At 38.7% G+C, this 121,896-nt stretch overlaps 5 protein-coding genes across 11 annotated transcripts in view; 2 read left to right on the top strand and 3 right to left on the bottom strand.

Annotated features, from left to right (window-relative positions):
* The first annotated feature begins 623 nt into the window (after positions 1-623).
* Positions 624-23,217, top strand: rgl1 (ral guanine nucleotide dissociation stimulator-like 1). 2 transcript variants are annotated; one of them, XM_042005694.1, is made up of 18 exons: positions 624-1,068; positions 13,824-13,934; positions 15,524-15,732; positions 15,825-15,899; positions 16,057-16,247; positions 16,392-16,516; positions 16,639-16,854; positions 16,945-17,048; positions 17,196-17,280; positions 17,410-17,499; positions 17,840-17,926; positions 18,188-18,220; positions 18,324-18,445; positions 18,783-18,872; positions 19,031-19,217; positions 20,831-21,082; positions 21,202-21,316; positions 21,543-23,217. In XM_042005694.1, the coding sequence occupies exons 1-18, from the start codon at positions 883-885 to the stop codon at positions 21,728-21,730; spliced, it is 2,466 nt and encodes an 821-aa protein (XP_041861628.1). In that variant the 5' UTR covers positions 624-882; the 3' UTR covers positions 21,731-23,217. The 2 variants fall into 2 exon arrangements, with proteins under 2 accessions (XP_041861628.1, XP_041861629.1); XM_042005695.1 differs by lacking the exon at positions 624-1,068 and adding an exon at positions 11,251-11,472.
* Positions 23,218-27,975: 4,758 nt separating this feature from the next.
* On the bottom strand, positions 27,976-36,652 carry abhd17ab (abhydrolase domain containing 17A, depalmitoylase b). 2 transcript variants are annotated; one of them, XM_042005697.1, is made up of 5 exons: positions 35,604-36,652; positions 34,991-35,538; positions 33,412-33,606; positions 32,763-32,942; positions 27,976-30,839 (listed from the first exon to the last, which is right to left on the bottom strand). In XM_042005697.1, the coding sequence occupies exons 2-5, from the start codon at positions 35,353-35,355 to the stop codon at positions 30,614-30,616; spliced, it is 966 nt and encodes a 321-aa protein (XP_041861631.1). In that variant the 5' UTR covers positions 35,356-35,538; positions 35,604-36,652; the 3' UTR covers positions 27,976-30,613. The 2 variants fall into 2 exon arrangements, with proteins under 2 accessions (XP_041861631.1, XP_041861630.1); XM_042005696.1 differs by having other exon boundaries at positions 34,991-35,361; positions 35,829-36,648.
* Positions 36,653-40,758: 4,106 nt separating this feature from the next.
* On the bottom strand, positions 40,759-52,195 carry zgc:77486 (uncharacterized protein LOC405808 homolog). Of its 2 annotated transcripts, none has more exons than XM_042005656.1 (6): positions 52,074-52,195; positions 50,870-51,072; positions 50,173-50,284; positions 47,267-47,394; positions 44,914-45,021; positions 40,759-44,190 (listed from the first exon to the last, which is right to left on the bottom strand). In XM_042005656.1, the coding sequence occupies exons 2-6, from the start codon at positions 51,027-51,029 to the stop codon at positions 44,042-44,044; spliced, it is 657 nt and encodes a 218-aa protein (XP_041861590.1). In that variant the 5' UTR covers positions 51,030-51,072; positions 52,074-52,195; the 3' UTR covers positions 40,759-44,041. The 2 variants fall into 2 exon arrangements, with proteins under 2 accessions (XP_041861590.1, XP_041861591.1); XM_042005657.1 differs by lacking the exon at positions 52,074-52,195 and adding an exon at positions 51,930-51,954.
* Positions 52,196-52,692: 497 nt separating this feature from the next.
* plin3 (perilipin 3) lies at positions 52,693-62,005 on the bottom strand. 2 transcript variants are annotated; one of them, XM_042005655.1, is made up of 8 exons: positions 61,866-62,005; positions 57,745-57,882; positions 57,351-57,546; positions 56,892-56,974; positions 56,320-56,551; positions 53,922-54,256; positions 53,383-53,598; positions 52,693-53,029 (listed from the first exon to the last, which is right to left on the bottom strand). In XM_042005655.1, exons 2-8 carry the CDS (start codon positions 57,811-57,813, stop codon positions 52,889-52,891), a joined length of 1,272 nt encoding a protein of 423 aa, XP_041861589.1. In that variant the 5' UTR covers positions 57,814-57,882; positions 61,866-62,005; the 3' UTR covers positions 52,693-52,888. The 2 variants fall into 2 exon arrangements, with proteins under 2 accessions (XP_041861589.1, XP_041861588.1); XM_042005654.1 differs by having other exon boundaries at positions 52,694-53,029; positions 53,383-53,601.
* A 15,847-nt stretch (positions 62,006-77,852) lies between these two features.
* sema6bb (sema domain, transmembrane domain (TM), and cytoplasmic domain, (semaphorin) 6Bb) overlaps positions 77,853-121,896 on the top strand; it is a 136,620-nt gene continuing 92,576 nt past the window's right edge. For all 3 annotated transcript variants that reach the window (XM_042006980.1, XM_042006982.1, XM_042006981.1), the window contains exon 1: positions 77,853-78,658. The gene's annotated coding sequence lies outside the window, so the exon portion shown is untranslated. The remainder of the gene's footprint in view (positions 78,659-121,896) is intronic.

Below are 121,896 nucleotides of genomic sequence, written 5' to 3'. Positions count from 1 at the left end.
TAAGTTATGTTGAACATGAAATCATAACAGAGCAACTATTTTCAGTACTTATATTGTAGATTTTTGCTTTCTTTTACATTAATATTGAATTATTTATAATTAAATACTTTGGAGATTGTTTTCTTCTTATTTTTTCCATTTCTTAAAACATGTAAAATATGTAAAATTCCAAAAGGAGGGAAATCATGTTTTATGATCACTCAGTTTCTTCAACAAACAGATCTTTGAATAAAAATGACAGGGAATAAGATTTATAATATCTAAATCATGCCTAAGCCCAAAAATGGTTATTACAAGAAGAATTATATATCAAATCTCTGTTTGAAGATGTAATGTGAAGTGTTTCGTCTGGATGAAAAATGGGACCATCTATCATGGAAAATAACCTCCATTGTTAGTCATTCTTAGAAGCTCTTCCATAACATCCTTTCTTCCATCTGAGCTTTCCTGTCTTTCTTTCCTCTTTCTTCACATTCAAACTCTCTGGTCAGCAGGCAGTTTTTTTTTTTTTTTTCTTAAAGGGGGGCTGGGCAACCAAGTTGAAACTCCTCCCCTTCTGCTTGTGATGAATGTAAGTTAGGGGTGAGGAGAGAAAGAGACACAATAGACTTAAATCACTCATGTGGTTAAGAGCTGTTGGCAAGCTGAACTCTACGTGTGCTTAGTGAAGAAAGAAAAACAGAAGTGGGCAAGAGAGAAGATAGAGGTGGACAACTTGAAAGGACAAAACCACACTAAGAAAGAAGGACTGAAATACACTCAAGAAAAATCCACATCCTCATCCTATCAGGAATAGTTGAAGACCACAGCTCCAAATTCCTACATTCTGCTGCATCCAAGCTGCCGTCCAAACTGGAGTATGTCCTGCCATCCTTGCCACCCATGCCGCTGATGCAGGCAGTCAACATGATCTCCCAGTACCCTCTGGCCACCCTCCTGCCATGGTCTGCGAGTCCTCAGCACCACCACTGCCCTGACCTGGACTGCACCTTACTTCTTGAGGGGGAGGGAGGTGTTGCCCTGCAGAGGTACCAACGTCGCTCCCCAGAGAGCAGCCCACATCACTGGGTCAGTACAGCACATGCAGAATAATTGTGTCTATCAACTCTGGTAATGAAATTTGTTTTGTATTTGTGGGAGAACACATGCACATTTAGCCTCCTTAAACAATCTGGCAGATGTTGGCCTTCACACGATGGCCTTCCTGTGTTGTTTGGATTGTGTGAGGAGTTGCAGTCTTGTTAGGCATCAGACCTTCAGGTGGGTTCAAACTGAAATGGGGAGGGAAATGGAAAGTTTCTAAAAGACGAAGGCAATGAAGAATTACTGAGAAAAAAAGCTTGAAATTGTAAACATTTGAAGATTTGCAATGACGAACAGAGATATGAGAGGTGTTTGTCATTCCTCCAAGGTCTGTTATTTAGATGTACTTGGTGATTCTGAGAAAGTGGAGGAGAGAGATGAGAAAGGAAAATTACTGAATATGTTCATTATGTGTGCACTTAAATAAAAAAATACATTTAGCTATAGCTGAAGGGTAAATAAAAAGAACCTAATCTGCTGTTTGTACCAGGTTTGAAGATAGCGCTAACAGGTACACATCCTGCATCCCTCACACCATAAACTGAAGGGCTTCTTAAAACTTACCCAAATCACTGAGAACTTAATCAGTAGCTGGCTTGCCATTTCATAAAATATTTATTTAGTTTTCAGTTCCTCTGTTGGATTTTTGAGTGGAATCATGCAAACTTCACTGTAATCGCTGGTCGAAACTAAAAGAAAGCTGACTTGTGAAAGGCTGTAATTCACATTCCTTATGACTACTGCTTTTTGGTTATCTGAACAGAATTCCCTGAAATGGTGTCACACACTTTATTCCAACCCATTAAGACTGTCAACCAAAGAGAATAAACCACGTATGCATTGCTATGTTGGTGATAATGTCTTGATGAGCAAGGGCATTAATTTAGTATTGTCTAACATTAATGTATTTACTACAAAAGTAACCTGCTCTCTTTAAAGTAGTTCACAAAATGTTAAAAAAGAGATTATCCTGTGCCTTTTGTGGCCTCAAATGGAGCAGCACAAAGTTTGAAAAATAGTCTTGTAGTTTCAAAATGTTAAAATAAAATGTGGTGGTTGGGATGTTGAAAAAAACTGAGTTTAACAAAGTTCAAGTCAAGTCTGTGGGATCAAGCTGGGCTCTGCAGTGAGTATCAAATGGTGTTGCTCCAATATCTGTAATATAACACTGACCCAAAAGTAATTTTCTAAAGAACAGTCACTAAAAAAGTGGCTGGAAAATGTTTGATCCTTTACTTGGAAAGACTGAAGGAGCTGTTTCACTAGTTGGCTCGGCTGACAGGTTGCAAGCTTTCCATACACTTGGTTGAGACTGTTGCTGTTGTGTTTGCTCCAAATTACAGATGCACGGAGAACTTGTTTCTAAGAAAGAATTATCTGTTTCCGAATAAAATATTTGTGATTCTGGACACTATGATGAATCTCATGATGTACATTCCTCAGGTAGAGAAGCCAAATGACTGGTACAGTGTGACACATAGCAACATAGCAATAAAACCATGTTTTTAACAACTACATTGCACTAACTGCATCATCAAATTTCTTGACCTGACTGAATGGCCTTCGGTTGTATGTATGTAACCAAAGAAACCAAAAGGGAAATAAAAGAACAAAAACAATGATTTTTAAGTTAAAAGAAAAGGGGGGAAAAAGTATGTTTTTAGTGTGAATTAATATCCCTTCTGCCCCCTAATAAGCATTTATTTGTTTATTGATAAACTGGCAACATGGAACTAAAAGTTGGTTTTGCAAAAGTAATAAATAAATAAATAAATAAGTGCATTTGGCACTTATTACTGTTTGAGAAACATTGAGCTTTTCCTTTTGATTTTCCATTTTTGTATATTAAGGTCGTTGAATGTTTAACTATCCAGTTGAGTCCTGTGCAGTCCAGCATACAAATACCTGATGGTGCAAGAATATGAAATAACATTTCAGCCATGATTTACGCTTTGTTGGCATTTTCTGTGCATTTTAATCAAGTAAACAGCCACATATAAAAAGTTCTGAATAACTTGTAATTCAAAATTGATTCCACTGCCGTATCACATAATAAGCAAAGAATGACACGATCAGCACAAGATTTATCTTTTTTTTTTTTTTTCTTTAGTTTTGGTTGAGTCTGAATAAATGTGTGAAATATGTCTTTTTTCATGCAGTTGAACCTGAAGTCTACTTTTCCTCCTGCTGAAAACTAAATAAGTGTTCAAGCTAACTGTTGGAGTTGCACTGAGGGTAATTGATTTATCAAGGGGACAAAAAGAACAATAGATTTTAAATCTTCTTTTAACAGGCCAGTGTGAGTCTGACCATTTTCAAGCAATGCAAAACTAAATCAGGGCAGTGATGAATGTGCAGTGATTGTTTCACAAAATGTCACTTTTCGTGAGATAACAGTCACGCTGTGGTGCTTGCATATATGTAAGCCTGTTTTGAGTTTGCGCTGTCATCCTCCTCACTGCCTATCTGACATCCTGGCCTAAGTGTCGCCCCATCACACGGCACTGTTTCCTCTGATTGTTTCTGGAGGTGAGGGAAGGTTAACTTACAGACCCTCACACTCTGAACGCTCAGATTACATACATCAGCTTTACTTGTCAGAGGCTCATCCTCGTGACTGTTTTTACAGTGTTGACTTATGATTGCCCTCTTCGTTGAAACAGAGAGCAACAAGGTGATTATGGAGGAGAAAATACATTCCATAAAGTTATGTAAGGATAGACAAAACCATTAGTGGTGCAATGACCTCATATAAACTTCTAATACTTGGGTACTTTTGCAGCAGCGTCCTAGACTCTCATTCTGTGAGACATCTGGCAAGGACATCTAATATTTTTATATATTGAAAAAGAAATCAATTGCATCTATTTTATATCCACTGACTTGAAGGACTTTGACTTTACTGCTATCAGGTGTTTCTCAGCCTCTTGACAGTTTACCTTTGCCAACTTACGTGAGGTTATGAAACCATGCCAGTGACGATAGCAGTGACTTTCTTCTCAGTAATTTCCTTGCTGTGCTAAACTAGACAGCTGTCAGGTCCACAGTTCAGGTCAGAGGCAACGTAGCAGTGCTGAGGTGTCAGTAATTATTGCTAGTCCACTGAGGGTAATGACACACTCATTGCCATTCATACAAGTGGAGGGACGGATTGACAAAACAATATATATAGTATATTTAATACTAGAAGGACGAAGACATGACATAGTTAAACCGAATCAGATGACAACAACTACACCCATATTAGTGGGTTGCCACAGAATATTATACGGCTCTAACTTAGTTTTAAATCCTTTATAGTTGATTGTACTTTGCTATCACTGCCAGCGATTGTAAAAGTAATTAAGCTGCTGGTCTGTCAATAAAACCTCCAACAGAGGGAATATCAGCTGCCCTTTCGCATCTGTTGGCTTGTAGTTAGCAGCAGGGCAGGTCAATAACCTCAGCTGGCCTGTAACTGGAAACACGGAAGTGACTTTATACAGATAAAGTCTGTATACAGATATACAGGGAGAAAATAACAGGAGGAGGGGAGACTGAGAATTTTGATGATGCTGTGTTTTCCATTGAAAGAAAGTCCGCAAGCTGAGTTAGCGCTCCTTCTTCCTCTTTCTTGTCTTTTTGAATAGAGAAGTTCACGTTTCTTTCTGCTGTTTTGTGACGTTTCTCTGTTTCCATTCTAATGTGTTGACCCTTCCTGCCTGTCATGTGTTTTGATAACTTGACAGCAATTTCAACACTTGGTTTGTTAATTCATCCAGATGAAACTTGTTTTCACAGCTTTTGACCTGGTTTCATTTGTAGTTTGACAGTCACACATCTTACAGTGTCAAGCTTTCTTCCAGTACAGCCGAATGAACTTCAAAGAAAAAAAAATTAAAAAGGAAGTGCTTTCTAAATCAATGCTTAAGGACAGACGATCCAAAACAGTAGTTGAAAGAGAATAGTGCACATCACGCACTACCAGACATCTGTTTTATCCAAAACCCAGGTCACTGATAACCTCTTATTCAGTCAGCCACTAAAGAAGGTGTTTACTCTCTTGGGAGACCCCCTGTAGGTCAAGAAGTCTAGTTGGCTGCAGCTTGAAAGGTGCATATTGTGTACTTGGGTCTAATCAGTTCACATAATAGGAGTGGTGTGAAAAGTCACTGCTACCAGCATTGTCCCTGTCACCCACATGTCCACCCCTGTGCAGCAACACCACAGGCGCAGCTTGCTCAACCAGGGCAGAAACTCATCACACCATATGGCAGAGGCAGTGCACTTGATGGTGGCGTGTGTGTGTGTATTTAGAGGTGGGTTGGCATGACGCAGAAGCCAGCATGCTGGGCTTAATTTTTATGGTTTGGCAGCTATGTGAATGGCACACATAAAACTCTCCTCTTCCAGCTCAAGCAGTGCATGGAATAAGCCAGGGCACATGACCAGGATTAAGGTGGCGTTGTGATATTTGTCTGTGTGTGTGTGTGTGTGTGTGTGTGTGTGTATGTGTGTAAGAGAGAGAGAGAGAGAGAGAGAGAGAGAGAGTATTAGTGTGTCAAGCTAGTGTCCAGTCATTAATACATATGGTCAGCACTCACAGTCTGTGTGTCAGCAGATTACTGAGAATAATAACTCTGCTTAGGACATGAATTACGATAAGTGAGGAAAAATACTAATTGCTACACAGGAAATCCATCTTGTGTTTGTTTCCTCCATATTCACATTTCTTTTTTATTCAGTGTAATGGCAGCAGCAATACTCTTGAAGCATGTTTTTGCAGCTATTTTTTATTATTTAAGACATTTTGTGTTGTTGTGTGCATCACTTGTGCAGTTTCATTTCCTTCAATGCCTAGGCTTCACACTTCAACTTAACACCAGCAATGTCACCACATTATAAAATCCCTCAGAATTGAAATAAGCACAATAAATGAAACCAATAGAACACATTTCCTCAGAAACAACAGAACCATAGGAAAAAAGCTGACATGGCACGTTGGCTGAAATTGGTGTGATTTTGCACATTTTGATGTGCTGACTTTTCAGGCTGCTGGAGTTTTACAGTTGACTTGCTGTTTTTGAGTTTTGGTGTTGCAGTGGTTCTCACAATGGTGTGACCTGTTTGATGGATGCTTTGTGTTGTTTTTGTTGCATATGTGTGACAACATTGGGGTTGTATGTATTTGTCAGGCAACAGATGGTCCAGCTCTCTTTAGCTGGCAGGGTCAGACAGACACCCAAACCCGTTCAAACCCATTCATTCCAGGCTTAGCAGGGCTTAGATCCAGGGGGTCAGGGCTGGAGGCCACATGTGGGGGAGGGTGTGCCGGGATGTCTCTGATTTATCCTAACTCTTTTTAATGCAGACACCTCAAATCACCTCAACAAACAGCATCATGGAGTCATCATAGCTGACACCGTAAAGATATTGTATAAACATGTTCCCTACTGATTTATATAGCCTAAACATGATTTTGTAGCTGTGGTGATAATGAAACACCTGGTCTGAACATTTTTCCTTGAAGACTGCTTAAATGTGGAGCTTGCTGGTGGAGGAGGGGGAGGCCCTGTCTGCAGCTCTGGACTTTACTGGAAGTGAATGATGTCACCCAAGCAGAGAGCTCAACAACAGCCAGGACAATAGCTCAGAGGAGAGTAGAAACATGACATAAGAGAGGAGAGAGAGTGGAAAGAAGAGAGGCAGACAGCTCTGAGACTGCTTGAATAAAAGGTTCAGTTGACCAAACAGGAGACAGAAACAAAGACATAGTGAGAAAGAGAACACAGCTGGGTGTTGCTGCTGATGTGACATGATGTTAAAACCCAATCCAACGAGTGATCTGTCACACAAACATGTGCAATCAGTGAGTGTTTTGCCACTGATTCACTGCTCTTAAACGGTCAATTTAAGCTTTGATTGTCTTGTTTGTGTGCTTTATGGAGGTTTAACAGATCATCCTGACCTTGCACCATAAATCTAACATGGCTGTTTTTGTTTAGTTTTTTTTTTTCTTTGCTTCTGTCTCACTGGACTGGTCTCACTAAAATCTCTGCTGACTCTGGATAAACACAGTGGTTTATGAACTCTGCCCTCTACTGGGAGGCATGCTTTGGAAACACAAACCAACCAAACACACACAAACATACAGTAAAAATGTAAAAGCGACAAGTATATGTGTCCCTGTGCTCACAGGCACACATGAATAAAATACAAGGATTTTTCAGGAAGGATGCACAGACAGAGAAATGGGACGTTTCATTTAGATATGTCACTGAATTAAAATTTTAATTAAATCTTTACTGGATGATTTTGTACTAATACCCTCTAATGTGCTTTTCTGGTCTGAAATGATGAAACTACTTTTTTCTCTTGACACCAGTGCAAGATGGTCCAGTTACATCACGCTTGTCTTTCAGCCAGTATGGATCTTTGCAGTTTCTGACTGTGCTGTTAACTCCCTTTTTTTGTCTGTCTCAGTCAGTCTCTCCCTCTTATAGCAGAGATAATGTCCTTTCAAGTTGATCTCAACTGTGCGCTACACTTTCTCTGATACGTGACCTCCTTATCTTGTATGTAAACACAGAGACATTACACATGCAACCCAAGATCCTCCCAAGTATCCTCCTGTGTGTTTATATGTGATTTGGTTCTGGTTTTTCTGTTCTTGTTTCTCTCACTTTGGTTGGACTCTCCTGCTTTCTGCTCCTACCAGGCATCGTCTCCTCTCCTTTCTTTCTTACTGCTCTGCTTTTATGACCTTGCTTCAGGCCAGCAGAGAAGCTCCCAAGCCAGTCAGGTATGAGGACAGCAGCCTCACTGGAGTCAGGAGGCTGGAGGCAGGAAGTGGGAGATTTCCTGGAATGTGCGCTTTTCCCCACTGTGGTGCAATAACAGTGCGAGCGGTGCTCCTCCTGTTTTTGTCCCCTTTCTGTCAGTGCTGTAGCTCACTGTTCTGACTGTGGAACAAAGAGAAGAGAGTACTTGAGAGGGTCAATAGTGGAAGGAATTCTTTATTTTAAAAAAAGAAAAGTTTTCCCCTGGTCAAGGGCTTTCCTGAATGCTATTATGTCACTGGACTTCCAAAGGAAGGAAAACTAGACTGGTGTGAATGCACCAGATGCCATTTTTGATTGGCTTTCAAACACATCATCACAGTGAAAGTTTACATTTATGCTACTGGAAATATTATGTTTTACAACTATGAATCACTGAAAAGTGGAAAGTACAATTTTAACATTATAATAATTTTCATTTTATGTAACTTAATTTATATAAACAATCATGAATGGAGGAAACGCCCAAATCTTGGAGTTAAGCCAAAGCAGTGATGGAGAAAGTGCAAAAACACTGATCCAGGTAAACATGCATTTAAAGGTATGAGCATAAAAATATGAAGTATATTTTAAATACTACAAATAACAGTACTCATGATGAATAATCTTTTACTAGATTAATTGATAATCAGTTACTTTATTTACATATTAGCTGAAAACAAATTGTTCTGAGTTTATTTTATGGATAGCCTGTGAATGATTACTATATTATGTATTTGTTGATTATACTTTGTATGTTCCAGTAGAGGAATATTTATAGTAACTGGTGACCAAGTTCATCTGATGCATGACTCAGAATACCTGCAACTGTATCTCAGAACTGCTCATAAGTGCAGTAGTTGCCTAAATGTGAATAGAGACTTTCTGCCACTTCAAGAAATCCATTACAGTTCTTACTGAAACATTGTACCTCTGCTTCAGTGACTATGCTAAACAATACAATTGCAAACAACCAAAAATTATTTTAATTTGAAACAGCTATGACTAAGGGGGTGAGGGGTAATTTTCCAGTAACACAACATATAATGATAATATAATTATGACAGACTCAGTGATTGGGAATAGTAGAGAATTTAGGGTCTTTTAAAAGGTAAATGAAGTATTTTGACCTTCAACCTCTGACCTCATATTTTGTGTGCATGACACTGGTGTGACTCTCAACAAGAAAGAAAGAGAAAGAAAAAAGTTTAAAGTAAATCTGTCATTGGGGACTCTAAGCAGCTCGGATATTTGTTAAACTCTGACTTCAAAATGTTCTGTTAAACTTAAGAAACTAGAAAAGGCTCTATAAAATACTCATAGTTAAAGGTGCTTTAAAGGAGTGTATGAGCGAGAGAATAAATGTATGTTCTGATCCCAAGTTGAACTTCACTTATTTGTCAGACAGAGCAGCAGCTGTCACATTTGTCCAACGTCTTGCTTTGGATATATGACATCAGTCCTGCTGTGAGACCGACACTTTAATCCCCCAGGGGACTGAACTGGAGGTCTTGTGGGGTCACAACCTTCCCACTGCCCCTCTGGGCTTCCCAGAGTTCCTCAAACCCAAGTGGACAGTGGGGCAGCACAGCCTGGGAACTGGACACCAGCCAGATATGCAACATGATGAGGAGTCAGCATGAAGGAAAACTGATGCAGGATGATACCACACATGGAGAAACACTGACGGAGATGTAATGGAGGCGTCCCTGGCCTCTCAGTGCCCTCCTAGCTCACAGGGCACTGAGAGGCCAAAAATGGGCACCTTGTAGCAGTGTGTGTGCACCCTGGTTGATAGCCAGTGACGCTGTGCATGACATTTAGGTTACATGCTGATGAAAATGGGAAGAGAGCAGGTCTAACTCTCCCTCTGATCCAGATGGCAGGCATCATGACATTCCCACTATCTCTGTCTGACAGCTCTTATGACTCTGGATCACTGGTTTGACATTTCATCTGTCCTATAAAAGGACTTGTAAATGTATGAAACACTGCTTGCTCACATTTGTTTTATGTTTGCAATACACTATGATCCCTCACACAGTTGATGCTTGATTCACATCTTCCCGTTTATTCACACAAGTGAGCTGTTTGAGTACGTGTACAGACACATTCACGATGGAACACTAGTGCCCATTCTCTCACACTCAGCCCATTCTCCTCTGCTGTCACTGACAATGCACAGTACTGGTGACGGCATCTACGGCCTTCCTTGTATTGTCCCACACAAGTGTCATGAGGCCGCAGCTACTTTACTCTCAAGATGGCTTTTTCCACTTAGACAACTATGCTAATCAACATTATAACAACATGTATGTAATGGCTACTAATGCAAAGAAAAAAAGTGCACCTGTGTGATGAACCAGCTAAGATTTATAGTGAAAATTTGCATCTTCATTGACCTTAACAGAGCTTTATGTTGAGTTAGCTTCCTTGCAAACCATTTTTTAAATGTCTTGAAATACTATCACTACTCTCATAGCTGGTAGACCTCTTCAGTGCTCCAACATCACTCCACACACCCGGCTAAAAACAAAGCAGTGGAGACACAGTGAATGCAGCATGTAATAGTCTGCTTTTATGTTCTACAACAACACTACCATGTTCTGTAATGCAACATAAACACATCATCATCTTATCAACTGCCTCAGTGGGTGATGATCTTTTGTATTTATTTATATCTACTAAAATTTTCATTCATATTTGTCTTGCTTTGAAGCATGTGATTGGATAAAGACAAGTTTTTTTCTTGTAATCAGTGACATATATACATTTTTATGTAGCAGTTAAAGACATTCAAGCCAAACAACTGTTGATAACTGCTGGCTTTTACTAATTTAACTTAACTTTTTACATTAGATGACCACTTAAGTTGTAATAATCTCATTGTTTAATAAAATCCTTACCCCTTAAAAAAGAAATAAAAAAGTTTAATTTACATGTGCTACCCGTTTCATTGTCTGTGCCACATAAAACAAATAAAAAAAAATAGAAAAAAGACTAAATAAAGCCAGTTGATTGAAATAGCTTGAAATAGATCTTTATATTTGTTATTGTTCTTTAATAAACACTTAATACAATTTAGTAAACCTTTCATAAACACTAATTTAATTTATTATGTATAGCATTACTCAAAAAACAGCATTTTAGGTCTGAAATTTCTGGGAATTATGAAGGAAGGTTTATTATTCCTGCGTATCTGACATGTTGCGCAAATGGAAATCACAACCCGACGTATGAGTGCGCACATTGTTGTCAGTTTGATGAAAGTCAGACAAGAAAGGAGGAGGCGGGGGAGGAGGAGGGGTTTAAACGGGACTGTTGTGAGTGTGAGGAGGAGGAGGAGTTTGGTCATTCAGTGGAAGAAGGTTGAGTCCGCTGACAGAGGAAAATTGGAGTTTTTAAAGAAGCGGACCAAGTGTGTAAAGGAGAAGATTGTAATTTTTGAAGAGCGTCAGGGATATTCCTATTTTTATTTATTTATAAGGGAACACATTTTTTCTCTAACTGGTGGATTATTCTGTAGCTCCGATGCTGTCTCCGGATCATGAAAGAAACGCTCACCATGAAGTTTGCTTGGAAAACTAAAATGGTAAAACAGAACAAAACAAACTAAGAAAATAATGCTGGCAGAGTTTTCCATCCTATGCTGTTTTGTTTGTGGTTTGAAGATAGGGGGAGAGGGGGGAGGTTAAGAAGGGAAAGGGGGTGAGAGGGGAGGGAAATGTAGGCTTGGGAAAGCTGCGGATAACGGGGAAAAGAGGAGGAGGAGGAGGGAATAGCGGGGGGTGGGAACAGTTGAATACTTCACCGAGTTTCAGCTGGGTTTTTTTTCTGCTTTAAATCCAGTTTAACCCACATAGCGGGTGCGTAAAGATGCCTCGCAGAATTAGAAAACTGTGGAAAAGAATCATGGAATAAAATCTTTGTTGTTCCAATCAGACCACTAAGTCGACCCGCCAGGTTTCCTATCCCTGCCATAATGATGGATATGAAAACTTTTGTTTGCGTATCCCCAGTGAGACAGAGAGGGCACAATTGGTGCAGCCCGGGGGCCATCACGGTCTCTCCATGGGTTCCAGCTGTGTCCTGGAAAGCACAACACGCAACAGATCAGCGCCACAGATTTAACACGACTGTTGTTTTTTTGGGGGTATTGTTTTACATTAGGTGAAAATGCAGATTAACCTTAGAGATAGGATACTACCTCCATGCTCTTCTCAGGGCCCTGCCTGTATACTTTTTGTGCATCTTCCCAGGAACCATCCAAGTTATTACAGAATAAACAGCTTATCTCCGGTTTATAACTCACCCTGTTGTATCTGATGACCTGGGGCCTCAATTTTAATTTTTGGATAGGACTGTAGTAAAGTGACCTGTGGTGAATGGGAATGTTTTAGTTTTTTATTTTCATGCAAACCCATGGAACATTATCTCACACTGAACCCTAAAATGTGATGCACAAAGAGAGCAGAGCTCTGAAAAACATCTCCAGCTTCGTGGCTTACAAAAAGCAGGCAGAGTGTGCAGACTGTGAACTCAGCAGCCTGGGCTGACCAGCACAGAGACCTCCCGCTATTGTTTTGGGAGTGTGTTGACTGCATGACTCATGCACTCATGTATTTATCTGTCTCTATGCCAGCTGGCTGGACAGCCAGCAGCAGCCTGAGAGAGATACAGAGAGACATGTTGCTGACCATCAGACGAAATGCAGAATTACGATGTGAAAAGGGCATGTAGAGATGTTTTAGAAAAATTGCAGTTTAACACATTAGAAAACAAAGACTTGCTTGCTAGTTTGTTTTGTCAGAAGCAATTTTGTCAAACCTTTAGCACTCCCCTCATTCATTTTTTTATGTTTCAGCTTTTCACTTTGGCATCATGTTTCTTTTCAAAAACCCAAACGGCCAGTCATGGCTGAATGCCACTGGCCTCCAGAACCAGCCATTGAGCCTGTTAATGGCGACTTTGACCCCTGATCTTTTTCCTGGCGGACCCACTGTTCAGGGAATAAAAGTAGACTTTGCAATTGAGCTGTGTAAATGAGAGTGGGAACAACTGAGAATGATCTTGGCCGTTGTTGCCATTGTATTTGTGAGGACTTGGCCACAGTACTGCATGCATGTTGTTTATGTTTGGCCAGTTCGTCTCCTTCACTGCCTGCCTCTGTTTTTGTCTCCATATGTTGATGTCTCAGCAGATTTCAGCCTCTACTTGTGCACAGTCTCAAAAAGCAGGAGTTTTGTATCAAGATTCTGCTCTGCTCCCTCTGTTTGTCAATGCACTCTGCTGTTTGGAAGTGATTTACAACCAGAGACAGACACTGTCCATGTGAGTCCTTGGCTGCAAGATCAGGACAAATCCATTTAGTCTTACTGCTCTTGTTGTAAAGATTTGTAATTAACCTCCTAAGGCTTGTAGAGACAGACAGACATATTGACAGAAAGAAAAGGTGATTATGTATGCATTTGTTAAAGAGACTTTATCCATTCTGGCTCTTATCTACTGCCTGAATGAGCTCTGGGAAAGTGGTCCAACTCTGACTTCAGCTCCAGAGAGACAGGGACATCGTGAAAGAGATGAATTGGGAATAAAAGAGGGAGTAAATACAGGGAAAGAAGGAGGGAGGGAGGGAGGGCGGCCTGGCAGGCTGCTTCACTGGTGGGGGTTGGGAGGTTGGTCATTCTTGATGTTTTACTGCACGTCTCTCCCTAGTTTGTTTGAGAGCTTTGGTTGTGTTTCGTTTTTTATATTTGTCCTTCTGCTTTTCCCACATCTGCCTCTAAAAGATATCTCGTATTTTACGCAACTGTAGAAGTGTCACTTGTCGGAATTAGCTCTGCAGCTATTTACTGGAAACAGTTACATCTTTTTTTTTTTTTTTTACCAAACACCATTCTGGCTCTTCTGTGGTTGTTTCTAATATTTTCCTTCTTTTTCCAGAGCTCGGTGCAGGACTGGGGGGAGGAAGTTGAGGAAGGAGCCATCTACAACGTGACACTGAAGAGGGTTCAGATTCAGCAGGCTGCCAACAAGGGAGCGAGATGGCTGGGGGTGAGTTTTATGTTGACAGAATTGCAACTGATGGGGCTTTACTTTTTTCCTTTATTCATTTATTTTGAGGGGAGACAAGGGGAAGCTTAAAACAGACAGGGCTTATGAAAATCTGATGCTTTTTCCACTTTCCCAGCCTGCTGGTGTGAGAAATATGAAGCTCAGATTTTTTTCCTCCTTCTTTCACACTGAACAGCCTCTGCTTTGGATTTTATCATGTGCAGATGGTTTATGGAGGCAACCTCGCTGACTGTGTTCTGACTGCTGAGCTTAAAACCTTGTCTCTGTTGTTTAAAGCAGCCTTCCCTTCATTTGTGAGGCATCATTTCAGCTGTTAACTTCCCAATTTGGACACCATCTTTTAGCTGCCAGGTGAAAAAACAACTAGATTTGGACTGTATGGCCAAAGCATGTGATTTCTTGACTTTTTCAGTTGCCAACAAAGCTGCTCATTCCCCTGCTCACTGTATAGTGTTTTATGAAATGCTAGTATGACAAAAACAGTATTAAAGGCTTTTCAAATGAATGCAAGGCCTTACTGTTTCCTCTACTGGGCTGTTTATATCAAGTTAATAAGATGTTGCACAGTGTGTTATTATGTTGCACAGAAGGCCCAATTAGGGGCATTAGCCAGAGTTTCTCTTGTGTGTTTTCTCAGCAGAAACTAAAGGATTTCTCTTTGTTTAGAAGACAAATCATGATCTTGTATTTTCAGCTTCTTTGTGTTTTGAATGGTGGATGGGAACTGGCACAAAAAGGCCAAATGGATAAAAGCTCTAAGACTGTATCAATGTATTGACAGCTGCTAACTGTATTAGAGTTTATTAAAACAAAGCAGGTATTTTATACAGTGCTGACTATTCGGTGGAGTAGAATAGAGAAAAGTCCCTACTGAAACTCAGTAGATTTACTATGAGCGGCCGTTTGTCCATTAATAAAAGCTGTGATAATCAGTGCAGTTGTAAAGTAGTTTGAAGATTTGGTTGCAATGCTTCCTGTGTGTAGTGTGCAGCAGATCCCTTCATACGTGTGTATATCAGCTGTTATCAGAACAGAGTAGTGGGAGAAGTTGGATCTGCATCTGTCCTCCTGTTTGGGGGAGTGATGGCGGAGGAGAGGCGGGGAATGGCTGTGATTAAAAGCAGATCAGAGTGTTTCCTGTTGCAGAGTTCTAACTTCACCAAGGTCTCTCCCTCTGCACGTCTGTGCCAGCCTCCTCTCGTCTCTCCCTGACTGCTCACCCAATTTCCCTGTAGACACAATAGTCGGACACATCTGGAGAAATTGAGATTAAATATAGGTCACGATTGTCATTGCAGGTTCTATCGTCTCTCCATCCTCCTTTTTGGCTTCATTGTTGCAATCCTTCTTTTTTTACTCTGTTTACTTGTTTATGTGGTGTTTTTTACATGTTAGAAGTCTTATGAATGAAAATAGCACTCAGGAATCTTACATGCATTTTTTGAAAACAGATTAGATTTTTAAGTCAAGTTTAGGACAAAGAATGACTGAAGAGGAAGGCACAAGTGTGCATCAGCTATTTCAGTTCAGGCTAATACAACTGTGTATGTGTGTGTGTGTGTGTTTAGGCAGAGGGCGATCGTCTTCCTCCCGGCCACACTGTAAGCCAGCTGGAGACCTGCAAAATCCGAAGTATCCGTGCTGGATCGCTGGAGCGTTTGGTAGAGACGTTATTGACGGCATTTGGAGACAATGACCTCACCTACACCTCCATCTTCCTCTCCACCTACAGAGCCTTTGCCAGCACGCAGACTGTACTGCAGTTACTGTTAGACAGGTAAATTAGAATTAGGTGTTTACAGTCACTACATTATTTCTTTTTATATGTAGTGATTTTTATCATAACCTCTTTTTCATTTCCTGTGACAGGTATGGAAGTGTGGAGGAAAATGTGCAGGATGCAGACAAATGTCACAGCTCTGAGAACAATGGAGCTATTAGAAAGTAAGACACAGTTTCAGATGTACAGTGTATCACTACTGAGTCCATATGGACAGCTTTTACAGTAGCACTTTCTGATGCTTTCAGCAGTTTTACTGAATGATGGCACTTGTCTGTCTATCATTGCCAGTTCTTAAATGTTTCTCTGACGTCCCCACAGTGCCTTGGCTTCAATCCTACGTGCTTGGCTGGACCAGTGTCCTGAAGACTTCCAGGAGCCTCCAGACTACCCTTGCCTACATAGGCTGATGGACTATTTGCGCAAGGCTCTGCCAGGTTCAGAGGCTCTTAGACGGGCAGAAGGCCTGCTGCAGCAGCTGCAGGGTCAGGCAAACTTGGATGAGACTGATGGTATTTAGTTTTCTTAAACTGTTTTCAAAAGAGAGGGAGAGAAAAAAAGAAAACAACATGTTTATAGTTTTGTCCTAATTGTTACTTACAATTCATTGATAGATAATTAATTTTGAGTCAATTTATGTTTTGCCCTGCTTTCAGCTGGTTTCCATGGCAACCATTCTTTCTGCCTTGGGGAAGAGGAGGAAGTGGAGATTGAGGTTCAGGAGGACTTCCTGTCGTTTGATGCTGACCTGGTGGCTGAGCAACTGACCTACATGGATGCGGTAAGTGGAGGGAAATAAGATGGAAACAGGAGGGAAAGGTTATCCAGGTTACATCCTGGTAATGTTATTTTATTTGATGTCGTCATACTAACATCATACTCCTTTTTTTTTCTTTACTCCAGCTGCTGTTTAAAAAGGTTGTACCCCATCATTGCCTGGGCTCGATCTGGTCTCAGAGAGACAAGAAGGACAGTAAGCATAGCGCTCCCACCATCCGGGCCACCATTACTCAGTTCAATGCTGTTGCGGCCTGTGTGGTCAGCACAGTGCTGAAGCACAGACAACTCAGACCGCATGTCAGAGCACGGGTCATCCAGCGCTGGATAGACATCGCTCAGGTTGGGAAATGACAAAGACCCATTTACAGATATAAACCTATAATAACGACTCAAGTTGTGACTGTCTTTGCATTCATTTTCTTTTAAAAGGAGTGTCGTATACGCAAAAACTTCTCATCTCTACGAGCCATCGTGTCGGCGCTGCAGTCCAATCCTCTGTACAGACTGAAAAGAGTATGGGCTTGCGTGCACAAGTAAGCCTCAACTATGCAGATGATCTCAGCTGGTTTTGATAGAAGAATCAGCCTTTTCTGAGGGATCTCCTTACTGTTTAGTTTACATGTGTATTTCGGCTGCTGTGTCCAATCCCATTAACTGAAATGAATCTATGCTTGATGTAGAGACAGCATGCAGACATTCGAGGAGCTGTCAGACATTTTCTCCGACCACAACAACTACCTGACCAGCAGAGAGCTACTCATGAGGGTGAGTTCTAACACTGACGGCTAAATTTGCATCTGATAACTCACTGACTTAATCTGCAAATCCTGCAAACATTCTTTCATCCACTAGTTAGAACATCGAGGACAAAAGCTATTTTTGTTTGCCCTACAGGAAGGTACTTCAAAGTTTGCCAGTCTGGAGAGTTGTGCCAAAGAGCACCAGAAGCGCACTCACAAGAGACTACAGCTGCAGAAGGAAATGGTGAGACAGTCAGTGGTTGACTAAGAGCTTTAGAGACAAATGCCAGTTAAAATGGATCTTTTCAAAGGCTGGTGACATGGAGTGATTTTAAGCACCACATTCCTCCAAAGTAATGTACTGTAAGAAGAATTCTGGTGTCTCTAGGAAGATGAAGCCACATGCTTAGCTTTGTTTACTTAATACGCTATGTGCTGCAGTCACATTAACCCTGCGCTGTACTTTACAATTCTGCCTTACCATCTGTGAGAACCGCAGTGTAAATAAATGCTTGAATTTGCTGCAGCATCTGAGTAAGATAGCTTATATATATTAGAGTAATCTGATGATTGCTTCTCTTTAGGGAGCAATGCAAGGAACAATACCATACTTGGGGACTTTTCTAACAGACCTGACCATGTTGGACACAGCTCTGCCTGACCTAGTAGAGGTAAAAAAAAAAAAAAAAGCACCTGCCGATTGTATGTGTTTTTTTTACTGGGATATTTGAGAACATGTGTCTGCGAATTTGCACAGCTCTGCAGATCTGAGAGCCTGTCTGTGTAACCACTGTCACAAACTGAGGTTTAAGTTTCCATGAGTGCGTGAGGAATTTTGTCGGCCCATTTTTGGAGTGGTCCACCTAATGCTGTTTGTCTAAGCAGCCGCTGGCATGTGAAGTCTGACAGTGTGTGCTTTGTGTCTTCCACAGGGTGGTCTGATCAACTTTGAGAAGAGACGCAGGGTGAGTGTTTCCTTTGACACGTTTATACTATTGACAGATATTCACGTGACAATCTTTATGTTAGGCTTATCTAACTCTAGTGATTTTACTTTCGTCTCTGCAGGAATTTGAGGTGATAGCTCAGATCAAGCTGCTTCAGTCGGCCTGTAACAGCTACTCCCTGACCGCAGACCCGGCTTTCCTCCACTGGTTTAAGAGCCAGTCTCTGCTCACTGAGGAGGAGAGGTAATGTTGCTCTTTACTCACAATACTTTCTTTTTTACATGCACCGTTATATGATAGATAATGAGCACTTTATAGCATGAGTCATGCTCTGTTGGATCTATTGTTCACACAAATACACATGAGGGGCTTGTTACGTCGCCTCTCCCTGTCATGTCTTTGCTCCCTACTGATCCATTGTACTTGCTGTTTTTGCTCTGTGAACTCCTTTCTTTTGCCCTCTTTGAATTTCTCTCTCCTTCTGTCTTGCTGAGAATCATTTCCTAACGTCTGTCTGTACACATGATCTGGTAATGTTTTGATAATGCTGAAGGCTCACTTTTATTGCTTTGTCTTGCAGCTACACATTGTCTTGTGAGATTGAAGGTCTTGGTGACAGCAGCCCGACGTTACCCAAACCTCGAAAAAGCATGGTGAAGAGACTCAGCCTGTAAGTACATTCAGGGATGAGATGATAGACAGAAACTGAGTGTAGGTTACAGTTATTTAGTTTTCACATCTCATATTCAAGACATTTGACTGTCTTGTGCAGTGCCGCTGCAATCCTTTTATTCCATTAACTAATAACTCTCATCTTTCACTGTCCAGGCTGTTTCTTGGAACAGACAGCACTGCAGCCAGTTCTCCAGTCAGAGAGACACCACGCTCGCCTCCTACTGGCAGCTCAGGGGAAAGCATGGACTCGGTTAGTGTGTCGTCCAACGACTCAAGCAGTCCATCAGACAGCGAGGGACTCACCACACTGACTCATGCCTCTGACTCCCATGAAAACAAGGTGAGTCATGATGCAATATACATAATAATATTAACCTTCATAATTAAAAAAAAATGCCATTAAGATCTTAATGTCCCAAATTAAATTTTCAATTTTATATATTTAAAACCTGAAAACGTTAAAGGTTTAACAAAGAATTCTAACAATGTAAAGTGGATTACATGTATTAACAAGATTTAAACAGAGCTGGCTCTGCCACTGTAGATGCCACATTTGAATATTTTTTTATGCCTTTAACGTGAGCAGTGGTTCAGTTTCCCATTGGCATTGAGAAAATGAAGGCTTCCATCTCAGCAGTATCCACCAACATACTAGAAGGGTAGTAATGGAAACAAGAGCATGCCCCCCTGCTGGCAACTTTAGGCCCTTTGAGAGATTTTAAACAGTGATGTAAGAGGGTCTGGATTAATCAACTTTTAGGATCTTAGAAAGTGCTGTGAATATTGCTTTCCAATATCCCTCCTGGCTTGTGCAAAGCCAAAACATTAAACAATATTACCTCCGCTGTCATGAGTAGGGTTAATAAGCAGAAAGATTTTTGCCAGCTTAGCTTTAGACAGGTGAGCTCAAAAATCTACTTTTAACTGGAGTGAAGCGTAATAAATATAGAGGAAGAATGTAGCTGGGTGAGAATTCTGGACCAATAAAAATTAATCAATCTTGTGGTTTGTACTTCCTGTTTCCATGCAGCTCTGATCCCTGACATGGAGAATTAGTCCCACTATAGAAATGATAATTCCCTTTTTGATGGATTGAGGGGCATAAAGGAATCCATTGTATTGTTTTCTGATAAATGTTTGCCCTTTTGTTATTAATTACATTCCACATATTTCTAAAATATTGTGAGAGGTGCAACAAATAGTGGAAAAGTTCTGTCATTGGTCCTTTTTGTCTGTTTTTTTTTTTTCTCTTTGTAGTGCATTTTCATGGAAATTCATTATTTTTTTTGCGTATTAGGTACTTATTATGTTAACCGCTATCAGGTTAGTAATATTATTGGGTGTTAAAAGAGCATCCAAAAAGGGCTAAATCTGTCAGAAGTAAAGTTGGGAGGGTTTTCTGTGCAAGACAGTTTTAAAAATGATAACTGAAAAAGTAGCATTTATAAGTCTTTGAAAAAAGGTTTCAAGAAGAATTCCAGTAAAGGTGATAATGTGTTTTTTCCCCTGGAAAGAAGAGGACAGTTCATTATTAACATCTACAATGCATAATATATACTACACTTGTCCGTGCCTCCGAAAATGCACAGTAAAACCATTGTTTAAAATAAAGTCATTCTTATGAGCTCATTAAAGAATGTGTAAAACTGTCCAGTGGTTTCATGAACCTTAATTTGAAAGTGATTTGATTCCACATCCTGCAGGCTGAAAAGAAAAGGGACAAATGAACTTATCAGCACACAAACGATAATAATGAACACATGGTAACATCTAAATCACCCCTTTGACCCCTGACACAAAATGTGGAATCTATATTTTTGCAGTCCCTTAAAAGCTTATTAACATTCTTTATTTCTTTATCGGTTTGGAGATATTAATTTTATTTTAGTCCACATCTTTAAAATAGAAGGATGGCTCAGTTATGATAATGTGTGTATTTCTGTTTTTGCTCAGTTATCAGAATCCTCCTCCTGTACTTCACTCCACTCCATGGACACCAACTCATCCACTACCAGTGTCTCCATGACTCCCACATCTCCCTCCCTACCCGGGCCCCCCTGCACCCACAGACGCTCTGTCTCCCTTACGCCTATGTTTCCTAGCTCCCCGAATCAAACCCCAGCTTACAACACCCAGGCCCAGGATGCATGCATCATAAGAGTCAGCCTGGAGCATGGCAATGGAAATCTCTACAAGAGCATACTGGTGAATAAACACATGTGCTTTGTGTATGCCTGTGTATATGTGTGTGTGTTTGTGTGTGTGTGTATTTCTGCTTTCTGTGAGAACCCCTGTATGATTAAATGTGTCTGCTTTTTTAACAGTTGACTAATCAAGATAAGACCCCAGCTGTGATTTCTAGAGCCATGGCAAAACACAACCTGGAGGTGGAGCCAGAGGGGGGATATGAGCTGGTGCAAGTCATCTCTGAGGATAGAGGTAAAGCATGGCATATTTTGTCTCAATCTAAGGTTTCATGAAGGATGCTAAAAATGGGCGCTCTGATTCCACATTTACATTGAACTGGTGTATAAATGTCAGCATGCTACTGCAGCATTTTAAGACTATGGTGAAACATTATTTGTTTGCAATTCATCATTGTATTCATTCCAAGTTTACCACTGTAATCTAAGTATCTGTTCGTCCTGTATTGAATGTCTTTCAGAACTGGTGATTCCTGACAATGCAAACGTCTTTTACGCCATGAACACCTCAGCTAACTTTGACTTCCTGCTGCGTGTGCGAGGCTCGGCGGGTCGGCCAGTGCAGCTGCGTAGCCGGTGCAGTTCCACTCTGCCTCGAGCTCAGCATCGCTCGAGCCTCTCGCTCAGACTCAGCAAAGTCACACTGTGACCCAGCAGGTGGCCATCACCCCTCTAACCCAGGGCGCTGCAGGCCACGAGGATGTATGGATAAAAAGGAAAAACAAAGAACTTGAGATGATTTAAGGTGGAACATCTGCACTCCAGTGAGATCTTAGACTCTTTGGTTCTCATCCACCATTGAGGTGTCATTGTGAACTGTGCCATCGCCTCCCAGCCTTAATATGGAATATGGATGTGTTGTGTTGTGTGACTGCTGTGACTGTGGGATTGAACTGTGAACTAGAGGTGCCTGTAACAGAGTGAAACAGTGACCCCATGTGGCCTCCACTCTTTACAACAACAGATTTTTGCACATGTGGGAGCAGCGGAACTCCTGACCTCCAACAGTATTATGATATTGAATAAACCCTTTCTCTTTGCTCTGTGATGTCTGTTTAGCTGAAGCTTTATTCTTCTCATAATAGAAGAGAGGGTGACTGAGTGCTCAGTCCTGTTAAATGGACCTCTAACAGTTTTCTGAATGATATTAACTGATTGACAGGAGCTGTGATGTCAGTATTTTCCCCATTTAGGTATCTTTACCAGCCCCTGTCCGCCTTGTGCACAGCGTGCACAGTGTATGTATGTGTGTTTTGCCCCACTTTTATTGTGAGCTATGTGACGAATGCAGTGTTTGGTGCATTCTGATTGGTTCCAGTACTTGGTTTTATCAAGTCCTCAGCAAATATGAAAAAGGCCTTACTTATCTTTAGGGTGCAGAGATGCAATTTGTGCTACTTTCTAGTGCAGGAAGAGTATACCTTGTAATATCACTGGTGGAAAGCAGTGGCAACAAAGGAAAAAAGAGATGATTGAAACTTACTGAAATAGAAAGCTGCACACTAAGTGTCTCAGACTAATGCATATTTGTACCTGTTTACCCTTCATTATATGAACTTTGGAGTTGCACTTGTCAGTTGGTAGGAGATGCCAGTGGGGTGTGAACTTGGAAAAATGAAGAAACCGCTCTGAAAGTGGTTTTAATCCAACTCCACTAAATGAGTTATTATTTTTTATGTCATTGTTGCTTTTCTATGTTTTTGTAACATGATTCAGGCCAGAAATGTATTCATATATTTGAAGACTTTTAACATTTATTGTAGATTAATTCTAACAGTGCCAAATTTACTGTGATACATTATGCTTTCAAATGTCCAAAACATCTTCACACCAATATACACACTCCTTATTGCCAAAACTATTAGCGTTCCCTTTCACACAGCATCAGATGAGCATTCAATAGCTCCTGGTAATGCCATAATTGCATTTTGGTTAATGACTCTCAGGTAACACTGCTTTGCTCCTGGGAGGACACTTGTAGACTTATTTAACACTGAAGTGTTAATGTGCCAGTTATACATCATCATACAGCATGTCATCTTCAAATATCTTAATAAAAATCTTTCTTATTTTCTGTTTTCTACTGCCAAAGACTCTTGCTCTACAAAAATAAATAAATTATTGTCATTATTATGATGCCTCGTCTTGTGTTTTGATTCTTTCAAGTACTTTGATACATATCTCAGGAGTATTTATCTGAAAACACTACATCTCTAAATCCATCTTCTTGCACTCATGCCATGATGGACAACATGCTCAGTCCTGTTAGCACCAGCAATACAAGGACCAGAAGCAGAGTTCTGGACACACCCCAAGTTAATTTGCTGGGTGGAAGGCCTTTCTGCTGACCTGAACAGCAGTTGTGACCTTCTTTTCCTGAAACTGTTTGTTCACATTTTTTCCTCCTTGAATTTGAGGACAAATAATCAAGGATTTAATTTTATTTGATTGTTTACAATGTAACATCTTAGAAAACATTCTATAATCTTGACAATATTCTATATAATATTATGGGGTGGCATGGCTCAGTGGGTAGAGTGGTCGTCCTGTAGCCCAAGGGTTGCTGGTGCTCATGTGAAGGTGTCCCTGAGCAAGACACCAAACCCCTAATTGCTCCTGATGGGTCGTGGTTGAGCGCCTTGCATGGCAGCTTCCGCCATCAGTGTGTGAATGTGTGTGTGAATAGGTGAATCTTGTCAAGATTTTAAAATGCTTACTAGGTTGTAGAATGCTGGCTTTTATATAAGATGACATTGTAGCATCTTGGGTGTATCTATAACTACATTCTAGAATGTTGCTTAGGAACCCAGAATTCTACACTTTGTCAACATTCTAGAATGTTGGTAAAATTCTAGAATGTTAACAGAATTTTTATATACAGGGTTTTATAAAGGATCTAGCATCTTGGTTTTTTATCTGTCACTGAACTTTAGTTGTTAGAATTGATAACAACACTAAAGAATCTTGGCTTGAATGTTACCAACAATATGAACATTCTAGGATGGCGTTGTAGACCAAAGCCAAGAATGTTTGGTAGCATTCTAGTTTTCAGAATATTCGAAGATCTTGGCTTTGTTAAATGACAACATTCTACATTCTTGGCAATATTCAAGAATGCTGTCAAATTGTAGAATGTTTGCTATTATCAATAACTACATTCTAACATATTGGCTTTGATCTATGACTACATTCTAGAATCCTCACAAGATTCTCGAATGTTATCATCTTGACTTGAGTCAACATCTTCACTTTAACCTATGTCAACATTCTAGAATGGTGGTAAATTTTGTAATGTTGGTAACATTCTAGACATTCTGTCACTCCCTCTGGGATAAACACCACACCATAGTTCTTGTTCACTAATGTATTTATTCAAGTACATCTTAGTAGGCATGAAGAAATCCACCGCCGAAATGTCAGCATACAAATATACAAATGACATATAATTAGGAAACGCTGAATTGTTCTATAAATGCACATGATCAGCGATTTAAATGAACATACCTCGCTGGCTGCACATAACCAAGAGAGAAGGAAGTAGTTCAACAGGATAAAAAAGGAAATCTTATAACAACATGCATCTTCTGTCAGCATGAAAAACCCTCTTCTGCCTAATGCTTCTGGGGAGCAAATGAAAGGTTGATGTGCAGCAAGGAACATAAGTTTGGTTCCTACCAGATGTTATTACACACACACACACAAACACACACACAAAAAAAAAAAATCAATTCAGATCAGATCAATAATACAAATAACAAAAGTACAAACACTGACATTTTACGGCAGTTAAACTTGCAATATACTAAGATCTTTGAGTTTTTTAATTTACATCATCATCAAATTTCAGCTTTGAACTACAACTACATTTTAGAAAAATGGCAACATTCTAGAATGCTCATAAGAGCTTGGATTTGTTAATTAACATTCTAGAATCCTGACAACCGTTTTTTTTTAATCTTGGCAACATTAAGGTATGCTCTATACTGTAGAATGTTGGCTTTTAAACATGATTACATTCTAGCAACATGCCACAATTTGTCAACATTCTAGAATGTTTCCAAGATTCTAGAATGTTGCCAACATTGCTGGCTCAATTGATCTTAGCTTTGACCTATGACACCATGTTAAAATGTTGATTGAATTATAGGATGTTCACAATAGCCTAAGATCTTGGCTTTGTTTATTGAAAATGTTCCAGAATCTTGATATTATGATTTTTTCAGTAATCGAATAGCCCTAGTTGCCCAGAATTGAAGACAGAAAAAGCAACAAAACAACTTCCCTTTACTCATATTGTTGTTAATTTCTTGTGAAATATCGGGATTGTTTTCAATTAGCTTTAAAACATTTGAGCCTTTCTGTTTGGCTCTGAAAGACATGTAAGTTTATTCCAGTAAGAGACTCCATATTTTAAGCAGCAAGTCTTCCAGCTGCTCTCCTCCGCGTGAACTCATTAAAATAAATAAATAAATAAAAAAAAACTCAATAACTAATGCCATTAAAAGATTTTTTCTTTGAGTTATGTTTCATTTAAAGACAGCATAATTTTTCTTAAATGATTTAGCTTTTATATAAACAAAAAAATGAATGTTTGCTCCTCTATTTGGCAATCTGTCATGATGATGATGATTACAGAAAAGTCAGTGAGCTGAGAGAAAATCAGTGAGTGACAGAGAAACTAATGAAACAGGCTGAAACTCTGCAGGATGTACTTGTTCGGAAATCAGTGATGAACTTTATTGTAAAATAACAGTAAAAAAGAGCTATTATTGATTTTTCATAGTACGGTATGTCTATTGTAAATGCTTTTACCTTTAAATAATTTTATATTGGGAATAATATTGCACAACAACTGCACATTTGCTACTACACAGTGCTAATTTTGGACTGAATTTCACAGCAAATGAACAGTTTGATTATGATAAATTACATTTCTTTGACTGCTATTGGTTTACTGAGAAACTGCAAATTCATAACAGTGGAGCCTCTTCTGCAAGTGATGTACAGATTAACTGCAACTCTCTTTAAGAACTGACAACCACATGGCCTTTAGTAAGTCCTGACTAAGGGTGTTTTTCTGTTGGAAAAGTAGATAGGTTAACTTTATTTTTCTAAATAATGAAATAACCTGGAGAGAAACCAAAGGGAAATTCAGTCCCACAGCTGTGATTTAATGGCACAATTGAACAACATTTTGGTAGGTAAATGAGAACAAACAGAACTGTGAAGAAAAAGAAAAGAAAAGAAAAAGAAAAGCACCTACCTGCTAAATAGATTACCTTAATAGGTGAAAGAGCAACTAATGTAAAAATTAATCAACTGTTATACTAATTTAAACAAATGAATAACTATGAAAAGGCAATCCACCAACACGTAATGAAAGTTTAAAAAAACGGTTCAAATGTTAAGTTATACCACTTCAGGTTTGAAAAGCAAAGAAAGCGCTGACTATTCAGCTGCATGGATGAATAATGATAATAATCAGAGGTTAATAAATAGATTTAACAGTTAATTTATAAAAGCAGTGAGTAGTGCTGGTAGCGCTGAGTTTGGATGATCAGGCTGTCAGAGGACATCAGTCAAAACAACTTGGGCACCATTGATGCACTGTTCATGATTTGCTGCCAGAGGTCAATGCATCATTCGATTACATTTGCCAGAAGCAACTCTGAGTGCTCCATGAGTGAATCCAAGCAGAAATATCGTCCAAACACTACATATCAGTTTGAGATACATAATGCACAGGTCCACAGATAAAACTGCAAGAATGGTGGAAAAAAACCTCCTCTGTTTCTGCTAATGATGCACCACATCAGTGCAGGATTATTAGTTCACAAGTTTGAATTAGATAAGCTTGAGGGGAAACTTCTGCACTTTAAATGTCATGTCAGTGTGTGTTATTTACCATCCTAAAGGTGATACAGCGTTCAGACAGATAACTATAATAGACTTTGAATGGCAGCAAGCATCAGTGTTTGCAGATTATCTGCAGGCTTGCTTCACCGTCAGCTTGATGAAATATGGAGGATGATAAGAAACATGTTGCTTCTTTTCTTCTCCCTGTCAGTCCATATATCAGCTTTTGGTTAAAGTGTGCAGTCTGCTGTTTCCATATCTTAACTGATATACGGTAAAGTCTAAATGTTCACCACGCAGCAGTTCTCGAACTCACAGCTCTTGTGTTAATTCTTGTGTTGTTGTGGTCTTTCATAAACTGAGATGTGTCAGCACAGAGGGCTTTTTGTGATCAGGGCTGTGTAAAGATGTGGCGCTTGTACTTGCTGCAGCAGGTCAGGCTGCAACAACTTTGCCTTGCACAGGTTAGCATACTGCCTCAGCTGCGTTTAATCTGTAAGAGCATTTGAGTGAGACACCAGATTGTTTATGTAGTCTACTGAAAAGAGCTGGCACAAGAGCTGTGTGTTCAGAGAGGGAGGAGGGTAACTGCAGCTTACGATCCATCTGTCTCTGTTTCCCACAACTCAACATGGTGGCAGACAGCAAAGGGAGGCTGGGATAGACCCAAGTCCTTGTACTGGTTTAATTAAAACACATCATCAGAACCTTTTTTTTTTGGCACAGATCCTAATAAGCCTATTCAACATGTGATTCTACAGAAAAGATGGAGAGGAATAATAACAAAAAGCATGCAATTAAAAACTCATTTACTAATCAGCCAATTATTCATCAGAGGCATTTTGAGATCTTTCTTGTGAAGCCATGTGAGGGCTTTTCACTATAGACAGGTCCTTATTCACTGAGTGCCAGGACTGCCCTGAGGGGAAAATCAGGAATTGAATGAAATTAGATTCCTGCAGAAAATGCTCTTCTCAAGCACACGTAAGCTCTCCAAGAATTCTAAAAATAAGAAAAACAAGAAAACAGTCACATGTATTAACTTCTAGTTATGTTTTATTTAACTTAATTTTCTCTAACTCTTGGAAAAATGACACCTTTAAAAACTAAACATTTGCCAGTATAACAAATGATGGAAAAGAGTATGTGAACATGACACCCACAACTGTTACACCAGTCCTCAACAGTTCTGCTTGAAACCCCCCCTTCACGTCAGTCTTTCATCACCTCACACACTTTTTCATAACCTATTTAAACGCACACACATTTGTTGTTTTTTACTAAGCTTCCTCTCAAATGATAAACTAAAAACAGCTTGAAGAAAAAATGAGTCATTTATGATGTTGATTATGTGTCCCTGCATATGTGAGGGGAGATAAGACATTTTACAAGATTGAGAATTTAGACTGACTTTGTATCCAGATGTGTAACGGCAAAATATAGAGAATAAAAAAAAAGCTGCTAAAAAACTGAACATGAAGAGCTAAAAGCAAGCCAACTTTGGTTCATAAATTGACAAGAAGCCCTGAAGATGGTCATGTTTCTAAAAAATAAAATAAAAAAAAAAAATCTAAGCTTTCAGCTAGAAGTGCTCTTAGAGCACAAAGGTCAAATACAACAATTCAGGTAGGTAAAGAAAAAGAAAAAAGTACTCCTTTGCATTTTAACCATCAGTACAATCATTTTGGTTATGTATTATACTTTGGTGTCATATAAACTCCATCATGATGACAGTCTAAAAACAGGGAAGACTCTAAAAAATAAACCAAAGGGATAGAGTGGGGGAGTTATAACTGACATTTTGAAGTAACCTAAAATGACTTGAACAGGGCACCCAGAACATGTTCTTGTATATTTTCTCCTCTATATTGTCATGAAAGACCACCAGGGAAAATACTTGCATTTGCAGATAAAAAACCAGACTATATTCTGAGCCAGAATCAAGACTTGGTGTGATAAAAATATTAAAGTTGATACAAAGACTGTGCAGCACTGAGGGAAAGAGACTTGAAAAGATGCTGAACATTTACAAGAAGGCTGTTTGATGTTTAGTTTGCCTTGACAACACAGCACAGAGTGGCAGTAGATAGCTGTGCCTGCGCGGCTCTTTCCTAATGCAGTTGAAGCTTTGAAACAAAACTTGCTTGTGCCTATTTAATAAATAGTGGCAATGACTGACATTATCAGAATATCATTAATAATTAAAGTGAGAAAGTTTTCCCAAATTTTTTTCCTTTTTAAATTTAGCCAACAAATAGAGAAAAAAACACAACTCCATTATTTTTATTCACTGGCACAAATGTGCCTCAAGACTGAGTGAAATTTTACAATATTAGTGTTACAAGATTTTGTTATTTAAGACAGAAAAGAGACAATCAAGGCCTGTTTAATGTTGCTTCTCTCTTCCAGAAACTGTAGGAAACAGGATGTTTGTTGACAGCTGTGACCTATTGGACTCAGACATAAGCAGGACTAAACCAAAAAGGACAGGACTAACAGATTCTCACACATTCTAGTGAAGGAACAGCAGGGATTCTGAAGTTATCTTTCCAATACAGCTCATCCTGCTCCAGCTCTGTGATCCAAAAGCGTTTCAGAGGAGATACCGAGGACAACAGCTCACCAAATGCTTGGTTTGATCTGTACCATTTGTTTAAGGATCAAAGTTTGCTTCATTACTTGGTGCTGCTGTCAGAAATCTTTGCTCCATGGATCTGAACAGATTTATCTGACAACATATACAACAAGTTTGGAACAGACTGACACTAGCGTCTACAACCTGAGCAAAACATTTAGTACAGTAAAAGCTAAATTAAAGACTCACAATACAAACTCAAATCAGTGTATATATCACCTGTGTTTCACTTTCAGTTCTCACAGAAATCAGACCAACCACAAGTTTTGACCACCCCCAAAGGACATACATAAGAGACACAAAATATTAAACTTACCATCCAAAATAAAAAGTCTACGGCTACATCAACCAAAATCAAAGCTACAAATGACAAAAGAACATGATGTATTACTATGCTTTTGTAATTACTGCTCTTGATTGTACAGTTGTGTTAACAATCAAGTAAATATAAAGTGGTAACTCAAGGTAAAATCATACTTAGTATCTTATTTGCTGTTTTAAGAAAAAAACTAAATATTCCCCATCTGAGAGCAGAGACTTCAAAAGTGCTTCTGATTCTTCACTGTTAATCTGTCAACTTAAGTTAGCAAAATAAAGTTATGCACAAACATACACTGTGTTAGTAGGATGGAGAGCTGAAGTAGTTAATCCGCATGATTCTTTCTGTTTTTCTGACAAAAGCCTTTTTCCTGTGGACACTGTCCATGCTATTGCACAGTATGGTATATTTGTTGCCATGGTTACGCATAGCTGTACTGATTATGAAAGGAAAAAAAAATAAAAAAAAAAGGTCTAAAAGTTGTCTTTTACACTCACACACTGGGATTATGAAGACTTTTTGTGTCTTTGTCTGATCATTCCACAATCCATTAAAGTTGAACTGTGCCCTAAAAATGACAAAAACAAGCATTACGATGTGTGTGAAGAGCTAAGATGGTTTAGATGACTCTTGGACAAAAATCCAAAAATCCACATAGGTGAAACTTTAAGTTGACAGGGTGGGGGGCAAAATGGCAAAAATGATGACGGTGCTTGTGATGGTCAAGCGTGTTGTACTGCCAACTCCTGTCCAATGAACCTGCGCAGGCGCTCCAGATACTGGCTGTACAATTCAATGTCATTGTGTCCCGCTCCCTCCACCCAGAGAGGCTCCACGGCCTTGGGGCAGCGCTCGAACAGAGCTAGGCCATGTGAGAAGTCTATCACCTCATCTTCTGTCCCGTGGATGATGAGTACCGGAGAGGTAATTTTGGATACTTTCTCAATGCTAGAAATGAGAAATGAGGGCAGCAAATGTGTTAGAAATAAATGAAAAGTCAGTTATATAGCACTCATTTATAAAAAAAAAAACTAGCCCTGTAGATAATAAAAAGTAATACCCTGATGCTTTATTGTTATTGGTTTAAAAACTGACAGTAAAATATCTTAATGAATTTATTATTATTAAAGTAATCTATGGCTGAGTCATAACAGCAACACACTAGACAGTTAAAACTATTAATAACCTATTCATGGATGCAGACGGATAATATGTAAATTTAGGTTACGTCACAGCTGATTCCTACCACCTCTGCTCTTCACCCACTTATACCATCTGAGACTAGACTCACAGCTAAGACTGGCATTGGCTGCTGTTTAATTCAAAAGGCTCAGCCAGTAAAACTACAATGACACAGAAGGAGACCATAACCTAACAAGAAGCAATACAATAATCTTTGACAAGTCCTTGACAGCCATTTTCTCTGAAACAATATCATTTGGTGTTTGCAGTTAAAAACAATGCCAAAATCCAAGAGTTACAAGGAATGAGCCAACAAAATTTATACTTGTATATTTCATTCAATTTAGATATTACAGCGTTATTTTTTTCCCTTCTCAGTGTTAGAGGGTAATAGTATCTGGCAGCTTGTGAGGCGGTTTCTTTTGTATTCAGTCCCTGGCAACATAAGTTCATGAAGGCTTTATTCATTACAATAAGGGAAACAGACAGTCCACATGAAATCAGAATCAAGGATTTATAGATTTTTTTTTTAAAAACAAAACAAACAAACAAAAAAAAAAACAAAACCCATCAGTGTTTTCTTTTTTTCTGTTGTTGTTTTTTTTTACAAAACCATCAACACTACATGAAGCCACAAATAAAATGAATCAATTTGAGAACTACAATTGCAAAATATCACTACCTGGTATTCTACTCAAACTTTCTGGCAATGGCCTAAGGTTGCAGATTTATAGATCTTTGTCAAAGGTAGACTATTAACCTGAACATCAATGAACTGAGAACATCAACTCACATTGCCAAAGGATGATTCTGATCTTTGTTCCACTTTAATGGAAGATACTAATAATGGATTCCATTATCTCCAAAAATAGTATCAATCCTCCAATACTGATTAAAATTTCTGGATGATAGCATAGTTGATATAACATAGTTAATATGGAAACCGTTTGTTGGCTTTATATTCAATAAATAATCTTTGTGTATGTCTGTATAAAACATTTCACTGCTCCATTATATCCTTATGTGGACTGACAGTATATTATATGTGACTGCATTATTTGCAAAAGTAGATGAATATGCCATCAAACTGCACTAAGTTCATCCCTGAGTCAAAGTCTAACTTGTGACATTTCTTCAGTTAAACTCAGACATCGTGCCTCAGTTCTCATCTGTTGTTGGTCTGTGACAAAGAAGATCAACATTTTAACCAAGACGAGACAGAGAAACACAAATAATTCAAACTGCTACACAATTAAAGGAGCAATTTCTTCAATGCAGATATTTGTCTGGGACAATAACACTTGATTGAGGCAATTATCCTTCTTTTGCGAGCAGATCTGTAATTATGTGGAAATGGCAGCAGGCAGGCAAACAGTCTGTGTGTCAAATCTCTGTAATCCAAATGCATTACGTCTATATGAACAGCCTGTTTTGGTACATCATTACACATAAAGAGATAAGGAAGACTAAACACAAGAACAAAGTACAGCAATTAAGATTTAACCATTCTTTAAAGAAAGATTTCTTTGACGTAAAAGTGACTGCAGCACATTTAGTTTACTAAAGTCTTTAAATTTAAAATTAGGATTCTTGGAAAGTGTTCTTTTTTATGTTTATGCTTTACTGAACGAAACTTGCAGAACATTACACAAAGAGAAATGGAAAAAAAATTTAAAAAGGGAGACTTACTTGGGGAAAGCATCAAAGCAGTAGGTTTTCTTTGTTTCAGGAAAGGCCACTCTCATCCCAGATGTTAGCGGTGAGTGAAGAACCACAGCAGCGCACTCATACCGTGATGCCAGGTCAACAGCGGGAACTGTACCAATGCTCTGTCCGTACAGGATGATGTTCTCAGGGCAGATGCCATACCTGGTTAGCACAGAGAGAGAAAACGTTTTAAATAAAGGACAACCAGAATACTTTGTATAGCAGCAAAAATGTAACAATGATTAATTAATTCATGGTGATCCTAAAACATTTTTTTGCACAAATGTATCTCATATAACTCATTATTTGACTTAACTAAAACGATTAACCCACTTATTATAATTCTAATATTTTCTTCTGTCAGTAAAGTTAATCAAAAACCAGTTTCATTTAACTTATTGGATATCTAGTAAGTTTGGTTTGTTTGCAGTAAGATATACCTTCTGTAAATAACTCGAGGTTAGCTACCACACCTTAAAAACTTAATAGCAAATGTACTGAAATTGTGGACATAATAACCAAGCCATCTTTAGGCATGTACTGAAGACACACCCTGTTTGGAGAGAACATGACACAGTGCAGTGAATCATCCACTAAATGGTACATCTAGACTGATTTTATGATAACATACCGCGTACGCAGGGCATGCCAAGCAGCATCAATGTCTGCATAAAGATTCTTCTCTGTGGGTTTGCCCGTGCTGACGCCGTAGCCTGAGTAGTCGTAAGAGAAGATGTTGCAGTTGATGCGAGTGCCAAGGCCAATGTAGAAACTACTCATCTGGCCGAGGTCAACTGCATTGCCATGGGAGAAAAGCACGGTAAATCTGAGGGGAAACAAGTGTAAAAGAAATTAAAAAGATGTGACATAAAAGCATTTCATCCAAAAGCTGAATACTTTGGCTTTGTAAAGCATGTCTAAAAAAACATATCTAATAAACCTGCTAAAATAGATAGCTTTTGTCTCCTGGATGAAGTACAGGAAATGGGAACCTGACCTGACATCAGCCCACATCATCAATGGTAGAAATTTGACTGTTTTCTTCAGGAAGTCATATTTATGTTTATTCACAGATTTGTGATTAATCACTGAATATCACTTTCATCTAATTATCTGCAGTCTGTGATAGCTTTAGCTCACTGCGGCCCTGTTTCATTCTATTAGATCCCACTTTTTTAGTTAATTTCTTGAACTTGTGTTATAAACTATGAATCCTGTTTCTGTCAATTTGTTTTTCATTTCTTTTATGATATATTTTTAAATCATTTTTGTTCCAATTTTCTGCTTGAGGCTGACACCTTCTTTGCTCAATCTGCAAGTTTCCTTTCAACACTTTGTTTTTTTTTGTACCTGTTCTGAATTTTAGACACCGCTGACTTGGAACCAATTCTCCAGTTACATGGACATCATGCCTTACAACTCCTTTTTAGAAACTCTAAAAAGCAGAATGAATTATGCAAATCAGTGACTCTGTCCCTATCAAATTTACATTGCATTCATTCTTTGTATTACCAGCTGGGCATTAACACAAGGTACATAGACTAGAATATAAACCTGTTCATTTCTTTCTAACTGAGTTAACAAGCAAAAGGACAGATCAACAAAACAGGTGCCAAACTGATATTTCATATCTCATATTGTTTAATGTTTCCTATCATAAAGCTGTTTCCTATCATAAAGCTAAGTGCCAAACACGGCCAAGACTTGATTGGTATACCACCCTGCAGGGAATAAAAAAAAAAAAAAGAATAAAAAAAAGAAAGAAAAAAAAGGCACATAACTGATAATATTTTGTCTCTGACTCTGAACACTTGCATCTTGTCACTGACCATGACACACTTTTGTTATGATCATTATTATGAATACCAAAGACAGAGGACACTCAATGTTCAAGGTCCTACAAACCAGTAGGAAAATGAAGACAAAAAGATTTTCAATGAACAAATAATATATTTATGTTTTGGATGAGAGTTCTTTATTGGAAAAGCAGAAAGACTATATCTTAGCTGAGTCAACATGGAGACAAGGAAGGAGACCAGGATGTGTGTAGAAGAGCACTGACAAGAAATGAGGGCATTTGAAAACTCATGAGGAAGTGTGACTCACTGTCATGACATGAATAAGAAAGATCAAAACAGTTTAAGTATGCAATATGCCACAACCAATCACAAGATTTGCTGAATAATAAAGAAACCTTTCCCACTACTCACCTGGCATTAGGTGCGCAGCGAATGTACATACAACCAACTCTGTTGCCTCTGCTGGAGCGAGTAAGGAACACCTCTATCGTGTCCAGCTCTCTCTGTGAGTACTGAAACTCTGCTCTTTCTGTCAGGTGAAGCTTCCATCTCCCTTCCACAGCCCCTGTTCCACCACTTCCTGCAACTGATGCCCCGCTCCGTGCACGCACACTTGATGTCCCAGTTGCACCTGGTGCAGCAGGGCCTGCCTCTGGGTCTGGTAGAAAGGTGTAGGTGGGCTCCGGGGGTAGAAAGGCAAGCTTGGCTGCTATGCGACTTGGGCAAGGCGGGCAGCAGAAAAGGCAGCAGAGCTCACTGAGAGAGAGGCCATTCATCCTTCACTGTGCAGGAGGAGGACAAGAGGATCACTGTGCTAATGAATCTACACCATCGCCATGTTAACACAATGAGACTCTTATTACAATGTAATGTTAAAGGCACTTAGATTGACAGTAATGATAAACTTTTTTTTCACCATATTTGCAACGTGATTAACGCTACTAATCTAATAAACACCTCTAAACTCTAAAAATGTACTTATTTGTCTTGTCCTCTTTTTAATAAAACAATATGCCCAGTTCACTAATTCTTCTACCAAACTAAACTGAATGTCTCCACGAACTGACAGTCATCAAATGAGTTATTCTGGCCTCTGAGATCTGTGGCACTATGGGAGGTAGTAGAAAACATACATGTGTTCCATCCTAATAAAAACAGTAAAGATGTCTTGATTGAGTCAGCTTCAGTAACATAATTCCTAAAACTGATTCCATTACATTTTTTTAACTTATAAAGTAGGCAGACTTACCTGTTGTGCTGAAGAACTTTAGGCGTGCAGAAATTAAGTATGTTAAACAAACTAAAGAACAAGAAGGCCGTCCTTCACTTCTGCCACATTCAAATACAGGATACTGTTTAAGTGCGCTGTCAGCAAAACAAGGAAAAAGTACTGGAGCCTAGCGGCTGACAGGGAAATGTTATTTACAAACTATCTTCAGTGTTTTCTTTGAGGTGACTGAAGTCCAGATTCCATCCATTTTGTAGAATAGCAAACGAATAATCACAGATACGGTGTGCACTTCCTTAAACGTGTCACAGATAATTTAAAATTACGTTTTTTTGTTTAATTTCTATATATATAAAAATTTTATTGTTGTCGGTGAAGATATAGCGATTATAACTGAGTCCAAACACACTTCGAAGTTTTTCAATTATAGTCGAGCCAGTAAACATCAGCCTTCTCTTGTAACAATGAAAAACGGCGGATGATATATCAAAGAAAACGGCAGCTACACGTCCTATTATGATCTCAGGAAAAAGCTATTTGTCTGCGTACTAGCTAACCCTGGCTTAAGCTAGCTAGAAGACATAAACACGACTACTCCGAACAAACAACGCTTGTTCTTGGACAGCTGACGTAAAAAAAACTGTCAGCACAAAGTTTCCAGTCTTTGAATTTGTATCCGTGGATCCATTCTTGGCAGTCCTGGTGTCTTCTCTGACTTGCCTGATAACGTCCTTCCTTTTTAATTAATCCATGTACCTGCGGTGTTTTCCTATTTCTACACTGTTACACCGCTTCCGGAAGCGACAGCTGACCGGAAGTGACGTATGAAGTTTCCATTGGGCAAAAATTACACTGAGCGAAACTTTACTTTTTAGATAGAAATCAGCTCTCCCCTCAGTTCACTTAATAAAAAAAAAAAAAAAGAAAGAAAGAAAGAAAAAAAAAAATCCAAAAGAATGATAGACTTATCTGCTGTCCACACAGTTTTACAAAGATCATTTTATTCCTCTGACATTTGCTAGTTTTATGTCTATGTTTGCGCTGTACATATGTTATTGTCGATGACTTCCTCTCGTGTATTTTGCATTGTTTTCCATGTGTTGTTATAATAATTTCTCTTTTATTTTCTAGTTATGTTGTTTTTATGTTTGCATTGTTTGTATATATTCATGTTATTATTGTCATGGACTTCATTTCTAATGTACTTTGTAGTGGGTCCCATGTAATGTTATAGTACTTCATTAATAAGTAAATAAATAAAATAAAATAATAATAACAATAATATTAATAATAAAAGACATTGAGTGAAACTAGTTATCAGTTTGTGTGACAGTGTTGTAGATTATGATGTATTTGACCTGACTGTAAATTTTCATAATTAAAGAAAGATAAATTTGCCATTGTTCTTAAAGGATGTGTGTATCATTGACGTAGTACTAAATAATCATAATTATTAAGTGGCAGTGTTATATTCGAGCTACTTTTTCATTAACAAAGAACAAGCTCTATAATCATTTATGTGCAAGTCAGCTAATCATTACCGTAATCCTGACCAACACCTGATCTAAAGGCAAATCGAAAGTATTCACACCCTTTACCGAACTATAAGTTCAAATTCCACTCTGTAAAAGAACTGTAATGTCTGGAAAATGTTCAAACGTGTAAATGTGTCTATAAACTTTCAGCATTAATTATTATGCTTATATATGTGACGCTGTTGTTGCAAATAATTAATAGTGTGAATTTTATTAGTTGACTTTTTCTATTCAATCTTTTTTTTTATGTTTTGTTTTTTGGTTTGTTAAATTTAAGAGATTAAACAAAAATCTAGTCACTAGAGCTGTCAGATATTATCAAAATACATGCCAGTTTTCAGATTTCTTTGGTTATCAAATAATCTTATCAGCTAAACTTCTGTAACATTTTGTTGCATTAATTCCAATACCACCTTAGTGTAAGTCATCATCTGAAATGCTCCTTATTTAGATTATAGTTAATAATTTTATGTTAGGCAAGGCAAGGCAAGTTTATTCATATAGCACAGTTCATGCACCAGACCAAAGTGCTTTACATGAAACAAAGTTAGAACCAAGTGCATGAGTGTTGTGTGTGTTTGAGTGTATGTGTGTGAGAGAGATTATGATCTGGTGTGTGTTTTTAAAATAGGTAATGTGTGTTTTTATATAAAGCACTTTGTGCTACCTTTATATGAAAAGTACTTTATAAATCAAGTTTGATTTGATGATAAAACATTAAAAATATTACAGCAAGGTGCAAAAGAAACATTAAAAAGAGAATTAAAACCAACTAAAGCGAATAAAAGAGATGAAAAATAAAGTAATTTAAATGAAAAATAAATTTAGTAGACATAAAACAAGCTAAAATAAAGAGAAACACACTAAATACAGACAGTAGGGTAAACCAGTATCAATGGTTAATGCATCACCATCATCATCATCAACACTATCGTCAACAATGTACATATGCAAGAAAATATACTGAAAAAGAAAAACTCAGAAGAAAAGCAGTAGCAAACAAAAAGAGTTTTAAGAACCAATTTAAAGGAACTAAGGCTCGGAGAAGCTTTCAGGCTTTCTGGTAGTTTGATCCAGATATTAGAAACATAAAAACTAAATGCTGATTCTCCTTGTTTGGTCTTCACTTTTGAGATGGAAAGCAGACATGACCCAGATTATCTTAGAAGTCTTGGTGGCTCATATGGCATTAGCAGATCATTCAAAACCTCGTACTTCAGCAGCAACATTTTAAAATAAATTCTTTGGCACACTGGAAGCCATTGTAGAGATCTGAGCACTGGAGTGACGTTACCTCTTTTTTGGTCTAACCAATGTGAGGACATGAGCAGCAGCTTTCTGTATGAGTTGGAAGTTTCTAGATATATTCTTTAGGTCAAAGAAAATCATTTGATCACGGCTTCAATTTAGTTTTTAATTTAAAGCTCAGAGTCCAAATTGACACCAAGAATTCTGGATTGATCTGATTTTACCATTGCTGACTGAAGCGGGGCAGTAACCTTTGGATGCTCATCTTTGGTTCCAAACTCGAATATTTCAGCTTTATGTTTATTTAGCTGAAGAAAAATTTGACACTTCTGCACACACTTAGGTACAAGTGTTGATTTGACCAAGGTACACTTCAGCTTTGTGCAGGACCAGAGTCCCATGATGAGGCAGTAACATAGAGCATGATTATGTTAAGATACTTTGTTTGTTGCCCTGATATTGGGAGTGTGTAGATGCTGAACGATAAAGCATATCCCCTCTTTGCAACTAAAGCTAACTTTGTGATTCTTTGTTAAAAAAGATGTATAGAAATGATAGGATTAGTCTTTACAACAACGGATGTAAAATTCAGCTGCATGAGATCACTTAACATGTTATATAACTGAAACTGATCAACAGATTATTTCTTTGTAAACTACATATTTGACTTAAGTTTTCCTTGTGTGTTGATTTTCTTCTGTTTGTAAACGGCTATAGGTGTTAATAAAGTATTTACTTCAGCCTACACCCTTTTGGGTTATCTAGTTCATCTTGTTATTTTGTATAAGTTTTGCTCATGGCGCCATAGGAGGAACCAGTAAACATTAAACAAGAACAGAATCACTTACTGGAAAATTAAATGTAAGTGAGGTATTGCTGATGTTAATAAGTTTACCTGTGGTTTAACTTTTTCTTAAACAAAAATGTTGATCAGATTTAGAGGGATGGTGTAAACCTTTTAATAGTCTGATCAATAGCAAAATGCTACATTTACACTTAATCTGACTGTTGGTCTCTTATTAGAAAGAATATGGTCTTTGTGTGCTGGTTCCAGACATGTGAAACAAAACCTTTGGAAATCGCACCACTCAGTATATTTTTATTTTAACTGAATTCTCTGCCTTCTGAGTTTCATCCACAGACCCCTGGTCTGCTTTCACCAGACATTAAAAAGTAGGCTTATGTGTCTTGAGTGGGAAAACGTTTGTTCTTTTGTTATAGTTCCTTTAGATTAGTAAGGGCCACTTATCACCCGTTGAAGGACTTTAATTTTTTAATGAAAAGTTTCACTTCATGTTAATGTAACATTTCTTTTTCTTTTCTTTAGTCAGGCTTATGTTTTAATCACCATTCAGAATGATTTCAGTCAGACTGAAGAAGTATTTATAAACACAGCCATTGTCTTCACAGTAGAAATATGGCTGAGAAGTCTAAACAGGCCTGTTGTGAGAACATGTGGGTCAACTGTCTAGGAGCTAATTTCTGACCTTGTGTAAGGTAATAAGTCCCCATCATAGCTTAAAATAGGGAAGTGACTGATAACATTGTGTAAACTTAAAACTGATAAACAATGCAAATGACTTCTGTCACATAACTGAATTATATACCCTTTTACCACTGCACCAACAATATTACCTATCCAATTTTTAAAATTCTATGAATTTGACTCAGTATAAACAGGTGGATATTTTGACATGAGTGGCTGGTAATATTGTTACCTAAAATTTTATTATGAACAATAATATTAGATCTTTTCATCAACCTGTTGCTGACATAACATCGTTTATAGAACTCAGTGCAGTGAGGTTGTCCCACCATCACCACCTCTCTTCATAAACGCTTACTGTAGTGCCAAGAATAATAGAAACATCACTGCTCTTTACATGAAGAAAAATCCAACAATTTCCTTTGAACAAACAGCAACAATACACAAACAAGAATAGTGTGCCATTGTATTGGGCGATTTGTAGCTACTGTGTTTTGCTGAATCTGTGAATAATATACCATAATAATAGCACAAAAGCAGCAGAGCCACTGTGCCGACATGTTGGGGCTACAGCAGTAAGTTAAGAGCGTGTAGTTACACTTTATGAAAGTACAACTTGCTATGATCAAACTGAATTTACAACAGAATTATGAACATGAATGAATACAAAAGACAAGTGTAATTTAAAATAAACTTTGTGATTTTATTGTTTTATACTTACACATCATACAGTCCTAACTCTTAAAAAAAAAAGAAAAAAGAAAAAAAAATCTGGTGGTGTTTCTGGGGGACTGGAGTGCCAAGGGACAAGAACTACATTTCGGAATAATGTAGATTTTATTTGATATCCCTACAGCTCATCTTGAAAAACAGAATAAACAAAGCCATCTTTATTTGATTTTACATCTGCAGTCAAACTAAACTTAAACCAGTCCTCATAACTTGCAGGTTTATCATAGTTATTAAACATAACACTTGTATGATGAAGACTATGATTATGAACAACTGTGCTGAAGACAGACTGATGACAGCAAAACATTATCTATGCAACAGGAAAGAAACATGTACCAATGCACCCCTAATTGCTGGTGGCAAGTTGCAAACGGTCAAAATGCATTTTTATGGTCCAACTGTCTCTCATCACATGAAATACAATTGGGCATCAATCTTCTGGCCAGACAGTCAACATGAGATCAAAATAATTTGACATAAGACTATATTGTGTGAAATCTGGTGGTTTTACATTCAAACTGCTCACATTTATGAAAAAAAAAAGAGCTGGTTGAGTGGTTGGAGCACTGATATGAGCAGTTAATAGAAAACAAGCATAAACCATGAGACCTCATGATCTATGCTGCTGAACAATCATCCTATGTGCAAGACTTATTCTGTGAAAGGATTCATTTGTAAGGCAAAACTGAATGTTTTGCATGCAAAAATATTCTTTAACCCAGCAAGTCTGAAAATCCTGTATATATGCAGAGTAGCACCAATGAGTGCTTATAAATATTATAAATTATTTACCCTGTTACTAACTGAAATTTGAATTTAAATTTTCCATGAGATTGTAAATGATGGAAAAAATTAATCAAAGTCCGGGGTTATAGATGCTCAACCTATGCAAGGTAAATAACTTGGTGTTGGCATGCCTACCATTCAGACATGCCTATCACCAACAACATAAACAGGAATTCTGATGAAGAAGCCGAAACTAAACTTGCTCAATATCCAATTCTTTGAGTAGAGGAAAAGCGTTATTCATTTCTAACACGTTCTGCATTGGGTTTGAAAATGCATGCCCTGCAGATTCTTTGCAGAATTTGTAAATATTTATCATCAAATTCAAGCAATATTTACAGGGAAACTTAATTATGAAGATAAAACCTCAATATCATCCCTTCCATCCTCACAAGGGCCTGTTGTTTTTTTTTTTTTTTTAACTTCCTGTAATATCTCTACGCTATTAATAGATTTAAGTAAAAGGATAAATGCACGAACTGGGGTTCAGCAATGTCAAAGCTTGAAGGGTCTTGTTAGAAATTTAAGAGTTTTGTACAACAGAAGACACAAATGCTGGGGCTGGTTACTGAAAACACTGAACATTAAATGTGATGACTTGTAAATGAAACGGGAAAAAATTTGGGTAAAATATTGGTGCCACAGGTAGTGGCACTTAACTTTTTTGGATAATCATGAAAAGCACTTTAATACACATAGTACTATTCTTCACCTTAATCCACCACCTAATTACCTGGTAAAAATCTACATTAAGGTTATACTATATGAATAGAAGCCATATGTTATTTACATTTTGAAAAAAAAAAAAAAAAAAGTGTAGAGTCCTGTTAACTTGGGCCTAACTGTTCCAGCCATGCGTTGTGCTACTGCTGTGTGGCTTTTTACATTCCAGCTCCATTTCAAACTGTGCATTCACGAAACAGTAACTCATATGTTTGACTGAACACATGCATGTAAGTTAGATCTTCCTAGAAGAAGCTAGCTAGAAGCGGTCTTCGCATCAAGACTCCTCTGAATCGGAACACAACGTAAAAGCAGTCTGCAACTCTGCAGCACAGCAACAATCTTCACTGTGACTGAGCAGAACTTGTTGTATTGTAGAATAACTGCGACCCAGGTCAGTTTTCATTCAGCATGTGTCAGTGGTCTGCTGGTGGTTAGAGAAACATGGAGCTTAACTGACTCCAAAAAACCTTAAAAAAAAAAAATAAAGACTTTCAAGGAGAGCACAATGTCTTTCTTAAAATCAAACAAGGCAATTTTCTGAGCCTATATAGCTCAGAGATAAACTGCAAATGACCAAAATGCTGAACAAAACCAAGTAGGTGTGGCTCGCCAAGTTTGTGCACTGCAGTCGATAGTCTTTGTTGTGCTTTGCCTCTGAATCCAAATGAAGGACATTTTAATGCACAATCTTAATTGTAACGGCTCAACTGGTTCTACTTCATCAAGCTTGTGTATTTTTTTCTTCTATGGTTTTACAATAAAAATGGAATTACTTAAATAGAACTTTCAAATCTTAATGATTTGCTGACACATGCTGCCAATCCTCCAGCACAGACCAACCAAACGATAAAAAATAAATAGAATGCAATCACACAATTCAAGCTAACTACAATATATTAATATAGATCATCTGATGTCATACGCTCATTAAAACAGAAAAAAAAAAAAAAAAAAAAAAAATTCAATCACTCAGTTAAGTCAAGGTTCTTGGTTAGCCCTGCCCTTTCCCTCCCCCTATCAATATCTGTTCATGCACCCAGTATCCATACGAATCAATATGAAGACAGACAGATCTAGAAAATGCTGAGCCTTTGAGTTCAACATGTGGTGACCCATAGAGTAAATGAGTTGTGGGGGAAAAATGCCAATTTAATAAGAACTTGACATCATTTTTCTGTCTAGGAGAAAATGTTATATTCCAAAGCCCTTAAAAGATCTTGCAGATACATGAAATCTGTTTCTTTATAACTAGATCATCTGTGTTATTATTTAGGCTGCAACACATTCTTTAACAGCTTATACTCATTTAATTTTAATTACCTACAGGGATTGTATAAAAAAAATAATAAAATAAAACACACAATCCCTCCAAGTTGGGAAACAAAAAGGGGTAAAATCAAATGCCTTCCTTCCCCATGGCAACACAAATGTCCATCAAGCCCCTACTACTCTCCCTGACTCTCAAGCAAATGTTCGCACACACACTCTTTCATACAAACACACATACAGAAGCACTCAATTTCAGCTGCAGTCACTAGCGGAGAGAGAGGGAGATGCTAGTAAGAGAAGTGTCTGGACTGTGGCTGCAATGACATCCCCACCCACCCGCCTTAGACTACCATGAACAAATGAAGCCATGATATCAGGTGTCATCATCCGAGTGGCCACTGTTCAAATTCACAAAGTCAGAGAGACTTCTTTTAATCTTTTGCACTTAGTCCTCATAACTTCTGAATTTTTTCAGCCACCACGATTGGGTTCTCCTTGCGTATGCGCGCAGCAGCTGCACTCCGGTAATCGTAGGGACAGTCGTGTTTGTCAGAGTAACGATGAATGGCACAAAACAGGTTGCCGCAGCGACAGTCAAAACCTTAAGCAGAGAAAGCAAACGGATTAGTCCAAGAAATTTCATGATAAACATCACAAATGTTGCATATGTTTAGCTATAGTAATCTGTACAGTTTCAGAGACAAATAGTAAATATTTAGTTTTACCAAAAGTAAAATTCGAAAATTCGACCAAATTTGACACATTCAAGCGAATTTTTACATGTAAAAAATAAGGACTCTTCAGTTATACTGATGGATTTTGCCCAAAAATGGAAGTCAAGCAGCTTGTTGCCAATTACACCACTAACCTGCAATATGTTGTTCTTTGTGCAAAAGTGGCGGGAAAAAGGGGAGGGAAAAAAAAAAAAAAAAAAAAAATAGAAATATACACCACGACATGTCAGTGACTACTTTGAATATAATGGCTACATGTAGCTGAACCGCTAAATGAACAACAGATCTTCAGTCATTTTTAATCTAAATAAGTCCTGAAACATGAATTCAACATGTTGATGTTTTGATAACACTTTGACCACAGACTGAAGCACCAACTGCAGAGGGTGAGAAGAGATTACATATAAATGGAAAACATCAAAGAACTTTACTTTCAATAAGACACTGATGTAAGTTATGTGGGATATATATATATATATATATATATATATACACACACACACCACCAAATGATAAGCCACTGTATGGACCATATAACAGTAAATAAGGGCTCACCACTCAGAGTTTGTGTGAGATTTGTTCCCACTCACCAGTAAGGCCCACTTTCTTCCGGCAAGAAAAGCAGCGGTTCTTTTTCTTGTTTTTATCAGGAGTTTGGTCACCATCAGAAGAAGCTTGTGCTGCTTCACCCACTGGCTCTGAGAGGAGAAGGGAAATATTGTGCTTCTGTGAGAACAAAACATGTTTACCATTAATAAATTAAAACCTACTAATAATATTGGAAACATTTAAACCGTAATATGCCTCAGACATGAAAAAAATGACAGTGGGGTTTAGCTGTGCATGTTCCCGCAATGTACGTGACGTTGGCTTAACGCAGCATCAGGATAAATACTTCGGCTGCTCCTCGCTGGAGCGAGTGTGTCCATCTTCACCTCCCTGATAGAGATAAAAAAAAAAAAAAAAAAAAAAAAAAAACGCTAATATCTGTGTCCGATTTTCAGATGGTTGATGTGTTTTCTGACGTGTGCTCTATCTGTGGATAGAAGTGTGCTCACCTGTGTGTACGCGCACGTATTTGTCTGTGGTCGCATCAGAGCAAAACTCCAAAAGCACGACAAAGAGGGCAGCTATGTCCTGCTGCCATATAAATCAGATAACATCAGACTGTTTTGTTTTTAATAAAACAGCAAACTATAAACCTGTTCTAGAAAAAATGGAACCTGAAATGAATTCTGCTGTGACTTGGTGCTGTATAGAAAACCAGATCCCCTACTAGCTCCCCGCTAGTAGGGGAAACGCTGGAATAACAAATACCCCTTTAGTAATTATCTTACTCATTGGACCAACCTGGCAATTGGACCCTGTTTACCAGCTTTATTTGTTTCATACTGTGCTCCGCCGCATCATATAGATAATTGTTATGGACTGATTTGGAAAAATATCATGTGTTTTTTTTGGTGCTGGGCACGTCAACGTGTTAATCACGCGATAACGAAACGATTTATTAATGCCATTAATTTTTTTAATCGTGTTAAGTTTTTTTTTTTTTTTTTTTTTGCTGGCCGCTGGCTTTGATGACAGAAACATGGCGTCCATCCCTGCTGCAGCGGTGCATCTGATGTAATCAGGAGAGAGCAGGTTTATTAAAATGAAGAGACATTTTCTGTCTGGAACTTACAAAAGAAGAAGAACCACCGACGTTTGTCTTTGTCCAAACCCATGCAGATGGTGAGATGTGAGCTTTCAGTACAGGAGTCGTTTGTTCGTGTTCATGGAGAGACATCATCTGTGTTTACATATTTTTCATAACTTTGTGTACCTGGTCTTTTAATTATTGTCTTAACTGTGTTTGTTGGTGATATAAATGGTTTTACTGAGCTGGTAGCTGAGATTCTGGACTTTCTGTGGATACCACACGTTTATAGTTACATCTACAGACCTGACGTTACACCTGGAAACGAGATGTTAACCCTTTAACTCCCGGTAGCAGAGGCAGCAGGTGCAGAGGTGTTAAGCTAAACAGTAAAGCCAAGAATGAAAGGTTAGAGAAATTATGGCCAGAAATCTGGATAATGAAGCACTGAAGGTGCATGGATGGAAGTTATTGTGCATATTGTGAATATTTCTCTCTCCTCACCATCTAGAAGCTGTGAGATTCTAATCCTGCTTTCTGTCTGTTCACCTGATGCTGATATTAATCACTTATTGTTCCTTCTGTGTTTAGAAGGAAGCAGCTTCACAGCTTTAAATTCATCCTGCTGACTTTTTACCTTTTAGTTAGTAAATCCTGAATATTTCATCCTTCTTTCTCATTAATATTTGATTTTATAAATATATATGAAGAAATATTTTAATTGTTGCTGTTTAAAGAGAAAACTGCTGCTAAACCTGTTTATGTTTTTAGTGCAGAGGTCTGCAACCTTTCCAATCCAAAAAGCCATTTTTACCTCAGCCAGCTAAATAAAACTCCTTTAGAGACACAAATGTTTAAAGAACCACATTTTTATTTCCGTTTTTAGGTTTTTAAACTAAAGAGAAACATAAAACCTTTATAAAAAGAGGATACAGACTTCCTTTTAAAGGATGTCGATATTTGTGGAAAATGATGTAAAGTAAAAAATAAAAAAGTCCCTGGTTTCCAACCTAATGACAAGACAGATAGATTTAAAAAAAATATTTTAGCCATGTATTTAGAGGCATTGTGGAAGGTCCAGAGAGCCACTTGTGGCTCCAGAGCCACAGGTTGGAGAACCCTGATGTAGTGTTTGTAAACCAAAATTTACTGCATTTTCTTTATATAGCCATAGGCCTTCTTTTAAAGGAAAGAGACATTTTGCGTGTATAAATGTGATTAATCGTGATTAATCGCAACATGTCATGCGAAAAAATTTTAATTGTTGCCCAGCACTAGTTTTTTTATTTATTTATTTATATTTTTACCTGTGCTGTTTGACGTACCCCCCTCTTCTCCCTCCTCAGCCTCTGCTCGATCGGAGTCTACAGCTACTGAATCCTGGGAAATGCTCATAGCTGTCATCTGTTGAGTTACTGGGCTCGGAGAACTGGGGCTAAAATCACAACCAACAGAAATGAATACAGTTTAGACCAACACACAGATAAAAATGTGTCAGGTAAAAAGTAGATAAGAGAGATGCCTTCAGTGAAATTGTATTACTTTTATTTCAGATAGCAGGTTCCATATCAACAAATTAAAATGATAATGATCAAATTTCTTAAAATCAATCAATTTGTACATAAGTTTCCTTAGTGCAGCATGAAATGTGACTTGCACTCGTCCACCTTGGAAATTTCATTAAAATTCCAACAGAATCATTAAATACCACCAGTGGACTTTTCATTTTTGCTTTATTGTAACTGCATCACAAATGGCCTTTAAAAAAGGGATAAAGCAACTTCCAAAAAGAGCTACTGTAACAATCCTGAATCTATAAAATGTTATCTGTAAAAACACAAAGATGAAATCAAAAACATTTTTGTAAAAATGCAAAAGAGACAAATTATGCCATTTTCAATTGTTTTGCTTTTTTTCCCCTTATTGTTTTCCTGCACAACAATTTTGATTGAAGACTACTGATCTCTTGGCTTGTTTAATGAGGTTTTATTTGAAATGCACTGAGCAACTCCTTTAAAGAGAGAGATGCTACCATGCTCACACAGTGTATTCAGAAATTGGACACCAAATACATGCAGTGCACATTTCTCTGGCTTCCTTTTGCACAGATAAAGCACAAATTATTCCTAAATGTGACCAACATGGGAACAAATAACTCAACATAATGCTCTCACTTGGGGAGAAGTGGAACATTTCCTGTCATGAATTCTCTAACAACTGTTTGTATTATAATCCAAGTTATCTGGGGCCTCATTCCCAAATCTCACTTCACAGCTCCTTGCTCAGAGCCTGCAGCATTATCAACATGGTCCATTCCACAGATATAGGATCATTATGTGTTTCTCATGGTCTATCAAGCTGGGACAATGACAGCAGAAAAGGAAAGACAGCACAATTGTAGTTACCTTCTGAATAATGGTACCACATCATCAGTTAACACAAAAACTATCAGCAATCAAACCAAACAAGTACTAAAACAGAATAACACAGCTTACTACACTATACCTGCAAAGCTACCTTATTAAAGTAGATCTGAACACATTTAAACTCTATTAGGACACTGAACACACACAAAGCATGCTGGAAAGCTATGTCCACCTATCTTTAACACACTATAAGTGTGTGTAGGCGATCTGATTCAACCATATCAGTTTCATATTCTGTTAAATAATTCTTTTTGATGTTTCTAGAGTTTTTCTTGTTATTTGGAGTAAAGGTAAAAGAATGCTATGTATTTATTGTTATGTGCATATTTATAAATGGGAGCAGACCAGGCGGTCCTAGAGCTCTGCTCAATTCCATGTTGGTTGGGATGTATCAAGAAAACATGAGCAAAAACAAGAGTATGCAGATTCATAAATATGAATATTTTTGGGCATACATACTTTCCCAGTTTTGGTTATACGCCATCATTCTGTCTCAAAGCAACAAAATCTTTCATACATGAGGCTCCTGGGCTTTAAGGTAAAGACTTAATAAACTCTTATCTTGAATTTGATTTGCTTTCTTAAGCATCCCAACATGGTATATAATTTCAGCCCAACTGGTCAAAGCAGTCTTGAAAAAGAAAGAAAGAGGCTTCCTCTTCACTGTCGTCTGGTACATACTCAAGACTATGGGACTGAATGAAACTGGAGATTTGAATGGATCTAATATATGAATAAAGCCTGGCACACACTTAACGATTTTTTTAATCTTGTGAGATTTTTATCTGGTCGAGACCTCACGCGTGAAGATAAAAAAAAAAAAAAAATCAGTTTTGGTCGTACTGTGTGTGGTGTGCTCCAAAAATGTAATCAAGGAAGAACACAGACGACAATGCTGTCCAGCAACTGATCTACAATCTAGTCCTCCAAGCCAGACAAACGTAGAAGAACCATAGCAATAACAGGCAAAAAATGTAGAAGTAGAAACATAGTAACAATCTGAAAACACAACACACAGCATGGAAGGGGATATATAAGATGAGAGAATGATGGTGGTCTTGGGACTACTGGCAACAGAAAAAGCCAGAACTGAAAAAAAATAACAGACTGGAGATGGCGTGAACACGGACTTTATTTACTTCCTTGCTCCCCAGCCAGCTTGCTCTCTGATTGGCTACATTCTGTGCCAAGTCACCACCATGTGCCATTCTGTGCCACGTCACAATGCATGAGTCGTCGGCGTTCTTCAGAAATCGACACTGAAATATTAAACATGTTCAATGTTCCCAATTGTCAGCTACGACCCGTCCCGATTATCGGGACAAATCGGCTCGTAACACACCACAGATCATATGATGATTGGACAGGGAAATCTCACGATGATCGGGCGTTTGCCGTCTGAGGTCGAGAAGAGGCAAAATCGGGACAAAAACAGCCCAAATATAAATATAATTATGTGTGTACCAGGCTTTAGACAGACATAAATAAAAAGAATTAAAAACATAAACATAAAAAAAAAAAACCTTGCTTAGTTAAAGTTAATCGCAAGCAGAATCCTATAGAATACTGAATAATAATAAAACAAGAGCTCCAGCCTGTAACCATAATTAAACATTACAATGTATTTTTTTTATGAGGGCCCTTAAGTGCTTTTACTAAACATTAAAGCCTTGTATTTCTTTAAAAAAATGATAGGATTATTGTTGTTGAGTAACATCAAAATTAATACTTGACTTTTGAATGAACTCTCTGAAACATAACAGGACCCCAGCTGCCAGTCAGCATACCTGGTTGTTTGTTCCTCAGGTGAGGTTCCTGCTACTTCTGTACTAAGCTCTGAGGCTGTGTCCTCCACAGTCACACCAGCTGATCCTGGTGATCCTGACGGTGATGCAGCAGCTGTGTAGGAGAAAGGACAGTTTCACAAGACATACATCAGAGAATCTCTTGTTCTAGCCTTGACCAGAGATGACTTTTCAAGTGGTTTCAAATATCTTATTATATGGGACTCACTGCATTTGTCTATCAGAATCCTATGTATTCTAAGTAAATTTGGAAGAACAGATAAAAAAAAAAATGTCACTCTTTTCCCAAAACAGTTTAGGCAGTACCCCTCATTTTGGCAAATTTGAGTGCCTACAAAGCCTGTAGTTTTTGAAAGATCCCTAGAGTCAAGTTCCTGTTTTCATTTTTCCAAATTTCACTAAATTTATAAAGCACTTTTCATACATGAGTAGCACAAAGTGCTTTACATAATAAAATGCACATTAAAAACATGTACAAATTGAAAAGAATATAAAACAACAAAACACACACCTAATCTTTGTCCCTCTCTCTCACACTCACACACACACCTCTCTTAACATAATAAGAATATAATCTGGCTTGACATTACAGTGAGGAAACGATATCTTGAAGATCCGTCCACACCAGGAGTCATCATGACCATATCCGGCACACCCTTTGTGTCTTCCATCTTCCTACCTTTCTCTCCTGGGGGGCTAGATCGCCCCCCTCCCTGTTGTCTCTGCAGGTGTTCCTTGTAGCAGACAGAGCACATGCCATTGGTGCGGGGGTTACCATAGAAACCACATCCCATAGTGCAAAGCATTGGCACTTGCGTCTGATTGGTCTCCTGAGCCATGCTCTGACAGAAGGGGGTTACGGGGGGGTGGGAGAGGATATTCCTGAAAATGTAACAAAGTTAGTCAAAATTGCATTAGTCCAAATATGACTACATGGTTTTCCATATTCCAGCTAAAAATGTTTGGAAATGCTTTGCAGCATGAGAGAATAACAGAAGTTTTAAAAATGACAGTTGTGGCCTAATCACACACACACACATGATTTTTCAAACTTGAGCCAACGCTCATAAATAAGCTAAATCGGCCATATACAGTAAAAATATGAAAAAAATTAATACAGTGCAACCCTAAATAAGTTGTCTTGTTCGTCCTGTAATTAGTCCAGTGCAAAAAGTGTTCAAAATAGTAATCTGGGGGTTTATTACAAAAATACGCAGTATGGAAATGCGGAAAAAGGTATAAAAGTAAAACACAAGTCCATTTTAAAAGGCAGGTTACAGAAAACAAAGACCTAGGCCAGCTCAGAGAGTTAACACTTTCTTCCGCTGCAAAACAAGATGTTTTGGTCAGAGTAAACTTGCCATTAATGGAAAGCACAAGACTTTTCTGTACAAAAACATCTCCACATACACGAAACCTTTACATTATACGATGATTTAGCAGACAAACATTAGGGTGTCTAAAATCCACCTTAACAAGTTCCAACTGACTGTCCCCAGAAGAAAACAATTGCCGTCCTGTGCTTGCATAGCTCAAAGCAAACACTGAAACATTAGCGAACAGCTTCGCTGGCCGTTTTGTCTGACACTGTGCATACCAACGCAAAAAGAAAGACAAAACTCGCTCGGTTACTTCCCAATAAGGCGAAAATCCCGGGGATACAAATAACTTGGTATTTTATGTACATTTATGAAAAACAACAAACAAATCTTGTTTTATTTTAATCGAATAAACGTTACCTTTAGCAGGCTAACGTTAGCTATGTTGCTAGCATAATCAGCCATCCCAAACCAATGAGATTCGCGACAGTGTCCTAGCTAGTTTTAAAAAACCAGTAACATAGGACGAGAGCCCCCCGCAATAATCTACGATAAAGACAATACCTGAAATTCAAGGTACCGGAGCCTGTCGACGACCTTGAGCTTCAGATTTGTAGAAATTGTGTCCCGAGCAGCGCGCACGGCCTCCTACTCTGCGCGAGCTCCCAACATTCGAAACAACGACCATGACGTCATCCTCATCAGCATCATTTCAACAAGCCAGGCCAACATTGCAAAGTCCAACACCCCTCAAACAACACCACAAACAGTAGAGAAAAACAAAAAAACACACTCAGCGTATTCAAGCGTGACACCGAGACCACTGTGTCTAAAGTTTATTGAAATTCAGCTCAATAACAGCTCACGATCTCTTACCTTAATTTAATCAAATTCAAACACAAGAATTAAACTAAAATGACACATAAAAAAAAAATAAAAAAATAAAAAAAACAAAGAAAGAAAGAAAGAAAAAACATTTAATACTGAAGTCTCACTCAAGATGCCTTCTTACATATTTTTGTAGTTTTCTGATCTTTACAGATAATACATATTTGGCTTAGTTTTAGGAATGGTTTGAGTACCAACAAAAATCAGACATCAATATGTTCATGGGCATTAACTCATGTTTAACAGATGTAAAAATACTTTTGCTTTCCAAAAAAAAAAAAAAAAAAAGAGAGAGAAAAAAAAAAAAGGCTAATGTAGTTTTTTTATTTCCATTACATTTAATCAAATTCTACACCATAAATGTAGTGTCAATAACTTATAAATAAAAGTTTAAATCATTAAGAAGAAAACATCATTATAGAACTGTGAGGCATCTTTCATTATGCAAATTATTTTTATTCAGTTAACAGTATATATATGTAAGCACAAATCTAGTTGTTTGGGCTATCCATCTCCATTGGCACATCTCTCTCTGCCTTCTCAGACTTCTGAGCAGCGAACGGCCCCACTAGCCAGTTAAGTGGTGTGTTGTTTAGTAGATACTCCATGACACCATCCATGGATTGCTGGAGCTTAAATATATACATAACAGAATTTATTCAACACAATTATGGGATCATAATACAAACAAAATTTTCATTTTAAAAGTATGGTAAGAATTATGACTTGAACACAGCGCCTTGTGTGTGCATTATGATATGATGCATAAGTTTGATATTTTCCATTAAATTGTGTGAATAAGCAGATAACCCAGAGAATGAAAAGGAGATAACAGTTCAGTTTATCTTCACTGAGTGTGCAGAGGTAGTGCAAAAACTGTTTGTATTAAAAACAGAAAAAAATATGCGGGCACTGAGGCATATTTAACAAACTGATGCACCAATGATAAAACACTGCAGTAAAGAGATTATTGTGCAGTTCTTACTTGTTTTAATTGTTGACGGCTTCGCTCCAGAAGGAGGGGAGTGATTGTGCTAGCGCTTCCCAAAGAGGACTGGAGTTCCTCAGCAGCTTGCCGTGCATTGGTCAGCTGGTCCTGCACTGCTCCTGGCAGGCCCTGTGTGCTTGAAACCACACTGGAGCATGCCGACCTAAGCTGGTCACTTAGCCCACGCACCAAAGTGAGGGCCCGCCATTCCAGCTGCTGTGAACATAAAGTGGAAATAAAATGCAGAAATGAACTGATTAGTGAAAAGAGTTGCTTATTTTTAGACATACTGATAAAAACACTGAAATGTAAAACAATATGACAAAAAAGTCTATATATACGGAAGAATAGTAAAAATAGTAATAATTCAACCATTAAAATATGTAATACTTAATAGTAAAGTTTACTAGAGAATAAAATATTTAACATATGATCTGATTTAGTGTTTAAATAAAATAAAAAGGGACAAAACTATTCTGGTTAATACAAGAATAAACCTATTAGACCATTAAATCCAAATAAGGATAAATTGTGACCTCTGATTCATCTTTGGCCCCATCTGGCTCAGTGTGTTCAGCTCCTTCCTGTTTCTGTGTCCACTCTGTCCACCGCTGCTGCAGCTGCTCTGAGGCCCCTCCTAACTGGTTACTCACTGTGCCCACACTGGTACGGGTGCTCTCTAGCAGGTCCAGAGTGCTGGAAATCTGAGCCATGGCAGCATAGGTGGTATCCCTGGCGTGCCGTGCACGGACCAGGGACTGGTCATAAGCTCGCTCCCGTACCTTGGCAGAGAGTTTCCCCAAACGAACAAAATAGCTGGGGCTGGACGTAGTGGTAGTCACCTCAGAGCTGGCAGGTTCAGCAAGAGCAGCTGCACGAGAAATACATTTATCTCCTGTAAAGTTAAACTTACACTTTTCTTCTGGTAATACTTAGACCATCTTTATTTTTTTAATAAATACTCAGTTCTTCTGTGGCTGCACAAATTTCAAATTACATCAAATGCATTTGCATTTCTAATTTCTAAAAAGATGTTCTGCAATTTTTTCAAAAACCTGAGGTTTTCTGTTGGACTTAAGTCACGCAGCATCACACTTTTCATGTTTTTCATTTTTAAATACTTGTGTAAATCTGGCAGTGTACTTTTATTATTATCATGATGGAATATCCATCTTTTGCTAAACTTCCAAACACTAGGAACAATCCAACTGGTTAGTATTTTTTACATATCCACAAGTATTCATGGTGTCATCTTTCTCTCCTATGCTGTTCCATATAATTATAGTTTCATTCCCTGCTGCATTTCATTGTCAGAAATATGCATGATCAACAAGATAGTCCCTGACAGATTCAAACTAAATCCTATCTGAACTTAAAAAACATGCTCACAGGCAGTCTTTTTATTCTATCTGGTAAAGTTAAATAGTAAATTGTCAGTGTTTATAGAGCTCTTTTCAATTGCTTTTTCCTTTATCACACATTCTCATGTAGTTTAACCAATTACTGGCAAACAGGGATCAGTTGCTTGATATGGGACACTGAAACATGGACTAGGGAAGCCCAGGATTGGACCTTCCAATCAGACCAGACCTTCCAAATGGCAGACCACTGCTCTTCCTACTAATCACCAGTTGCAATTCAGCATTCTCTTTTGCCGACAAGCAATCAAGTCTTTATTATCTTGGACACTGTCCACAGAGGTCGATGTTATCCACTGAACTTTGTACTCTGACTTGTGACAGAAACTCTGAGGCTCCATCTTTCTTCAGAGCTAAGTTGCGTTAGAAGCACATCAACTGTGTCATCAGTTCTGGAGGACAGCCACTCTGGCTCTGACTGGTGAGGTTAGGTTCAGCAACATTATGTGCTGAAATATAAGGTCAGCTGACTACCTACATCACCAGGTCTTTTTCTTGTTTACAGTACAGGTTTATGCAAAGATGACAGTGCCAGGATTTATCCAACACAAGTTCAGAAAGCACGAGACCTTATTTTCACATCTGAATTAACTCCAGTGAGAATCTTATGTTTTGCAAAACACAAGATCTTTGTAAAAATTTATGCAACTCTGGACAGAAATAAATAATTGTGATGATACACAAGTTTTATAAAAAATGAATGAATGTATGTCATATTTATAGTTAAAGGTGATCCAGAGAAGTGTTAGAGAGTGGTTTCTTTTTCTTTTATTGTCTGAGGCAAGGTGATGTATACGTAATATTCATTACATAGGTTTTTTTTTGTAGTTGATTCCAGTGGAAAGTGTATTTGACTCCTGCTGGGATCTGTTTAAAAGAGACAGAATGACAGACTTTCCAGTCATTAATCTGTATAAATTAAGGAAGATGGCACTGTGTCACTATGCTCATGTTAAAAGTCATTTTAGTGGTTGTCATGGGCAAAAAAAAAAAAGAGAGAAAAAAAAAAGAAAATCCAGCTATATAGCTTCTAGTAAGGGTGGTTTGCTGCTGCCACCACAGTTACAAGTGTATTCTTCATGGTCTATAATCAGAGGATGCTCTCTTGATCATTATTGCTGTACTGGAGTACGGCAGGTTGTCATGATAACATGACATCACAGTAGCAGGTGTCAAAGCTGTAAGTGTTGGAAATTGTAGGTGTTTTACAGGCCAAGTAAACAGATGGCAAGTTCATTGGAATGTCCTGCCTCCTTCTCTATGTGCAGCACCAACCATTCATGTTTTCAGCTTTAGTCGCTGAAGAAGCATTTACCTCTGTTTAAAATACTATCCTGCCGTATCACCTTGCCTTACTGTTTTAATAATTTTTTAGCAGACCATAAATCTCACTTTACCTTTATTTGATCTGTCAGAACGATCCTATCTGGCACTCAGAAGTAGACATATGGCTTTATTACCTCAGCTGGTTATTTATGGATGGATAATATTTTCCATATTTAGTACATCTACTGACCCAGCTCCCTCTCGGTCAGTGGCAGGTTTTGGTCAACCCAGTCCTCGGATCGGCTAAGGGCCAGGCCCATCCCACTGCTGACCATCTGGCCCATCTTAGTGCCCATGACAGTACTGATGCCTCCACTGACTGCTGCCTTAGTCAGCTCGACACCACCCATCACAGCACCCACCACAGCATCTTTGGCTCCTGCCATTGACTGGTATACCATACCGACTGTGTCCGACACCACCTGAGGGAGCAAAGAGGAGACAATGTGCCAAAGTTAGAGAATAACTTTTCTAGGTAGCTTTTGCTATTAACATAAATTAGATTTGTGATTAGGTGGCACAGGTGCACCATTATGAAAACAGATGGAAAGACCAGGATTAACCACTGGAACAATGCTAGATGGGCACAAAAAAATCTCACACATTCAGGAGGAAAGTATTGTGTGATAAAAGGTCAGTAATTAAATCAATTAATCCCAATATGCATAAAAAAGGCAAAAAGAAAGAAAGAGCATAACCAGTTATGAAAAGAGCTAATGATGTTGCATTGCTACATTATTCTAGCAGAATTTACTGTCTGACCTTGTCTGCTGGTTGGTGAAGAATAGGCAGCTTTTCTTCTATCTTATCCAGTCCTTTCAAAGCATATTCATTCACTGTGGCAACTGTAACAAATGCACAGCAAAATATTCATTTAAAACATGAGATGAATAAGATTACGTGTTAAAATGCAGAAAAAAAAATCCTCCCTTAACAAAGTGTGAAGTGATGCCACTGAACAAAAATAATTATTATTTCATGTTTACAGCACAATAACAACTGAAAGAGCTTTAAAAAAACTTTTGGTAAATGATGTGAAAAGTCTGCTCTTAGCTGAAAAACAACAACAACAAAAAAAGCTATTTCTATGTTGTATTCAAGCCTCGAGGTAGCAAGTGGACCAGTTGATGGCTTCACACCTTCTCATTTCTAACAAATTGCACAGTTATATGGTGTCATTTTGCAGCTATTACATCATATTTTGCAGAGAGAAAAACATACTCTGTGGTTCGATCATGTCCAAAATGGGTTTGGACCCCGTTGTGGCAGCAGCACCCAAGGTTCGGACCCCGCTCTCAGCTACATCCATAACTCCTTTCAGCAAGGGCACGTTGTCTTTGGTGCTAGTGTAGGCACTGGAAACCACCTCACAAGTCGAACTGACCAGAGGCAAGCTGCTCACTCTCGAAACAGCACTCTAGGACAATAACACAACCTTTCAAGACACCTAAATAGCCAAAATCAAGCTAGTTTGTATAAAGCAGGACTTTTTTGGAAATTAAAAATGTTTCAAAATTTAATTTTCCAAAGTAGCACTATTAAAAAAACTTAGATATGAGGTTGTAAAATGTATTAAGAACCATTTAGGAGCATTTAGGGTCTCAGTGTTCCTCACCTGCTGCTCTCCATTAGCTGGTTGTGCTGCTGCAGCTCCAGTCTCATTAGTCTTCCCGCTGTCTGCCATTGTGATTGCTGGGTTCAATCTCTGACACTGAATATAGTGTTAGAAATTGAGATTCACCTCACTTTATTTCTGTGAATGATGAAACATGGCTTCCTCAGTGAAAGTCTTTGTTAAGAGAATGATATACTTTATCTTGCAGGAGTAGTTGTTCTGTCAGATGGTTTAATGCATGCAGAAAGAAAACCCAGCCATGTTAAATCCATTTGTCAACACTATGATGCAATGAGGATGAAATTATTCTTAGACAATAAAACTGAACTGCCATGCAAACCATTCAAAGTCTCTGTGCACTGTCAGAAAAAGTCTAAAATGGAGCTCTTTGGAATTTGTTACAGTAGCTTCTTGTTGACATAGTGTATCCTTGTACTTATTAAAAACACTTTAACTGAATATTATAACCCCCAAATGTAAGACAGGCACATGAACTCTGAATCAGAGTTGTTTTAAGCGATATATTTAGTAAAGCCATGAATAATGTTCAGATCCATGAACCCGTAGGGTAATAATGCTGATGACTGTTCACAAGCTGTCATGAAAATATAATCCAGGCCAAAAAAAAAAAAAAAAAAAAAAAAAAAAAAAAAAAAAAAAGACTCATGTTGGCAGCTGCAAAGTGAAAAGTAACTTATTAAATGAATATAAAATTAGTTCCTTTAAAAAAAAAGATCAAATGTAATATTTAACATCTTGAAATTGGGGGCAGAAACTACATGACATTTTCAGACTCACATAAGTTGAATGTCACACAAGAAGGGAGGCGTGAGTTTAATCTATTCTGTTTTTACACAACAACTCTGTTCACAGTCAATATTAACAGTAGTTTAAAAAGATCAGGTCTCAAATGGGACATCTAAGTAAGGGAGTGATAATGACTTAATGAGGAGGTTCTGGCTTGCATTCACTCATATGACAATACATGGTGTTATGGACTGTGCTGAAGGACTGCAGACTCAACTGACTAACCTAATGGACAAAGAGAAACACCATTTTGTTGAGTCCTGCACCTGTTCTACTACCCGAAGCTATTGTTAGCCATTTGCTTTGCATACGGCTGTTGGCCCAACGCGCAAGATAATAAAAAGATTTGCTGCATTGCCTCCAGAATCATGTGTAACAAGTGACCTTTATTAATGAGTAGGATTGAAAAGTTTGTTGAGTTATGCATTATGAGTGAGCTGTGCTTGAGTAGATGTGGGCTCAGAGCTGTCACAATAATAATAATAATAATAATAATAATAATAATATAAGTAATTGTGATAAGTGATTTAAGTTTTTTTTTTGATTGTTTGTTTTAAGTTAGTTGGGGGGGGGGGGGGGGGGGGGGGGGGGGGGGGGGCAACAATGACAACATCCACTACCAAGGGCAAGGGAAATTTCCCTTTTTGAGGTCACAAAGGGAAAGATCTCAATCTCAGCCATTTGAGCACACATTTGTTAAAAAGTGAAGCAAGCCAGTGAGAGAGGTGACAGAATTTTCTCATTTTTGGGCCTCATTCACAGGTTACGAGGACACATATGACTGTTAGAAAAAAAAGTGAATTTAGCAAAATATGGGATCTTTAATGTCAGTAGATGCTCACTGAAATGTAGAAGCTGAATATAAGAAGTTAACCTCTAGATAAGCAGATGCTGTTATTCACCAGTATCATAAGAAAGGGTGGTCAAATGTTGGAAATTATATGAACATAGTGGCGAAAATATGACAATTCTGTTAACATCATCATTAATGCAAGGTAGCGGTAAAGAGGTGAGAATGTCATACACATAGCAGACCTACGCAGATCATAAAATTCTATCAGTCTCTGTAATTCTGTTGATGCAAATTCAATAAAATGAGAGGTACATAATTCCTGAAGGAAAATTACATATTGTTTATTAAAAAAAATAGTCTTTCTTTGAATTCAGAGAAGGCTGGTGGCTGAATATAAAATATGTAGTCAGGAGCTGATGTACAGAGAGTTTTGATTGAGAAACTCATAGCAGATAGGAACTCAGGTTTCCTATCTGTGGCGTAAAAGCAACTAGATAAAGTGTTTAAGGATATACAGTCCCTCTGGAAGCTCCCTTTTCTAAGTATCTCTTAGCAAGCCCCGAAAGCGGTTTAATCCAAATGTGCCAAATGTAACAACCAATGACATTATTGGGCCATTCTCTTATTTCTGCCTTGTATCCTTCGTATCAAGACAAAAAAAAAGAGTGAAAGTGAAGGAATGAGGGAGGCAGCCATCTGCAGCAACAACTCCCCTTCTCCCTCTGGTGCTCCACAACATGTGGATGGCATCTGTTTGTGTTCCACCAGATGGCACACAGAGACATAAATGGACACCACCTGTCTTTACTAGAACACTGTTAACAAGTGTTTGACATGCTTGACCTGATGTATACAGCACATAAGCTGCAGAAGGACATGAGATTTCTGTGATCATACTGCTGGAAAGGCTACCAATAGGAGCATGAGGAGCGCAGCTGACAAGCTGCAACCTGTATCCAGACTAAATACTCTGGTAGATTAGGCTACATCCACCTGTCAGGATAAACTGTTGAAAGAGAAACTAGCCAAACAAAATATGTAGCAAGCAGCTTCTTCCAAGACTGAGATGCTGTTTAATCATTAGACACAAATTAGATGTCAACGTTAAAAAAAAAAAAGAAAGAAAAAACTAAACTGTTACTTCATAAACTCTCTGTGTTCTTTATGTGATGTTTGATTAAGCAACATGTCCTCTTCTAGATGAGGTGTCAGTTGATGACATCTTCACTGGCTTTATTACAGCAAAACAAAGTCTGACTATCCCTGCTGAAGCCAAGCATGAGATGAAACCGCAGTAGTATTCAGAGGCAAGACACATGTTTATCAGAAGGCGCAACACAAACTGGGCTGTTTCAGTCACTCAGAAGGAGTCATCTCACTGACAGCTGACTCCAACAAAGAGTTTATGAAAATACTGCTTAGCCTCTTCCTAATGCTGCCATATTCTCACAGTGATGAACCACAATCCACCTGCAGTAAAAAAAAAAAAAGACTATTACATGTGTTTTGAGGCTGAAACTCCATTTATGTTAATGCAGTTGTATATTAAGAAAACTATTAAGAACCTTGCCATATGGGGAACAGTATTAGAGGTGAAACGAAAGACAAAAAGAGACTGCATGTTAATGGCTTAATGTGAGCATGGCTGCCACTTATTGGCAAGTAAGACAGAGTGACAAAGAAAAGAGGCTAATGTGGGTAAAGCTGGGAATGAGAAGATTAATCAGAAGAGGAGGCTGGTTTCGTAAAAGTGAAAGTAATTTTGCATTATCTGAAGAAATAGCTACGATGTCCACATTATTATGCATGGGATGAAAAGCATTTAATCAGAAACCTCCTTTGATAAATGTAAGGGGTCATAGGACTAATGTAAGGATTGAAATAACAGGAGAAGGAAGTAATAGGAAAAGGAATAAAGCTCCACATTTTGTTTTTAAGAAATATTGCTCCTCGCTACCTGGTTTCAGTAAGATGCAACTACATTTGAAAGAAATAAATCACTTACTAGCAAAACTACTTAATAGTTTATACTCTTGGGCCACAAACCGAGATAAAAGTTTACAAGAAGAAATTGATTGTAAAGACTGTCAATCACCGATATACAAAATGACTTTAAACATGGTACGAAATATTGATTATTCCCAGTGACGATCAGCCAGGAGAAATCCACATCTAGCTATTTTTCACATGTAAAACTCCGTATCAGCAACAGTAATTTCCTCTATTTCTTTAATCGCTGGTGAACTTTACCCTATATGAGGAAATATGACTAAATACTTGAGCAAACAACTGCCATATATCCGTTGGCTCCCTCTAATTCAGCATTAACCCCCCAGATGAAGGAGGTTTTAGCATATAGAAAAGTAAATCCAGCTGTTTATTCTCCCTACATGAGCAAGAACTCCTGGTTTGCTAGTTTCAATGGCGAAGATTTGTTAGTTTAATTAGCTTAGCAACACGTCGTTTCAGGGATTATGGCCTGCTTAAAAATAATACAAAAGCAGCCTAATTAGACACTGACCTCTGTTACAGCCTGGTGACTTTCTGTCCTGCCGTGACCCGAGGTGTTGATGATGATTTGTGAACAGGTTCAGCCTTTGAGGCTCTCTTTCCACTGTACTGTTGAGCAACAAGTCGACACGGACTAAAAGGCGGAGTAAGGGATTGTCTTATCAACTTTCAACCAATTAAATCACAGCACGGAAGTAACACAGTGTAGTTTTTGTTTGTCCCCCCCCCCCCCCCTTTACTCAACCGTTTCAGTAGTATATATACTATACTAAAATAAACCAAAAAGCTTTGCTCGTAAATGAAAAACTATCAAAACATTTCAAGCAGGATGCAAAGGCAATAAATAAATAAATAAATAAATAAATAAATGTGATTTAGATTGCAAAATCACCCGGGCATAGTTCATATAAACTGCTATTCCTAAAAACTTTAAGGTATTGGGTTTTTTCCCCCCAAAGTTTTCAGATATTGTTTTTAAAATGAGTTTTGGATACCAGAAATTTAGGAGACACCTTGAAAAAATATACTCTTGTGTAAAATTTTTTTAAATGTTTTATTTTTCATTAAGTACAGATAGTTTTATTTATATTGTAAATAAAATGTATTTCTTGCCAGTCCATCACAAGCAGCACATGTATATGATGTAATAGAACAATGCATCACATTATCAGTAACTTTTTAATTCTTGATTCTTGATCTTGTACATATTCATTCATTCATTCTCTGTACCTCTTAGTCTATTAAGGGTTGCGGGTAAGCTGGAGCCTATCCCAGCATTAACAGGTGAGAGGCAGGGTACACTCTGGACAGCTCACCAGTCCATCGCAGGGCCAACACATAGGGGACAAACAACCATTAACACTCACACACACTCCTAGGGAGAATTTAGAGTAATCAATTAACCTAACATGCATGTCTTTGGACATATATCTATCTATCTATCTATCTATCTATCTATCTATCTATCTATCTATCTATCTATCTATCTATCTATCTATCTATCTATATATATATATATATATATATATATATATATATATATATATATAAAGGACTGTCTCTAGCACTACATGACAGCACCTGGGTCCAACTGGACTCACGTCTGACTACTACTTAATTATTATATCCCATCCTGTTTGAATTCTTGCTTGTGTTGGAAGTCGCTTTGGATAAAAGCATCTGCCAAATGACTGTAGAATAGAATAGAATAGAATAGAATTCAGACTGACCTAATAAATGTTTAAGCCTTGTGTTGTCCTTTGGGGTAATTTTGATCCCAAATGAAATCTTTTGCCATAAAAAAATGCTTTTTAAAAAATTAAATAGTCTGAAAAAATTTGTAGTTGTTCAGCATTATGCTCTTTATTGCTCTTAATTCTGTAGGTTGAACTGAAGGTGCAACAAAGAATTAATTGAAAAAAAAATTACTGTATGCTTTAAATAACTTGATGGGTTATTTTGAACCTAGAGGACAAAAGATTTAAGGCAGTCAAGAAGGACATTACAGGACAGAAAGGATGTTAACATTTAAAGGAAAAGCAACTAGGTACAGTATAGGATAAATGCACTTGAATGTGGTCAAGAGGAAGTTTACAGAAATTTCAGTACAACACACTGTGCAGTAACTGAGGAGATGTTCTTCAACAGGCCTCTACATTTTATATGTATATATAATAATATATATTTAATATTCAGTCAGAGTTTTTAAGGACTAAGAAACAGTTTCACAGCACACACACCATGCATCTGCCATTAGAGTAGCAATAGATTATACAACATTCAGGGTAGTACTGTAGTTTATCAAAGCTTTCATCTTAACCTTCTGAATATGGCTGATGGTGGACTTTGAGACATTAGATAATTTCATTGTTAAAGACAGCCTGTTCATTATAAGTTTCTTGCCTGAGTGTATGCCATTTGCAAGACGTGGCTGCTGTAGTGAGATCAAATGTTTCCTCTATTTACGGAGGATTGCTTTACAACTAGTTGCCAAAAACGTTAATGGAGAATATTTCAATACAAACAATAAACAGCTGGAAAATGTTTATTTGATGATATACTTTCTGGGTGACTTTGGATAATTCAATTTTGTCCCCATTTTTAAAGGCAAACATATAAATTGTAGTAATTTTTGTCATTTTTGAGGTTTGACACAATTTACAGTGTGAATCAATGTAGCTGTTTCATATTCTGGGATAAGACTGAGTTGTTTAATCTTCTTTTGGATTGCATAGTTCTCCTTAACTTCCAACTTTTACTGTCAGCTGACATCTCAGGCTGAAGTTTTTTCCTCATGTAAATTTTTTTAGTGTCTTCTTCTATACTGTCAGAATCTGTTATCTTTATTTTCATGATAGCAGGAAAATGTAAAGAGCTGAGTCAAATCTCTTATAACTGAGCAAAGTCTGCCCTTGATGAAAGTCACAGGAGGTGGGAAGGGCTCTTGAAAAATCCAGCAAATATAATTTATGTCAGAAACCTTATCACACCCATTTATTGTCAATAGTTTGTCTATAAAGTGACTGACATCATATAAACACAGCTGTAATCATTTGAAGTCATTTACCTTTAAAAGCCAACAACAAAAACAAAAACTCTTTATCAAGTCTTTTTACAATTCATATGAACTTTGCATGACTTATATTACTTTATGATCAGATTAGATTATAGCATGTTAATGAAGGGGCTGGTTTTAAATTAAACACTTTCTCTTCACTCTCCATGACAATATAAAAACCTTTATCACTAACGATGGTGCAAGAATGTGCAAAAGTGTCAAGCTAGCTCTCATTTTTGTATATTTTGCTTAAAAAGAGCCAAACTATTTTAAAGTGGTCTTGAGTGTTATTCAGGCCTTTTGAAGGCTTTTCAAGGGTTTTTATTTTTAGTGTAGTCTTTTTACCTGACCATTTTTGTAAACTTAACATTGACCTGAATCATTTAAGCATAAAAAGCCACCTAATCACAAGGTATGAAGCAGTTTTTTTGTCTCAAAAAAAAAAAACAAAAAAAAAAAACTAAATTGTATATTGAGGCAGTTGCAAGCAGCCAGCCACAAAAGCTTTTACTCTAGTTGCTGCATCTTTGCATGTGAAAAAATGCAAATATAACTCAGTTTGACATAGATGAAATAATACTTTTATATCAACATAAATCCCAGATGAGTTTTTAGCTGAAAAGTACAACACTGTGTGCAGCATGTCCCTTAAAACAAAAATTGGACAAGTGGGAGTTTAAAAAAACCACAGCAAATAAACAATATATGCAACTGATGTCCTTTAGAAAGAGTAATGACACACCCTCAGGTGATCCAGCTGCTGGTTGAATCCTCATCAGAAATGGTTTCCATGGAAGACTGGCTGTCAAGAAGCCATTCTTAAGGAAGAAAAACAAGGAGAAAAGACCAAATGACACAAGAACTAGACTGAAAATCAGTTGCAACAAGTTATGTGGAGTGATGAATTTCCCCCAGAGCCCAGACCTAAACATTCATGAGGCAGTGTGGGGATCATCCTGACAGGGAATAAAAAAATTAGCAGCCAACATCCAAAGAAAGGGCTTTGGAAAGTCTATCAAGGTACCTGGAGAAAGATTCCTCAAGTCTGCTTCAAGAAATTACAATAACACTTATCTAGAGTTCAGGCTGTGAAGGATGACAGTAGTCACATCAAATAGTGACTTTCAAATTAGTTAGAACTTTGCAATATGCACTATGGGCTCATATATTGCCTTTACATTTATATCTACAAAACAGTATCATTATTCCACATGTAACATGAGTGTTGAGTGTTTGAGAGTCCTAGACGGATTTTTACAGAAACACAAAAGCATGTCAGTGCCCTTCTGACCAAAGAATCCTCACAGACAAAACTCATTTGTCCTGAAAAAATACAATAAACAAACACTGCAGTTCAATGGACTGAGAAGTACGTAGAGCTTTATGGAGAGAGAGCTTTTCAGGTTAAAGACTCGGCAGTCAACAACGTTTCCTTTGTGGGCTGAAATATAATGAGTGAAAGAAGCCATCTATGTTAGACTGGAAAGACCATGACTAAACAGATGTGGCAACCTGCAGCATCATCTAGAACCACATACAACACAGCCCTGTCCTTCCTCTGCTTCACCACCAGTGGTGCCTTAATTCATGTGATGTGTCACATGATGGCTAGGTGGCTCAACAGCCCACATGTGACCTTAGTAACCCTCAAAGCCCACATTACAACCAGGTAAATCAATGCCACAAGTGAACTGACTGTCTAGGTGCTTGGGACCCCAAAGATGGATAAATGAATAGAATGTTCCTTTCAATCAGATCTGAGGAAACTGCTTGAATTAGAGGTAAAATCTCTTTAATGAACAAAGAAAAAAAAAAAAAAAAGGAAAAAAGTCTTACAGTTACTCCTCAATAGCCAAATTATAACATGTTCTAATTATAGTTTCATTAATTTAATACTTATTAACATTATAATTTGATTCAATATCTCCCTGCTGTGCACTTTGTACAGAGCCAGAAGAATAAACTGTACTAATGAACCAGCGTTGATGTCAGCTGCAGTTAATGTGTAAAACCCTGAGAGGGCAGTCTTTACCCATAAAGCCGTCTTTTTTCTTCAGCCTCACCCACGCAGTGCTAGTCTCACATTTATATCCTTAAGATCGTTTTTTCTGCTGGAACACCAAAACTCCAGATAAAAGATCTTATTTTGTACTTAATATTACACAAAATAAATATTTACACATAGGCTGGTAAAATGGGTTATAGGGATGGCAAAGGAGGACAGAATGTAACAATACTTGCATTGATTAAAAGAACTTCTTGCACCGTCTGTGATGTGATTTCCATCTAGTCTTTCTACTTAAAGTTGAATTCCCACAACACTGTATTTTAACTTTCTAATGCTTGTACAGCAACTCCCTCGACTAAACAGTGTGATCATCAGTTTGGTCTTTCTGATCTGAGAAGGTTTTCATATTTCAAGTCATCATACGTATTGTGATATCTCCCTTCATATTTTTCCAAATGTTTTCACCACACTTCTGTCAGGAAACTGGCTGCATTCACAGAACAGGTGCTGACTGTTAACTTTGTTTTGTGTGGACAGGACAGAGTGAGAGAAGCAGTTTGAGCGTGGAGGCCTACATTTGTTGTCCTTATCTAACTTGTGTGGCTCCTGTTTGACATGTATGAGAGCAAGCAAGTCATTTCAGACTTTACATTATGTGCCTCCAAATAAAACACTTACATCCATGTGCACCAGTGCCACCGCATTTCCCTGCCAGGGAGCTGGAGCAACATATTCCACAAAAGCTCTCATCTGTTCCTGCTTTACTCCTAACTCTGCTTCACTGGATCAGTTGATTGAAGCCAGAATTGTTGTGGAAATTGAGTAATTGAAGATTAGTGGATAACAGGAAAATCACTCCTCCCTTGGAGGAAAATGATCACTCCACTATCCCCACGCTGCCCATCCCTCTCTTTCATTTTCCCCTGTAGACATACCGTTCAGGAATAAAGAAATAAATTACTAATTTGATCAGTTTTCACGGATGAAAGAACACAACCAGAAAATCTTATTTGTATATATCCATTCATTCATTTTGTATATAGAGGGCTTCTTTGGCAGAATAAATAAAAATTCCTTCCTGCAAAAATAGTAAGTGCAATACCCTAAATGATAATCTACAGCAGCATGTATATTGGTGTATGTAGGACAATCCCTCTAAAAATTATTCATGTGCTAAATAGGAGTGAAAAAATATCATAAGCTGCAATAAATTGAGTTAAAACTGTAAAAAGATAACCATAAAAGCTTGAATATGTTCAAATCCCAATTGCATTTTGGGTCTTTGAAGCACTTCGGATTGATGATTAATTGTTTCAGCAAGATTTCCATCGTTATCAAAAAGCATTTTTCAGAGGATGTGGCATGCAATGAAAGAAGTGCTACAATTATCCCGTAATGAAATCCATTTGTTCTGCTTCATGTTTGCTATATTAAACTGCAACGTCTAAGGTGTACTGAGGATAAATCAAATATTTCTTTGGCTCTACATTTGTTTCATGTCTTGTTTGACCGTTTGCTTTCCATTGTCAGCCTGAAAACCCCTAAAACTATACTTTATTCAAAAATAGCTGACCAGCTCTGCTAGGTTTCATCTGCATTACACCACTGATGGGAATCTTATTTCCGACATCCTGCTACAAATTTCCGGAGGCAAGCAACACAAGGTATCAGTAACATGCAACACAGTGACAAATCATCTGAGGGTTGAAAGTTAATATGGACTTACTACATTCTGTACAATAGCTTATAAATAAGGCATGAAGAAGGTCAGGGTAATACAGTGTGTGAGAACCATTTTGTGTTACACAGAATGATCATACCATACTATCAATATAGTTTCTAACAGATAAATTGATTGAGCATTAACTGAAGCAAAAACAATTACAACATGGGGGGCAGGGGGAGAGTGGTCACAGCCCTGCCCACTGCATTTACTGGTTTACATGATAGTAAGAATGGATAAAAAGCACCACAACTCTTGAGTGGGGGTACCTGCTGAGAAAACAAAAGCAAAACAGAAGTTAATGGTAACAATAGTGTTATATATTTGGATGTGGAGAGTGAAGGGTTAAGAAAGAAGTGCAGAGAGATGCACGTCCATCATGGGATCTCCCCCAGCACTCTAAATCTATAGCAGCATAGCTGAAAGGATATTTAAAAGTCACCCAAGCCATCTCTTTTTATATGCTGTAAGTCAGTGGTTCCCAACCTAGTTTCCTCAGGGACCCCTTCATGCATATATTAAAAAGCCATGGACCCCCTGCCCCACCCCATGCTGAAACCATACTTGGTTTTATGCTTTCAAAAGTGAGATTCTCACCAAAAATAATGTAGTCCTGTCCTTTGATAAAGCCAAAGTTAAATTAAGTTAATTAAATTAACATAGAGCATTACTTTTTTCCCTTAAAATAGAGACAGTGTGTAGGCTTTAATCACAATGACTCTTAATGTTCAAAGCCTCAGGGACCCCCTGGGCTCTTTGGGTACCCCACTGAGGGGTCCCAGACCCCAGGTTGGGAACCACTGCTGTGGTAGGAAGGTTGTAACAAAACAAAACCCTACATAAAAAGTGGAAATTTTTCTTGGTATAAAATTTTATACTTGTTGGTTAGATTTAGGAACTGAGATTAGGAATACATCACATTTTGGGCCTAAACACAAAGATAATTTTATGTTACAACACATTAGGATGACGTGTCAGCAGATTTCACTGGTACTTGCTCCATGAAACTAGTACTCTGATATTTTACATGTTAAAGTCACCAGTTTAAAAAAAACAAAAAAACAAAAACAAAACAAAACACAGTGTTGTTATTTTTGCAGGACATTCTGAGGTCCTGACGTAATTTACATTTAGAGGTTTTTGTTGGGTATAGCACAAAACAAGATTTTTACATGTCAAATTTGTTTCATGGGAACATTAAACTAAGCTCAGCTGCTCCATTATGCAGCATTTACAGACTAACATTATAGGACTTTCCTCTTCTCAGCAAGAGCAATTCAGTTACTTTTCCAAAACCTCTAACTATTTTTATAAGACCATAAGCTATATACACTTACACTTGCTGTAATAACACAGTTTTCAGATAACTGAAACTTTTTTTATGTGTTTATTTGGCTCTACATGATAACAACCAACTTTGTTGGGAGACAACATGTACAAAACCTCGCAGCCAACAGTTCTGTGTCTGGGGTGCAGGGATGTTTTTACAGTAACATGTAGCACAATTGCATCTGTTAGCAAGCTCCGCAGTTTCTTTTCTTTTGCTCTTATTGCTCCATCTCACACAATAATGGATTTCTATCTCCACTGTGTCCTCCTCATCAGTGCTTCAAGCTCATCCATTTCATTTGCGAATGATCACATATTCAACATGATGATTAAGGAGAGAAATTGTGGAAAACATGGAGGGAAAAATCCTCCTTGCGCTCTATTGAGCTCTTGCCCTAAAAATTTGAATTCTCTTTTTTAATTTATCTGAATAAGCAGTATTATTCTGCTGGAAAGCCCAGTCAGCTACTCCGACATAGCTGTTCATATGAAAACCCATTATGACAAATTTCAAATCAGTGTTTTAGTGGGAAAAAATGAGTGGAAAAAACTCAAAAAGAAAAACATATTATGACCAGAACAGCTAGCTGGTGGTGTGGCACCATTCAACATTACCAACATTTAATACTGTCATTATATGACAACAAACAGAAGGTTAAAATGAGGGTCTTGCTTCTTTTATTTAAGAAAAATCTTAAATGAAAGAATGTCTTTCTGTCTGTTAGTATTGGATGTTACCTCTAAAGTTATTTCTTTTCACCTTGAATTTTAAGTCTATATGTTCTCATCCTCCAAATATAAAAAGTTAACCAAACACAGTGTATGAGAACTAAACATTACAAGAAAGTATGCCCATTAAAAAGTAGAAGCTCAAAATGAAGCCCGTAAAAGTCATTAAGTTACTTTAAGTCTTTAATCTTCTGAGTAAATTTGCCCTGAGAGGACAACTTAAATGGCTACAGACGTTTTACGACTGTTGTGCCTCCAGCTTAGAGGATATTGAAAAAGTGATTTGTGGGACTTCTTACAGACCTTGAAAAACATAATCTAAAAGATGTGTTTCTGCGGCCAAAGAAAATTGGAAATCTCAGGTCAACACATGCAACATACAAAAGCTAAGACATCAACAAAAACAAAGAAGCTTTGTCTTGTCAAGGCCAACAGGTTGTCTAACATCGCCTCCACGGAGATATCACTATTTCTTCTGTGTTTAATGACTGTTGCTTCTTGAATACCCACGGCTGTCGTTGTATTTCTCTGGGTCTCCACTGTTTATTTTAGAGAGCTTATTTCACCCACGAGCCCTGAGAACGGGTCAGCTGTCACAGAGTTGGTGGAGAGGAAGCCTAGCCCTGAAAAATTGATAGTTCTTTAGTGAGGAATGGCACATTACTGTGACCCCTCCTCAAGCAGAGGGCCTGATATGTTGCTATCTATGACTTGGAGAGGTTAGGCAAAGTACAAGACTCCACCATACATACATACATTCTGCAAGCTTTGCTCCCCTTTCATGCCAACGATGTCTCAGTTTGTTTTAGTCCTGCACACATTCACTCTCTGTGTGTTTTATCCTTTTTCAACGTTTTCTCCATTATCTCTTCTCAGCTGTGTGTGCTTGCTCTCTTGCCTCCCTAGCATCTTATTTCCTCCATTTTGTGAACTCTGCACTTGATTCATGATGGCAGATTGATGGCTGCCTCTGCAGTACTTCACTGTTGCGATAAGGTCATAATTTATAACCAAACAGTCAAGTCTAGTCACACACTGGGTGTGGATAATTAGATATATAGATTATTAAATGCATACATGTGATTAATATATAGATTTACTGCAAATGTGTTTAAAATCACTTCATGCCGAATGGTATAAAATATAAAAACACAAGAAAATATAAAAATGAGATTGTTTGTTTTGCAGAAAGTCACAAGTAGAGCACATTCATCATTTATGAGAAGGGAGTTATTGTTGATCTCATCAAAGGAATATTGTTCCTGAAACCTTTTTGCTTTATTGTTTTCATTACACATTGACAATAACAGCAATTCAACAATAAGTTTATTGCCTTCATGATTTGTATAAATACAGACAGAGCACAGGCTCATACTGAAAGTCTCACTTTCAAGGTCATTTTCTGTATTTTCATTCAATACAAACACTCGCTGGAAATGCCAGAATGATGCAAAAGTGATACAAGGAAACATAACACCTAAATAAACTACAACCATTTTTTGTTTCTATGACCAGCCTGGAAATTGGCAACACTCTTCGACTGTTTAAAGGGATTAAAGGGGATGTTTATGTTTTTTCAGAACGGCGGCAGTGTTTTCGCTGTCAAGCCTCATAACCCTGGTACCCTGAAAACTGCAGAGAAGCTTTTTGCAGATTGGAAATGTTTACCTCTCAACCCTTGGTTATCTTTGTAAAAACACATTTTTTGACCCCCGTCTTCTATTTCTTTTTGTTTGTTTTATTAATTTATAGGCTGCAGTGCTGTTACGAATAAAGCTGCTCCTGACATTCAGAAGCTTTAACCTAAACTTTAACTTCAGTGATGATGCTGTGAGTTAATCAGTCAGTATAATTGACTAAATTAATCTGTTTATTTGCTTACAACTAAACTCCATATAATCCTGTATGGGCTGAAGCTAAAGAAAGGCTAAAACTTTCATATCATACATGTTTTTTCATTAATTTGATTATTTTTCATTAATACATGTTATCAAACAACAAACATATTTGTTATTGCAGAAACTTGACAAACATGCGTGTCTATTTCAATTATCTTTTATAAATATGTAAACCATATAACTACCAAGGTAATTCATATTCAAGGTAATTAATGTTTTTCCATTATAAATGTGTGACTGCTGCAATGCTGTTTTTTTCCTGTGTAGCTCTTGTTCTGCCATGTTCTGATCCACCTTCACAAGAAAGTACTTAGTTTTAACCAGTATTTATGTTGATTGCTACATTAGGCCTCATGTTTCTCATTGGCTGTACATGACAGTACTGACATGAGAAGCTGTGGCTCATTAGGAATAATTACAGCTTAGTTGTCATTTTGGCATTTTCACTAAAAGGATGTTGTTAGTTTAGTCTATATGTTTTTTCTTTTGTTTTTTTTTTTTTTTTGCTTGCTTCTTTATTTGGTTCAAGGGATGCAAAACCCTCCTTACCGCTCTTGATCTTGATCTTTGCCCAGTGCCTTGTTGTCTAGGGGCTAGCCCCTTAACCAGAGTTTTTGGAGCCATTTGGATGGCCACACATGACCGTTAGTCCTTAAAAAAAGAAAAGAAAAAGAGCCCTTTTACCTCTAATACTGACCCCAAATCTCTTCTTATAATCTCTTCGTTGTTTAAGTTTTGCGTTCGACTGTGCCAGAGCAAACTTTTGAATACCATACCTGGAGCTAATTGACATCTGATTATGTAAAAGATGACAAAATCAAACCTCTATACTTTCACTTAAACAAGATGAAGTAAAATTCTTGGTGGATTTTAACACTTTAATTACATTAAGTTAGGAGAATTTGAGCTTTTTACATCACACAAATTACACAACCCCTTTTGTGAACAGTGCTCAGGGCCAAATCACATCCTCAGCTTTTACTAGTAGATGTTAAATAAGCCATTCATACTCTTATGTTCCTTGATTTATTATTTTTGGTTTTCTTAATATAAATTCTTTTGTCACAATCTTAAATCTAAGAATGTAGGACCATCGGAGGTCAGTAGTCAGAATGACAATGGAGTCAGTGTCTGGTCACATGAGCTCTGCATGCAGTCTGTGTGTCTTTGTTTGGAATTTGATGAAGCATGAGATTACTTTGGTACAACAGAAATGTTCAAATAAGGACTGAAGTGTTTTTGTTTTGCATTCATATTTCAGCTGAAATAGAAGCAGTTTATCTCGCTCTGTTATCATCTCCTCTTACTCTACTAACACAAACTTAACTGGGGCTACTCTGCACTCTTTCCATGTTGTTGAAAGATTAGAAGGCTCGTACTCCATCAAAGGCTTTAGTTATATTATTTTCCTTCTTTTTTTTGCCAGGGTTTCATGCTTACCCTGTTCAGTTCTTTTCTCTTTCTTTTAATTTTAAGTTGTGCTCAGGTCTACTGCCTGCCTTCTCTGATGCACAAGTGGGATGAAAGGAAAGGGATGAACAAAATGAATATTTCTTTATTTATTTGCTGTCAGCACACAGACTTTGACAGGAGATGAAACGGTGTGAGTTCTTTTGTTGAATGTGGCTCAAAGTTTCTATGCAAAATAGCTGAAAACACAATAATAAAGCTAATCTGGGGGATTTGAAAGAAAGAGAAACTTTTGCAGAGCTAAGAAAACTAAAAAGTAAAACAACATCACAAGTAATGAGGGTGTATTGAGAGTCATTGGAGGTGGTTATTTTTGCACCTTGAATTTTTTAGAAATGTAGAAAGACTTCATCCTTTAGCTATTTTTCATCGGTAAATGAAAGACAAATTCATCATGGATTTTAATTTTTGACTACTTTGCAAATGTAAGAAATATTTGCTGCCTTTAAGCTCCATCTACATGCAGTGATCTACAGCAATGCTAATCATACATTCGATGAGGGTTCCTTGATATGGTGGCCTGCACTCAATGAGCTTAAATAAATTGTTTAACATTAGATGCTAAAGTAAAAAGTTCTGCTCAATAACTTGTTAATATACCCCTCAAGAATAATGAGTTTAGTGCATATTATTTTCCCTCTTGAAGGCATGTTAACCAGTCAGCATTCGGATTTGGCCCCCCTTTTCTTGCTCAGCAAAAGAGAGTGAGATGGAGCATCAGTGGTGTTTAAAGTGGACATGGTGAAAGTCAATAATAAACTGCAACCAGTTGCAGAATACAGCAGTAGATAAGAAAACAACATTTTTATTGTACAGCACCAATTACAATCTCTGTAAACTTTCACACAACCGCTCAAAAAGTAAAGTTTTGCTTGACTTTAAGAGTGCGTTCACACCTAATAGTCTGCTAGACTGGGTATGACTTGGAACTCAGTTCAGTTGGGGGTTGCATATTCCTGTCCTCCCCAGAAGTGGCACTGCATTTTACTAAAGGATTAGACAAGACAAACAGTATAGAAGAAAACTTGCTCATCTATTGGTTAATGCAGGGCAACCTTTGATTTTACCATATTGCCTCATCCCTAAGTAGAGGGGCATGATTTTTGCAAGCAGATCAGTTAAATTTTAAGCCAAAAATATTGTATATCTGTAGGAGCAAGCACAGAAATTCATTTTGTGTACACAGAATTCATTCTTGTTTGCTCAGTTGGAGTTATTCTTTGCACAAAAAGTATTTTCTACTGAAAAAATAATTAATGTACCAAAAATAATTTGTCAACTCAGAATGCTGCAAAAGGCAACAGGCCAGATGACAGTATCATTGTGCGAAATGCACCACAACTCACTTAAAGTGGGTCACGAAACTTGATTGAGTTGGATTTGTCATTTAGAAGTTGTTTGATCTAAAACTACTCAGCATTAACTTGCCCAAAGTTGCTGTAAAAACAGAAGCCAGCAAAGCACAATTATCATTCTGACTTAGCTGTGCAGGTAACATAAACATAAAAATAAAAAGCATTTTATTGATTACTAAATAATATGGACTGCTGAATGCTAATTATGTTATTAAATAAATTATATGAAATTATCAGACAACAAATAAAGTACTTTTTGAGGAAAAAATTTACTATTCTTTGATGAGCCATTGATTTGAAGACTTTTTGCTGATAGTGTCAGATATCATATCAACAGGGTCATGTTAAAGGATATTATATTGTATCATTTTTACTGACTTAATACCTATTCTTTGGCATGACTCAGCAACGTAGAGCGGTCATCTTGTAACCCAAGGGTTGCTGGTTTGATCCTCGGCCAAGTCAAGTTCATATCAAGATGTCCTTGGGCAAGACACCAAACCCCTAGTTTCTCCTGATGGGTCGTGGTTGAGCGCCTTACATGGCAGCTTCCACCGTCAGTGTGTGAATCTGATGTATGACGTAAAGCACTTTGGGTATAATTCCAGGTACAGTAAAGCGCTATATAAATATGGACTATTTCCCATTTCTCTTCCTGTGCCACCATTCATTGTGGGACCCAAATTACATAAATATCTCTATAACTCTTAACATTTAAGAAAAAATACTTTGGGACATTGAATCTGAATGGAGTAACACTGCAGTGCAGTAGCAGGGACAAAGGTGTACAATGTAATGGCAAACATGCTCATCCACATGAGTACAACATGTACCCTCAGGGGTGTACAGAGATACAGCTCATGTATTTTATCTAAAACCTATAAAGAGGACAATTTCTCCCCCACCTGCATTACACAGCATGAACTGATTTCCTCACTCATCCCAGGCACTTGCACATTTGTTGTTCTTGGTAGCTCCACAGACTGCATCTCATGAAAAGTCTAATTCATTTGTTTTAGCTGTTATAGACACATGCAACATGCAAGAGAACGCAACAGCAAGAGTGAGCGAGAAAAGATTATCATTATTCCACCATTAGTGAGCCTTTGTCTGTCTGAATAATAATGCAGCTGTCAGATGTCCTCTGTTGTAAACACAGCCAACCTGAGCAGACTTTCAGCAGGATTCTTCTTGGAAGATGAAATTTCCTTATTTTAACTTTTAATTGTGGAAGCTGCAAAGTCAGAGGCTGCATGAAGAGATAAACAGGATGAATAATATTAATGAGTATTAGTGCTGGGGAACACAGGAATTTGGCTGTGCAAATGACGATAAGAAAAAACAAAACAAACAAACAAACAAAAAAAAAAAAAAGTAAACAAGAGGCAAAGCAGTGTCCTACAAATATATGAATGTCACTCAAGAGCAGGCCATAAGCTAGAACATCAGCGGTGTAAAAAAGAGAATTTGTGTAATATTAACTGTTTGGCGTCAACAGAAAGCCTTTCAGTGACTTCTAAAACACCTTCACTTTCTACAGAAAAGATTTTATTTTAGGACCTTTTTGGGGAGATGAACAATAATAACAAACAACTATTTATTTATAAACTCAAATCTCAGTTGTTTATTTGTTTTACATAGTTTCTCCGAGTGAGAGTTATAGTAATTTGATTCAGGGGGATGTATGAAGGCTGTCTGGCTGTACAGTGTAGATTTACTTATTAAGATGGTAAAGAGAGCGAGCTATGCAAAAGGAACCTTCAAGGTTGTGGAAATCATTATGTCAAATTTCAATTATTCATGAATCAAAGCTCAAAATCACCTCAAGCAGTTTTATGGAGAGACCCAATGGGATTTTAACTCATTTAGCAAGTGGGACACATCAAGGACCAGAATTGTCCACCCACTCTGCTGGTCCAGGATTCACCTACCGTCAAATTTACTGGTTGGTAATTATTTTGAAACAGAAACTCCTAGAGCAACAATTCAGTTTGACTGGAGGGTTACTCTGTTGAGTTCATCAGATGATGTAAATGGAAATATGGAAAATGTATTTATAAGCTGACTGTTTGGAATTCTGGTGAAAATTATGTTGGAGAATTCTTATTACAAAAGTTTCCGTTCAAATATTTTCTGTGAAGACATCATAATGAAACTGAAAGCAAACTGACTGCATTATTTGTCTCACACAAAATAATAATAGTAATAATAATAATAATACTTATTGTCATTGTAAATATTGTAAAGCTTAAATGTAACTGTCTGTTGGCCATTTGTTGTCAGGAAATTACTTGAAAACAACAACAACAACAGCAAAAATAAACAAATAAAAAAAAAAAAAAAAAAACTTAAGACCATTGTTAGAGTTTCATCAAAGTGCATTGTCTCCTAGACTAATTTTGACTCATATGACTCATACCCTCTTACAGGTAATTCCCACGTCTCTGACAACCTGATTTTTCCAGCAATGATAGAATTAAACCCACTATTACCAGGAAACTGACGTGAATCAGTCCTCAGGGTTTTATTTGAACGTCAGCACAGTAATAGCTGAGACCACAATCGTATTCTCATGTTTGTGTTTCCAGTTAAATGGAAAAGAATTTTTAAAAGATCACTGCTCTTTCTCTCTGTCTGTCTCTCTCTCGTTCTCAGGTGTGCGCAGTTGTTGCTGACCTTTACCTGAGCTGAAGAGATACACTTTTTTCCATTTTCCATTTTAAATGAAAATGTGTCGACAGTTGACTTGATTTAGAAATTTAATAATTTTTTGTTCGCAATTAACCCCAATTAGTTATTAATCAGTTCCATTCCAGTCGCTGCGTAATTCTGCTTCAGGTTTTGGCACGAACAAGCTCCAGGAGTCTCTCGTGGATGGCAGCAGAGCTGGAGATGCTGTAGCTCACACTACCGCTAGAAGACAAACACTGTGGTCCTCCCACTTAACTGAAGCTCCCGAGTGCAGCTCAAGGAACAGGAACAGGTTTTTTTTTAATGTGCCGATGAATGGGACTCAGTCGCGCATCGGACCCCGAGCTTGACTCGAAGTGTGGCGCATAAGCGGAGAAAAGGGCAGTCTTTTCTCTTCCACTCAGATCCGACGTGGAAAAAGACGCAGCAATGACAGAGCAGCAGTCGTGCGCAGCAGCAAAATAGACCAACTATTGTGACAACGGAAGATTGATAACACAACTGGATGGGGGGGCGAGAGGAGCAGATGTAAATTTTTCGAACATTGAAACTGGGCTGGTGCCAATTGTGTACTGGATGGGTTATTATTGCGTTCCCCTTTTCATCATTCATTGCTTCCAACGCTTCCAGATTACTTGGAGACCTCGGGCGGTCGTCTTCGAGGGAGTATCGCTGCAGAGACCAACAGGGAATGCCATGTGTCGTTGCGCGACATAGAGGCTCTTTGTGGGCTGTTTTGCACCGGGGACAGGTGGTGCCGAATGTGTGTGTGAGTGCATGAGTGTATGTTGAGACAAGCAAGGGGTACGGGCACACAACCCCTAAAACAGTTGTCTTATGGATGTCAGACCGGTGTGTGGGATCAGTTTTTGCCAGAGACAGGTGCGACAGGGAGGAGTTTACAAAGCTGTACACAGGATCTGATAACGCACTGACGAACCTCTCCTCTGATCGCTTTCGGATTTTTTTTGCATCCAGTGGGACACACAGTTGACTCATATTATTATTTCCTCGGCGGCAGCTCTTTCTCCAAATAATCAGAGGTAAGTGACCCAAGTGCTTGAAAGTGGAAGGCTGCGCTGGGTAACGGTGGCGCGCGCCGCCGTGCCTCTGTCTCGATGATTTGGATAAATAGATTAGATCAAGGAATTTAGCTCTCAAGATGTATTTAAATAAACTAAGCATTTCGTTAATAGTGGACTTGTGTGTAATTTCAAACATCTCCACCCAGGATTTACCTGCATGATTTTTAATTTTATACTGCGTAGCTTGCAGTCACACACACAAAACAAGCAGGTTTCAGCTGTCCGGAGTCTGAACTGGCACTTCCAACATCCATCTTTTGATTGGATATTGGCTATACTTATGCAGTATGTTTCTTGTGACTGAGATTAATTGGTTTAGTGGTTACATACAACTTAGTTGCATTTTATAGCGTATTATCATCAATAATGGTTTCTCAATAAACTGAGTAATTGTGAACTTTCTGTGATATATTTTATTTATTCACAGTGTAGTTTGAAAACTAGAAAACCTCATTTTGAGATTCAGTGGGTTGCAGAGCTGTGGATTAAAATTCAGTGTCCCCACCACGAGAATGCTCTTTCTTAGTGTGTTTATGCGTTTTCCATTGCGTGATTGTAGGTTATGTTATCCGCAAGGGCTTGTGTATGTACAGTCCTTCCCACTGGGCCCCTAATGCCCACTATTCCTACCTTCAGGCTCTGTCATTCCTCTTTCTCTCTCCCTCTGCAGTGGCACAAATCTGTACAGTACATTGAGCTACAACACAGTTGCCTGAATACTGTCAGAATCCCACTTTTTTTTAATATTATTATTTTAATTTCTAAATTGTTTTATACGTTTAAGGATCTGGCTTCAAGTCGTCTCAAATTTTCCCATTTGGGAGTTGCACGTTTTGGCCCCTGTTTCAAATTCAAATTGCCTTTCAGCTGTCTTTTGTCCAGGGCTGTGGTTTGTGGACTGGAAAGAGAGACAGAGAAGTAAGTAAAGTCCCCAATGAGTCCCAGTGTGTGTGAGAGAGGAAAGAAGAGTGGGAGGTGAGACACTTAAAGAAAGTGAGACAGTGCTGCTTGTCCACCGCGACGGTAGACACAGCCAAGAAAATACCAGTGCCTCCACTAACCTTCCTGTCACTCCTAAATGTGTCAGTCAGCCTCAAAGGAGAAGAGCCTGCTTTAATTCCTCTTCTTCTGGGGTGTTGCCCCCTGTGTCAGCCTGTGCTCCACATATGATCTCTCTTCTCTGCTGCTCAGATAATGGCAGCAATGTGCTGCACCAGGCTCTGCTTCAGGCTTTTTTTTTTTTTTTTTTTACAGAGGGCATATATGTATACGAAGGTGGTGAAAGGGAGGAAATTAGGATGAGATAGGAGGCAGATAAAAGAAGAGATACTCATAAACTTGTCTAATCATCAGTGTTATCCTGCTTCCTTGGCATGATAGAGGAGGAGGGATACACTCTTCTTTCTCATGGGCTGACATCCTTTTGTAGGCCCATCATACCACTAGTAATTACATGACAAGAGCTATAACAGAGAGGGAATTACTAGACAAGAGAGGAAACACCTGTCTGACATGATCTTCGATATTCTCACAGCACCTTGATTTGTTTAGAAGACAAGGACAAAGCCCTTTCAGGGTTTATCAGCTTTTGCTGGTGCTTGTAGTCATGCTTATAAAGCTTTAATGGAGAACACCAGCATGTTGGAGCTGCTTATACTGTTGATTTAACTGTAACCACTGAAATATCAGCCCCTTGTCCTGATATAATTCTCACAAAGTTGACTTTGTAGGATGATATTGAAAGGATTTAAAAGATGCTTTGTCAAAAGATTTCTGTAGGCTGAGGAGAGGAAATAAATGTTTTCAGTCAGTATATAAATAACCAGACTGTAGGAAGCTTTGCTCCTTCCAAGAGAAATGACTCAGTAGGGGGCAAGATTGGACAGAAAATTGTTAGGCAGACATAAGGAAAACAGTTCAAGGAACAGTGTACCTGATGGCAGAACTGATGTCCTGCACAGATTAAAATCCCCAACAGGAGGAAAAGCGGTAATTTCAGGTTAAAAACACAATATAGAAGAGGGACATTTTGTCAGTGAAGAACTCAGATAACAAGGCTAAATGTGTGCCCAGGAAATCAGGCGTGGCTGTGGGGTAGTGGTGGTTATACCGTTCCAAGGTCTCAGTTCTGATGTCAGTTTTTGGTGCTGTTTTCTGTGTCCCCAGTTTTTCTCCCCACAGCTTAACAAACTGCTCGCTGGAGCTTGGCTAATCCTTGGCTAGCAGTGCCCATTGATTTATTATAAAGTTGGCTAATTTAGGAAGATTTGCAACATCGTGCCATACACACAAGCCCCTGACAGATCCCTGCTGTCTTTACTCTGGAGTCTGAATTGCCAATTAATTGAAGAATTCTTTGTGTGTGTGTGTGTGTGTGGATCAAAGAGAAAAGAGAGAGAGTGACAGTTTGGTTGTGTGTAGAAGGACACATGGGGGAGAAGTGCTTATCACGTTGTGTCTGTTTGCCTTCCTGTATTGTACAGACCTTGTATGTGTGCACATGTGTGAGTCAGTCTGTCTGTGGCCGATACAAGTGTGATCCAGTCCTGCCAGGCTTGGTTGAATGGGTGCCCTGTTCGTGCCTCGTTTCTGACGCTAACAGCCGCAGAGGACCCTTTGCTTCAGAGCAAGTGTTGCACCCAGTTTGCTGAAATAACAGGTGCCCTTATCCGGTGACTTAATACCTCCTCCCTTCCTGCCCTGCTGTGCCTTGTTGGTTGGGGGTGTTACTTCACCTGTGGACTTGGGGCAGTTCCAACATGTTAACAAAAGTCATACTTCGGATTAGTTTTACTTGGTTTGAGGCCTTCTGTGAATGTCTTCTGTTTGAAACTAAACATTCAGCTAAACATTGTGATACGTCTGTGACATTTTTTTTTTATTTGGTTATTATTTAGGAACTCTTGATTACTGTCAGCTTTGTTTTTATGTAAAAGGCGTAGTAAAATCTCTGGTGTGTCTCTGTACAAGTGTAGCAGTTTGTTGTCTGGTTTGAAGGGTCGTTGTCTTCTATTTGTTGTATTTTTGTCTCCTCTTTCTTATGTCTGCTTTCCCTTTTGCTTCTTTTTGCTGTCTTCCTGCTTTTTTGTCCCCTCTGGTCTGGTCCAGCATAATTACATAGATTCCATAATTGAAAGTAAATAAATAACAGTAAATAAATAAATAAATGAATCATTTTATCAAGAGGAGACTTATATCAATAAACCTCTCCTTGGCAAAGCAAATTTATTTGGCACAACACAGCAACCAGACTCTCATTCGGCTTGCTATGATGCTGGACAGGACAGGTAAAAAAAAAAAAGAAACTAAACATTCACACACTTTAACCTTTCGTCGAATTTGTCCATTTCCTATACTTAGAAACAGCACAGGTTTTGCCAGTTCAGTTGTTTGAGAAAAACCTGTCAGTATCTGATTTCTAAAAAAAAGGAGAATTTTCTTAACAAATTTAGATGATCTCAACATTTCTCATGGAAAACAGGCCGATGTCACTCCCATCCTTTTAAAGGCCATATTTTGTGAAGTAGTCACACCATAAAGTATTTAATAGATGTAGACATAGCCATTGTGATACTACTTGTTTGATGTTACTTGGACACCTGTTTTGAAGCCCCAAGTTTAGAATTTGGGCATTAACTTTTTTGGAACCCTATTTGGATGACAAAGTGAGACTGGATGGAGTTAATTGAACTTGATTGGATACAAATTCCTCTGTTTGAGTATATAATATATCTTTAATTGCAGCATTACTGTATATTCAAAAGGATCAGACTCTCCCTCATTAGTGTCACATACACCCAAAGTTTTTTTTTCTTCTTTTGTTCCACTCCTTCCCATTTGTAGTAAATTATGTTGTGCTTGTCCCCTTTTTGGTTTTAGCTAAATTTTATTCCAGTAAGCTTTTGGACAATGCATAATTCTACTGCCCAGTTCTGACACCTTGTTTTGGTTTATTGCAGCCCATTTCTATAGCCTCTGAGTTGGTTAAGTTCCCACATGTCTTTATACTGCTCAGACTTAGAGGTACACAAATGGACACAAACATGCACCATTAGTAGCGTCCTCTGTGTGAGCAGAGCTGTCAACACCTACAATGTTAGACTTGGGATTGACAGATGGGTACGAAGAACTATTGAGCATCAGAGAGTTGGGGCCCATGTTAAACCTGGCACCCTGGCCCCCTTTTTCTTGCTGTTCTTTCTCTCCACCATTCCTCTCTGCTTATTTTCCTTCACACATTCAGTCTTCATACTGCTGCTTTCCTCATTACCTCTCCTCTCCTGCTTCTCCTTCCCTTCGCTTTCCCCTCCTCTGCTTCCTTCCTCTCCACCGCCCCCCTCCAAGTCTCCTCTGGACCTTGATGTCAAGGCCTCTCAAGCAGTGTGGTCTCTGTCTGCAGGCTGTCAGGGCAGGGACACTGCCCACCGGGACCCTGAATGGGACAAATTGACCGTAACAATGTTCCCACTTAGCATGTGGTGCTGGGAGAAAGAGAAGGTGAAAAGGAGGGACTGATGATTGAGGGGCAGGCCAGCCGCACTGGGGGGGCTGAGGGAAAGAAAGCGTGCAAGACAGCTCTTTGAAATGTATAAATTGAAGACTTATATTATATTGCACCACTCGTGTTTTAAAATCCTCTATCCACACATACACACACACACATATGGCTCTTCTTGTTGTTATTTGCCCAAGGCTACTGCTTGGGTTGCTATAGAAGCAGAACAAACACATTTGCTTGTGACCCTGCAATGCCTCACATATCACACCTCATTCTCAGAGCCCAGATGCCTTGCAGGGGGGGTTTGTCAAGGCTAGCAGTTTGATCTGTAATATGCTACCTCTGCCTTGCAGTGGGTCAGGGATCATCCAGCCCCCTATTAAAATGCTATAAGGACTAGAGCCCAATGGGACCACCTCTGCCATTTAATCACACACCACTGCTCCCTCATCAGCTGCTCTTTCCCTTTTATCTTTAATCGCTTGTTTTTTCAGCTCTGTCGTTCTTTCACTCTCATCTCTGCATCTTCACGGCTCTTATACATCCTCTGCAAAGCAGAGTAGCCAGAGAAAGTTCAAAGAAGGAAGCTTGATGTAGTCAGTAATAAGCAACTCTTTCATTTTTCTTTGAAAAGTCTCCCTTATACAGTTGCTCTCATCAGCAGCCACAGGCTAGGCTCTCCTCAGAGTTTGTAAAGTCTATGATTTCAATATTTTTGTCTATGCACTTTAAGTGTGACAGAATGTCTAGGAGAATTTGGAGCGGTATCATTTTGTGTAAGCCCGAGGAAGTGCAGTATGACAGGAACAAAGAATGCAGCTGCTATCACCAAAGGCCAAGTGCCTGTTGAATAAAGATGATTCTCGTTGGAAAAACTGGCATCCCGTGTTGGGTTATTGTACTTCCACAGGCAGTGTGTGTTCTTCTGTGCGTCTGTATGCGAAAGTGTTTCTTTCCTATATCTGAATATGGTGCTAGCAGGGGGATTCTTCCATTCTCCTCAGCAGTGGGAAAGAGACATTTCCATGTGTATAAACTGTTGGCAGCGTACCCTGAGTGATACAGGACTGGATGAAAAGACGGGCAGACATGATGGAGACGGGCACTGACGTTTACTTCCTGGACACAAGTAAACAGTTTGTATGTGTGAGTTGAATGTGTTTCACAGCCAGTTTGCTTGTTATTAGTCTGAATTCACATAGCTTCCCCTCTTTTTTTCTACACTGAGCCTCATTTTATTAACAAAAGAACATATTAAGGAGGAGATCTGTTTGGAAAGAGACAGGACATGTTGGTTCAATAAACTGTAACAGTCATGATAAGTTAATAGACTAAGGTTATTGAGATGCACTTTTCTTCATTTCCAGTCCATCATATACATATACAAACACACTCATGGCAAAGTAACAAGTCCCCAAAAGCCCAAACCCTATTTGGAGTCAGCAGTAACTCTGAAATTACATTATTTTCCCCTGACATGGTATAAATAGCAGCACTTTCTTCTGTTCTTACTTTAGCAGGCACACTTAAAAACCTCCTTGGCTATATTCCCTTGCTTAGGTTTCCATGATCACCAAGCTAATAAGGGGGATGTTTAACTACTGTATGGTGGGAGACCTAAACGAAATGATGCGGGTCACACACATCCCGAATCATTTCCCGCATCAGCACAGCATGAATCTGAAGAAACAGTGCCCTGTGGGGCAGACTAGTTATCCTGCTGCAGTTTTATAGCTGATTCATTTCTTAAGGGAACCTCCAGCCAAAGCGGCTTTATCCTGCAGTTTTATGGTTGCGGAGAGGCTGCAAATATAAAATTTGAACATTCTCATTATCTGTTTCTGCTGCTGTGAGAATTGTTTACCACTGGTGGACTGGCTCTTGCTGCTGTTGCTGTGGTCTCTACTTAAGTTTGTGTTTGTATGCTTTCAGAAAATGTAATGTGAGCTTATTTGCTGCCAAGCTGCCACTTGTTTTGTGTCTTGAGGTAATTAATGGCTTAATGCGTTCAGTGACCTGAGGGAATCAGCTAAGCTGAAGGGCAAAAAAATAAAAATAAAAATAAAAATAAATAAATTAATAAATAAATAAATATCTTTTTTTTGCACTGCTTTCCAGGCAGTTGGTGAAGTGGAAAGATAGTTCAGAAACTGCGACCTACTGTCCCTCTTTGCTCGATAAAGACCAAGCAGAGAAAATGAAGAGCAAGAAGCAGGCTGTGGCCCATCGATGGTTCACTATATGGGAGAAGTAGAGAGGCACTAAGCAGAAAGAAGGCCATGAGTAGAGTGAAGAGTGAGGAGGTGGAAAATAGTGGGTGAGTCTTGAGAGGATGCTTGTTCGGCCCCTGTTTCTGTTGGAAAGTGGAGGAAAAGTGGGTCCTTCAATGTACTCGCCTAAATTAATGGCTCAGAAGCACCAATTAATGTACAGCCTCACTGTTGGTCTCTGCTGTGTTGAATCAAAGAGGCCTTGCCGTGCAGCGCGTCTGCTCATCTCCCAGGCATTGAGAACACATGCACTCACACACACCCCCACACACACCACACACAGTGGGGATTTTTAGCCAAGAAACTGAACCACTGAATGAGAATTGAGATGAAAGCATTGAGCTAAAAGCTGAATGTCAAGGTTAAACAACAAAAGGGTGATGATTTAGACTTTGTTAAGAAGCGCTGAAAGGATGAAGGGAAGGTCAGGTTTGATGTAGTTTTTGCTGGATAAGAAAAGAGAAGATGAAATAAGGAGTGGGGGAGGGAGAAGGAGGACAGTGTTCTGTCTGAGGATGGGAATCACACAACCAGACCCAGGACCCATCTGTAGGCAACAGGTCTGATGACAGCAGGTGGGTTCTTGATCCAAGAATCTCAGCTGTGTGTGACAGCCAGGGTCTTCCCTTGTCCAGGACCCCTGGTGACCCAGCCAGTCCACCAGCAATCTGTCCCTTGATAGTAACCACTTTAGTATGAACAGGGTGGTGCATTTGTTATGATGAGTTACAGGTCCTAATCATTCAAATTGAAAGTTGATGGTGGACTATTCAGTGTTAGAAGCTGCTTCCAGAGATTAATGGATTCTATGAGGATAATAGATCCGTATACTGAGGAGTTTTTGAAGAAATAAAAGAAAGGGATTTACCGTAAGCTTCTTCACAGATAATCTTTTATGCAGTAGACAATGTCCTGGTCAGAATTCATTACCATTAATTTAACTGGATATGAGCTGCAGCATCAACAGCATTTACAAACCAATATGTCTAAAACAACAAAAAAATTAGATATCCAATGCCAGCACTGACGTCTACAGGCTGTATGTTACAATAGAAATGTTGATTGGCAAGTTTTTCTGTCATTGCCGTGCTTTCAGAATACCACAGCCAGCGTGCTTGCAGTTGCTACTGGGTCATTCGTATTTGCATGCAAATGTTTTTCACCCCTTGGCTTGACTGGTGGGGCAATCCGAATGGGTCTCTGTCTGCATCACTTAGAGGGAGGCTGCGGTGAGTGACTGTGACATTCGAAGCTCAGGCCAGGCTCCAACATTTACTTTCATTCGCTTGTTCATTTACAGATTTGTTTCTGTGGGAGGGAGAAGGCAACAGACAAGAAAGGGGATGTTTTCATTTTGTGTGTGTGTGGATGTCTGATGATGCTATATGCTGTATTTTAGTACACACTTATATGCCTCAATAAACATCCAAATCAGGCAATTCATCCCATGTTCTTCTACCTCATCAGCTCTGGATGTTAAACTTGGCTTCCTTTATTGTCATATAGGGTGCTGCTCAGACTCTTGCAAGATTTTTTAGCCCTCAGATCAGCTTTATGCACACAGTCTCTCTATCACACACACACACACACACACACACACACACACACACACACACACACACACACACACACACACACACACACACACACACACACACACACACCTCCCACATGGTGATGATGAATGCATGTGCAAAAGCATATCTGCATGACGAAGGAGTGTTTGTTCTTGACTCATGTAGCACATCTTGGGGTTTGGCAGTCTGTCAGGCATCTATCAGACCATGTCATCAAGTGATACATGGATCCGAGGGTCTTAGCTTGACAGGCTTCTTTAGTTTCTGAATTAGCCAGGCACAAGGGACTCTGCAGGGAAAGACAACTCAGGGGGTGAATGAATGAATGAATGAATGAGTGAGTGATAAACATCCACTTCTCTGCTCTGATGGAGTTTGTATTCATGCCCATTAAAATTATTTTTTAAAGAATCCGTCTCAAGACAGCTGCAGTGTTTTGTAGTTCAGATTGCTGTAACCTGTTGAATCATTTTTTGTCTTTGAGCATGTTATTCTGTCTCTACTAGTGTGGTAAATTGCATGTGTATATAAATAAATACAGACATAAAGTCTCCCAGTTTGTACTTGTGTTCTTTTGATGTGATGCTTTCCACATTCTCTAATCGTTCTGCTTGATATTTGAGTGCACTTTTGTTTGTCACAGTTATGGGATGTTAGTCTATATGGTTTTTCTGCTTCCTTATGACAGACAACATTCCTTTGTTGCTGTTTTTCTCTTATTGTTATTTCATGGGCTGTTTTTCTAAATATGGACTGAAGAACTGCGGTATGCTACATGCCTGTGTTGTGTTTGTTAACTCCAAGTGTGGTGGGTTTATGCTTAGTCAGCAGAGCATGGATCTTGACAAAAAACCCTTCTTTAACTTCTCTTTTTGACCGTGTCCATCCCTGGCGACATCATTACCACGTTGTCTCGGCATCCTCTTCTGTGCATCAACACACAGTTCACTTGTTACTTGTTCTGGCTGCTCTAACCTTTTCATCAATTATCCTGCTTGCTTTTTATACTTAGCCTTGCTTGTTCTGTCAGTTTCATTTCAAAAGCAGCAACACTCTTCCCTGGCTGTGTGCAGAAAACAGCGGGCTACTGCAAAACTCGATACCAGAGTCTAAACTGAAGAATAAACAAAAGATTAAAAAATTTTTTAAAAAATATCCAAACCCAGCTTTTTGTAAATACGAGATGTGTCATGCACCATGCAGTACTGAAGGTGCTGTAACACAGAACAAGTATTGACTTAGGTTTTCCACTTGCACACATGTTAGAATTGCCATAAAAGTATGTTTTTGCTGTAATAGGAAGAAAGCAGAAGCCAGAGTAATGCAAAGCATTGTGAAACATGCAATTGATAAGTAACTTCTCAGATCTGCCTCATGCCTTCTCAGCATGCATCCGACATGGAATGGAAGGTTTTTTTTTTTCCTCCTCCAATTATACGATATTGATGACTCTCAGTGAGTGTGTTTTTAATTGTGCTACCCTGAGGGTGGTGAGCTGAATACTGAGTTACGGAAACACTGGGGAGAAGTGCTCCTGCCAAACATTAAAGATAACTGTTAGTCTTACTTTTTATTGCTCACCTACGGCCCTGAAATCCCCTTATGGTTATTTATTTATTTTTTAATTAAAAGTATTTATTTGTTTGCTGTCTTTCCCCCAGCTTTTTGGCATGGTCTACTTTACCTGGCACAGGGATCCTTTCTGATGCCATTACCACCATTAACAGCCACAACAAAGTAGCTTTGAAGCTCTGCTGGGCGTAGGCTGTAATAGGACAGCTCCAGGCTCCCACTTTAATGGAGGAAAAGCTCCACTGCTTGCTCCTTTGTTTAGATTTTTGTCCCCTTTTCATACAAACCTATAAAAAGATATGGACAAATTAATATCTCTCTGTATCTAACATCTCTGTTTGATCTCACATTAAATGTTAGGCTGGCAAATGCAACAATATGGATCATTACTGCAACATAAGCGATACCAAAGAGACGAAGACATGAGAAAATTGTTGCTCTCTGGATTTGTTTTTAAGGCACAAGTAACAACTCCTCAAAACGATCATTTAAACTATGCATTATGTTGACTTCTTTTACAGCTTTCAATAATCCAATTGTTAATATACAATCAGATTTAACCAAATGGCTCCAAACATAGACGCTCTACCTCTTCATCCTCTCCGTTTCTTTATTTCTTAACATGTCGCCATGGTTTCCTTGGCTTGTTTTGGAGGGTTTTGTGTGTCAGATTGTGTGCATGTACCCCTGCTTGTGTGGGGGCGGATGGATAGATTAATATGACAGTGTCCCCTGCAACAATACAGTGAGGCAAGTGCAAGTGCAAGGGGAATAATTTGTGTGGTAGGTCTGAGCCAGTCCACATAAGAAATCATCAAGCCACCATGAGGAGCGACATTAATGTAATAACTCTCCTCTGCTCTAACAACTAGAACATTTTACACTTATTATGTGACATGCACATATACACAAGGACACCTGAGTGCCTAGTTTCTTATTCATATATTATATACACAAAATTCACAGAAGACTTAGAGGGGAACCTGATTATGCTCTCTGCTGTCACTTCTGTGTGTGTTTTGTGAAACACCATCTCAGCATTTTCTTGCCATTGTCAACTTGCTTCTCCTTTGCTGATAAGGAGAAATTGTAATTGTGGCATTTGACTGGATTCTTCCTAGAGAGTTCCCATCCAGGCTGAAGCAGGCTTTGAGGCACTTTTTGTTCCAATGAAAAGTCTACATCAGTATCTTTGTCTGGAGGTGGAGAGATTTGGCTTGCATCTGATAATCCCTTTTCACTCTTGAAATTAGTTTGTCTCTCTTGAGGCTGGCATACAGAAGCAAAATTACAAGTGAGCGAGGATTACAAATGTACAAGTGTGAAACAGAACAGATAGGGAAATTAGTAGAGAATGTGTGTGTGGATTTGCAGAGTGCGTTTGTGGAGGAGGTCTCTCTTTCGGCAGTCAAGGACTGTAGCTGGGATGTTCACCTGATTTTAATGGATTCCTGTGTGTTAGGATCAGGATGGAAATGCTGAATGCTGAGAAGTGGCCAGAGGACTTGTCAATCATTACAAACATGCAAATGCATGCAAACACACACGAAGAGGCAGGCTTAGTGACTCATTATGCACCTAAGCATGATAGGCTCCACGGCAGCCCCCAAAAGAGGTGATGTTCACCCTGAGCCACCCAGAGCAGTGTAAAGCACGGTTTTTCAACGATTTTATTATAACTCATTTGTGTACCAGCAAAGACTGATAAAGAGCCTGAAGGAAGATAAGGAGAAGGATAGGGAACGAGGCAAAAAACAAACCGAGTAAGAAAACAAATCCTGTGCCCAAACACTTGCATACTTGAGTCTTTAAAAATAAGAGGAAAAAAAAAACAAAACAAAAAAAAAAACAGCTCAGCTAGCAGCTCTTCATGTGTTCACGGAGGAGCTGATATTTAAACTTTAGAAACTTCATCAGGAGTGCCTGTGTTAGTGTATGTAGTAATAAATCTTCCAGCAGAACCATCGCTGTATTTTGGTGAACTAGTTCTCTTTCATCTAAGTGCCAGGGGTGCAGACACACATGGGAGGCTAGTTATAGAAATAGATGAAATTTTATTCATAAACACATCTCCTGTCTCATAGAAAAAGTGTGCATTGTGGTGAAGAAATACTATTTCAGCTAAGTGCCATATGAGTGCTGTGTGCTGGGAAGTGATCTATTTCCTTACTTCCCTCAACACCTTGCTTTATTGTGACTAACAAGAGTACCATATTGATTTTGTAAGGGGACCTTCAGTGGTAAATATTATTTTGGGTGTATATGCATCAGGCTGTTGTTTTAAGGAGCCTCATATGCCTTTTTCAAGAGAGCTCAAGGGAGGGAGTTGCTGATATTAAAGCTCAATAAGTCTATGGCCAAGGCAACTAGTTTCTTTTCCAAAACCTCCTGAGACTCAACCCTGAGGACCTGGGCTAATTCTTCTGCATCACATTACCACTCTCATTAATGTGACAGATTATGCTCTTGGAAAGAGTGTGGTGCAGCCGTGAGCCATTCAGCCAAAGTGTTTGCTGGCACACAAGTGTGAAAGTCAGAATGCCCACTCATGTTGAGTCATTTGTGTCTTAGATCATTCTGATGGCTGCATTGAGCCCTTTGATGTCTCATCCTGTCAGATATAGATTTCCATCTTATTTAGGTGGTGATTTAGTTAGAGAGGCTGTGGTTATGAGTGCTAGTGCTAGTCTGGCGGGGTGGCTTTTTTTCCTCCCCTGTGCTCATGAGAATGAAACATGCTGATGCAAATTTAAGTTTTCATCACAATTTTGATTATTAGTTTTTGACTTATATAGCAAAAAAACGAGGAAGAAAAACTTTTGTAGCTGTATCATTTAAAGATACTATTTGAAAAGTGATTGAATGAAATCTGTTTCATGTAATTTGGTAAAATTAAACAGAGAGTGCAGCAATGGAGAAGAAATGAAAAAATATGCATAAATCAGAAAATAGCTATTTTGGTCTTGTCCATACAGTAAGCGTCTCTGTGAGGATCAAAGAGAAGTGGAATTTAATGTATAAGCCCAATGATTAGTTTGCTAATCTCAGACGTTTGAAATAGAAATTGTTCTGGGCTTGACTTTTTTTATGTTTACAATAATGTAAACCACAGTACTTGCCAACCATTAGTCTTAATATAGAACTTAGATCCCATCCGCTCAATTTAGTTCAAGCCAATCTTTATTTATAGCACCTGAACATATTTAGGAACAGTCTGGTTTGTTCTTTAAACTCCACTGCCACCATGCAAAATAATACAGTTAAAGAAAGACTGACATTAAAAGCATATTAAAACATAATTATAGTATCTCTGGTTTAATCATCCCTAGAAGAAGCCAAAGCATCGATCTTCAAAACCTGTTATTCCTTGAGAACTGAACAAATGGCTCAGGGTCCCCCTCTAATATAATGTGCTGTGTCAACTTGTGAAATTCAGTCTGGCACTAAACTGACCAATAATGGAGTTTCTGCTTTAAATGGCTGATGCCTTTTGTATGATAGACCTAGATATTATCAAATCAGGCTTGATCACCACGAGGCCCTCGGCTTCTCATGCGCAATCCATTTAGATCTGGAATTTTTTAGTCTAATGACATGGCCTGTGTAGACAATCTCTAACTGGAACACAAGAACAGATTACCTCTGTTCTCAATATGGTTTTGATAAAATCTTGAACTCTTACACTGCATCCTCCTTCTCCTAGTTTTATCCTGCTTATACAGCCTGCTCAAGGAGGGATTGTGGCATCTGATTTTACTCCCTGCTTCTTCCTGTAAGGTATAGAGGTGGGATAGTGGGAGTCAGAATGATGCTTGTCAGAGACATCAACCGAGGTGGTAACAGAGCAGAATCAATGGATGTGCAGGGAGGTGCAGCACTGCAAAACACTACACACTAGACACTACTGCTGTTGTCATGCCTCTGATTTTAAAATGCTGCTATGCTATTTGAAAGGACACGTAGGGACACTTTATGCCACCTCTTTTGGTCAAAGTTAACAGGAGTGGAACAGCAGCACACAAGCATGTTCTTTAACTCATCTCTGTGATAAATCAACTACTTCAACTGGTTCTGTAGGAAACACACACATACTTATGATTGAGAACTACAAAAGTGGTTTATTGTTAGAAATTCAACTAAACTGATAGTTGACTGGCAGATCAGAAGCCATCTGGTCTCTTTTTTTCTTCATAATGACCAAGCCCAGCCCAGTTGTCAATATGTGCATCTGATGCAGATTCCTCAGGCAAAGGATATTGGTGCCTCTGGCATCACCTGACATAGTGTTGATTTAGGAGGAACACGCTGGTTATGTTATGTGTTACATGCCAAATTATGTGGTCTTACCTAACCTTAATCAGGTATTTAATTTTTCCTAACCAAATGACTTTGGTGCAAAGAAGAAGAAAAAAAAAGGGTACAAAAAATTGTGTTATGTTACCACAAATTAATACGGTGCTGTCAAAGTTAAAACACAATGAGTAGATTTATTAAGCTGAGCGTGAGAGTGAGAGAGACAAAAATACCCATAAAGTATGTGGACATTGTATGTAATTGTGGTTTCCAGAAATCCAAAATAGTAACATAATTTATTTTAATCATTAAGCTGCTAAAAGCCCTGGTCATCACAAATAAATCCAGCTAGCATCAGAAGATCGGTCAGCATATTGCAGTCTCAAGTCAATGTCAATAAATGAGGCTAAATAGCCTTCATTTACCAACACATTGTGTAAGTTCAGCTGGAAGGTGACCAGTTCAGTCTAAGAGGCTACAGCTTGTGCCTCTCCACAGGGACCTTTGCACCAAGCTGTGAAGAGTTTTGCTTTTAGACAAGACAAAGCACAGTGTTTGTCTCTCTGTGTGTATACTGTATATGAATTTGACTGTGTGTGTTTTTGTCTTCTGCTGTCCTGAAACACACTCTGTTCTGGCCCTCTCTGTGGGCGTCAGTTGGGGCACAAAAAGGAGAAGAGCCTGGGTCACTTCCAAAATGATTTCCATTGCTGCATAAGTGCCTTTGGAAGAATGCAACTTGGTACATGCCAGGAAATAGAAGAAATAAATGACCCAAGAGTGAGAGCTTGAAGTGGGCCAATCAAAGTTTAGTCAGAGGAAACTTGGCTGTCTCTTGCCAGGAACCAGCAGAGCAAATGCAAGAATTTCAGGCAGTGGAGAGGAGAATAAGATAGAGTAAATGAGCATTTGGAAAAGGGCTCTTGCTACTTTCCAATGGCTGAGCCCAGGACGGAGTGGAACTTAAAAAAAAGACTCCTCAAGATTACATTATAGGAGGGATATGATGAAGACAGATCTGGAGAAGAGCTTGAAAACCTCAGCTAATTTAGAACATTATGCAATAAAATAAAATAAAAAAAGAAGGAAAATAAGAGGGCGTGCAAAATGGAGAGAACAATAGCTAAAGGGAAAGCAATGCCCCCCCCCCCATTGTAAATTTGTAATTGTTTCGGTGTGTGCACGTTTACTCCCCCCTTGTTGTTTTTGCAATTATCATCCTGAGTCTAGGGGCGGTCTGCCTGAAGTTAGTGTGCCTGAGACACTTGGGTGGCTTGATGGAGTTTAGCACCTAGCAGTGCACAAACATGGCCTAGAGACACCACTTAGTTAATTAACCAAAAGACTAAAACTGATTCTCCAGGCTGATAAACAGAAATGAGGTGAATGTCTCTCCCTCTCCCCTCATGGGAGAAATTCCAGAGAGAAAAAAGTCTTCTACGTAGTTTCAGGCTGTTTGCTCTGCTTCCAGGAGCAAAGGCTGGGAATCTTGTTGGCTGGGAAAAGAGGGATGGAAGGCATCATTTGCAGGGTTTATTTGGGTATAAAGAAATAAAACATCACTTGTATTAGAAGCCACTGTTTTCTGTCATTTATGGACATTTTCTTTTTTCCAAACTAAGCATTTAAAGAGGACTCCCTGCGGCCTTGTATATGCTCCTACAGAATTTACTTCCCGAGAGAAATGCAGTTATTGTGTATGTGTTTGGCAAAATAAATTGTACAGGCGTTGTAGACAAAACATGCTGGGTTCTTGTAAACCAGAGGTGGAAGTGATTAACATTCACACTATCCCCAAACAAATCCCAACTGCTTCTCCACCTCCTCATTTGTTCTCAAGACTGTCAGCGTAGAGGTCTTATTTCCACCCTTGACAGAGCATGGTGTTGTTTTAAACAAAAACACTTTGTTTTAATCTTCTTTAACATCTTTCTGGCCTAATTACTGCCTTCATTTCTCAAAGTAATTTCCCAAAACTTATGTCTTCCCCTTTTTGTGCCAGAGCACTGGGAAATAATGACATACTAAAAAATGTCCACCTGCTGTTATTTATGCATCCTACAGTTAGTCTCCTCTACTTTTTCCCAGCAGTTTTTTTTTTTTTTTTTTTTTTTTTTTTGCTGAGTATTTTTTTTTAAACAGCATCCTGTGGTTTTTGGGAGACAGATAATGGCCTGGCTGCTGTGTGCTCCGTCATTGCTGACTCCAGTGCACAACATGCAGACTGTGCAGACATCCCATGACCCTTTATCCCTGCGCTGCTGTATACAATTTGCCTTCCTGGCCTTGTGCATCGCCTACTGCCTGCGCCCTGACATTTTAGCTTTGCCCTCCTATTTGCCCTGTCCCTTGCTATTATGAAACCACATCCATTGCTGTCACAATGCCTCCCTCAGATGATCTAGCTTGTGCCCTGCTGCCAGTCTTCACTTTAATTTTATGTGGTTGTAAAGCACAGCTTCCTCCAGCGTGTTTGTAATGGTCAGGCTGACTTTGAATGATGTTAAATGGCTTGCTGCCTTCTGATTATTTGTTTAAAACTCATAATTATGTTAAAACATTACTCTTCAGTTTAAAAATGTCCATTTTCTTGGAGAAACTTAAACTCAATTGTCTACATGATGTTACTTTTTGATTAAAAAGAAGTGAAGTAAACATCACGTGGACACACAATATTTGATTATTCCCCCTGTTTTTGTGTTCATCTCATGCTGAGATGCTCAGCCACTGTCAGCCTGACTGTGGTATGTGTCTGCCTATCTAAACATTTCCTGAGCTTTGTTGCAGTTGCTTTGCAAATTGGCCCTATATAAATGGAGGCTGTGTTGTTCATTGAGCTGCCATGTCAGTAATAGTTGCCTGGCAGTCTCTTTTGTTCCCCTCTGAAGTAATTGCAGCCAGTGGGAATAAGTAATGATATGACATGGGAGAGGGCATGGATGAGCCACTCATCATCCATCTCTGTGCTTATCAGTACAGTTAAATTATCTTTTGTGAAGTGCAAAGTGACATACTTAAGTTATAGTGAACGGCTTTGTTGTTAATCAGTTGCAGAGGCAGAGTGTGAATCCAAATTACATTCAGATCAGGTACACCTGAACTCTTTGATGCATTTGTTTTCTGATGGATTTGAGTGTTTCTGTTGTGACTGCTGCTTCTTGCAGTCTTCTTGTGTCTAAACATCTGTACTACTTTTGTTCTGTCACCTTTCTCTGATTGTGAATGTCAGCCAGTTGGACAGGAAAACTGTTTATTGGGGACTTAAAAAACAAAAAAACAAAATAAAATGGAAATATCATTCTTGATTTCAGGACAAGGGCGACTGATAAAAATAAATTTGATTACACTGCAGACGCCTGCGTGCACAGGAAACGACCTAAATGACACCTAGACCTGATTTTCTCCTCACACAAAACATTCTTTTTTCTCTTTTTCTTTCTTTCTTTTTTCCCCTCTCTGTCAGCTGTATATTAAAGTAGCATAAAACACAGGACAAAGCAGGTTCTTAGTGTCTTTGCACTTGAATGACTTGATTTCCATTCTGGTAGAGACTTAGTGTCTTGGCCTGCCAAGTGGTGTATAGCCAACTCACAGCCTTGCTCTGCCTCTTTAAAGACATCCACTGTACACAGTGTCTACCGATAATGAGACGTACTCAGCATCCAACAGATCTGAGTCTTTTCACTTCTACTCTGTCTCTGTGGGCTGATTTAGTTTAGAGACCAGCTCTGCAAAAACACATTTAAAAGGTGCCATGCCTCTTTCTCTTTCTGATTCATACAAACACACATCCAAATGACTTAGATTTGCTTACCACTAACAGGCTGTCAGTGAATTATCACAACATGTTGAGATGAAAAGGAAAGACTCAGACAGAGAAAGAGGCTGTTTGACCACCTGACTGTTGTTCGACCTCATTTAACTCATGTCCCTTATAGACAACAGAGTCTGCTGATATAATCTTGTCCTCTTAGTGGGAGCAGAGAGAGACTGGTGGAGGGTGCTTCACTATAGGACTCCTTTCTATTCACCAAGCGTGCATCACATGCACACACCTTGCCACTGAGGTCCCAGTGCAATTTACAGTGGAAATGAAAACACTCTGATGGCAGAGCGTTTGACAGGGTGTGTGAGTGCTTTTAAACATGGCCCCTCAGGTGAGACAAAGATATAAACACTCCTTCACAGCATTGAGATATGATGAGTATAGACTAGTTATATTAACTGAATCTCCTCCTGTACCTTGGCTTATTCACAGATGAACAATTCATACCTCCATTAGCCACCCAGTTAATGAAAATAAGCCATTATTAAGGGGCAAACAGCTAACAATAGTGTGTATTTAGAGTCCAGCTCTTTAATTGATTTTTACAGTGTGTTGACGCTTCCTGATTGAGTTACAGTAATTCGATTGGCCTGAGATCAGGCATTTACAGCACATTTAACTTAATGTTAATTAGGAATTCCCAACCCAGACAACAGATGGACTGAATGTGGCAAGACTGTAACGTGATGTTCTGAAATTAAAAGTTGTCACACCTCCTGAAATGATGCTAAAGAGGATCCTCAGCCATTCTAATTGGCTTAAGCATTCCCAGGGTCCAAACATGCTCACTTAATGTCTGCTCTGGCTCCTTGTTGTCAACCAAATAAGAAATAAAGCTAGGATTTGGTGAATAAACAAATGTGCCAGATATGAGGATCTGGCAAGATAAATTACTTTGATTTTAGTTATTTTACTTACCTTAAATTATGGGCTGTCTTCTTGAGAATTCAAACTGTCAAAAAATTACCCTGTTCATTAGTGTGTGTTGATAGGCATAGCATATCTCACTAATGCTTTGTGATATCTGCTCTAGGCAGACTGCCAAAGCTTTGTGAGGGTCCTTTTTTATTTTTCTTTATGAATCTATGAAGCATGCAATGCTTAGAGCATCACTGTTGCAAGCAGAGGTGTGCTAAGACTGTCCTACACTATAGTGAACACATCTCAGCAAATATACCATCAATTACTGATTGTCAAACAGACCCAATCTATTTGATGCCGCAATAAAAGAGTAAAAGTTTCCTTGCTGCATACTGCTGCTACTATTTGTTCATGATTCCTTTGACTACTTGTGGTAATGCCTTCAACACACAGGAATAAAAAAGGATCACATAGCTGGTTCTGCTCATGTCAAGTTCTGCTCTATGGTTTTTAGGAAGGGAATTGTGTTGTTTGGCCATTGTACAAGAATCAGACGTGTGGGGACTGATGCCAATGAAATACCAGCAGACCTTGAGGGAGCTGCCAAAGAACAGGGAACCGTGTCTTAATAAAGTTCTGTAACACATGTTTTGTTTGGAAACAAAGTCCAACAATACATATGACTCCCATTTTTCCTGTTAACTTAATCTCCTTCCTTCTCCCACTTTCTTTCTATTTCTCTGGCGCACAGTTGGTATGACACCCTGTGGGCAGAGTAAATTCTGATTAAGAAAACTAAATCAACCTCCAACTACCAGGGGCACAATAGGGAGCAGATGATATTACCAAGCCACAGGATGGCCCACCTTTTACTGGCTTTTCTATATTACACCAGTTTTCTGAGTAAGGTCGTGACTAAAAATTTTCAGGCCAAAGCATTGCCTTTCCTTTCCCTGCGCCTGCTTGTGAGAATCTAGTAATCCCCAAAGGAACTTGCCCCTGCAGATGGCTGTACGCCTCTCAGCCATCAGGAGCATTTTATTTAGGTGTTTGTCATGCTGTAAGGCATTAGAGTCTGCAGTCCTTCCCCTCCCCATCTCCTGTGACTGGCTATGGCTCTAACTCAAGGAGGCCTAGTGGAAATTCCTGTTAGTTTTGTAGGTTTAGGGAGGAGAAGCTGCTTGACTGTCATTCTGAAGGAATATTGGATAAAGTCAGGTCAGAGGTTATGTTTACACAGCAAATCCCCCATTTCCCTCATGTCATGTCAAATGGGAGATATATGGCAGGCATTTTAGGAACAAGAAAGTTTGACTTGCAGATGTAGCATCACATCAACTTTGGCTTTGTTGAAGGCTTATTTTATCTTTATTGTATTTTGATATGTATAAATTGTTTTTATTATGTTAGCCACTTTGTGTTGCTCTTTGCATGAAAAGTGCTTTATAAATAAAGTTTGATTTGATTTACTTGGTGCAAGTTTGTCCCCTCCACTCCTTCCTCATCCCCTGTGTATCTGTCTCTGTCCTCTTTACATTGTGGCAGTAACTACTGCTAACTTAAGTAGTCAAAAAATTCAAAATGCACTCCAGCTAACTATAATTTAGCCCACATAGTGAGTACTGGGCAAGGAGGAGAAATCACACTGCCTCAATGTAAACACTTTGCTATGAGAGATGCACAACGCACATTAATGCATTTTCTCTAATACGATAAATTGCTGCAATGATTGATTTCCATCCTGCTATCGCTCCAGACTTTTCACTCTCTTTCTTATTCTCCTTTTGCTTCAGCCACATTTAAAATGCCTCAGTGCAGTTTGCCACTGTCCTGCGCAAGCAGACATCTAGATTTTCAACGGATTTGACTGCTAAAATTAGCAGGTGCTTTCAGGCAGATGCTTAGCAGTGGTTTTTGGGAGTTAAAACTTTTTGTACAAAACTTTTTCCTGAAATATTCTTTACGCTGCAGTCAGCTGAGTTCAGCACTAAAGATTATGCAGCATATCTATGATTCCTTTTTTCCTCTTCACTCTTTAAGCCTCCTTTCAGGTTAAGAAGGGGAATTGCTTTATCTTATGAGTACATGTGAGTAGGAGAGAATAAAGTGAAGAGAGTAGAGGAGGTGATGGTGGAGATGATTGGTCCAAGTAGTCTAAGTCGCACAGATCAAGGTCAAGTCACTGATTCCCCCCCTGCCCGCCCGGCTGTTCGGGTGAGAGCTAGTGACCTCTGCTTCATCATCTCCATGATTTGCTTTCAGCGGTTCCTCCGTGTGCATGTGTGCAGTTTGCGTGTGGCCTGTTTCTGCTTTGTTTGCTAGCATGTCGAGGGTGTGATAGAAGGTTGTTTCTAATGAGGGAGACAGTATCAGGGTAGATGGAAGGAGAACAACGTGAGCAAGAAAAAAAACAGTGTTTTTTTCTAGTCAGCTTCTTTTTGCAGACCCCCTCCCCACTTCCCTCCCACTATCCCTTTCACTCTTACAAACTGGAGAGAAGGGCTGCAGGCAGAACAAGCAGACAGGTCTTTGATCTCCTAGATGATGGCTGCCAATCCCTCTCTTCCCTCAACTTTCTCTCTCTTTACAACCACACCACATCTTCCAGATGCAGTATGAAAACTTTCAGCAAGCTCTCATTTTTTTATATATTGGCTAGACTATGGGAAATAGTTGCAAAGATTTACTAAAATATATAAACATAAATAGGAATATGGTTAGCCAAATTTGTGCATTTTTGTTAAGCTTTAAAATCAATGTTTGGTATGATCACCTGTATTCTTCAACACAGTCTGAACCATCTAGGAAAGCTTTCTTTTCATTTCTTTAAGGAATAGTTCTCCAGGTTTCTTGAATGATGTTTCAAAGCTTCTCACTGGATGTTTTCCAGCTTTTTTGTTTTTGTCATTCTGTCAAGATGATCCAACATTTTTTCAATAATGTTGAGGTATGATCTCTGGAGGGGATTTAATACTCTTTAAGATCTGGTGACACTGGTTTTCAGTCTAGTTCTTGTGTCATTTGGCATACCTCAGCCTCTTCTCTTTGTGTCCCTTCCTTAGGAATGACTTCTTGACTTCAATAGAGACCATTTCTGATGATGCTTCAGCAATGCTTCTCTTGGGAATCAACTTGTTGGTGCAGCAACATTATTTTCTTGTTTGTCTGACCGTGTTATCTTTGGTATGTTTTGTTAATGCAGCCGAAGAAATGAAAACAAATGATTAGTCTTTTTGACAACATCAACAAGCCCATAGATACAGTTTCAAGTAGGTGTTTTGTTGTTTGATTTGTGTAAGCATAATATGTAAAAATATAGAAATTAGGGGTGGTAGACTTTTGCATACTGTATCGTAGTCTAACCCAGCAATGATAAACCAAACTTTTGTTCCTGTTCCTGGTTTTCTACGCCTGTCTTGTCACAATTAATGCTGTCCAGTGTCTACCATGCTGCTACCTCCTCCCTCTCTTCTCATGAAGTGAATATGAATGGTTTAAATGTAAGTTTTCATGCACTTCATCATCAGCTTGTCAAAGCAGTAGGTGAAATGATGCTGAGAAGCAGCATTGCATGCTATAAATGGCTCACAGGCAGGTGAAATCATAGGTACTAATTAGAGAGGACTTGGACAGACAAAAGTTTCAAACCGGAGTTTAAAGCCTGCTTTGACGCTAATCACTTTTGGGATGAAATAGTTGTGTAATGTTTCTGTTTTTTGTTTAGTTACTTTGCAAAGTGTGAACTTGTCTCTCAAGTGTACAGTGGATAGTGCATATTAATGAACGTACAATATTGCCATAAATATACCAGATTAAGTATGGTGCCAATTTCCATCTATAAGTCCCATTAAGAAAGCACATAACAACATCAACAGTAGTGCAGTACCATTAATAAGAACGCAATAACATTAATAGCAATAAAACAGTTGTAGGACAGTGTACAGTAAATAAAACCTACTTAAAGTCCCTGTACTAAAGTGCTAATGTTCAAGGCACTATTCAAGACAGAATCTGTCAAAAAATTATAAAAAGGTACTTTACATATATCTATCTATCTATCTATCTATCTATCTATCTATCTATCTATCTATCTATCTATCTATCTATCTATCTATCTATCTATCTATCTATCTATCTATCTATCTATCTATCTATCTATCTATCTATCTATCTATCTATCTATCTATCTATCTGTGTGTAAGCACACAAGCACACAGATATACACACATAGACACATACTTATTTTCTCTCAGTTTTCTTAATATCTATGATTAAAATGTAAAACTAATTCATTTTTCACCACACAGATTACAGGTCAGCCATGTTTTAAGCTGTTTCTTAAAAGAGAGATGTGTGGAGCCAATTCAAACAGTGACAGGTAAAGTATTCCAGCTTGGGCATGCTTTAATAGATAAAACATTTTGTGCAAATGAGGATCTTCTAAACTGAATTTCGCAGTCACCTTTGAGACTGACCTTTGAGACTGACTGACTGTTTATTCTATTTCTCTTTTTAATGAACTCCTTCTGGGTTGGTGGGGCTGTTACTTTCACAGATTTATAAATGAGACATTTTTTAATAATCTGAAGTTCTAAAAAACCTAAAAAGTGGTGTTTAGCTGTAATGTGATATGACTGTGTCTTCATATCAAATACCTTGATAGCTTTTATATAGTGCTATTCAGTGGCTTTAATTGAGGTGACACCAGCAAATGACTAGGTTATGAAACAGTATTCAATGTGTAATAAGGTCATGGAGGTAAGATTTGGCAGGCTTTGTTGTGATGAAAGATCTAATGTGTTTTAAGAATTTGTAGGTTAAAATTAACTTTTTGGGTTACTTTTTAAATGTGTTTTTTAAAGTTAAGACTGTCAAGAGTTATGCTCAGGTATTTAAAATGGGTGACTAGCTCCAACTCCTCTCCCTCCAAAAACAGAAAAGATTTGCAGTTGGCGTCAATGGTTGTTCTTTGGTGGTACACTTCACAAATCTTTTTGTAAATATCATACAATCAGTATTTTTTTGTGTTCAGAAAAAACAGGGATTTCTTAGCCAACTTTGCAATTTGGTTAAAGCATTTGTACGAGTTGCAGCTATAGTTTTAGCTTCTTTCCATGTGTGAAGATTACAGTATCATCTGCATACATCACTAAATTGAGTTCAGGGCAAACATTTGGAAGGATGTTAATATAAAGAGAGAATAATAATGGTCCCAGGATAGAGCCCTGCGGGACAGCAACAATACAACTGAGGTAAGGGGATTTGACACCATCCACATTAACAAATTGTTCTAGACAGATATGACTTAAACCACGATGCCTTGTTTTATCCCTAATTTTAGAAGTCATTTTGGACTAATCTCGTGCTCTCATGTATTTAGCTAGATTAGACATATTAGTTCTGGGCTTTGAGCTAAATAATCATATTAAACAGTAAAACTTTGCTAACTGGTCCTGCCACTTAACCTTTAAGTTTGAGTATAGATTTGAATTTGATTTATTCCCAAATTTTTGCCAGTTGTAAGGAGCCTGTATTACATTTACTGGTGCAATCAGCTGTAAGTGAGCATTTGGGTGACTCAGCTTATAAAAAACTCAGTTTTGTGTTTGCGTGTCAGAGAGAAAAGCTCTGAGCAACTGAAGAAATGTCACTTGTATATAAAACAGAGGGCATTTTTAGTAATTCTGACATAACCGTGACAGGTCATTTATTAACTTAATTACAAACAATTGTTTTGAGTTTATAAAGCATCTCATGACTCACATTATATGGTTTAGATAGGAAGAAACTTTTTTTTTTTTTTTTAATTGAGTAATTTCACATTTTTTGGCTGGTTCTTGTTGTAAATTTTATTAATTTTAACAAAAGTTACAGTAACCACCTGGGTATGTGTTTACTGAAAAATAACTATTGATCTTCACACAGTAAAGAGTAAAGAGCTATAGGAGCGCTGTCAAGTGTTTCACATGTGTAGTTGCTTTTTCTGTGGTACCACTCCCATTCACAGGTTACCACTGACAGGATTGAAGTGGGATAGCAGGGGATTATAGGGCAGGATGATGCCTTTTCCTCTCAGGTTTCCCTCTTTCTTTCTATTTGTAACTTTTTCTACCTCAACTTCGCTGCCTTTTCTTCTCTACAGTTTCCTGTTTGCTGTAGGAGACTTCTTTAGGCCTTGGAAAGCCTACGATAAGAGGACTGTACTGTGGAACAGCAGATAGGCCTGCTTTTCTTATCTTTCCCTGGATGCAAACATATTGATAGACAAAACACTGAAAGGAAGATGAAAAAAAGCTTATAGAGATGACCGGAGCAATAGAAAGACTAAGTACATGAAATTTCTGGCTCAACTGCCCTGTAATATACTGTATATGACACATTCATTTCACATCAACTCTAAACACATGCACTTTTGATTTAAATAGTTGAACGAATGAAACACTAGCCCTCCATTTCACTGTAGTGAATTAGGTGTTATGCAATGATACACTTCTTAAATCACATATAAGTGACAATTTAAGAAGAAAGGATGGAATGCAAATAAATATATGCAGAGATCTTGCAAGCCAGTGCAGCTCAGTTTTCATAGCAATCTTCCTATACATTCATTTTCAGTTTACTGAAGTAAATTCAACTCATTTGCAGGCTTTTTCCCCAATAGGTTGCATTTAGTTTTGTGCAGTCTTGAAAAAGGTTTAGTAAAATAAAAATGGCTTATTTTTTACCCAGCTTAACTAATCAGTAATTGAAGAAACATAAACAAAGCTAATCTTGCTGTCAGTAATCATATTAATTCTCTGTAAAATAAGGCAAACAAGTACTTATTCAGAAACTTTCTGGTGTAAGGTGAATATTGGGGCCTCTAAAATCAGTTGTTCTTCTTAATTAAGTACGTTATTCAACATAAAAATGACAAGAGCACTGCAAAGCCTAGACGAACAGTCAAGCTCCGTTAAATGTTTTATAATATAGTATTAACTGCCAGATAACCGTGAGCTTATTATACTTTGTCTAACCTTTTAAATATTTTGAACATGGAGGAACAGGAGAAAAGGTTGAAAGTATCTGACTGTGGAGTCTGCTTAATACATGGGGCACTGATTTGCTGAGATTTCACTGGGTCACCGTGGGGGGGGGGGGGGGGGGGGGGGGCATAGTGGTGAGCAAGGAAAAGGTCTGACTGCAGGAAAAGAACAATATATTCTAATGTTATTGTGCCAAGTAGACCTTATTGATTCTTAAATAAAGACATTAATATAACCAAGGCTCATGAAGAATTAAGCTATTGGCCTCTTGCTTTTTGGCCTGGTTTATGGCATTTAAAAGCAGAGAGTAGTGACAGGCTAGTTGGTTAATACCACACAAAGGTTAAGCTGCTGTAGAGTTGCAGCTATGTGGAGCACCAGCTAGCTACTATAGAAATGGAGGTAATACATCAGACAAAGTGACATGCTGATGGGGAGCTGAGAAACAGGCAGGTGTTCATTAGTAAAGGAGCACGGTGGTGAAACTGTTACCTCAAACTTCATCTGCCCCAAAGCTACAACTCGCACACACAGACACACACACACACACACTGCACTCGCAATTTAAAGTTAAAGTAATGGAAAGAGGATCAAGAAAAAAAAATCTTGAGGCAGCGGAGAGGTGAAGGTGCTGATCTAGTTTCACTTTCTCCTACACTTATCCTGCCCTACCTCCACTGTCTTTTTGTCCTCACAACTTTATGCCTTTTCACTTCCACTCGCTCCTCTTTTCTTTCTTTCTCCGTCTCAGTCCAACCTTTGTCTAAAACTTGCCTTTTTTTCATTAATTTATTTCATTCATAAATGAATGAATGAATGAGTAAATAAACAGATAAATAAATAAATAGATAAATAAATAAAGCATTGTGCTCACAGCTGGGATTGTGGTTCCTTACAGCTGTGTTAATTTATATAAAATAATGTGTCATATTACAAATAGAAGCAGATGATTACACTTTGGATATGTTTAAAGAAAGCACATGTTTTACACCATTGCAGAGCTGGCAGGTTTTCTGAAGAGGCTCATTCCTGAACCCACTGTAAGCTTTTTCTGTAATTAACTTTTTTGAATAAACATACATAAAAACATAAGTGTGACATAAAAAGCTAGGTATCCATATTCAAATAAACTAAAGTGCTGTGTTATAATTAAGTGCATTTATTTCCTTTTGTTGAAAAAAACAAAATTAGCTTTTATTTCCTAAATACACTCATGAAAACCAGACACACCAAGGATTGCACTCATTGTTTTCTGTTCTCTTACTGGCTAGCTAAAAAGTGACTTTTATTTATTTAACGACAGCCCTTTTACAGTTTTGTCTTGAAGATGAGCAATCCAGCTGCTCCCCAGCTACATTCTTCTTGAACCATGAAAAGTGGCAGCCATTTAATTATCGGATGGCAGATGAAGCCTTGAGCCAGATTTTTTTTTTGATGCATTGGTCATTTCAAATGCAACAGCAACACAGCAGCACAACCATTTAGATTCTGTTTGGCCTGGTTCTCCTAAATGATTTGTTTTGCTGCTGGACAAAATGTAAATATCTCCTTTCACAAGTTTTTTGCTGAATTCCAGTGGTCCTGCATTTGTTTATTGTTTTAGTCGCTTCTGAACTAACTAAAGTGTGTCTTTAACTTCTTTCCTTCTCAAATCTGTGTTCTTTTTATGGCTGGTTATGAAAGTGTGGGGGTGTGTGACCATCCAAATAATAAAGCACACCAAATGGCAATACAAACATCAATTTCAGTGACATTGGCTTTTTCTGACGCTTGAAAATATGTTAGTGTGTATTCTCAGTCATCCAACTCTTTGTACTCTAAGAAAAGACAACTGGACTTCTTTTTGTCTCATCAAAAGATGAAAAGAAATCCATTTACCTTTGATTCAATCTCTTGGGACTAAACTTCAAAGCATGCATGACAAGTAATGTCTTGCCTACAGCATATTTGTTTGCCTACAAGATTACAAGAAAAAGCTATGGAGCTGAGTTTTATTAAACCTGGTAGAAGATGCAGACCCATTACATTTTGATGCTGGGCAGGATGACTCTGTTTGGAACAGCGCAACAAGGCATTGAGACTAATAAAGGATTGGTGCCCTTCATTTGGAGTGTACTGTAAATGTCCTTCTGTTTCTTTTTTCCAAAAATGCTTTAAATACAAAACAGATTTTCCTCGTCCTCCTTAAAATTTAAATACTAATAATAAAAACATTGAGAGGTAGCAACAACAAGTTTTAAAACATTCTCAGATCAGGTCAATTAAAATTCTTTGCTGAGTCTGAATCACAAATTACCAACAGTGGCTGTAGAGACTGTTTTCATGTAAAGAAAACCCAATAATAGGGCAAATGGAAGAAACCCTGTAAAGAGCAACTTTGGATGGTTCCTTGTCCAGAGCACGTAATAGATGCCATGTGAATAGAAAATGTGAAAGATATAGTTTATGAACAGTATTCAGAGTAAGTAAGAACAGGTATGCTTTCTAAGTCATGTGGAGACGAGTTGGAATCAGATTTGTCTTTTAAAAAACACTTTTCTTAACAGGTTTTAAGAGCCAGACAGTTTAAAGCCACAGAAATGATTCGATTGAATTTCCATTGTGCAGTTTGGGGTCGATCACACAAAAGCACTGACATGGATTTGGGAGTGTAATCTGACCTCTGTCAGATATTATAGCCATAGGCTGCAGTGCTTTACTAGCTACCATAGTTTATCTTAGAACAAAGTAAGCCGGGCCTTAGCTTGGTCGTAACATGATATTCCTGCAATGATTCCCAGGCATCGAGGGGTCACACACAAACAAGTCTGTCAGAAGCGATGCCACATCAGAGAAGAACCCTTCCCTCACCATTGCCTAAAGAAGGGAAACATGATACCCTCACACATATACGCACATATAACCACCCCCCACAACAGGCTATGAGTGTGAAAGGAACACGGTTTAGTTAAATGTGAGCGAGTGTGTGTTAAGTATTGATTAGTATTTGATCCCTGCCATTTGTCCCTCTCCAGTATCTCCCTACAGGCTCCTCACTGACCTTCCCTGACTGTCTTTCTCCACACACTGAGGACTGCCTCTTGCCACGAGCATGATATCTTACCCTTGATAGAGATGGCGTGAGACAGTGTGGGGGCGTTAGGGGCAGAAAAAAACAAAAGAAACGATAAGATAGAAAAAAAAAGGAAGGAAGAATAAAGGATTTGGCTTTGGGCATGTGATGGAAGACGATGGAATGGAGTGATTCAATAGATCCATTATGAGTTATGGAATGGTGGTGGTTGAAAGATGGATGACCACAACGAGGCTCTGACAGGACGTGAATAGATGTAAGGAGGCATGGTTAGATCAGGCAATCTGCTTAACCAGCTTGCTGCTTCTGGCCTTGTTCCAGCCTTTCCATCGTCTCACACTTTCACTGTGTAATCAGGCTATACTCCGATAGCCCACATTATCCTAACTGTGCCAAGTGTGCATTAGCGCTCTCCTCTGTATTGTTATTAAGCAAATACATTTCTGCCTTACATTTCTGTGTGCCTTTATCTGTGACTCTGGGTCAGATGATTGGTAGCAGTCTTTGCTATTCCCAGCTTGTCATTATATTTATGCATACTTCTTCCATTTCTAGCCCCCCTTTTATCTGTATCAGCCTTGCTATGCCCCTCTCCTTTTAATCTACGTTCATCATTTGCTCTTGTTTTCCCCTGTGTCCCTCTTTCTTCTCCTATGTGAGATATTTTCTCAGCGCTCTTTATCTTTGCTTCCTCTTGTTCTCTATAACTGTTAAGTCATGTTTTATAGTTCTATCTGCTGGCTGGGCCAGCTGCTATAATAGAATTGCTCCTTCCTACATGGACAACAGTTTCCAGGGTAACAGAGACGGGGGAGAGAGGCCATGGAGTGCACCGTGGTGTAGTCAATTTTATCACCAGAATGTTTTGGCCCATTTTTTGATTACACGCTGCCTGCATCACTTGTAACCTGAGGTTTGAAATGAAGATGTAGGATGGTAATGTTTCTATCAACTAAAATATTAAGTTTTTATGTGATTGCATTTTTTAAAATGAGATAAGCATTTCTGTTAGCTTATGCAGTTTTATGCAGAGGTTCAGCAGGTGATGCATTTGCCATTGTCAGAAGTAACCCTGACTGGCATTTGTAAGCAGATGGAGTGAGCTGAAATGCCTCACAGCGATTCAGTGGCATTTTCCTAATCACTCCATCTCATCTTTTATTACCACAGAAAGTCGTTCTCCTATAGGATGCTGGCACTGCAGATGTTTTTACTGCCTGCAGTATTGGACGTTTTGTCAGCAGTAGAATGGAGGAGAGGAGACAGACCATAATATGACTGTCAGTAATATTCTCACTTTGCTCCCGGGAATTAATATTCTCGCACAGAATTGCAACAAACTCTCAAAGGTCTGCAAAACCAAATTAAGAAAATATTCCTTCATAAAATCTTTAAATCACCAGTGGGATTGAGGCCAGAATCACACAACTAGTATTTCCCTTTTTTCCTGTAATCCATTATTCGATTCATAATTTTGAGCTTAAGAAGAAATTGTTTTCAGATGAATGCAAGCATCAATCACAGCAAGAAACCACAAGACTGTTTGCTTTTTACTGACATGGTGCAACTAATATCAAACTTTAAAGGTCCCATATTATACACTTTATTCCCAATCTGAGACCATTCATTAATATCTAAATGAAATATTTCCGCCATGGTATGGACAAATCGACCCTCAGTTTGAGTGCAGCGGCTTCTCTTCACCTCCCTCTTTTTAGCAGCTTCAGAAATGTGCCGTTTATGGTGGGCGGAACCCTGGTGGAGCAGCTCAGCTGTTGGCTCCGCCCATCGCATCGCCCGTCATGAGGTGATTGACAGGTTAATATATTTTCAAGCTATCAGACTAATAAGGCCGAAACGATAAAATAACTGCCAGCTCTTACCTCTCCAGCTGTGTCACGGACAGTTGGTATTGAACCTGGCTTCAGCTTCAAACGGTTGGCGAAGCCTGCTTTCCATGCCCCCATGTTGTGGAAACAGTCCTCTTTGAAATGCTGGCCACAGACATGCAAAACCTTTGGAAGTTTTCCGGGTACATTTCCTCCAAAAATAAAATTAATCCACTCAGTCCTCGTGGGTTCAGTGGATGGAAGTAAAAAAACGTTTTCGTGTTCATTTATGCAGCCACAAACAGAACAGTGCTTCTGTCGCTTAGCCATGTCCGCTAACGAGGGTTGCCGAAGAGGGAAAAACACTGGGCGCTAGGTGATTTTTAGAGGGCGGGCTTTGAGAGCCGGTAGACGGGTCCATCGCTCTGTGGGGAGTGGTTATTGTCCCTTATGACGTCATAACGTACACGCTTTCAAACAAGCTCATTTCAGCGCTTACTTCCCTAGAGGTGGAGCAGGGGGGAGAGAGAGCGCCTGAAAGAGTTTCACACTTACGGGTCTCCTACACATGCGGGGGGACCAGTATGACTGTTCCAAAACCATTAAAAAGTGAATTTTGCATAATATGGGACCTTTAAGCTGCAACAGCACATCAGTAAACAAGTTTCCTGTTTCAGTCACTTGTTATTAAATTAATAATTTCCTACAATATATTTGAGGTTATCATTGATACTTTCAGTTGCTAGTTGCTTTTTTGACAAACAGTCACTAGATGGGTCTGAAAACTTGCTAAATATAGCGTCAAAGTAGCTCAGTTGGCAACGCTGGTTTAAGCTGTGTCCCAATTCAGGGTCTACGCAATTTGAAGTGTGCAGACTACGTAGGCTACGGAGTGTCCTAAGTAGTCTGCACACTTCGAAGTTTGCTTACCATTCGTGAAATGGGACAGCCTACCTAGCTGATGAGTATTTCCCACAGCAATAACGTAGGACTCTGAATCACTTAAACCTCTGAAATTACTGTTTGCATATCATAAGACACTTTAGTAAACGTTAGGACCGACCGAGTGATAATGTAAAAAAAAAAAACAACTATCTGAGTTTTTTTTTCCATGCATCTAGAAACTCTCCTAAATACTCACATTCTTTCTCCCTGACCTTGGTTAGGTAAAACCTCAGAGTTGTCATCTCTCATATGTACTGCTTCAGGAATGTTACTGTTTTGGACGGATTCAGAGATGGCTAAAAGCTGACAAAAGTACTTTATCAACAGTGAAAATGTGTTGCAGGTTTTCTTTGTATTCCATTCGGCATCCGCCACAATGAGCCCTTCCTCATCGGCTCTGGATGGTGCCTTTCAAAAGCAATTTCCTGATAAACTTTGAATATACGCCCTCCCCTTGTCTTCCTCACCATCTTCTCACCTACCAATTGTGTTTGATTGAAGATTCTCAAGTCTGCTACTTAGTGGTGGAAAGTGGTAAAAGATTTAAGCTCTCTTTCTGGCCTGGTGTGTCTCGAAATCCTTTTGCGGCTTCAGCGCTTAGAGGGTTAACATGCCTACATCATGTCACTCATCAAAGCCAGAAGCAGCCAAATGTCACGCCTCATCCTAAAAGGATACATTAGCTTCATATGTTCTTAGTTGGTTAAACATAAAGGGATGTCCAGACAGTTGCAGAGTAAAAATCATAAATAATTGGCACTTTATACGATGTAGCTCCAAGCCAAACATGCTGAAAGCCTTTCCTCATATTTGTCTTTTTTTACAGAGATCCTCCACACATGGAAAACTATCTTCAAGCTTTCCAAAGATAGGCTCATGCTGACAGACATCACTAAGATCAGAGAGGATAATGTTTGATGGCCACCTCTCTGGTGCCAATAGATCCTTGTTTGTTATTGCTGCACCAGTGTAATGTCATCGTGTTTCTATAAAAGGGGATGATATGAGAGCGTGTGTAACTGTAGGCAGGCCTGGCTGCTGTACCAAGTTTGCTCCAAATCAGAGGTTTAAAAGTGGGTGGTGGGGGTGCTGTGCAGAGTGGTGCAGCGTGGGGCAACAGGGAGAGGCAGAGAGGGAGAGCACGGCTATATTTAGTCTGACCTGAGTGCCCGTGTGTAGAGAGGGCCAGCAGAGAGACAGGTGCAGCAACTGGTCATTATGGAAGAACACAAGAGCCTCACAGTCCATGGCCGATAATGGGACCTCATCTGACAACTATAGGCCTACCTCACCACCTATATTTAGTTACAATTTGACACCACCTTAAAGCTGTGTAGGTCTTCATGTGAGTGCAAGTGTGCAAATGTCTCCAAGTTAAAAAATGGCTGGTGTGTGGGTGGGTGGGGATTGGACACTGGTAGAGCTGTCTCTAGGGAGACTGGCATCTGTCTGAAGATGACATACTGTGTTAGCAGTGTTTGCTCAGGCAGTGCAGCCAATCACACTGGTGTTTCTGACCTGCAGGGGTATTGCTTCTCAGTGTTACACAAATACGAGCCGCCCTGCAGTTTCTCATATCTCCATACCATCTGAAGGTTTGTACATGTGTGAATTACATGTGCCTTTCTTGTAGTAAACCTCTGACACACTACTAACACACTTCAGGGATAGTGTTTTACAGTCTGCTTCTATGGGTTAACCTGGGCGACATCAAAACAAGTAAGCAACTGACTTTCAGTTTCATGTTAAAAAAAATGCTAAATAAAAAACAAACAACAAAAAAAACAACAAAAAAACAAAAAAACACACACACATTCTGTCAGTTGTGACAGGGGACTGCAGAGGACTCTGTATGTGCCTTTATCTGACTTGCATGGCTCATCTCTCATCAGAAAGCAAATATTTGCTGCCATGTATCAAGTAAAGTGTATCATGTCTCTGTACCCACCGCCTATCTATCTGAGAAGACCAAGTGCCCTGGAGGACAGACTGACAAACAGCAATTAGTTTTAGGGCTGCTTAAACTTGAGCTTCTCTGTGGAACAAAAATGCTGTGTCACTGTAATGAACCCCATAACAATTACATTGTACTTTACAAAATAAAACTAGTGTTTTTGCAAACTTTATTTCAAACTTGGAGTGGGGGTGTTTTGCCTTTTTACTTATTTCAACCAGAAAACTGATATTATTTTGAAGTTTGTAGACCAAAAGAAGCTGTTGCAAGCAGATAAGCACTTATTTGATCATTTAAAAGTAATAAAATCTGCCTTAGTAAAATTAGCAGAAAGGCAGTAACAAACAATTTTGTCAATAGTAGGAGCGTCCCTCTGTGTTTAGTTTGAATGGGACTTAGTCAGGTTACAGGCTGACATTACAGTAGAGTGTGAAAACGAGACCCCTGCTCCAAGGCAAGAGAGCTCAGATAGCCTCTGATAACTATAACATATTGGCTCTGTCGTAGTGAAATATAATTGGTTGCTCAAATTACAAGCACACCCTCAAGCAGAGGGAAAAGGTAAATTTGGGATTTTTAATTTCATCAGTTTGTTTTCTTTTTTTTAACAGAACAATCTTGTTTTGCATTGAGTCACTGGGTTGATTTCTGATTCTGTTTTTCCTGTTTCTGTGCTGAACAGCGAAAAAAAAAGTCAACTGGAAATACAGCACAACATACAGTAGGAGATACCTTATCTTGCCCTGCTTGTTAGCAACAGATTGCAACAGATGAATAATTTTCCATTTTTGATGTATGTAGCTGAGCTATAAAAATTTGTCTTCTTGCATCAGAGAGAAATTCAGTTGAAAATTGATGCTACACAAATGTGTGTGTTGTCTTGTGTTTACTGTTGCTAAGAGAAGCTTCATAACTGAAGTGCAGGGTTTGCTTGTGACCTTTAGTTGGCTCATAAATTGTCAGCTGGACCCTTCATCCTGGCCTCGGCCCGCCCTAGATCTTATGAGGAATGCACCATTTAAACCATTAAAGTGTAATTTGAGAGGAAGGGGCAGGCTGAAAGGGCTGGAAGATGGGTGCTTGTTTGGGGGTGGCCAGTAATTTTCTTTCTCCCTTTTTTTATTTTCTTTTTTAATCTCTTTTCTATTTTAGTTGAGACAGCCAAGGTTACTGTCACTTGGAAGTTTAAGTGACAGCACTTTAAATTGCTGGTAAAGAGAAGCAGAGTCTAAATGAGCTGAGTGGTTGAGACACGACCCCTGGTTGTGAAGAATAAAGAGGGTGCTGTGGGCATGGCGCAGTGAAAATATATAGAAAAAGTTTGAGGTATGAAGAGCTGTAGGGGGAGTTTGGGGATTGGGAGTAATGTAACATGCTTGAGGCAGAGAATGAGATGGAACAGAGCCAAGATGATGGAGGAAAGAAGAGGTGTGTCTGTGAGGGTTTGTAATTTAATCTCTGGGCATGAATTGAAAGTGGGAGTGCTGGGCAGTCAAGGCTGAGTGAGCATAAAAAAAAGCCAGTAAGAAAGAAAAGAAAGGGAAAAGAAATCCATCAAGTCAATTAAAACTGTGTTAAAAAGAAGATACAAAAGGGAGTTTGATTTGGGCCAACTCACATTTGTGCTTCTTCCTTTTTTTTTTTAAATTTTTTTGTCTTTTGTAGCAGAGCTTTTCTTTAACCCCAGCTGACAATATATGAATACGAATGAATATTTTGTGAGTCAAGTGCTTCTTATCACTTTTGCTCATTTCTTTCTGTACAGTTTCCAAACAAGAGAGGCAGTAAAAACCTGAAACAAGAGATACAATAAGGCCACAGGCAATTCTAAGTTTGTGGACAGGATGAAACATCAGTGGGAATAATGAGTAAAAGTGAGTGCTGAAAGCAGTATACAACATGGCAAAAGCATCCAATATTTAAGTTTAATAATAATGTTCTTAGCTTGTTAAAATAATCCTGCAGTGAATTTTTGCATTCCAAAAATTAGTTTTATAGGCAGAAGGAAAACCAGTAAATCCTTTAATTTGTTTGTGGGCAGCCAAAGCACACTGTTAGAATAGCTTTAAATGAGATAAATAAATGCATCTGTTGGTTTAACAGACATAAGAGACCAATTAATAGAGTGCAGGGCTGGAGTTTATTCAGTCTGTGCATGTGAGTGCATATATTTCTCACTGTTTTTGGTATTGATTTAAAGATCTTACATTCTAGGCAATCAAAACTTTAAGCTTGCTGCAGATGTATGTATGTCAATCTTTGGAAATACACACATATTCTCATAGAGTTACTGTCTTTGTGGGGACTTACCACTGATGCAAGGCATTCTCCAGGCCCTTATCTTACTCGTAACAATCACCACTGAATGCCTGAACATTATCTTAACCCTAACCACAATCTAACTGTTCCAATCTCCACCCTAGGCCTTAAACAGGACATGTTGCTATGGCAATGTTGCATAGAAACCTTTGAAATAAAATAAAACAAACAAACAAACAAAAAAACACATTCATACATAATATATCTTTGATTACACTCAAAGCCATGAAAGTCATTAAGATGATTAAACCTTTGCAAAAGTTCGACCAAAGATGATTACCAACTATATATATTAAATGACTACAATAATACTTTCACTGTACACTTCCTAGATGTTTTCTTCTTCACACTGTCAACGTTTGACTTGTGTACGTTCTGTTAGGGGCAGGAAAATCACGAACATCCCTGTTACCTACATGTGGATAAGTCCTAACAGGACTTTCTGCAAAAGCTCACAAAAAGGTTGCATGAAATTTTCTGAAAACTCTGTGCTATAACCCTTTTGCCCATTGATGATCTGATAGTGGAAGACCCCTGAACCCTTACACACTTGGTAGGAGAGTGTCTCAAATTCTGAATCTATAGCTCTGTTCACACTGCAGCTTAACTCCAATTTTTATTAAATTTTTTTAATCATATCAGATTTTTTAATGACGGTATGAACGGTGCAAATCAGATATTTTTTAAGTCAGACCCAGGCCACGTTCATATGTGGTCCTACATCGGATACATATTTGATCTGTGTGGAAGTGACCTTGAATGGTCATGTCGTGTTTCATCCAACTTTAACGTCACAGAAGTCAGACAAATAGCACAATTCTGCTCTTTCACAATATTTATTGTGTTGTTGTCTTTCCTTTTGTATTGTAAATGAAAACAAAGACAAAACAACACCATCACTTTAAATATACAGTCATGGACAAAATTGTTGGTACCCTTCGGTTAATGAAAGAAAATATCACAATGGTCACAGAAATAACTTGAATCTGACAAAAGTAATAATAAATAAAAATTCTATGAAATTTAACCAATGAAAATCAGGCACTGCTTTTCAACCATGTTTCAACAGAATTATTTAAAAAAATAAACTCATGAAACAGGCCTGGACAAAAATGATGGTACCCTTAACTTAATATTTTGTTGCACAACCTTTTGAGGCAATCACTGCAATCAAACAATTCCTGTAACTGTCAGTGAGACTTCTGCACCTCTCAGCAGGTATTTTGGTCCACTCCTCATAAGCAAACTGCTCCAGTTGTCTCAGGTTTGAAGGAAGCCTTTTCCAGACGGCATGTTTCAGCTCCTCCCAAAGATGCTCAATACGATTTAGGTCAGGGCTCATAGAAGGCCACTTTAGAATAGTCTAATGTTTCGTTCTTAGCCATTCTTGGGTGATTTTAGCTGTGTTTTGGGTCATTGTCCTGTTGCAAGACCCATAACCTGCGACTGAGACCAAGCTTTCTGACACTGGCCAGCACATTTCTCTCTAGAATCTCTTGATAGTCTTGAGATTTCATTGTACCGGCACAGATTCAAGACACCCTGTGCCAGATGCAGCAAAGCAGCCCCAGAACATAACAGAGCCTCCTCCATGTTTCAAAGTAGGGACGGTGTTCTTTTCTTCATATGCTTCATTTTTCCATCTGTAAACATAGAGCTGATGAGCCTTGGCAAAAAGTTCCATTTTTGTCTCATCTGTCCATAGGACATTCTCCCAGAAGCTTTGTGGCTTGTCAACATGTAGTTTGGCTTTTTTATGATTTGTTTTCAACAATGGTGTCCTCCTTGGTCGTCTCCCATTAAGTCCACTTTGGCTCAAACGACGACGGATGGTGCGATCTGACACTGATGTTCCTTGAGCTTGAAGTTGACCTTTATTCTCTTTAAAAGTTTTTCTGGGCTCTTTTGTTACCGTTCGTATTATCCGTCTGTTTGATTTGTCATCAGTTTTCCTCCTGCGGCCACGTCCAGGGAGGTTGGCTACAGTCCCATGGATCTTAAATTTCTGAATAATATGTGCAACTGTAGTCACAGGAACATCAAGCTGCTTGGAGATGGTCTTATAGCCTTTACCTTTAACATGCTTATCTATAATTTTCTTTCTAATCTCCTGAGACAACTCTTTCCTTTGCTTCCTCTGGTCCATATTGAGTGTGGTACACACCATGTCACCAAACAGCACAGTGACTACCTGTAGCCTATATATAGGCCCACTGACTGATTACAAGATCGTAGACACCTGTAATGCTAATTAGTGGACACACCTTGGATTAACACGTCCCTTTGGTCACATTATTTTCAGTCTTTTGTAGGGGTACCATCATTTTTGTCCAGGCCTGTTTCATGAGTTTATTTTTTTAAATAATTCTGTTGAAACATGGTTGAAAAGCAATGTCTGACTTTCATTGGTTAAATTTCATAGAATTTTTTATTTATTATTACTTTTGTGAGATTCAAATTATTTCTGTGACCATTGTGATATTTTCTTTCATTAACCGAAGGGTACCAACAATTTTGTCCATGACTGTATATATGAATTAAGAAAAGTATTGCAACGAAGGGAAGGATGGAGGTGTATTTACAATTACAATGTGTTAATGTGTGGGTCGGGTCGCGTATCCTACATCATCTGGTCGGGTCCAGATTTCACTGGAAGATATCCACAGGTTCGGTAATAATCTGACCCTCAGCAGGTTCGGGTGGGTGCGGGTTGGTAAAATTGGACCCGTGCTGGACTCTGCACAGACAAACTTGGCTGCATTGTCTGTACATTCCTCTGAACAGAAGTAGGAGCCACTGCTCCACAAAAGGCCATTGTTAACATTTGTGCTTTCTTTTTTCTCAGTCTCCTTCTTTCATTTCATCATTTGGGCACAATGTTGTCCTTTCAAAGTGGGCAAATAAATTGATAAACAGACATGAGGCATCCATTACATCCATAAACACTACGCTCTACGTGACATCATGTTATCCTTTGCACATGGATGTGCTCCGAGAAACAGTGAGCAGCAGTGATTGGTTCTGTATCCGACACATGATGTGTTGTCCCAGTTTCCTTGCCTGCAGTCCCTCCTCATCCCTCAGCACCACAGCGCCCATTTATCAATCGGCATTACGCTGTGGTAGGTAGGCAGACAGGTCAATCCACCTCCAGATGGACCATTATTAGAGACAGCCGTTTCATCCATCTAAACCCAAGCCAACCTCCCTGTGCCAAGAGTTCACTCACTTGAGTTTAAGACCCCTCAAAGGGGTCTGAAATACTTTCGAAACATTTTAAAAGTTAGCAGTGAAGAGAAGTTCGCCATAGAGATACAAATAAAGATAGATAAATAAATAAGCATAGCCCGCTTATACATTATTCCTTCTCAAATCGATTACATTTTCTCTCAGTATCATCAGACTCTCTTTGCAAACAACTCTCTCTGTTTCTTCAGTTTTCCCTGAGTCCATAAAAGTTGGAGCACTTTAATCAGAAGATACAAAACAAGAGAGAGGAAAAGTGTGTTGCGATGGAGATGAGAAAGATGACATGGGGATAGATAAGTTCTGAGTGGAAGCCACAGGTGACAGGTTTCATCTTCTCCCCCATCTTCCCCACAATCTCCCACCTCTCTTTTGCAGATTCCTCTCTGATTGTCATTCTAGACATTTTTTACTCCTCACAGTGTTTCCTCTTCCCTTTTTCCCCTATTTTCTTCCCTTCATATATAGGACGTGTGTGGTGTGAAGCAGTGCTCGGATAATTAGCAGTAGTTTATTAATTATGAATGTGAGCTGGTTCTGTGGGAGCCAGTGAGTGAGCCTCTTGCTGAGACTCATCAATTAAACAACAGAGTTTCCCAGCCTTTTGATTAAAGATAAAGAGGAAATATGATGATCAATAGAGACCTGTTAGAGACTGGTAGTGCAGATGAACGAAACGTCAGGGAGGAAAGATGGAAAAGAATAGACAGATAAACAGATTGGGTGAAGAAGTATAGAGAGACAGCCCCATCAATGCAAAACAACTTCCGTGTGTTTGGGGGTACATGAAACAGGACTGACAAGTGACTAGGTGGACTGGAAATGTGGGACATGTGCTCATGGACCAGCATGTGAACAATTCATGTGATATCAGCAGCATGGTGGGAAAGCCTTGCATTCAGTCTGCATCAATCTTTACCCTGCCCACACAGACCAATGCTTGGACTGACGCCAAGGTGCCAACTCGCCAACTCGCCTGAGTGCCAACCGTATTGTGTGTTTGTGTTCTTCTTTTTCTTCTGCCTTTCTACTCCATCCCTCACTACCCTTGCTTGACTCTTCTCTGCCTTCTCTTTTGTCCTCTTTGTTTCCCTTTTTCCCCCTTGTTGTCATTTTCTCTCCATCTTTTCTCACCTATTGCTTCCCACCTCTGTTTCTCATTGCAGTCAGTTGCTCAACAAATCTTCCCCATCAGCAAGGTCCTGCATCTCATTTTGGTCTCTCCGATGAGATTTTGAGCCTTAACCTTCCTTCAAGTGTTTCGGTTAATACAACAGTAAAGCTTGAAGTGAACAGGATCAGATTTGACAGCACAGCAGGAATAGCTTTTGAGCTTGAATCCTGTTATTTTAGACCGTGTCGCACATTCAGCAGCAGGCCTAGCCATCAGGACCACCTCCCACAACCAAGGGATTACACACACACATATTCACACAGTCTTACTGTCCTCTCTGTGAGCATATGGGCTTCTCACACGGCCCTCCACATGTTCCCCTGTTCAGCAGCCTTGAAGTTTGGGCCAAGTGTGCAGTGAAAGATGGACTGATGGAGCTGGTGCTGTTAAGTGACGCCATGTCTGATTACACTTTTACAACATCTACAAGAGGCGTTTTAGTCAGGCTTCCGTTCAGTAATTGGCTATGAAAGTGGTTGGACAGTCCTCATCACAACTACATGCACACACCTGCACGTTCTCAGATTAAACACTTATAGCTCGTCTCTTCAGGTGAAGCGTAGAAGGAAATTAGCTTTCACCCGTATTTCCAGTTCAGTTACTTCAACTTGCTTTTGAAATTGACTTTCAAGCACAGTTTTCTAAAGATGTGTCATAATTATCTATTGTGTGAGGCCAGCAGTCAAATGTAAGTCTTTTAAAACACCAAAATGCATGGATCATTTCGAGCTTGAAGGATTACCCACCTTCCGGATTTAAAAGCTAAGCTGAAAAACACCTACTTCCAACAAAATGTTGCAGAATAAGCAACCACAATGAAAAGAAAGCAACTTCCAAACATCTCTTAAATGCTTTTTTTCCCCCAATGGATGAATTTATTACTGTACTTTTAAGTGTCTTTGTAATGGTGTTGGGTTTCTGGCAGAACAAAGCACATTTTTCTTCTTTTTAGGTCATGCTTTTGTATTTATAATCTACTTGAATCTGCATTTTACTAGACCTGCCATATTCACAGAAATCATCACATTGTTCAGTGGGATCATTTCTTAATAAGCAGAGAAGGTGATTTTAGAAAACTGACACCTAATTAAATTTCATAGATAGTAATTATTTTCCATTAAACTGGTTCTTGTCCACACAATAGTGTAATTTCAATCCAATTTAAAATCTTTGATAATAATTAAAATATAATAAAGATACAGGTGAAAAAGAACCTGCACCTCCTCAGTGTGCTCTTATAGAAATGCATCTGGCATTTTCAGACAAACAAGATCCAATTACAAGACAATCAGCTAATATAAAATTAATGGTAAATGGACTTGTGCTTAAATAGCGCTTTTCCAGTCAGTTTGACCACTCAAAGCACTTTACACTACATATCACATTCACCCATTCACACACACACATTCACACCCCGATAGGCACATCGGGAGGCAACGTGGGGTTAAGTGTCTTGCCCAAGGACACTTCGGCATGTAGTCAGTGGTAGCCTGGAATCGATCCGCCTACCTTCCAGTCGAAAGACGACTGCTCTTCCTCCTGAGCTACAGCCGCTCATAGTCTCAGTATCTGGTCCCCCATGCTGTTAGAAGCAGCTGCATGGCAACACCACTGGAAGCTTAAAAAAATGGTAAAAAACATAAACACATATTTTATGCATTCTCCAAGGGCATCCCTTCCCCAACCCAACAATCTAAGCAGCTCCTCCTTCTTTTGGCCTCATGTCAGGCTCATAGAAACGTTTCATTTTACACAGTGATACTCTCATCCCTCAAGCCCTCTTCAAAGGATCTCACTCTTTAAGTGAAGACTGAGGAAGCAGCCTCCCTGGCCTTAATTGAGGGCTGACCCTCAGCTCTACAACCCAACCAGCCTCTGAAACAAAAAGCCAGAGCCAAATGTCCTGGTTTACTTGTGATTGTCTATGGATTTTAGCCCTTTGTATCTTTCTGACTTCACAGACAAATTTTAATGTGGCTAGAGCCCAAGAGTTATACAGTATGTCCCTGTTATTCCATGCTCCATGTTCAGTGTTGTGTGGAGACACATTGACCCTCCTGTTGTTTTTGGCTAACCTTACAAATACTGGACTGGGGAGCATGGGACTTTGGGATTGACTCCACTTAGTGTTGCGCCTACTACTGAAGAATAATTTGCTCTACAAAAGGTTGTAGCTGAACAGTTTATGGTTCAAATATTTGCTTACAGAATTTTACATGCATTTTGAATTTTTTAGGACTAACTGTAAGTCCTAAATGCTCAATAAGCTTTTTTCCCTTCTTTGATGACTCTTTATTATTTAGAATGACATTCACCAACATTACAATATTACTGTTGTTAATAGTTAGCTCAGGGGTTTTAGTGGTTTCCCAGACAAAAAAAAAACAAAAGAAACAAAAGAAAAAAAACAAACTGTTCTACATCTTAGCAACCCTAGATAGTTTTAATATCACACATATATACATATATACGTCTGCACCAAAATGTTGCAAATGTTCTACAGGTCTGTTGTTGAAAGTGCAATCAGCTTTGCAGCAATCTGCTGGGGCAGCGGCATCAGAACCAGAGACTTGAAAAGAATTAACAAACTGATCAAGAAAGCCGGTTCTGTGCTTGGAGTAACTCTGGAGCCGCTGGAGTTGATCATCAAAAAAAGAATTCTGTACAAGCTGACGAAGATAATGGAAGATCCTTCACACCCCCTACACAACGCCGTGACGAAACAACAGAGTGT

This window comes from Melanotaenia boesemani, chromosome 14 (genome assembly GCF_017639745.1).
Source record: "Melanotaenia boesemani isolate fMelBoe1 chromosome 14, fMelBoe1.pri, whole genome shotgun sequence".
NCBI classification, from domain to species: Eukaryota; Metazoa; Chordata; class Actinopteri; order Atheriniformes; family Melanotaeniidae; genus Melanotaenia; species Melanotaenia boesemani.
The sequence above is the reverse complement of the archived record's forward strand: the minus strand, read 5'-3'. Positions and strand labels throughout refer to the sequence as shown.

What these genes read in the sequence shown, in the direction of transcription:
- rgl1 (XM_042005694.1), top strand. Translation starts at nt 883, where the DNA reads ATGCCGCTGATGCAGGCAGTCAACATGATCTCCCAGTACCCTCTGGCC. An exon ending in GCTGGATAGACATCGCTCAG is followed by an intron (nt 16,855 to 16,944) that starts GTTGGGAAATGA and finishes TTCTTTTAAAAG; the next exon opens with GAGTGTCGTATACGCAAAAA. An exon ending in CTGACTCCCATGAAAACAAG is followed by an intron (nt 19,218 to 20,830) that starts GTGAGTCATGAT and finishes GTTTTTGCTCAG; the next exon opens with TTATCAGAATCCTCCTCCTG.
- abhd17ab (XM_042005697.1), bottom strand. Translation starts at nt 35,355, where the DNA reads ATGAATGGCCTCTCTCTCAGTGAGCTCTGCTGCCTTTTCTGCTGCCCG. An exon ending in TGGCATGCCCTGCGTACGCG is followed by an intron (nt 32,943 to 33,411) that starts GTATGTTATCAT and finishes TGTGCTAACCAG; the next exon opens with GTATGGCATCTGCCCTGAGA. An exon ending in TGCTTTGATGCTTTCCCCAA is followed by an intron (nt 30,840 to 32,762) that starts GTAAGTCTCCCT and finishes TCTCATTTCTAG; the next exon opens with CATTGAGAAAGTATCCAAAA.
- zgc:77486 (XM_042005656.1), bottom strand. Translation starts at nt 51,029, where the DNA reads ATGGCTCAGGAGACCAATCAGACGCAAGTGCCAATGCTTTGCACTATG. An exon ending in CCTGAGGAACAAACAACCAG is followed by an intron (nt 47,395 to 50,172) that starts GTATGCTGACTG and finishes TTGTGATTTTAG; the next exon opens with CCCCAGTTCTCCGAGCCCAG. An exon ending in GGGTACGTCAAACAGCACAG is followed by an intron (nt 45,022 to 47,266) that starts GTAAAAATATAA and finishes TTCTCCTCTCAG; the next exon opens with AGCCAGTGGGTGAAGCAGCA.
- plin3 (XM_042005654.1), bottom strand. Translation starts at nt 57,813, where the DNA reads ATGGCAGACAGCGGGAAGACTAATGAGACTGGAGCTGCAGCAGCACAA. An exon ending in CAGCTAATGGAGAGCAGCAG is followed by an intron (nt 57,547 to 57,744) that starts GTGAGGAACACT and finishes TTATTGTCCTAG; the next exon opens with AGTGCTGTTTCGAGAGTGAG. An exon ending in GCCGTCAACAATTAAAACAA is followed by an intron (nt 53,030 to 53,382) that starts GTAAGAACTGCA and finishes TATATATTTAAG; the next exon opens with CTCCAGCAATCCATGGATGG.